The 144,179-nt window shown below is 40.7% G+C and overlaps 1 protein-coding gene and 1 long non-coding RNA gene across 11 annotated transcripts; one reads left to right on the top strand and one right to left on the bottom strand.

Annotated features, from left to right (window-relative positions):
• Positions 1 to 45,095: 45,095 nt before the first annotated feature.
• Positions 45,096 to 138,796, bottom strand: SATB1 (SATB homeobox 1). 7 transcript variants are annotated; one of them, XM_075745851.1, is made up of 13 exons: positions 119,604 to 119,788; positions 119,442 to 119,511; positions 116,459 to 116,694; positions 112,470 to 112,646; positions 111,537 to 111,663; positions 110,686 to 110,809; positions 92,731 to 92,842; positions 89,611 to 90,065; positions 80,888 to 81,100; positions 72,297 to 72,452; positions 50,045 to 50,248; positions 49,462 to 49,557; positions 45,096 to 46,819 (listed from the first exon to the last, which is right to left on the bottom strand). In XM_075745851.1, exons 3-13 carry the CDS (start codon positions 116,667 to 116,669, stop codon positions 46,334 to 46,336), a joined length of 2,361 nt encoding a protein of 786 aa, XP_075601966.1. In that variant the 5' UTR covers positions 116,670 to 116,694; positions 119,442 to 119,511; positions 119,604 to 119,788; the 3' UTR covers positions 45,096 to 46,333. The 7 variants fall into 7 exon arrangements, with proteins under 7 accessions (XP_075601966.1, XP_075601967.1, XP_075601968.1 ...); XM_075745852.1 differs by lacking the exons at positions 119,442 to 119,511; positions 119,604 to 119,788 and adding an exon at positions 138,695 to 138,796; XM_075745853.1 differs by lacking the exon at positions 119,442 to 119,511 and having other exon boundaries at positions 119,600 to 119,788.
• LOC142600541 (uncharacterized) lies at positions 121,375 to 124,670 on the top strand. Of its 4 annotated transcripts, none has more exons than XR_012834084.1 (3): positions 121,375 to 121,506; positions 122,244 to 122,380; positions 123,628 to 124,670. It is a non-coding gene; the product is annotated as an uncharacterized LOC142600541 (long non-coding RNA). The 4 variants fall into 4 exon arrangements; XR_012834085.1 differs by having other exon boundaries at positions 121,397 to 121,512; XR_012834086.1 differs by having other exon boundaries at positions 121,400 to 121,509.
• Positions 138,797 to 144,179: the final 5,383 nt, after the last annotated feature.

Raw genomic sequence — 144,179 nt, 5'->3', positions numbered from 1 at the left:
TTTCTCTTTCCTTCCCCAGAGATCACTGCTTAAATCATTCCATCCCTTGAACTACATAGTGACAATTTTTCTTCATCCACGAGCTGGGTCTAAAGCAAGTCTTGTCTTTTAAGACACATACTCAAGCAGTAATATGCTAAATAACAGGAAGTTTTGTCCCATAATTTGCGCACTTTTTCTCTGCCGTCTGAGGTTTTCTAGATTTCACTATATACCACAGAACAAAGTATGTATTTGCTGCTAGGAACCAAAGCAAAATCAGGACTGGGGAGAAAGTACAGTTGAGTTCCTTATTTTACAGGGAAAAGTTGCAAATAGCTGTGTCTTCCCGAGTGCTGTGAAATCCCCAGAAGAAAAGGTCTTTGTTACAAGAGCACCTATTACACTTGAAAAACTCATTACTCCTTTTGGAACAGCCTCTACTTTCAACTGTACCTGCTTTTTTTTCTCTAGCTGGTAGACAGGGAAACTTATTTAACAAAGTTGGGGTTTCATGCAGTGACTCCTTGTATCAGTGGGGATCTTTCTACTGACTTCAATGGGAGCTGTGCGCAGCTCCTGAATTGCTATCATTTTCGAACTAGTGAAGACACTTGAGCATCTGGTGCTGTTCTAGCGAGCTTCTTACACAGCCTTGGTGAGAATTTTGAAGTTGACATAGAAAGAATTTTCCAGGGCTCACAAGCTCTTTGTATCTTCTTTTCTTTTTAGAAACACTCCTGACACACTTGTGATACTGTTTGAATATGAAAAAATAGAAGAGAAAGCTAAACTGAGCATTGTAAAACATTCTGGGCAAGCGTTTGCTTGAGTTTAAAAATGGACTTGCTTCTCTGTGCTTATACAGTTTTTTATCACTTTGGAAGAACTGAGATATGTGATTGCTCTTGGAATGTGGAGTTCAACTAGACTCTGCAGGCGATACGTGTCTGGGTTGTGAAGAAATAGCCATGCTGGAGGCAATACTGGCACAGGCCTCCTGGGGCTGCTTCTTACTGAGTTTGGGCAGGCGGTTTCTCTGTCTCCCACTGTAATGACTGATTTCTTTCATGTGGGGCTGAAGAACACCGATGACAATCTTATTGTGTAGCCAAATGGTGTCTTAAGTAAGGTCGGGGTGCCCAGGGAAAACATATGCATTTAACACAAGACTAATCCTATTCATCTGTGCTTTCCCTTTGGAAACAGATCTCCCATTTTTTTTGCAATCCTATGAGACAAACCTTGTTATTTTTTTCCTATGATGGTGATCATGATCTAGAAACAGGAAAAACACCATGTGATCTATGTGATCAGTAACAGTGAAGGGGCACAACCAGAATTTGCACATCCAGTGTCAAATATTCACACTAAACTACCTGTGCTCTCACTATACAGTAAAAACCTACTCAAATTCTGTAGAATGAGAATCACATTTAGGAAGGAGCAGTCTGCTCACATATGTGCCGTTAGTAGAAAGACTGGCAAATAAATTATCTACTGTGAATTACGCACTAATACAAGTGCCTGTGTGATGTGTGCCTGTGTGAATTCATTTTCACGTGTTGAGGTATATGTATGCATATGAACATAAGTGTGTCGCCTCCCTTTCATATATTGGTGCAGTAAGCGTAACAACTGCCATGTTGCTTTTCAAACACCAAGAGTCCCATCTTCCATACAGGCCTGGGTATACTTGCGTTTTTCCTCTCTTTTTAATCATTTCAATAAAGAGGCTCTCTCCTTGGTACCCACTTCCAAAACTCCCACTCACTTACTTCAGAACAAACCCAGCCTTGCTTGTACATGCGCGCGTGTTGAACAAGCCCTCATAAAATGCCTATCACATCATTATTTTGTTTAAACATTTTTATTTCTCCAGAGAATTTAAAATACACAAACATGTGATTCCATGAGGAAATGATCCAAAAGAGATTATAAATACAGCTATAAATGTCAAAGTTCTCAAAACATTTCACTGGCTCTATCTTCAGAAGAGACTGTTTACAGAGAAAACCCACGTCAGTGTGTTTTATTATTGTTATTGTGTGCTAAATGTTACAAATGCAATCTGCTTGCCTTACATGTAAACCATAGTCTCCAAATATCTCTAAGAATCACCTCTAATAGTTGTACTCAGAGACAGGAATATAATTTAGTAGGATATTAAGCAATCTCTCCACAGCAGGAAAGGTTTTTGGGTTTCATACAACTCTCATCAGGCACCTATCCTTAATCTCCCCAGAAATGAGTATTTTGCAGTGGATCATCACCCTGGGCTCCATGGTCATGAGAGGAGTTCAAACACAGAATGCTCAAAATGCAGACCTTTCAAAACTTCAGTTCTTGCGGACTTGGGATCAGGCCATTTTTATTTATTAAGAAGAACAATCAAAGGCTTTTATTTTTACCTATGTAATTTCAAATTTCTTTCTGCATCTGCGATGCCTAAGAGACCCCTACTACAAAAAGCTCACGCTTCTTTCCTTCTCTGTTGGAAGAGGCTATCTCCAGAAATGACTGAGTCTGAGTTAGAAGAATGAAGCAAGCAAGCACCAAAACTCTTGTAAAGTACAATATGTCTAAATTTGACAGTGTAAGTTTAAAATCCACAGCGTGTAATGAATTCTAATACAGAGGACTGGAGTAGCACATATCTGAAATTTGTCACGGATATTTAACTTGTTAGGAAAAATGTTAAGACTGGAAGATCTTTTTCTTTGGTCTACTTCAATGTTGATCACAGCTGTTTGCTGCAATTATGGAAAACAAAGTAATATTTAAATTTCAAAATTTCTTTTTAAAGGCTGCATAGGAATTTTGGACATAATTTCCCTGTAGTCACAGGAACCTATGGGAGACATTTTGTCTGGAGGGTGGTCACAGAACATCCATTTTATGTTTCACAAGCTGCAAAGTCTTTCCCTATATCCTCTACGCTTATTTAAAGGCAACATCCACAAAATTGGAATGTGCCACAGGGGGACAGCAGTAGAGGACAGGGACATCACCAGTGCAGTAGCCAGTAGTGAGTGCATTTGTTAAAGGAAAATACCTCTAGAAGAAGCTATATCTTACTACCAGAGAAAGCAAAATCCCTCCCAGTTCTCTAACAATCTTACATAGAGAAAAAAAATAAAATTCTTCCTGACTGCAGATCAAATTCAAACTCCAAATTATGTAAATAGTAAATTATGCAAATACAGGCTTGTGTGTCCCTTGTCTTCTTAATGTTATTGTCCTTCACCTTTCTTTACAACAACAAGAAGAAAAGGTTTGAAGCACACAAGATTTCAACATGCTGCATTTCAGTATTGTCTGGAATGAGAGTTGTGCTCCTAGACCCTTGAATTTCAACAGTAGCTACAGGGTAAAGTTTTGCTCTGAAGCATTCATCCTGACTGTGCTCTAAACTGTCAGGAGCTCGGAGGAGAATAAACAGAACATGGGAACAATCTGACCATGCCCCCCTCCGGATCTGGGGCCCTACAGAATTAGTGCACAAAAGGGAGAAAATCTGAGAGCTCAGTGGGGCCAGATCATTTGCCCTATGTTTTTAGTGGTGAAATTTATTTATTGGCTACGGCTCGCTGGCCCAATAGTCCAGGATTAGAGGTTCATCTCCTGAAAGTGGAATGTTTAATTCTAGTTTTGATTTTACCCCAAAACAAAGTCTCTGTAATTCTGTTTTTGTGATTTATTGGCTGCAGTTTTCCCGAGATGAAAGTAGGAGTTCAGCAATCTGTTCTTGGAAATCCAGCATTTTGCAAGGATTCTCTGTCAGCAAACATGTGATAAGCAAAGACATTTTCTTGAGTTTCAGGCCAGTGGCTTATTCACAAGATATTTTCCTCTTTGAAAACAGGTCTTCACTCTCAGTGTGTTGCTCTATTGATCAATCTGTTTTGAGAGAGAGCGAGAGCTCAGAAATAGGAAGTTTCTTTTTTACCACATTTAATCCGTTGAATTTGCCAGAGCCAGACATGATTATTCTCCAAATGGAAAGGGTTTTACCCTAAGTATCTTGTAAGCTCTTCTGGATGCTCCTGCAACACACAGGGAAAGGAATCAGCTAAGCTACCAGAGACTAACAACTTTGCAGAACAACTGCCCGTGGCAGAGGGAATGAACACATTGCCTCCTGACATGAGTCTTTACCCACATCAGTGAATTTTTTGTGTCTGTACTGGGAAGGAAAGTAAGGAAGATGATTGGGTTTTGCCACCAAGCCTGAAGCGAAAGGAGTATGTGAAATAACACAGCCTTCAGAGAGATCCCCGTGCTATTGCAGCCTATGCTGTCTGCGTACACGGGCATGTTTATTCCCACAGCACTCAGAGTAAGTGCTTACTCTTCAGTGGGGCAGGAAAAGGCCTGGAAAGTTTTGTCTTTATCTATTTTTCCCGAGAAGATGATGCTGTAAGTGATTTTCAAGTCTTTGAGGCCATCCATGGAAAATTGATCCACATAGGGAAGTTTCCTATGTGAATGTGGTCTACGGCAACAGTGAAAGAACATTTTCAGCTCTGAGCTGTCCTCAGCTTCTTCTGGACTTCTGCAAAAGCTCATCTTTTTGTGTCTTTCTTGTCCACACAGAAAGTCACATTAATTTTTCATCCTGCTTGTGTCCATTGGCCTCTCTGGGCCAAGGACTGAGAACTTTCAATAAATATTTTCTTTGTTCTAGTTTAAAGAATTACTTGATAGCTAGCCTGTGACTGAAAACAGAAGAGCTTTGGTCTGCGGCCTCTAGCAGAGGTGCGTAACATTGAAATTCTGGTAAAAAACCCTACTCATAGTGATATTGCAAACTAAATCATTTAGTTTCCCACCTTAGTGTTCAGTACTAGCAAAAATCTTGCTAGTAATAGAGAAAAAATAGAAGATTTTGACGCTTACAGAAGCCAGAGGCACATTATCAAAACCTACTTGATCTTCAAAATAGTAATAGAAATTTATCAAGAACAGGATGCTTTTATGAGACTGGCAGGAGATCTTTTTGCCCTCTGGGCTGGAAACACTAAACCAGTCATACCACTTTCTACACTGGACAGCAACAGAAAGTCCAGAGACTTTCTGGGAGAAAGAATGGGGGGGTAAAAACCCCATGCTTTTAATCCTTCTTCCCTACTGCCATTCACAACCCCTGGATTTTCTACATTTAAAATTTTGTGTCCCATTTTCCCATACTACATTTTATTAACCAAAGATTTTCAGAAATGTTTTTCTTCTCCAAATTCCCAAGATGGAAGAAGTAGGAGAGAATTAAATGCACTTGAGTATGTTTTTTTGCTTCAGCTTGCAATCCTGAACAGCTTATTCCATTTGCTGTACTTCAACTTTCACTCTTGTGAAAATCGGAAAGAAGAGCTATTTACTGCAATTATTTCCCTACCCTCCATTCATGTCTAAAACAGTGACAAAAACATAATGGATCACTTTGTTCATTGAATAAACAACCCACAAATGCAACTTTATAAGGTACATTCCCAGGAAACAGATCTATAAACCTGGTAAATGCACCAAGACCCCATCAGGGATGTTTGAACTAAATCTTAATTTGTCATTCATGAACACTTCACATGCCCCTCTAAATGAGTTATGTACTGCATCATCGACAGGAAATATAACAGACTGCACGTTGGAGATACCAAAAAGGGCTTGTGGGAGTGTTTTATTGAGCATTGCACAGGTGTTAACAATAGAGTGGGTAACACAGATCAAAGGATTGTGCAGAAGCCACTTGATAAGTTATAAACTGTTCTTCATCTACCTTGTCTGATAATAACCTGCATGTCCAGTCCGGCTCCTCTCTTCACCCTGTGAGTGCTAGCTCAACAGAATAGAGGTGAACAGCAATGCTATCACTGCTAACTTCATTCCACAGCTTCAATCCCAGATGTTTTTTTATCACAACTTAAGAGCAAGTTTGAGGCTGATCTAAATTGTGATGATGACAAGTCTGGCAAAAACCCCTGATCTTGCTCTAAAACAAACTCAATTTCCCACTCTTATCAGGCCTTCTGCATGGTGGGGATGGCACAGTGCCAGTGGGAGATAGCCCGTCTCAGCAACATGGTGGGACTGTGTACTTGGGTATCTGAAGGAGCTCCTCAGCAGTGCAAACCAGCTTGGGCAGAGGGGTAAGGAGGGAGTTGCTCAGTTTAGGAGGAATGCTCCCAGGCCTCCAAAGAACATCCCGTAGAAACACGGACAGTAGTAAGTTAGTTTTCAGATATGGACTTTTCTTTGTAACAGGCACTGCTTTATAGGAGGAGGAAGAGTTGAGGTCATTAGGTGATTGACATGACACAGTGGTACCCTAATAGCTGTACATCCGTCTTCTCAATCTTCTCTTCCTCCTTTTCCATCCACACTGGAGCTGTATTATCTGTCCTAATTATCAGATGAGGGTGTGAAAGAACAAATGACTGTAGTCATAGAGTCTAGCTTGGTAAGTTTTGTTAGAACTCTAATTTAATCTGCTCTGTTTTTGTTTCAGTTTGCAGGCTTTCTCCCCAGTTTTCTGTATGCTTGAGAGCTCTGCTTCAGATCAGTAGTCATGGTGGCAAGTGCTGGGCAGTGGGCTGAAACAATTTTATCTTGATGTGATAAAATAAAAGTGCATTACAAATGGCAGTGACAAGGTTTTAGTATTGGCAGTCTCGCTGAAAAAAGGATGTGAAAAATGTCTGCCCACTGGGCCCAGAAGTTGTTACTGTACTGACTGTGCTACAGAGGCATTTGTGTTTTTTGAGACCAAAGAAACAGATGGAGACAGAAACACTGATTTCCATGTATACATTCTGTTAACATCTTCTCTTCTCAGCTTAAAGTTCGCTTCACGTCCATGAGCCTTCCAAATAGCACAGTAATGAATATGGAAGAAAAGTGCATGTTTTTGACTCAGCATCAATAGAGTACAACTCAGTACTCTGTGAAAAAGAAAAGTACAGTGAAAAAACCCTCCTCCTAAAAGTTATTATTTTTTTCTGAAGAACAGAGTCACATAGCAGGCAAGGCACACTGTCCAGTGTGATAGTCATTGCACTGACAAACATTAGGGGCAATTCTTACTCTGAAGACCTTGCAGAAAACTTGGGATTGTTTTGCTTGTTTTATAAACGAGCAAGAGAGGCAAACAATGATTGAGGCACTGCATCCCATTCCAGTGTCCAAACCACAGGAATCATCCTCTTTTTTACAGCTCCCCCATGTAGGAAGTATTGGCTGGTTGTTGTCTCCCAGTATCTGAGCTTGAAAGAGAGGGGCTTCATTTGCAAAACCCCAACCTACTGACAGACAGGGCAAGAAAATGAAAATGTTGCATCCAGGCACTTGCATTTTGAAGTTTTGAAAGCAGATTTTTTCTTCCAGTCTATTAATTTGTTCTTCCAATCAGTCAGTCCCACAAAGACATAGCTCCCCAGGCACACACCCTGCTAGCAAACCTGCATCTGCAGAAGGTCCCTCCTTACGCTATATGCAAATTCTTCTGGAAGCTGGGAATCATTTGACTTATGAGGTTCCTGTCTTCTATACCCAAGTCATTCATCTAATTTACATGTATTCAGCTGCTTGTTTGTTTGCTTAGCATGCTAAGTATCAGTTTTTAGAGAGATTCACCATCTCTATATGCTCTTTACAGGATGTGCTCATGTGTTACACAAAGGCTGTTTCTCTGTTTACCTCTTGCTGACTCCCTGGGGAGGACTGCGATGAGGTCTCCTATGCACCATGTGAAGAAAATTCCATGCTGTACAGTACGTATGATATAGCTTGCTTCTTTATCCACCCTTGCCGTTGGGCTGACCCCTTTGTTCTACAGTCTTCTCTCCTTTTCTTGGCAAATGAGATACTGACATTGTTTTGTATTCTTTATGGTCACCAAAATAAACAAATTATGAGCAGTACGCACCACAGCAGGGTGAGTGGGTCAGAGAATTGTCTTATTGTTAGGAATCATTGAAAGAACGGCTTCATAAATCCTTCCAGGGAAAACTAGTCTCCAGCCCAAGCTGTGGCACAACCTTTGGTGCCGTGTAACTTTAAAACTCAAGTTCAGTCAAACGGAAAGTTGCTCTTAAAAAAAAACAACCTACCATCTAGAAGGAAATTCAAGACAGACTGTTTCCTCTTTTTTCTCATAAAGAATATTTTTCAAATTTTGAAACGTGGTGCTTGAAGAACATATATTTGTACTTGGGCACCTTGAAAAAAGTGGCTAGATTTTCACAGATGCTGACTCAACTTCCCACTGATGATAACGGGGTTTGGATCAGGCCCTCTGTTTGTACATGCCTTGTAGGTAAACAGAAACTTTAACATCTCTTGCTTGTAATCCTCTCGTACATGCAGAGAACAAAATTCACCATGTGAAGTAAAGAAGGAATAAAATAAACATACAGGTCATGCTTGCCAACAAAAGCAAACAGCAGGCCCTCCAAAGCAGCCTAAAAAACCTGCCTGTGAACAGTTCTGGAGTCTCAGTACTGTTTTAACATAACAAACCCCTTCTGGGACTACCATGGTAATTGCTGCAAGAAAAATCATTTTCATCTGGTAGCTAACTATGCTGTATTTCAAGCCAGTGCCTAGATTATCCTTAAATACCTTTGACCCCAGGGAAATTTAAATTTAACCTTTTGTATCATTGCATTTACTAGTTCCAAAGTACCATTACCATTATTTTCAGTTCTATGTTTGATAGACTATGTGACCTAGTGTAGATAACATACAGCTGAGACTGGTCAAAAGTAAATGATTGTTTCACAAGCTGTTCTCGGAACTCATCAATGTGTTAATGTCATGTCTTGCAAAGTTGATTGATCAAGTGAAAAAAAAAAAAAAGAACAGCAAGAGAAATTTTCATCCATCTGCTTTCATAGGGCACCATTTCAACTAGTACCCCAAACTCCTCCTTATTTACAGCTGCGGATAACTCCTGGCTGACAAGACAGGGGCTTTCTTCTGAAGAAAAGTCGCTCCACATATTGGGACTATAGCACGTTCAGGATGAAAAAGACATTATCCACTCACACCCCCTTGAGATCCAGAGGGCAGAAATGAATGGTTCATATGCTCTCTCTAGCTACTGAGTAGCATCTCTGTAAGAATGTTGTCCGCAGGGTAAATGTTATTTTTCACAATGCTTTTTGGAAAGCTGTAGTATAACCACCAGAGTAAGTTCAATAACATTTATATTGAGGACAGTGAGAACTGGGAGAAGAAGATCTACAGCTTATGAAAGCCTGTAGAAAAAGCTAAGAGTTGTGTAAAAAAATGCTAGAATTAGTAAGAATCTCTGTTTGCCCTTCAGCTGTCCTCTCTTTTTTCTATTAAAGCTTTGGGGGGGAAAATGACAACAGTTCATCTATTTTATTAACATCTTTTCTTCCCAGGAGAATTAGATGGGTGCAGACAGCAAGGATGGAGAGGATTATTTTAGGCTAGTACCTAGGGTATTAATTATATACCTAGGGTATAATTAGGGTATAGCTAAGAATCCTGGGATAATTATAGGAAATGGAAAACTGAGGCTGAATATTTGAAAAAAAAATTCTTTCTGTCTGTACTGAGCTGTAGAAGAAGTTGCCCAAGAGAAACGTTCATTGTTTTGCATATGTAAAAAAAAAGTGATGAACTATAAATTGGGAAATATATCTTATAAATGTCTTTGCTTTCAAAACATGCTTCTCATTTGAAGTTCCAGATGATCCACATCTGTTGATGTCCTCTGGTTTTTACTTGTGCCTTGTTTATATCAGAAATAAGAGATCATGAGATTGAGGTTAAAGAGCTGTTCATGTGCTTGAAATTCTGAATCATTAGCTTTTCCATGCATCCCTTCTGCTATTGTTACTGTTTCAATGACAATCGCTCGGCTCTTTTCCCCATGTAGTCTTTAACCTGCTGGGAACTACATCACAAGGAGCAACCTTTCCACAGAAGGAAGATAGAGAGGATGTAGGAACAAATCCCTCCTAACTTTAACCTTTGGGATTATCTGAAAATGATAAGAAAAATTCAAAAGGAGGAACGGGAGGAGGAAAGGAATGAGTCTCCCTACCACTAGCATAAGAAGGCCGGCCGGAATGAAGCCACCACTCATTTGGCTGTGAAGGAGGTTGTATTCTGGCATGCCATCTACCATCTTGCTCAGCCAGCAGCACAGACATAAGCAGAAACTCTTCCAACTGCATTAGCTATAGGGAGGGAGGACTTAGAGGAGCAATGCCATGGTAGCTTGGGTAGGTGCTTCAATGTCTCCTTTTGCTGAACACCAACTCCAGGGCCCAGCCCACCAGTAAACTTTGCAATGCACTGATCTGTCTGAACACCTCTGAGGGCTTCCCACAGAATCTGCAATCAACCCTTAAAGGTGTTCAGGGGTTTGCAGGCTCCAGTCTGCCCCAGAATGTGAACAAGGGTATCCAGGTGAGGCACAGGCAAAAAAAGAAAAAAAATTTGAAATGTGCTTTTAATGACCATGGGGCTTTGGTCTGTGCCACTAGTATTGACCAAGACTGGATTACCTGTGTACTTTTTCCTCTGGCAGTACCTGGTAATGCACACCACTTGCTTAACGTGATCTTCTTGAGGGCAGAGAAAAGGGAAGATTGAAAATTACAGCTAGTATTTTGAACTGCAGGAGAGTGTCCCTGTTTTTCTCTTGTTCTTTGCAGGAAGCTAATTGCTGTCATCTTTCTAGGAGAGAGTGCCCTTACAATTGAATCTCAGGAGTTTTATAACATGTCTTAAAAATGGTTTGTTTATTATTTTGGGTTTTTCCTGTTGTTTCTCCCCTCTCTCCACTGATTTGCTTCAGAGAAGCTAAGTGTACTGTACATAAACCGCTACAGCAAAAACTACTTTCTGTTTTTCCTCCAGATTTTTACATACCTTTTTAATGACTTTCAATCAGAGGCAATCTGTAGTAATAAAGCAATGGTTGTTTATTATTATTGCTATTACATTATTATTATTATACTGTACACTATTGTTATTGAATTGTAAACTTGAACTCTGTGGTGCATTTTTACAATTTTCTGTGATTTGCAAGTGTTTTGGGGGATCATTTACATAAAGCACAGAGCTGATGGAGTTTTCATGCATCCTACAGTGAATTTCACTTTGTAGATTTGTTTTAAAAGAGTAATGTCACTCATTTTTGATTACCTTAGTAATTTGCTCTGCCTCTAGTTGGTCACAATTTTAATTTAAGGAAAGGATTCAATGTCTCAGAGACACTGACGGATCCTGCCAGTGAATCCCACTGCCTGTGGGAAGTGCTGATTGATATTCAGAGCTTTAACACTTCCCATTTTGCTGAAGGAGGAGCTTCATCACAGACGTTCTAGCTCTTTGGGCCCTATTTTTCACTTTTTTACATCCCAACCACGTGTCTCGTGCCGTGCCACAGCTACAGTACTGAATTCCTCATCAGAGAGCTCTCTGAAAGCAAGATAATATTCCCACAGTCTCAGCAGTTACAATGTCCTCCGGGAGGTAAAATATCAGTTGTGGGAATCGACGGGACTTGCCTTCTCCTTGTTTTCCTCATTTTTCGTTGGTGCAACAACAACAAAAAAAACTTTTCTTGAAGAGAGGGCATTTATTTAAGCTTGTACATCTTGCCATGCCCTGAGACAAATACAAGTTAGTGACCAGACAGATTTCAAATCTCTGGATTTGTTAGAGAATTATCTGTTGTCCCTGCTGCGATCCCGCGTCGGTAATGGTTTTGAAGGGGTTGCAGGTGCACCCACACATCTGTGGGGTACAGCGAGTCACAAGGCACATAAGTATGAACTGCCCCTGAGCAAAGGCGAAGGTTATGGCTCTAGACATGAAGCTGATGGTCCTGTTCTTTCAGCTCTAGGTGACAGATAATCCATTTTATAGGCATTTGCTGAACGGGATCAGTCAAGGGGATGTTTCAATGCCTGGGATGGTTTGACCTGTGATTGTGTCAGCCCTGTGAGGAAGCTTGTCATTCTCAACTGCTCTTTTGCTGCTTTATGCACCAGTTCTTTCTCTCTGTGTCCTTTTTAGCTGGGTGAAGTTTATATGTTTTAACCATATGGTAACCAGCCATTGCTTAACTTAAAATCTTGCTGCTGAGCTGAGCAGAAAGCCAATTGTACACCCAGAAAGCAATGCATGGACTCTGCTTTTCCCTCCAGCAGCACACAGAGACGTTAGAAATGTCTCCTTCATGCTCACATTTTCAGCAGCTTGCCCCAGCCTGCTGAAAGGCTTAACCTTGTGCTTCCTTCTGAATATGGCTGACATGGGCCACGATGAATGTGGCACTGGAGCCGTGACAGTTTCTGATAATCTCAGGGGTTTTTGTTTTGGTTTTTTCCTTCAAGAAAGAAATTGATTTGTATTTTATCTGCTTTTGGCAAAAGCAAGCAAACAGACAAAACAGCTACCGTGGAAAGGTGCAGCCCGAGGCCTGCAGGAAGGCAGCAGCTTCTGGTGAAGAGCTTCACAAAAAGCCCGGAGGCCCCAGGGGTGGGAGCGCTCTTTCAGCATTTCTTGGAGACTTGAAAAGGGAAGGACAATGGATTTAATCTCCAGGCAGGTTATTTCTATTAAAGCTCACAAGACAGTAAAGGCAAGGGTGGCTCCGTGAAAAGCTTGGGCAACTTCGCTCCCTCAGAGTCCCCAAGAGGAGATGCCACCACAGCTCTGATGCCACACGTGTGCACCCCTGAGGAGCGGGGAGGCAAAGGCAGCCCTGAAACCGACCTCATGTCGGTTAAAGCAGTAAAGTGGAGAATGGCAGTCACCAGGGTGAATGCCTGGCAGAGGACATGCCGGCAGCACAGGGCTCCCAGTGTGGCGAAACTTATGGTGGGAGCAACAGGTAGCAAATATGGCGAACAGCCATACTGGGGCGAGCAATGCGTTCGTGACCAGTGGTTTCTTGTCCGAGGCAGTGAAGCCTGACACCCAGAGCTGTGGTGGCTGTGGAAATGTTGCACCTCCATGAGGGTCAGTGGGCCAGAGGAGGAAAGCAGTGACTTGTCACCCATGCTGTCACTCATCCTTGCTGAGGGAAGGCTCGGACTATGGGCAGCGTGCTCTGGAGGCTGGTAGTTAGCCATAGAGCATTATTTATATACTCTTATTTTCTTTCTATTTTTCATTTCCCTCTCCCTTTTGCAATGATGTTCTGCTGTTTAAGTCCATGTTCTTAACTCATTGCGTGTGAGGGGGGGAAAAAGAGTTTTCCATGTGCACCCGAGCCACAGGTTGTCTTAGATTTCTGGGTTTGGAGTTTATGCCAGGGTTTAAACATTTCAGGAAGAATTCCCTAGAGGCCCCTCTCGGCTGCCAAAAAGCATCCTGGCAGATGGGTTGCAACTCCACGACTCGATGCAAGTGAGTGGGAGGACATGCTTGCTCAGCATGTCAGGGCCCTGATGCCTCCCTGCACTCGGGCTGCTCTTCAGCAGCAGCCATGCTGCTGGGTCCACCCTGCCTGGCAAGGGGAACGCTCCCAAAGAAACTCTCCTTGCATGCAGCTATTGATCTCACCAAGTGCTGCTGTAAACAATCACTTATGGTGTGGTCTGTAATCAAGATGAAGCTGAGATTTATTGAAGTTCCCCTCCTCAAGGGCTGGAGGTATTTATCTGAATTCAGTGGTCCTCATTTGCCTGGCGACAGGACTGTGCAGATCCTCAATCACCGCCTTTTTATTTTCGCAGCAGCAGACTCTTTTCTTCTTGAAGACTAGAAGGGCAAAGCCCTCTGAAACAAAAACCCTCGTCAGAGGTTAAAAAAGCCCAAAACACTAATTAAAATAAATAACTAGGGACATAGTGAGAATGTTTGCCCACAAGGCAGGTTCTTGCAGGCTGTATTTTTCAACATTCCAGAAAATAACCACTGAAAATTTACTTTTTTTTTTTTTTGCAAGCATCTACTTGCAAAATCCTTTCAGTAGCATGGTAGCTTCTCTTCAACATTTAGCACATTGCTGTTTGCAAAAAGGCAGTGAATATTTTCTTAGCACATTCTAAATTATTTGAAGCTTTTTGCTAAAATAACAAATTAGTGCTCACCTTAGCCAAACCCACAAATATTTGTACAATTAAACAGCAAGCTTTGTAGTCAGAGTAGGAAAAGCATTCTCTTGTGGCGCCAAGCAGATTTTTTTTGTCCCACTAGATTAAGTTAGATTAACCAATCAGATAAAAAGAGAAACACTGAATGTATGAAACAATAAATTAAAGACTTCTTTTTTAGGAATGCTTAATTTATTAGCTTTGATATTTGGCAAGACTGAAATGCTGTGGAGGTGGGGTGGAGATAAGGTCTTATCAGGCAATTATACCTATGGGTTTTAGAGGATTAGAGAAGGTAACTGTAGCATGCGGGTGGGTCAAACCCAAGTGAATAGAAAGCAAGCAAGGTGGCATGCTACCTTCAAGTATGCCTCTCAGAAACGTCTTTTTTTTTTAGGCCTTATGTAAGTTATTGTTATGCAAGTGGCCTGCATTCAGTCTTCCTTGGTTTTGCCTCCTGACCATTGTAAGCAGCTGGGAAGAAGGTAGAGGTGAGAATAAAACAGGTTAAAATGGGAAATGAAAGATGTGAACTATTTCCTCGACCCAGCACAGACCTGAGAAGAGCTCTGAAGGTGAGGGCACTGTGCCAGCAGGCAGATTTCAGGAGAGGATTGACATGCTAAGTGCCTAGTAGGGAGAAGGAAGCGGGGAGCCTCTGCTGTAGGCACAGGGAAACATGTGTGTGGATCCTGCTTCCCCTGGCCTGCAGGACACCTCTTTGGCAAAGACCCTACTTGCTGGAGCAGGACAGCAGTGGGATTTAGGTTGTGTGCCAGTGCTCATTTAATTATTTCCTGTGGTGACGGAGAGGTGGATTAGGGGGTCACTGACCATCAGAACTGAATGTGCTATTTTATTTATGATACATCATCTCTTTATTGATAGATATAACTTGCTCACTCTCTCTGTAATTCACTAAGGACAAGTGAAGGCCAAATATTTCAAAAGTAATTTTAAAGTGATGCACGTAGCTGACAAAAAGGGTGTAACCCCCTCCCCTCAACCCCTCACCCAAAAGAAACACTGCTAATTTGTGGAAAGTGTTGACATGCTAGAAACTATTCCATTGCTTTAATATAGAATTTCAGCCTTTCTGTTTCCAGGGATATTTTCATAAAGACATGGTCTTTATTGCTTGAGAGATCATCTGCTCCTGCTGCTTATTCATCACTTGCAGCCATATAACACACAGTCCTCTGTGACATCATAATCATCTCCAGAGCAACTAATTATGATGCCACAATCACAGGAGTGACTTCAAGTGAGGAATAAGCAGCAGGAGCAAATGAACTTGCTAAGTAACAAATAGTCTGTTTTCAGGCAAATGTCCCTAGTAATAAAATAGGAGGAGGGGGGAAACCTACAGAAAACATGACACATGGCCAGAAATGTTCGTAAATAGAACATTTAACAAAGTTTTTCACAAACGCCTCTTTGATGTCACATGCTGTAACTAGCTTCTCTGGGCCAAATCCTGAAAAAACTGGAATAACTCCAAGGATTTGAGTCACTTGTATTGGCAAGGAAACGAAATGCACCAGATTACTTCGCAATTGCCCCAGTGCAACCAAACCTACTATGGAAATAGAATTAAAGCAATATCAGAGGGGGCTTTTGCGTTCAGATTAGGCGAAAGACAAGAAAATTGATTGGAATTGATAATTCTCTAACAACAATGACTTTAAACTGAATTAGTTAGAATTTGGCTTTGTAGAGTCAATGGTTATGCATACATAAGCATGAAAGAGAAACCATCCTTTCACCTGTGTTACAAGGCTACCATAATCTTGAAAAGATTGCCCTGAATAAGAAGATTAAAATGGTAATCGTGACTTTGGCAAGAAAATACCATAATGAACCTCAGGTTTCTTGTGGATTCACTTGGTTTCAAATAAAGCGCAAAAATGAAAAAGATTTTTTGGAAACTGAAGACTGAGTGAAGAAGTAGTGCAGGGTTTTTTTGTTGGTGTGTTTTTTTTTTTTTTTTTAATTTACGGAAAGTATACTCTATATTGAACAACAACAGATGTCCTAGGAGTGAATGCAGGGCCGTAATTCACTCTCAAGGCTCTGCTGCTGTTCATAAACTGCTCAGGCGCTGTCTGACATCGGCAGAGTCCCGCAAGTGAATTACAGTCCCCTACCCACACTGGGACCATACATTATTGGATGCAACGGGCAGCCAAGACACAGTTGGCTCATGTCACCAAGTGGTTTGTAGGCAAACTGGTAGTAAAGGAAAAATTTTTATTAATCAGAGGTATTTTTTCTAAACACCTTTGTTACTTACAGGATATGTTCAGAAGCAAGTGTTGGTATTGCAGAATTGTCTGCATTAGCTTTGGGATTTGCTGCTAGAGTAGAAGCAAGGAGCTTTGAGGAGCATGTTAAACCTCCAGGAGAACATGATGTCTCATACTCATTCATTGCTGCCTGCGTGGCATCATGAGAGTAGGAAAGGACATTAGTGCCCACAAAATGGTCTGGGGAACAGGTGTTACAGCCGATGGCAGGTTAAAATAGACCTGGAGGCTCCAAGAAATAGCCATTTCCCAACTACTAGAGAATAGCCCAGATGGTAGATATTCTGATATCAGTGAATCTTTAATACTATCTCATAAAGATTTAAAATGCAGTTCAATTTCAGCACAGTTATAAACTCACATCTTACAGTCGTACCAAAAGCTCCCTTAATACAATATGGCTGCTTGCACTAAAAGCAACTTAAGCTAAGGATCACTAGTAAATCATTTGTTTTATGCTCAGTTTCTCTGAAAAAGTATTTCCCAGATGTAGTAACTTTGTTCTCAGCATTTTTCTTCTGGGATTTAAGCAACCCGCAATCCCTTCTCATCTTACTAGGTACCTAAAATGCTACATATTGCAAGAAAATTTGGCCAGAATTCTTCACTTGAAATGAATATTTGGTTTATTTTAGAATCCTTAATAACTACAGAAAACCTCCCCCATCCCCCAAAAAAGCCTTTACTACCACTCCTGTCCCCAAGTCCCATTGCCACATCTCCCATAATTACCAACCCCCAGAGGCTGATTTTTGAAGCCATCTATCTGGAACAGGCACAGCTGAAAGGAGTGGGAGGAGAGCAGTGACTCAGCACTACAGACTACAGTGCAATTTGCTTTCTTTTTATTTCCACTTCATCATTAAGAATTTAGCCAGAAAGGTTAAAATGAGGAACATGGCAAGAGTCAGGGCAGAATCCAGAACTGTAAAGAAAATGAATGGGGTTTTTTGTTTACTTATTTTGCTGGGCGTTTTCTTTCACAAAGCATTGGGGAAGGATTGGACTATAAAAGCCTACCTTTTAGGTGAACCTATTAATATGGGCCAGGTAGTTGCTAGCAATAAATTAGGGAAATCCTGTGATAGCTTTTATCAACGTGTTGAAGAGTTATAGTTTAACTACTTCTTTGTTTCAACACAAAGGAGCTGGTGTTAGGCATCAAATTTGGAAGACGAAAGAAATAGTATGCTAATGTAATTCATGGTCAGATGATACAAAGTCAAAAGAAGTTGCAAATCTGAGTGAAGATAGAAAAATTACAATAGGCTATAGAGAGGCTAGAAGCATCGTCAAAAACAGCATAAAGGGATTCAGTGTGGGGAAAAACAGTAGCTCAGATAGAACAATAGAGGCAAGTGATCCAGAACATTGAAATTCAATGGAAAGCAAAAATATGGAAAGCAATTGCTCCGTAAAAAAGGAAATGTTGTTACTGGGCAGTAATTAGATATGAGTTTGAATTGCAAATAAATCAGCCAAACCAAAAAAAAAAAAAAAAAAAAGAAAGAAAAAAAAGAAAACAAAAGAAAAAAGAGGACAAGTGCAATATAAGGCTTGTATATGTCAAAGTGCAACATGAGCTGAGACAGTGGTTCTTAAGAAACTGTGTCTGGGTTGACTCTTCCTTTCTGAATGTCATAGTAGCAAAGGAAAAAAAAAATCCCAGCAAGTTATTAAGTTCTTTGTGTTTTTTTGTGAGGATCTTCAGATTTGTTTTATCTTTTATCCTCCAATGCCTTACAATCAGTGAGGGACTATTCCAGTTTGATTTGAAAAATGCTTTTTGCCCAAATTGCCTCCAATAGAGGCAAATTCATTGGACTACCCCAAGACCTGACTCTCACCATCCGCGTGCAAGCACTGAGTGTTCTTCTACGTACCTCTGTTATTAAATAGCCTCTCTGCTGACATCCCCATACAAACCATTACTGCGGGTTTTTTTCTGTCTTGAAGAAATACACTAGTCTCAAACCAGTCATCTGCATGTTAAGCTGTATTTAGAACAAATCATTTTAAAGCAAAACAACAACAAAAACAACAAAAGAGCCATGCTGATTTTTTTCTAGATTTTTAACAAAATGTTTGATGTTGTAGAGATTTCCAAACAATTAATGTGAAATTGGGGATTGTTGTTCCCATGATTTATTTACCATCTATAGAGAACTCAGCTGTGGTGCTGCTGCTATTGCTACTTTTCCCTCTGCATTTAGAGTTGAAAACTGGTAAGCTCTTTGTTGGGGCACGTTTCCATTGCATTGAAGTGTGCTGGAACTGCAAGGTTCAAGCTACAGCAGCGTGAACCAGTTGTTTTGACAAAGCACATGCAGAAGAGGCTGGCTTGGGGTTGTCTTTATTTCTTTCTCTCCTTAATACATTGTGTAACTTTGGGAAGGCCTGAAGAGTCATGTTTTGAAACGTGATTTTCTTTTCTGGTAAGGAAGGTAGTGCTGTTCCCACATCAGGAACTTGCAGTTAAACAAGCCATCCCCAAAGCTCATTTCCTCTTGTAGGTTTCATGCCCCTCCCTAGAAAACTGCAGTAGTGAACTTGTGACATGCTCCATTTGTGCCTAAAAAATGCAAAACAAACAAAGCAAGGCAAATATACCCAATTTTCTTCGGAGCACTGAGGGCTTGCTGTCAAAAAAGGTGCTTTTCCACAGAGGAAGAAAATATCCAGGTTGCAGCAGATGCAAGGAATAACTTGCAAGATGCCCTGAATTTTGGTTCTGTACAGCTTAATAGAAAAAGAGTAGTGTCATCAATGATGCATTTAAAGTGAGCTTAAGTAGTGGGGAATATTTCCATGTGCCATCTTAGCTGAATTGCTGTAATTTTGCTCCACTAAACCCATCTCATTGACAGAGGGAAGGAGGGAGGCTGGTTGCAGGTATGTTGCAGACCACACTGACCCTCTACCTTCACCTTCAGCAGATCCCCCTGGGCCACTTCAGGAGGGAAATCTTTGTCCTAGCTTAAGAGGCTTCTTTGGTTACTAGTTGCCTTACAACATGATTCATCTGGAGCTGCAAATGTTGAGCTGTTTTTACTGGGCTTTCTTTTCGAAAAGGCAAATCTCAGAGGGCAGGGGTAGTTGCCAGGCCCCAGCAGAAGGAGGGTATTTTGTTTGTGCTTTCCTTAGCTAGAAAAACATTTTTATATTTTTTTTTTTACCACTGCTACTAAGAATCCTATTTCCCCTGCCTCTTGTTTTAATACTGTAGGACTGCTTTTAATGGTGGCAGTGTAGCCAGAATTAGATCTAATAACAGGCATCGTATAGAGAATCCTAGATGCAGCATCACATAAATAAACCAGACTGGGTATTCTACAAAATTGTAAAAATGAAATAAGGAAGGTGTGAAGTTAGAGGGTTGATTTATATGTGGAAAACTAGTGCCAAGAATATTGTTATGGGCCTGGCTCCTAGTGGCAAGATTTGTTAGCAGAAACTGTCTCTAAATATTTATGCTCAGCTAAATAATTGCTAAATAATTCCAGTTCTCAGCTGGAAATTCAGGATCAGGCCTAGTCCGAATGGGTGGCTGAGTTGGATGGTATATTGGTATTTTATACAGCAGTCCTCTTACTCAATGACACTTGTAACTTTCAGGATATAATTAATCTCCTTTTATAAAGTGCTCTTCATGGTCTGTCATTGGAACACTTCTTTTAGAAGTATTTCTTTAAAATAAATGAAGCACTTAAAAGCAATATATTCGGTGTTATTTATTTGGGAATTAGTGAAGAAAGTTGTGCTTTTCTGCTCTGATTGTGTACTCTGCTTTGCATGAACTCTATTTTTGTCAGTTAACAACTTTGTGTGTGAGAGTGAGATTATGCTATTACTGTCATTATTTAGGCTTCTGCAGCTTAGGGACAAGATTTTTTTTAATGTTCTTTTTACCATGTTGGCTAATACTTACTGTGCTCAAGATTAATGGTGGGCTCCCTGTAAGGAGTTTTTTATGGAGAGACTCTAGAAGAAATTACCTCTTATGAACATACAGGGAAGAGAGAGCCTCATCACTCAATGCAGCTGGGAGACAGACATCTACAGTACAATATTCTTCTATTTTCCTCATCTCAGAGCAGTGTTACAGTGATGTGGCAAAGGGGACTATTTTGAGTTTATGATCATGAAACAAAGAAACATTTTAAAGGGACCTTGTCAAGATTGGGACTTCTGATATTGGTACAGGCCCCCCAGTGGACTGGCTTTTGGTTACCTCTGTCCTCTCCCCCAGACCATCCCCTCCTCCCCACAAGACCCCTTCTATAAACCTGTTGAAATAACCCACTGTCAGGATTTATAAAAAAACCCTGATGATGGCAAAAGGGAGAAGAATTGCTTCTGGGCAGTTAGCACAGGACAGCCAGGGCCTGGGAAGGAGTAGCGGGCATCACCAGCTATTTCTACACGTGTGTTGTGGGATCTGAGGGCTAGAGGTACCAAATGGTGTGCTCTTGACATCAATGAGTTAATGGCTTAGCATTTTCAAAACCTGAGCCCTTATCCTCAGAGGTGAAGTAGCGTTGATCTCTCTTGAAAATCAGATGCTAGGAAGAAGATATGTTTTTCCCAAATATAGACTAGGGGATTTGTTCACGTTTTCACATGCTTTGATCTCTAACGCAATGACACCACCAGACTTTTGAAGAAACCTGCCATGGGTTGCCACAGTAGAACCAAAATCTTTCCTCCTCTTCCCTTCTCTCAGCTCTCTCTTATAAAGTGCTGGACTGCCAGAAGCACTCCCTCTCCAAAGGAGGGAAAGACAGTTCTGCAACATTAACAAACAACTGGTCAAAAAATGCACCTTAAAAAGACTCTTAATCTTCTGGACTCTAAGACTTTATTGCCTTTATGGAAGATAAGATATCTTGTATCACTTACATGTACAAAGCAGCACCTATCTTCTGAACCAGATATATTTTGAATATTTATGCAGAAACAGCTCCTTTATGCATTTTCAAATGTTCCTGATCTAGTTTAATCAATTAAAACAACATTAAATGCATTTGAATATCTCAGCTCTTTCTCTTATCAATATAATTCTCAAATGTTTTCTTTTCAGAGCCCAAGGTGATGAAAAATAGATTCATTTACTCTATTACTTCTTATAATTGTGGCTCCAAGACTTTTTTTCCCTAATTTTGAAGCCACAAGAAGACTTTATGTGGCTCTAAAACTGCTGTTGGTTTTCATACCACAATACTCAAGGGCATATCTCTCCTTCAGGCTGCTATTGTTTGCAATCTGGAGATAAAGGCACACTTGATAAAACTCTTTTAATGATGTTAATATTAATACTTTGGTGGAATACTTTATCCTCTAGTAATAGCTTTAAAGAGTTTGTTGAGATTTTGTCATCTCATACATTTTAATACAAAATTAGGTTTGTGATTAACACGAAAAATATATCTACCTGTTACTTTATTTTACTTACAGTGTCATATAACGGCTGCCAGTGGAATAATGTATACCTTACACCATATGTAGCTCAGCACTCATGGTGAATACTTGATGCTTCAGACAGAAAGCGAGTTATGAGCATTAGCATAGGCCACGCTGTTCAGTGTCAGTCCTTTGGGAAGCTCTGCACGGAGGTAGCCTGCTCTGAGGGCAGGGTGTGAAGCACTTTCGTCTGAGGGAGGGAAAGCTCCCAATCTCATAGGTAACCCAGGAGCTCCGATACTCGTTTTGCAGGGAGAAGGTCATTTTCTGATCTGTAAGCCAGCAGCTCTGTGTAGGCTCTGGAGCTAAGCCAGGAACTCAGAGCTTGTCCCTCTCTGCTCCTTTGGAAAGTTTTTATGCTCGAGAAAGTAGGAATGGTGGCTTGAGAGCACTTAACTGCAGGGCGATGGTGAGGAGAGCAGAGGAGTCCCCAGCTGTGGGAGGCTTTGTCAGCTGGAAACACCACCAGTAACGGTATGTGACTGCAGTTGCTGAAGCCATACAGTGCCTGCATGGAAGGAAGCTCAGGGTAGTCCCAGGGCAGGGAGATCCTGTGCTGGCTTCAGCTCCTGAGGACCTTAGGCTGCAGACCATGCAGCACAGCATGGTATCTGGATCATTGCAGTGGGGTCCGCTCTCATAAAAGCCAGGATAAAGAAAGAGTTCAGGGGCTGCTCAGTGCTTAGGGACATGCCTTTACTGCTGCATGTCTAACAGCCATGATGCACACTCTGCTGGCTCCTTTGGCTCCCATTTCTAACCCACTTTTGCCATATTTATTTGTCATGGATCTCCTGAAACACAGCCAAACCAGCCATCCTCTGGGCTTTAGGTTCAGGTAGTCAAAGTCCCATTTCACTACAGTGCCTGCTTTAGAAATAGAAATACTGATGACATTAGCTATTCAATCTGCAACCAGTTCTCCAGCAAGCACTCAAGCAGGCTAAAGCAAAGGCTTCACTAAAGGGACTTAAGCCCCTACATGAGAAGTCCTCCTATGGGCTGTAGCACTGCTCACTAACAGTTTCTTAAGAAAGGTGGAAGCAGACCTGCTTAAGGGGAATTTTATCAGGGTATAGTCAATGCTATCTAGTGCTATTGCTACATAACAGGAAGGAGGCAGCATTTGCCAAATAGGCCAGATTTACTCACATGTGGGGGAGTAGGGGACCAACCTCCGGTCCCCTTGGTGGAGGGCAGCACTGCTCTGCCTGGCGTGGGGCTGCATCACAGCGATGTGAGCGATACCACTACCCTTGCACGGGTCAATCACTTCAGATGCTATTGCATTCCCAGCTGCATAATTTATTGTGGCTGCCACGTGAGGGCTAGTGAAGACAGCCAGAATGAAGTGCTGTGCCAGTAACAGCCTTGGTAAATTAAGTAGTGATGGGCCTGAGCAGTAAGATTTTGATATGGATCTGAATTTTGAACAGCTCGAATTCAAGGGAACTGGGATCCTGATTTTGGGCTCTGTCCCATTTAGAATTACGGCAAATGAACCCATCACCATTTTGAACCCAATGTTTCACACTGTGATAGTGGCTGTGGGAACACTTGATCAGCTGCTGTCAGTCAGAGCAATAAATTGGCCAGCTTTGTGTCAGCTGATGAAAATGCTGCAGGAAAAAGTGCAGGCTTTAAATGTCCTTTGGTCTTTCTACTCTCAGGCCAAACCCAAAAGATCTTCGTAATAATATAAATAAGAATGAATTCCCCAGATCCTCCTCTCTTTCAAGCTGGTAAAACAATCATCTTCTCTTCTTGCAATGCTCATCAGAGCTCAATTCTTTGTGTTGCAGCCAAGTATAGCAAAGCCACTGCAAATTAGGGAAAATAAACATTCTCTTCTTGCTTGTCATTTGAGGTTATCTTAACCTAATTCTAGCTGAATCCTACTTTGCAGGGCCTCATTACACAGCCCAACTATTTCTTCACCTGAAGGAACTTGCCTCCTCCTGAAAAACTTCTCAGAGAGGAAGAAGTTTTCATCCCTCACATATGGAAGGATTTTAATCTTGATAGTAGACAGTGTGCAGGATTCATGCTTGATAATGAGCTTCCACTGTGAATCAGGATGGGACTTTAAACCTGTTAGGGGTGGTGTAATGTGCTGATGAAAGATAATCCTGCTTGGAGTTCCCTAAAAAGACCTAACAACTGTTGGGCAAACCAGTAGGACTGACTGTGCTGGACAGACAGCTCAGTCTGTATGAGTCTTTGGGCTGTTCTGAGTACGTCTTTTTATCTTCCAGGTACATTATCCAGTGTGTAACTTCCGGGTGACACTTAAGTGGTACGTTTAGCCTGAGAATAAAGCTTCATTGCAAAATTCAATGTATGGTTGTCACCTTGCAGGACCTGCAGAGAAACTCTGCCGGGGAGTGTAGCGCAGTAGGAAGTCTTCAACTTGCATTAAGAAAATATGATATAGACTACATGGTAGCTTACTTTTATTTAGTGAAGAGCTGAACTATTATTTTCACTAAGCTTGACAATCTTAAGTATTAACAGTCTCCTTGACCCATGTTAGATGTCCTATAGTTATGTGCATGAGTACTAGAAATATAGAGCTAGCAAAAATGAATGATTTCTTGCTGAATACCCAGTATTCATGACACCAACATTTTCCTTTCTCTTTCTGCTGCCCCAGGATTAATTAAAACTATTATCTAGACCTCTGTGTCCAGGGAAACTGTTTATCAGTTCATTTACTCTTTGATCTTGCTCTTCTAGATGCAATTGTTATTCCTGGGATATTTGCTTTCTTTTCAATTTTTCTTCCAGTATCATTTCTCTTCCAGATAGTTCACATTGCCCAGTGTAACCTTGCTATCAAAGATAATGGACTTTCTGAAAGTCTCTTTAAGTCTCTTCTTCTATGAATAATCCTAATTGCCTAAACAGCCCATATGGCTTCCATGAGATTACTTGTTTAACTAATAGTTTCTCTCTCTTGCCTTACTGTCCCTTTCAATCCATCTGGTAATCCAAGGTTATAACTGGTCACAAATACTTTGTTAATTTGTTTTTGCAATTCAAAAAGAAAAAAAGTAATCACTGAATAAACGGTTCTTCTTTGTTCACCTTGTAAGGCTATCACTCTTTGACAATTCAAAATTCTAATGAAAAGCTCTAGCAAAATTTTGAAATATTTTCATCTTCTCAGCTCTTCTCACTAGCATTTTTAAACTCCATTTTCCCTATTATAAATCTGCTGGACTTACTTACCTAATGTGTATGCATGACAGTAAGTCTGACAATATCAGACTACAAATATGATTTAGTAAACATGGTTATTCTGAGGAGTGTATTTCTGTCTTGACAGTACCATCATGTATTGTGGTCCTTCACTGTCCTACAGTGCCTTTTAAGCAGTTGCCTTTTTCCAGTCTCAGGAGAACTTTTCAAGTGTGACGAGGTGATAATCTATAATAGGATTTCTGCCTACAGACTACTCTCAGGGTTTTGAAGCTAATAATTTTAACTAAAGATATTAAGCATTTTTGAAGGAAGCATGCCTAAAGAAAGAGTAATCTCAGTTCCGATGTAGAACAATAGATCACCAACTTAAAGGCTAACTGATGAGTGCAGATGTTCAGGGATCATGGCTAATTACATCAAAAGCTGGCAACCACTGGATTCTAAGTACCATATGTTGTTTCTCAAAACTAAGTGATGCTGCTCCTATCCAAGAGCCTGCCACCACTGTCAAGAAGCTAATAAAAGAGTTTGGGGTCTCAGTGGATCTGCACTGGAGCCAACAATGTAACTTTGAAGCTGCCACTTCAAGATACAGCCTAATGTTTGTGTGCCCAAGACCTACAGTAGTGCTCCAGTCACAAGTGTGAGAGTTGCTGTCAATTCCTCATGAGAACAGTCTTGCTTGCTAGTATTTGATGGGAAATTTGGTAGGGAAATGGGGTGCCTACGGTAATGGTAAAATGTTGCATTATTACAGATATTCTGCAAATACAGTCCACCGTTTGTTCTGTGAATCCTATCACCAATCAAACCCTGGAAGAATTTTATCTCTTTATTCCATTGTGCACAAATATTCAGGATATAAGTCTTCCTACCACAGCAGGAGGGAGCGGATTGGCTCTGTTGAGCCCTGTACTCTTAGTTGTGCCTGTCTGCAGGCAGGAGCTGCTCCTCTGTGTAGATTGAAGCAGTTGTGCCTGCCCCACTGCATGGTCATGGCTGATGTTTCAGCTCAGCCCAATCTTCTGTCGTCTCCAGGGGTGAGGTTCCCCCAGGCACAATGGTGGCTTGTCTCAGCCAAGGAATTCAGCAGGCTGGGCAGGTGGAGAGTCTGAGCTGGAGCATCAAGCTAGCAGGGCGGTGTAGATATGTCCATGTTGGCTGAATTCCTTTTTCTTTGGAATGGACCCCTGGAGACCTATGCAAACAGAGGCCTGTGGGTATTAGCTGTGAAAGAAAGAAAATATTCTGCAGTAGCTTTACACTAAATTTTTCTAGTAGCCCAGTGTCACAATGATCTGCATTCTGAGAGACCATTTGTGCAAGAAAAACTGCATATTCGGTATAAAACAGTGACCATTTTTATTGTTGATTGGATGTTCTGCTTATCCATACTTACTGTTTTTGCCTCATATCAAAAGTTGATAATAGAAATTAAACACCTAGCAACTATAGTGAAAAAAACATAGGGGAAAAAAAAAGGGAGTGCTGAGGGCTCTGAAGTTTCAGTTCCTAAACACAAGACCTCATCTTCTGTTTCATTACAGCAAATGATGGCAACTTGACCAGCATTTTGGGGGATACAGTCCTTATGAAATGCAATGTTAAACATCCATTTTTAAAAAGTCTTTTCTGTGCAGTTTTATGATACATTACTTTCTCTGAATTTCAAATGTGTCAGCTGTCTTATGAAGGAAGCACATTCGTTGAAATAGATCTAAACGGAAAATAAAAAAATGGGGTTTTAGCCAAGACCAGACATCGTAGAAGTAGCTATACTTCAGGTAGGAGGAGCTCTAAAAGGATAACACAGAAAGTTACCATAATGAATACAGCCACAAAGGTTCAATGAAACAACATAGGATTTAGTGCTTAAAAAGGCAAACCCTTTACCTGTTATACATTATGACAGTAATTTCTAGCTCATAACACCTCACATAGCGATTGCTATCAAGAAAATCTTCATTTGGAGTGAGAGATGCCTCATCAGGTGTGCTGGAACACTTGCTACACTTGCACCTTCCTGAAATTGCCTATAACCATGACACTTACTATCCTGCTGTTTGCTCACATTTAAGATCAAGAAATTATTCATTGTTTAATACAGCATGTAATGCCTCCCCTAGAAAACACCTCCTCTGTGCAAACATACCATGTATTTATTATGAATGAAACTCATTAATAAGTAGTGCAATCAATATTTGAGCTCTCAAATATCAAATGCTAGAGGTTGCCGTTTGGCTGCTATTCGTCTTAATGTCAGGATTTGGAGAACAGGTTGTACTTCAGTGGAGGTATCAATTTCCATAAGTCAGAATCAGAAGTCATGTCACCTGTTTTGCCATCTATCTACTAAATCTTTCATCTGTCTCTTGCACACATGCAGACTTGCTGCAGTCATTAGTTATGGCTGCAATACTTACTGGCTTCACTTTTACAGGAGTTTTTCCCACCACTGTGTTTCTGCCCAAGCCGGGAAGATCTTTTTCACATAACTCCCCATTCAATTGCCTTCTACTCAAATTGGTTTCCTCATTCTTAATCAGACTCTTATTGCCATCCACACTTCATCATGTGTGAGGCACTTCAGTCTATTCCAACTCCCAAAAACTTAGAAAAAGTTGAAAACATAAGAGGGACTGATCAAAGTTTTCAGTGTAGACCTCTGTATTGTTCTGTTGGCTGTTTTTCTTGCTGTATTTTTCTATTATGAACTCAGTGCGTGGAGACTGCATTGTACACCCAGACAAATGCAGACCTGAGGAACAAGCAGGGCTGTAATGTGAGAGGTGAGTGAAGTGAGTATGAGCAAATGACTAAATCTGTAGGAACTGAGAAATGATCCCACTGGCTGGGCTATCAGCAAGGTGTGAGATTTAGCATAATTAGAAAATTACTGCTCAAGCCCTCTCTGAGTGCAGCTGGAGGTCACAGAGAGAAGCAGCTCTGGGGGTCCTCAGACTGTACCTGGTCTTTGCAGGTCACTGCACAGATTTTGGTCCTAGACACGTGCCCTGCACTGTAAGGTGAGCAGCTCCCGTGGTGAGCAGCGCCCTACCTTCCCTGTCCTCTGCCCCTGCCTCCTCCTGGCAGGGACGCTCACTGCCCTGCTCTGCCACCACCCCCTGCAAGAGCCCATCCTCTGATGGGCTCACCACAAAGACCAAATGCCTCCTCCAAAGACTTCTGCTGCACTGTTTTTTCTGGTGTAACCTTTCATGAAGAAATACTTGCTAAATAAATAAGCTATACACTTTGTAGAATGTTTCCCAAATACCACTCTGTTTACTATGGTCAAGACAAAAAATACTGAATTCAATGCAAAATTAATGCAGCTGTTTTTCAGTGTTCCTTGCATTTCTCCTGACAGATCTTTGGACTTTGAGTGATGTCCTTTGAGGACCCTAAAAGATTGCTTTTTGTAACTTCTTCTTAACATTTATAAGCTCAAATTTCTTTTCTTGAACATGAAATGATACATATTCTGTTCTTTTTTTTGTTCTTTATCACTACATGAATTCTTTTTAAATGCCTGTTCTACATGTCTTATCTTTGTCTTTTTCTCTGAGAGAAGAAAACCCATTGCACCAAACCTTATTCTACATAAAGCTGGACTGGAGCCATCCTACTATTTGTTAGGGCTGATCTGTTCAGATTATTTATTTTATTCAGTTTACGAGCAATGTAATACCTGACCCATTCACAGACAGACATCCAGGCATCAGGCTTCATAGCCTCACTACAAGTAAATATATAATACAGCAAAAACTAAGAATGTAGCAAGATCAAGAGTGTAAGCAGAGTTCATAATGTCCAACTGAACTCATTAGTTGTATGAAGACAGATACCCCAAACCATTACAGGAATATATATGCATGTAATTTAATTCTGTTACACAAATATTTTAAAATGTCGTTGTGCCACTTTCTAAATTGAAATTTCAGTCTTTTATTTTGGGGCTGTTAAGCAGTAAAATGCTTATGTGTTCATATCGGAAACATAGGTACAGATTCCTGGCTCATTTTCTGCTATAGATATAGAAACCTTCCCCGCTCCTTATTTTTCCACATTTTTTCCTCTAGGTGTGTAAGAAGCACATTTGCACAGTAGTCCAATACAGCCTGTGTAAATCAGTGTCATTCCATCCAAACAAGCAGAGCTATACTGATTTACACGAGCTGAGGCACCAGCTGAAGATGGTTGCAAATTTTGTGGTGGTTTTTGATTTCAGACTCCCTCCTGTTATAAGGATATGTGTGATGAAATCTCTCATGTAGACCATGGACAAGTGCACTATGCCTTTCCTTTTGAGAAGCTGTGTGGGTTTGTGCTACATGTAACTCCTAAAGGTGTTTTTAGCTGTCCTTGATTGTTCTTCTACCAAGTCAGCAGTTAAGCATAGCTCTGAAGAGACACAGTTTTCTTACTTGGACTCTAGTTTTCCCTGCTTTTTTTTTTTTTTTGAATATTGACATCCTTAATGCACGACATGTTAACTGAATAAATACTACTTTGAGCAGTGCATAGCTGAACTTAATTTTTAAGGAAGAATATTCTCCTCTCTTAAGCATCACTGAAAGCTTATACACAGAAAAAAGAACAGTTATCTGCTGAACTGTATCAGTGTCCTCTGATATAGCCATCTTTAAAGCACTCCTTTGGGTAATAGTACTAATTAAATCCTGCAATGCTTATTCAGTCTTCTGTCCATAAAAACTCCCACTGATGGGATCTGAGAGTCCTCTCAAAAGCAGGGCTAACTTTATTTACGTATATAGATATGGATTCAAATGCCTAACATTACACAGTCTGTTGGAAAATGTCGGCCTCCATGCTCAAGGACCACAGAATAAGAGACTTCAGAGATGGATTGACAATCAAATAGGCTCTTTCTAAGCCGCCTACCAGTATAAAGATGCACAGTAAACTACAGTGTATACTGCTGGGTAGAATTTCTTTCGTTCAAGGAGAGAAAAAGAAGCAAAATGAATTGAAATGATAGAAAAAGAAATCAATAGTGACTGATTCCACAGTATAGAAGGAATTTGTGGGACATGAGTTCAAGGTAATGCACAAGTACAAGAATAAACTATTTCAACTATTCATACACAATGCTGTTTTCCAAAACATTTGTAACTGCTCTAGAGAAAAGCTCTACACAAAGCCATCAATACCAGAAAAAGTGGTTTGTTGAAACACTGCTGTGATGAAAAAAATATGGAAACATTAACTATACAGTAATGTGAACTGATCCTATTCTGTATGGGTAAGTCCTTAAAATTTTGTTACTGTTGGGTGAACGGCACATGACACAATTCGTCTGTTAGCTGTGGTTTGATATCTGGTGCCCTGTCCTGTCCAGATTTCTGTGATTTGAGCAGTGGAGGTTTTTTCCTTACTGAAGTAGATCTTGTTAGGAAGGGTTTTGTGATCTGCCTGGATCCTACCAGGTTATGGGGGTGAGTCCTATATTCTCCATTGCTGTTTACATGTCAGGTTATCGTGAATGTGACCTTCTTCAAAATGTCTTGGCAATTCTACTTGACCTTGCCAGACCCTTACACCTCTGTTTTTGAAAGTCTAATGGAAAATCAGTGGGACTGTGACTCCTAAGACACAGATTTTCGAAGCTGCCTGTTTACATTTTGATGATTTTGATTTCTAAGTCCTGAATGTTAAGCATCTAAATCCCTTTGGCCTTGCAAAGCTAAGAGGACTGAAGAGAAATGGGGACGGTTTCTGTATAGCACTTGGAAGAATATCAGGTAGTTTATTTTTGCCTGTTCATCCAGCTGCTCAGCCATTTACCATCCTAATAAGTCTAAGTAGGCAACCTTCTGTTTCCCTAAGGAGTCTAGATTGCCTGTGGCTACGTGGATTGGTCTCTAATAGACAAAATATCCTATATGCAGAGGAGGTCGTGCTGGTGCATTGACATTTGCTCAGGGAGGGGAATTTGCCATCGCTGTCCATCTTCTCAGCTGTTTTGCAGGCCATTTCTGTCCCTTCTGCAAAGGCTGTGGATCCTGCATGTTAGCATCCCACCTCCTGCAGAGGTAAGCCTCCCCCCTCTGCGGGTGTGCAGGCACTGACCTGTCCTGGGATGCAGGAACTCTGCACCCCGACGTGGGATCGGGGCAGATGCGGCTCAGGTATCACCCCGGAAAGCTGCTTGGCATGCAGTGTGCCTGCTGCTCTTGGCAGGCCAGTGTTTCATGGCTAATCAGCATGTGCTGGAGCACAGACAGCACAGTTTAGAGTGGAACTGACCCCAAAATGTCCCTTTTTGGAAAAAAGCAAGGGTCAGATTAAAGTAAATCTCATGACTGAGGCGGCTAGGCTGGAAGCTCTCTTTAGTCTTGCTTCTGGCTCCAGGTGGTCCCTAGCATGGCAAAGGCCAGCTGGGGGACTGCCCAAAGAGAAGGACAAGACCAGCTTTCGATCCTGCTGGCAGCCGAACCCCATGGCCACACCATCCCTGTCCACAGCCCCTCTGGGCTAGCCGGTGGGCTGGCAAGCCCGTGGGATAACCACGCTCACCCTTCGGCCTGCCACAGCTACGTGTCTGGGGACAGTGGACGTTTATCTGATGTCAGCTGTATCAGTTTGACATTAATATCTCCAGCAATTAGTGCTTTTACAAATCAGTCATGAACTGCAGTTTTAAACTGATTTTAACAACCAGAGCACACTGCCACTAGGAAATGAAAGCAAGTTTTTCGACAGGAATATTTTAATGAATAGGAAGGAGAAACAGACTGTACCTGCTGTACCTGCTGCTGAGCACTTTGTATTATGTTTTAAAGAAAACAAGAGTTTTTTTGCATTTTTCTCTTGTTTTTTCTGAGTAGTAGAAGATCAATTTTTCTGGCTGGACACAACATAGGAGAGGAACTCTCAGGCTTGTAATTCCCTCAAACAGGCAGTGAGCTTGCAAAGCAATTATGGGCTTCTGTGGATTAGGATAAATAACCTCTCTGAACTACAGTGTTGTTACATACAAAACCAAAGTATATCCTACAGCAATCTCTGCTGTGCTTTGGTCTAGCTTGAACCTGCCAGAGACTAACTCAATAGATTACTTTCTCATAAGCTTAGCAATAAGTAGATATATTTACAAAATTTCCAAACAACTTAAAGCAATGTTTGCTCCTCCTTATTCCCAAGGCACAAGGAAGCTCAGTGACGCTGTTTTTTCCTGCAAGAAGGGCCAAGGAGACACTGTTTTAGCATGATGTTAAACTCTCACGAGCACCCAGAAGGAGCTGGACCTGTGTCTGGGGATGGTGGGAGACCAACAAGAGCAATGCAAGAGCACATGAAGAATTCCTTTTCCCAATGAAATTTTGAAGGAATTTTAGGAAAACAAAAACCAGCCTCAATATTTCCAGGAAGATGCCAGGGTATGTGATTGGCTGAAGGTCTGCTTGGATCTTAGCAATGCGTGTGTAATCAGACATCATATTCTAGATTCCTTCTTACCCACGCATCTAGCATGACATTGCTTTTATTCCCTCGCACAGAAAGAGATGTGCCAGTATCCTCATTCAGGCTTTTGGGGGATCAAAGTGGTAGGGGTAGGAGGAAGGAGCAGATCCTGTGTTTCAGTACTCTTCAGGGGCTCCTGGCCTCCAGACGGTGAAATAAAGAAGCATGAGAGTTAAAGAAGGCAGAGGATAGGGAGCAGCAGAGTACATCTTAATGTGCAGCTTTTCTCCCAGGATCAGGCTTCAGCCCATGGCTGGGGCTGCTGGGGGTGTGTGGGAATCCCACTGCTGGACCAGGGTGCTTCATCTGAGCCCTCGTCCACTTACCATCATTAAAGAAACCACAATCTTTTAAATGAGACATGACTTAGCCATTACTTTCTGGTTATGTTCCAAATGAGTAATCATATTTTACACAGGTTGCACACTCTTCAGGGAGAGTTTTTGATCTATACTTAGGATACTCACTATTAATAATGGGGACCTTTGCAGAGGTAGGTGATAGCTCATTAACATTCTTCCCAGGACCTTCTATGTTTAGATGTTGTGTTGGTAATGCTGTCTTCTGGTACAAGTGCTCAGAAATAAAACTCTAATATAATCGGCAAATTAGCTGCAGAATAATAAGCTTCATTACAGCTAGCCAGCTACTCCAGCCTTCTGCTTTTATCAATGAATTAAAAGCTCTTCATCTGCAGTTATTACTGTAACATGACACGGCAGCAATGCTGAACAGTTGAGAAGGCGATTTTGCTGCGATAAGCATGGTCCCCCACAGACTCTGTGGTTCTGTAGCATGCATACCTAGCCATGGGATTGTTCTCCATAATCAAAGATTTCATTTAAAAATAAAGCTGCATTACATCCAGTGTGCCTGTAAAGGCAGCTTTTAAAATAGTCCTCTGGTGTAGGACAATGTCAGGATGTCAGTCTGAGTCTGCAGGCAGTCAGGAAATTATCAAGCCTAATTCAGCTGCTGCAATCCTCCACGTATTTTGTGCAGGGGACAATGAGAAAGTGCTCAGGTCCCTGCAAAAAATTTAACTGTGGCAAGTGAATGTTTAGTGAAACCCTAATTTCTCTTTGGACTTCTGGATTTCCCAGGGGCTCTTTGTGGAGTGTGGGGTCTTCCTTGTTGTCAGTGTCCTCTTCCGAGGTATTTGTATTTGTCCTAGGTAAAGATTGCAACTTTCAATCCTTCTCCTTTCTGAGATTTAGAGATTTTATGCTGACACTTTGTTTCCATGATGGAATTCCCATGATATTTGCTAGAATTCTATCTGGCCTTTCAGGGCTGGTGTGACTAAACAAATATATGATGAAATATAGGTTGAAAAAGATTTTAAAAATAATTTAAAAGCAGTTGTCAACTCAAAATCTGCTTGGAAATCCCTACTGATTTCAGCAGAAGTTACCCTGGGCTGATGTCTCCCAGCTACCTAAATACAACTTTGCTGATTTTGAAAGGGATCTTATCACTCCCTGGCTTTGGCAATGGCCAAAACTTGTCTTTTCCAGGTGGAAAGTCCTTTGAATGGTGGTCACCAGGCACAAGGACACAAGAGCCTTGTGGGAATGCTGGCAGAATGGATGTCTTGCGTGCTTGATGCCCAGGCCCAAGAAACTCTATTTGAAGCAAGAAGTCTGCAGAAACTTCTACTACCTTTCTGCTGTAGAAAGTCCTCCTGCATTTCTCCTGCTCTGGGCAATGGTAGCAGCGATGCGGCGTTGTGCTGGGTCTTCTTAAGGTTGACAACTGCTGTGAGAAATGGAAGGAGAAAGTAACCACAGAAGACAAGAGAGAGGTATTATGCCGAGGCTGGCCTGCAGTCACCCTCTCCTCACTAAAACGTTTCTCAGATTTAAAAAAAAATAATTGCTAAGCAGTGCAATAGCACACTAAAGAAGCGGGCATACAAAATCTTTTTCTGAGGAGGAATTTCTCTTAAAAACCTCATTCTCCCACGCTATCTCCAATAAATCTAGTAACAATATTTTTGTTAGTCTTCTCCCCCTTCTTTCTTAAGCTCTTCTGAAAGTGTTCCTGCATGGTACATTAGCTGAGGCGCTGGAAACAGCCTGTGTTAGCTAAGTACAACTTAATACTCCCTGCTGGCACAAATAAAGGGTTGACACGAAGGTGCGAATGCATATCCAGCAGATGCTCTTTAGGCTGCATTACAGTTCAGAAAAAGTTGTATGTACTCATATGTTACGAATTTAAAACTGTGAAAAAGCCATCCCTTCAACGTCTAGAAAGTCCTTCTTCCTTTTTGGAAGTTTCTAGCCTTTAAGCTTCTTTCTGCAAGGATAAGCATATGCACTGAGTGCACCCTATGGAGTCAATAACTTGGAAGATTTTTACAAAGACCCTAAATCTTTTTTTAAAATGAAAAACCTGAAAGCAATCTTTGCCTGAGTCTCAGTGGCTTTTGAATGCTTTAGACATGACTACATAGTTCAGTATCTGGAAAAGAATAGCTGCTTTTTTTCTTTTTAACCAAAAATTGTGTTTCTGAAATAGACGCTTTTGCTGAATTTGATTTTGTGTGTGTGAGAAACGCATCATTTTGCAACGAAAAATTTCAGCTGCTGTGCAAGAATGCTCAAAGAAAATGACTTTTTTTGAGTTCGCATGACTTTTTTGTGCATGTGTTTTGAAATACCACTGCAAAATGAAATGCAATTTTGAATTTCTTCCAGACTTGCCATGGGAAAACAACATTTTTCTAATAAAACAATTATTTTTCTACTGTTTTTGCATTAGAAAATGTATGGGATTTTTGTTGTATTGTGTTTTGTTTTGTTTTAATCAGCTTTAATAATGATTAATACCAGACCACTTTATACTGAGTCTTTATCAGCACATGCCACAGATAGCACGTATATTATATGTTGGCTCCAAAAATAACCCATCCAATCCAGGTAACATTAGCCTTTGCAGGTGCTGATGGAAGGTAGGACAGGAACCGCTCTGCTCCTCAGACAACTCAGCTGCTCATTGCCAAGGAGCTGGTGCAGAGGGGGCCTGGCATCGCCAACTAGCCAAACTTCTCCTCAGCTGAATCAGTAACACTGCTGCTCTGCCAGCATTTGTGGGCTTCCAGGTTTTTGGTGGCCTTCCTGGTCACTGATATCCTGTGCTGGACGAAGGCCAGCTATTTTCGTCCTGTCCAGGGCAATAGATTTCCAAGGGATGGCCCATTCAAGAGCCAGTTAATATCTATTGTATTAACTCCTTCAAGGACTTTTTATTTGGCTTTATTAGGGCTGAATGTTGGTTTGACTTCTGTTGCACATTCGTCTCTGTGTAAAGATGAGGCAGGACTATTTCTGCGCCAAGGAGAGGCCCATCGTTGCAGGAGACAAGAGAACAAACATTCTCACAGTATAATCAATCTTATAGAGCAGATGGATACAGTAATTAGAGCAAAAACAATTTTGCCAAGAATATTAACATTTCAACAGTTTATCAGAAAGGGGGTGTTGACACCGGTCAATAATTTTCTGATTATTGCAAAAACATCTTAAGTTGTTGACTATTTTGTGCAAAATAGGACAGACTAATTTTGGCCTCCTGACCTTGTTTACAGCAATGGGAGGTAGCATTGCCACCAAAACCTTCTTTAAACAAACAAACAAACAAACATGTGTTTTTCTATGATTTGAAGGTATCATAGGCCATAAAGATGTATGGGGTTTCCAAAGAGCATATTTATTTATATTTTACTGAGTCTTATGATACTTGGGTGCATGCTGCAAAAAATTAAACAACTGTTGCCAACAGTTAGCACAAGTCAAGCCTACTCATTCCCTCCCCTCTTCCCATGTGTGGATGAGATAAATATCATGCCTATGAGCCCAAAAGAAAGAATAATAATAAGAAAGAATAATAATAAAAAAGAACTTAGAAGAATCCAAGTCCATCAAAGTTTAAAACACCTCCTTCACTGGGGAGGAAATATCTTTTATTTGGTTTCTACCAGATGAGTGAAAAACTGGGAAATCTTTGTGAGATGGGAGGAAATACTGAAGTAAAATGAGTATAGATGAGGGGCGGGACATTTTACTGCCACTAGTTTATATTTCAGTCATCTATTTGCCTTTTGTTACCTTTTTTCCCTCCTCACTTTATTCTTTCTTCCATTATTTTTCAGTATCAAGGCAATCCTTCCCATTCACATTTCTCCCCTGTGCTGTTCCTCACTTGTCTCTGATGCTGTTCTAGCGCACCATCACTGGTGGGCCGTTAGCACGCTGTTACACAGCCCCAGTGGATTGGATCATTATGCTCTGCTGAAGGACTCTCTCATATGCCCACTGGAAGGGATCCCTCCATGAAGCAGCAAGGTGCCTTGATACAACTGTTGATTACACAGCTGGATGTGAACATTTGAGAAAAGTCATCACATATCTCCTGAAACAATTTCCTGCCCCTATAGCTCACATTTGGGTGTTGTGAAAGGATGAGGGATGCAGATATGAATTCACTTTGTGTCTTGCTTTCCCTTAGTAAATCACATGAGTTGGGCTCTGGCAGAGTCCAGGAAGGAGAAGTCAGCAGAAGGAGGGAATTCCCTTGATGTCGGGAATGCCCCGCAGCCTACCTGCCAGACCCCAGCACTGAAGAAGTGGATAACAGACCACACGGCCAGGCAGAAAACTGCAGTTACAGCTGCTCTTCTTGCATGTTGCATGCAACTTCTTACTAGCAGCAGTAACGCTTTGCAGCTATAACTTCATAGCCCTAAGTTATGGTGGTACAGATGGTTTGATAGTGATGAGCAGTGCTTGCAGCAAAACCAAAGAGGTGTGGGGTAGTACGGCCTTAAATCAAATTTAAGCCTTATATTTACACCAGCCTCATTCTCAGTGCTGGGTGAATATAAGGCCAATTCCTACCATAAGTCAGAGCAACACAACGACTGTTTCAAGCTTTGCTTGGTGGCCTGTGACCTCTGTGAGGCCACAGTAGAACTGAGGGCTCAGATGGCTGAGCCAATGTGTTGGCCACATGCTTTCTTTGCCCAAACACAATCATCTCATCCGTGGGAAGTGAGGTGAAGAGGTACAGTCCAGTGGCCATGAGTAAGTCTTGAAAAGGGTGAAGGTTAGTCTCAAATTGCTTCATCCTCGGTAGAATAACTATTTATGACATGTGGAACATTTGCTCCTTTGTTTTTCTTCTTGACGGGTTTGCTGAATCCATGCCCCAAGACAGCCAGTGAAATTCAGGAGGCAGGTTTGAAAGAGCCTGCCATAGACACTTGCTCAGCAGATAAGTTGGAAACCAGGAGCTGTAGGATCCTGAATCTGAGACTGCTCCAGGTATCTTTAAGTTGTCAGAATATCTGCCCCAATGCCTCTTTAAGAACAAGCTGAGGTTTGAAAACTGACAGGCAGGCAGAACTTTCCTGTTGTGTCTTGCGCCTCTTACTCATCTGCTGGCTGGGTGCAAGGTAGAGCCGCCCTAGGCTACTCTACATCATGACCACACTGGGTGGGAGCTGGCTGTGGCGTTTCACCTCCTTTCTTACAGCAGCAGTGAGTTAAGCCTTTATATTATGGTGTCTAGGAAACAAAGTAGTTTTTCCTCTTGCCCTAGCAAAGTAGCCAGAGACCATCAGGAGAGCGGCTCAGCAGCTGCAGTAGAAAAGGGGCAGCTGCTACTCAGAGCTCTTGCAGCTGCTCCATGCTGGACTCCATGGGTTAAAAGTCCGGACTTAAAAGTCCTTGTGAGAATAATTGTCCCATCTACTAGGTGTCTGGCAGTGGTTGTGATCAACAGCTGAGGTATTCATTAAACAGGGGAGGCAACGGGTAAGCAGATAGACTTATATTTGCAAAAATAAGAGCACGCGAAATTGAAGCTAAATCAGTGGAAATCTGCCCCTTTGAATCTTTAAAGGTCAGGAGTGTGGATCAAAGATCAAGTAGTGCAGGAAGTCACAGGGGAATAAATGCCCTGAAGGGCCTGAAACAGCCTGAGTTTTAGCCTTCAAAGTTTGTGCAAAGCAGCTCCCAAAAGGAGGTGGAAAGGAGGAGGGCAGACTGAAGCCAAGCCCTAGGGCGGACGGTGGCAGATGCTGCACGCTGGAGCAGGGCTCCATGGGACACGGTGCCAGCCCGAGGGTCTGCCTGCACAGGAATGATACATTGGATTAGGCTATTCACCCTGGCTTCAGGAACGAGCTGTATCAAACGTGAAATGCAATCACATTGCTTTGATCTGCTTTCCCACGGTGCTTTTTTTTGTCCAACAGTGCGCTTGCAAGCGGTGCCATGCTCATGGGCTACGCGGCACCCTGGGGAGGTACCCCCGGCTGCAGTGACCGTCCCGCTGCTCGTGGCTCCCCAGAGTGTGTTGCAGAAAGCCCAGTGACAACTGGAGGAAATCTGGGATCAAACCAGTAAATTCCCATGATTCTTCTCCCAGCCATCCTGCAATGCACTCTAAAAAGCTTGGGAGTGACACCTCATGAGGGGATGATGCAAATATATACATCTATTTTTTTCCAATCATCCTGGAAGAACTCACTTATCTTTCCCTGCTGTGAACCTTTCCAGTGGGCTTTTGAAGAAGAGAACAGAACAGGTCAGCTAAACTTGAATGAAAGTGAGATGTGCACAGGGGAGGCTGAAAGAAAGGTGATACCGCATTATAAAAAATGGCCCAGTTTTGTAGATGAACAGTGTCAAAGGAGCCTGACTTTACTCTTGCTGCACTTAGAGCATAGTTGTGAATAGTGTCTGTACTGGTACCATGGCAATGACCAAAATTATTTGGGTTTGGGTATAAATTTTTATGCTGATGTGTGCGAAAGGGAATGTTTTGTAAATATGAGGTGACCTACTCCTCAATGAAATTATTCAGATCGGTTGTTTTAAAATCTGGTTATGAACAAGATAGAGAATAAGTGCACAAACTGCACGGAGCGTACCTGACCAGGAACACAGTGCAAATTTCATCCCATTCAAATTCCTCTCACTCATGAGTATGGAGGACTCAAAGCAACCGTGCCCATGGCTGAATGCTGAACACTACCACCACTGAGACACATTAAAAAACCAGTATAGCATAATCTTCACATGTTGTCCAGTGCTACAGAGTGGAAAGCAGTCCTTGGCCTCTTTAACAGAAGGTCAGCTCAACCCTTTGCTTTCACAAATTCTTTGAACTTTTTAAAAGCCATTTGTGCTTTTGGTGCGAAGGGGTGTCTATAACAGTGAGTTTGGCAGTTAAATGTGCAGAAAACTGCTCCCTTTTGATGTTGTTTTAATCCTGCTAGTTGAGAATTTCAAACATATTGTCTCTAGTTGTGTGACAAGAAATTTTGAATTTTCTTTCTGTGTTCACCATCCACGCACTACGTATGATTTTGCAGGTATTTGCTAAAGATGCAAGCTGCCACTGCCTTTTTGCAAGCCTTTTATCTTTCCTCTGAAGCAACTCCATTACTCTATTCGTTCTTTCTGCATTTTTGCAGGACATCCAGTATATGAACCACAAAGTGCTCCTCACTTAGTTTTTCCTGGTGGCTAAATCAGATCTCCTTCAATTTAAACTAGTCTTGCAATTCTCCAGTCATCTCTAGGCACGACTGCCCCCAAGAAGATTTTATCTGGATATTTCTTGTCACCTTTCCTCCTTTTCTGTCTCCTTCAGTCTCTCAGCTGATATTAAATCCTTATTAGGCTGGGGATATAGCATTTTGCCTACTAAGGCAAGCCAACAACACCACCTGTACTTATTTCCCAGTCCAAGCTGTCATGCTGATAATGATAAAGAATCACTTTTCCTACACTTTTGAAAGGACATACTCGTTTACCTTTCCCTCCTGTGGTTTGCTCTAAGGTAAGTTGTTTTCTAAATTGCTTTGCCTAGGTGAAAACGTTGGCTGCAGATGAAGGGTTATGTTTAGGTTGATGATGGGAGACTAAAGAAGAGTAAAGACCTTTTGGGTCGTGCTACATGCAGGGGAGCCCCCCCGAGATAGGGCAAGAAGGGACACACATCTGTGGGCAGTGCTGCTTGTTACCAGAGTGGTCTCCTGCTTTAATGTGGATGTGGAAGGGCAACAACATCTGTAAGGTTGGTCCTGCAAAGGCTGTTTATTTTGTAATGGAAATAACAAAACAGAGCGGTCTTTGCTTTAAATTCTGTTCTGGGAGAAAGTCCCCTGCAAAGTTAGTAGGACTCCGTATGAATTTTTCTGGCCCCAACAATTTCCAGTCATTGCAACTGATGCTTTAAGACAACTATAGCAGTATGAAATCTCACTTTGAAGCCTCTTGGGGCAACTTATTTGGCCCAAAACTAAAGAACTGTATGTGCTTATATAACTCTGTGTGCCCACTATGATAAACATCTGGGCCATACAACACATTTGATATTTTAACTCCTTTGGCACAGCTGGTCCGAGGAGGAGCAGGGCTGGAGGAGACAGCTCAGAAAAGTAGGTTCGAGGCTGCGAACATGCTGCTTGTGGTTGGATGTGATTCTGGAGCAAAATGAGAGGTTTTACAGCCTGGATGTTGCTTTAGCATATTGTGTGGGTAAGCAAGTAATCTGGAAAGAGAGAACTAACTGCAGCTGCCATGGTAGCTGTCAGTCTGCAGAGGATGAAAAGAATCCTGCACGTCCTACGCGCAGGGAGAGTACCAGAGGACAAAGTGTTAAGGGACCTCTTTTGCCACAGACAGCTGAGGAGGCTTCTGTGTTATCCTGGATCTTGTCTGCCAAGGCAAATCCCATCATTGGAGACCATTGTACCATTTCAGGTCAGGATCATTTTCTGTGGAGTCTTGGCAGTACTTTGAAGTATTTCTGGGTATCACTGAGCACAGCTTGCAAAACAAGCCTGTTCCTCTGTGCAAGGGTGGCTTTACTGGTCCTCCCATCCTTCTCTGGCACCTTCCTATTTCCTTTTCCTGCTCCCCTCTGGGATGCATGTCCCCTTGCTCCCTCTACTCTATCAGCTCAGAAACTACTCGCCTGATGGTGGGTTTGCTCCAGACGATGTTCTCTTTCCAGTGAAAGTGGCCTGTTCTAGCCACTCTGCAGGGCTCACAGCGGGAATGGCGATGATAAAGGGTAGGTGACATCAGAAACATAGACTCCTTGCTGCCGCTTATTAAAATGTGGCACATATACCTGAGTGCTGGCGTGGGACCAGGAGAGACGACATTTGGGCAAGATGACCCAGAGCAGGAAGGGCGCCTGGGCCAGGCCAACGCGAAACAATGTGGTGTGGGATCGTGGGAGGACTGCCAGCAGCAGAGTGGGCGGGAAGGCTCCCGTATGAACCTGAAAGCAAACAAACTCGCTGCCAAGTAGCGCTACTCCTGCTCCAAGGAGGATCACTTATTGCAGTTTGAATTATTAGCTCATTTGTTGTAGTAAAAGACTGTGTGGACGCAAGGCACTGTGAGGAGACCAAACTAAAATTACATCTGTGTGCAAAAAAAGGCCTGGGAGTATATTTATATCCCTGCTTTGCTATGGGACTGTTATTCAAAGTGCAATATAAATTATTATGTAAAAATCAAAATACCTTTGGTCTCTGCAATGTACCTGACATCAAAGCACAAGTTTGATAAGTTAAGCAGAATTGCTAATACTTGATGCTCAAGTAGATCTTGTGTGGTATCTAATTTATAGTGCTCTTAACATATGGGGTATTTGCTTTGGCAAATGAACTTTGCAATGTTTGGTGCTTTCCCAGCACATAACCAAAGTACTGACTCAGTAAATCACTGAAACAAAATCACTGGTTTGGGGGAACCTTCCTTTCTTTCTCTATTTGCTGCACCTTCTCAACCTAAAGAAAAACTTAAGTGGAATAATTTACTTTAAAACCTGGACATTCGTTTCTGTGTCATCTGACCAATTTAAAGTAGCTATACAAAACACAAATCTAAAATCCTGCATTGTAGGGTAGGGAGTCTTTCTAACAATAAGCAACCTTTGTATGTGTGACTGTCCCCAGGCCAGGGACTTCTTGGAATCTGGGCCCTCTTTGGTTTTCTTTCAGGCTTGAAAAACACACGCTGGGGACTCTAGCATATACACATAAATCTTGTCAGTTAAATATAGATTAATGGGAATCAGCAGGGAATAAAAATACTCCACTTTTTATGGTAAACACCATAAAACATGGTAAATACTTAACTTCAGTTTTACAGCAAAAAACTAAGTCCTGCCATTCCCCACCCAGCACTCAGTTCCCTCTTTTTTAGGCATTTGGCTTTCTTTGCAGCTTAAATTTTATTCCTAGTAAGCAATATTCTTTACCCATACTTCCCTAAGTAGTAAAATACTCATTTCGTAGACTCTCAGTGAAGTCCTACTCACTGAGTTTTACTAACAAATTACCAACTAATAGTGTTTTGATCTCCTAGTTTGTGTTCTTCGTTACAGAAGTCCAGACTGATTTCTTAATCTTTGCAGAAATGGAAAAGTGGTGGGGTTTTTTTGGTTTGGTGGTTTGTTGGTTTTGTTTTGGTTTTTTTTTTGGTAGGATTACACCAGATGGTGAGAAAAAGGAAAAGAAAACGACATAAGGTAATTTTCTAGGTAGTCTAACCAGTCCACGAGTCAAGGTGGCATCTGCTTCTAGTAGCTTAACTCCTAACAGTATAAATTTCTCCACATCCACATAAAGTTGGGATCCTTAATACCCATATCACCTCTGAAAACGCTGCTAAGGATTTAACAAAAATGCTTTTGGTCACTTAGGCCAAATTAAAAGACTGTACTCACAGCCCACCCACTGGGACCCAAAAGCACTGATTCAAACCTCTGTGCAGGTAAGATGTGACTACAGAGGCAGAACTACTTGGAAGATAACCTCATCTAGGCTCGGAGAAAGAAAAATGAAGATAATGGAAAAGAAACAGCTATAATAACCATCTGCAAGCACACATGGCCTCTACTTCAACACCCATAAAACTTAAAAGGATAAAAGAAAAGGAAATTGCTTTCAAAATAGCAAAGACAATTTTATAAACATTTCTTCTTATGCTTTTATAGGATGTTGGACTTGTTGCCCTGTTTCTGGTATTAGGAGTGCTGTGTGTATTAGCTTTTAGGGTGAAGAGAGGTATATTCCAGGAAGGTCTTTCCTTCACTTTCCCTTCTACCCTGCATATGCACACGTTAGTTTAAAAGTGGGGATTTTTTTTGTTTGTTTTTTTGTTTTGTTAAGCAGCCCTATTGTGATGGTTACTTGGCACTTCGGCCAGCCCAAGGGTGCCAGTGGTACCGTCCTGCACGTCAAATCAGCTTGCATTGCCTGGGCTACATTTCACCCCATCCCGCGGCTGCGAACAGGGATCTCTCCTAGCTCCGAGCCCTGTGTGACTGTACAAACAACGATCCCGTTTGAAGTAAGTGAAGAAACTCAGTGGTGATCACAGTGGCTTCCCTGGACTAGGCTTAGGATTTGCCCTTTTGCAACCAGCTTAGCTTTGGGCTATCAGTAGCGTTATAGCTACTACGAGTCTCTTAAGCGAGGGCATCGTTTGACTGCCCTCCCCTTGGAACGCAACGCCAAATTACACATCTGTGTCCCTCCCGAGGCTTGTGTCCCTCCCAGAGCAGCACTAAAGCTCTTTTCTTTTAACTGGACTGGATCCTGAAGCCCAAATCACGGTGCAGCCCCAACACAGTCCTGGGAGCAGCCATAGCTGCCACTGGTGGGAGCTGCTCAATGATCCCAAGGGTGCTGAGACAGAGGACCTGGGCAACCTGTGGCAGGTTTAAATGTGTGGAATGAAAACTTGCTTTGTTGCCTAATATGTTTCTTCCTGAAGAACTTAATGGAACTAAACCTAGAAAGTTGCTGCAACCTAAGAGTCACTTGCGCTTTTGAAACTCATCTTGAGTTTTGCAAACTTTTAGTCACGTTAGAAGAACTGAGCTGAATTCGAATCCCGAATCACACCAGGTGTAAGTTGTTTGTCTCCCAGGAAAAAAGCACAACAGTGTGTGCTCCATAACTTCCAGCTGCAGACTTCTCTTTAGTCTAGACATGAGCCTTGCATAAATTCAGAGCTCACCAATTATTATGGCTTTATCAAGAACCTTATTAGCGATCATTAAAAATAATCTTGCTTAGAAGGGGACTGCTATGTGCAAAGGCCATCTTTCCTATTTACTTTGTGACTATTAATGTGTTTTTTTAACGTTTATACATTAGTGCAAGGAATAGTGTTAGCATAATTCTAGTGTAAAATAAAACCAGCTGTATCCATTATAAGTGCGTTATTGCCAGGAACTGTAAATATGTTTATGCCTGATAGCCTTTTGACTCAATAATATCCTGCTATCTCTGTTGGGCAGGCAAGTTTTTAAACCAAGAAAAGACAGGTTATGATTTTCATAACCAAACTGTGTTTCTTTTTGAAGTATGTTATCTAAATTCAAATTTTAAGAAGGTCATTAAAAAAAAATCTGCCTGTGATTTTAAAGGAGAACAATTGAAATGTCATCTTCAAAGTGGTGGCAAGAAGGTACAATATGCACTAAGAGCAAGTTATTCCTCCCAGATATACACATACGCAGACAAACCCTGCCATATCATACCATACAAACAATTTTAATTGTGTAGTTACAGTCAATAACCACTCCTAGTCAGAACATTTCTGCATAAAGAAAATTGTGATACACTTATAAAAACAGCCAGCTGTAACAAAATAACTGGTGTTTTCATAGCAATAAACTCATAAAAAAGAAATACACCTTTATACAGAAAATTTATACAGCTGTAGCTTTAAAATTGATTGTAAACCAAAGGAAGACACATTGCAAACATCAATTATTTTCACATTAATTGCATAAGTTTCTAAGGTGATCTATTAGTTTTATTTACCTAAGCTTATTTGCATGATAGTAAAAATTGCATACAACAATAAGAGTGAAGCTTATAGTATGAATTGCTTGGATAACATAGAGCACTTTTTATAGGCAACTGTGTAAAGCACATTTTCTCTATTTAAAACTTTTAAGACACTTTGTTTTACTGCCCATCAAAATACATTTATAAATAGAAAAAAAAAATCAGTATGATAACAAGAGAAGCAATATTACATTTAACGGAAACTTCCAAAAAAATTAATTACAACATGATGCTGCAGGATCTACAAATAAATAATGAGGACTAAATTGTGTTTCACATTTTCTTTTTCATTTTCTTTAAAACCATGTAACAATGAGAATGGAAAAAAAAAAATACAGTGACCTTTATTTCCAAAAGAAAACAAATCTGAATTACGGCAGTGCCATATAATACAAGGCATTTGTTGGCATATGTTATCTTTAAACTGCATTCCACAGTCTATAGTTCTTTTGTAACATACAATAGAACAAGAGTAACAAACTCTTTTTATTTTATTTTTTTTAAATAAATGTGAGTTTCCAAAGATCAAGTGTGGAGTGCTACAGTAATAATTAAAAAAACAAGAACAAAACAGAAACGAAAAACAGTAAATCACAAAAGTTGTAATGCTTGTCTGAAGGCTCCAGAATCAAAATCACTGGTATCATGCTTATTGGGTACACTCACAGTGTATCCAGTGAACACAAATTAATATCAAACAATCCTCAACGCTTCATCTGTTGCTGCGAAGCAGTTTGTAAAACAGAGTAAAACATCTAGTGCAGTCTGCATTATCCTTTTTTCAACTTTTGTGCAAGTTTTGGAAGATTCATTGGCCAAACAATGAATAATAAAGGTTTTTGACAGAACGCAAGATGGAATTTTCATTTCATTAGTAAATACCAGTGGCACTGTTGAAAGAAAATAATACTTTTAGATCAGTCTTTCAATTCAGCATTAATCTCTGTGTTCCCTTCTACTGATAACTCTTCTTCTAGTTTAACTGAGAAAAGCGTGTTTGCATTTTTGTCTTGGATGCTGTCTTCTAAATCCTTGAGCAACTCTTCTTCCTTGTACTCTGCAACATCCACCTCTAAACCAGAATTGTCCTTCAGCTTCCCATGGTGCTTGAGATAATATCGTTGGTTCTGAAAGAACTTGATAATGGTGTACTTGGGCAGGTCAAGCTGAGCGGAGAGAGTCTGGATTGCTTCTTCATCTGGATACAGGCCTACATCTTGTATGAAACTCTGTAGGATCCCTAGGGCTTCAACAGAAATCTTTGTTCGTGGTCGGGGTTTCTGACGATTTTCATCCTCAGATTCAGCTGGTGATGCTACTGTCGGTTGCCTTGGGGGTAGTCTGGGACCTGGTTGCTGTTGCTGCTGCTGCTGCTGTTGTTGCTGTTGCTGCTGCTGCTGCTGCTGCAAGACAAAGCACAGCGGTTTGTTTGTACGGGTATTCTTGCTCATATTTTGTGTTACCAAGAAAATCTGGGGCGGGGGTGGGGAAAAATTGCAAAGCTATAAACAAAGGCTTAGTAAATTTAAAGAACAAAGAAAAAAATGGAAAAAAAAAAAGAAAAAAGAAAACAAAAAGGCCCATTATTGGGGAACCAGAATTAAAATATGAGTTAGTAACTCCCTGCATACCTTGCATGTGTCTGCATGTGTGTGAGAAGAGATGGGGGATGAAGGGACAGTGGGGTACAGACAGAGAGGCGGAAGGAACACTCTGGCTTTGTCTGACTGAACGCACCGATGACGTGACATCAGTGCGGTTTAGCTGACAAATTTTAATGAACGTGCTCCACGAGTCAAGTGCAGACAAGACAAAATGCTAAGTAGGTAACATAGTATAGGATTAACTTGACCAGCTTAGCCAGAACTGCAAGGGCAAAGCGAGAAAAGTGCCAGATGAGGGCAAACGCACAGGAGCTCTGCCAGCAGCAGCAGCTGCTGCCCAAAAACAAGGGCTGCAAATCTCTAGCAGTATCTAGACTAAGGGACTGGGGGGACAAGGGAGAAGGAGAGCATTTGAGCTAAGTGCGGAAATATCCCGCTGCTGACCTGACCATAGCACGCACTGAAGTCTCGTCAAACTTGCAAACGTTACGACAGAATGCGTTAGCGGGAAGTGCCTAACGTCACGCTGTCAAACAAAGAGATGTGGAGGTAGGAAATCTGTATTTCCTCTTCCAGCTCTGACCTTCTCTTGCCTGAGGTCTTGGAGAGGGTCTCTCTTTGCCTGTGTTCAAGTATCCCAATGTATAAACAGGGAACAAACATATTTACCTGCTTCTGTGTTTGTGCTGGGGATTATTTAGTTAATATTTATAAAGCACTAAGATGCAAAGCTCTAAATAAGTTGCACTATTATTATTAGAAGGGAAGGAACATGCTGCATTCCAAAAACTCAGGCAATAAAAATGAGCCAGTATGCACATCAGAAGAATAAGATAAAGCAAATCATGATGTAAATAATTAACAAGAGCTTAAAATGAAGTTTTGCAAGCATGGATTCAGAAACATTCTTAAAAGGTGAGGCACTGAGCCCCAGGGACAGAAATGTTTTTCTCATCCGCCACTGGAGTACAGTACATTGTAAGATCATGTTTAAAATCAAAAGTAAATTTATCAGCTACTGTTTTTGTTGACAATTCTTTTGCTTCACAGCACAGGAAGCACTGGTTAGTAAGATATTTTGGATCAGCAAATTTCTCGTCATATGGTACAAACCACCAGTTATTATTAAAAAACAACAGCAGCAAAACAAGCAGTTGCTATCACTACATTTCATTTCCCTTTGCGAGTCTCTCCTTGACAATTTTTTGAGTGTTGGTAGTGGTTCCCAAGCTTCCAGTTGCAGCTCACTTGCAGACCCTAAGAAGCACAAAATACTGTACAAATAGTATAAATATCGGAGGAATTGTAATTCTGTCCACGTCGCAGTGCCACTCGTGGTTGGGGAGACTTCGCATAGGTCTCAACACCCGGTTTAGAAGCCACTGCTTTACGTGATCTTCTTATTGTAAGATCTGACACAAGTGCTAGTGGAATTAGGGCTCTTGCCTCATCCCTGTTCACATCCTTTCATGTTTTATGGTCTGTGAGCAGTCCCATTCAAGGCTTCAGTCCCAAAGAGATTCAAGACTACTCCCAGCACATTAAATTCTTACAAGACTGGAGGCTTTGTATATACAGTTTGAAAACTTGTGTCTTAGCTACATATTTATGCATCTACAACAATTACCATGTAGAAGAGCAGAGACAAAACTCAGGCCCAATCTCCCAATCCTTACTCTTACAAGTCATATTAAGACATTACAGTGCAACTGCTTATGTGAATAATATTTGCTAGATCAAACACACAACTTTTATCAACAAGGCAAGAAAATCTAAGTAAGTGGCATAGTGGTTTAATGTTTAGACTGTGCATAAGCTCCTCCTTTTATCCCCTTAAGAAGCGATTTTATTAAAAACAATGTACATTTTCAAACAAGTGCTGTTTTATTACTTAATATAGATCTTTCTCTCTCTTTTTGCTAAATCAAACAGCAAGTTTCCAGGCTTTCACAATTATTTTAGTACTTGATATCCTAAGGGATTGTCTTATTCAGTTTGCTTTATCTTTAATATACACTTGTGTTGTTTCTGGCTGCGAGATAACTCTATCCTTCCTAGCTTTGTAAATATTTTTTGGTATAGGTAATACAAATGATACACTGGGTCTCAGCTGAGGTTGGGGAAGCAGGGGGTAACACCTGCCCTTTAAGAGGGAGCAGTGAAAAGGCTGACCTCGGGTCTTTCGTGAGAAGGGATTAAAGAGTCTCTGGCTCAGAGAGACAGCACTCCGCACTGCCGACCCGGGCTACAATATTTAGCAAAACAGCCAGCCGCACTCCCGGGTCGTGGTGCCTGTGTGAGCCAAGGGTGGGGGCAGCCCCCGAGGCGGGGGCACCGCCGGGGCTGCCCCGGAGCGGAGGGTGGCTGTTTCCGAGCCCCGCGGCGTGGGTCCTGCATCCCCTCCTCTCTCTCCCTGACTCGGTGCCCTTGTGCCGGCTCACCTGCGGAGCAGCACCCAGCCAAGGTCCAGCGGTCAGCAGGCCTGGTAAGAAAGCGCCTCTATGCTCTCCTTTCCCAAGGGTGGTGGGAGAGGGGCTCTGAAGGAAAAACAGACAAACATTGACTCGCCCCAGCCTCGACTGGGGTTAAAGTGGGATGAGGAATCCCCTTCCCTTCACTCCTACCCGGGACGAGCCGCCGCTGTTGAGGGTTGTTGAGGGCAACAAGGTCCTCCCGCTTTGCCGGTACGGCGTTTTGACAACGGGTGCCAAACGCCTCTGCCTTTCGGTCCTGATGCCTGCCTAGCCGGGGACAGCCAGCACGGAGGCTCGCCCTGCCCAGCGCACAGCTGCCTCCGCGCCACCGCGTCCACGCACGTTTGCGAAAAACCACCGAACCGAAACAAAAACCGTGGGTGGTCCCACGCTCTCCTTTGAACTCTGGTGGCGGACGGCAGCGCGCTCTTATCTCATACCGGGAGACCTGCATTTAGCCTGGCCGGGAGGAAAGAAACACTAATTTCCTTTGCTCCGTTTAAAGCTTTATTTACTTAGCGCTCTGCGGGATTGGCCAAGGTAAACTAACCTGAATCTGTTCTGCTGGCACATGGATAATGTGGGAAGGCCTGTCACCATGGTGATGAACTGCATTGCTTTCTTGTTCATAAATGGCATCGCGTTCAGGCTGAGGAAGACTGAGGAACCTTCGGATCATGGAGAGATTCTCCCAGAGGGTCCTGTTCTCTGGTGAGGGATCTTCTTTCCAACGTAACAGCTCACAGAGCCACCCCTTGAAGATAACACCAGCAAAACATTAGTTTTTTTCCTCACTTCACGAGGGGCAAAACGAGGGCGAAACGTGTACTTTAGTGGCGCTGCATTCTCTCGCGCGCTTCCCCTTTCACTGTATAAGGCTGGGCTCACAGCAAGCACCGATATGCCGCGAGGCTGCCGTGCTATTTCACAGACCCTCGCCAACCGCGAGCATTTCGGAAAGCATCTTCCCCTTGGTCCTGCACCACAGCGCTGGTGCGTGCGTGCTTAGAAACAAACCGGTTGATGAAGGCGGAATCCCTTACGCGCTCCCCTCCGCAGGACGGCGGTTTCGCTGACACTACTATATTCTCTCTGCTGCCTATTTTCTTTTACGCAAGGCTACACCCATCTGAGAGCATCGACACCGTGTTTCAGGAGCCGGTAGATTGTCTGTTGAGCAATTTTTAAAATCCTGGCACTACTACTCAAAACAAGAAAGCGCTTCAAATATCTGCCTTGACTGTAGGGCTGCCTAATGTAAATCGCAGTGGTAGAGGAGCTCCCTAACAAGAGAGAGGAATCCTTTGACTAGACGTAGGCAAGTAGTATTTTCTTCCTATCTGCTACAAGTAGAGGTGCCTCTGCAGGTGAACTTATTTCAAGGGACAGATGATTATCTGTTACATGATTTTTCTCACAGACTCAGAAAAAAACACAGTCTCTCAGTTTTACGTACATTATTAGGGTTTGGGGCAGGGGGCAAGATATTCTCAAGCTTCTGATAAACACTTTATACCATTTCCAAATCACAGGAAAGCAAGTTGCCTAAGAGTGCACCTACTCTAATGCAGATGTGGGTTTGGGATACCTGCTGTGAAGTCAGCTACGGAATCCCCTGCAAGAACTGCAGCGGTTGCTAATTTGCTTCTGAAAGAGACAAACAAGTTTGTCTTGAAAACTTAACAATTGTTTTCTTAGGTATTCATGAAATTTAATTGAGGATTTCTTTTCTTAATTGTGCAGTGGTAGTTTTAAAAGAAGAGTGCAAACACTCTAGCTAGCACAGTGTGCATCAGCAGCAATTTTTTTGTATATTAAAATTTAGAAACAAAATATTACACGTATAAAATATGCATACTTCCTTTCTTTTAGCTTCAAGGATCTGTTTTCAAAACTAGGTCCATGCAATTTCATTTCTTAATGCTGTAGGAAAGATAATGTGACATTTTATTGAATCAACAAATAATATAAATGTACAGAAGCTTTTAGATCCTTTTTATATGTACTGGTAGTTGAAAAATGGTTTATCTAGACTAGTTTACTACTAGATACAATAGATACATAGATACAATATAGATACATATTTTCTTGAAGACATTCATATCTTTAGCTAGCAGTTAATAAATGCAGTGTAAAAATATTGCCACAATAGGAAGAGGTGAAAGTAAACAAATAATCTTAATGCATTCATATTGTATACAAAAATATTTAGTGAGGTGTGTATAAAAATTTGAAGTATATTCTCTTGGATCTAAGTGGAAAAATGAGCAAATGACACAGGAGAAAATGCCCCCGAGAAGTAGAAATAATCAAAATGACAAATGTTAGAGAGATGGTGGTAGCAGAGCTGAGAAAGCAAAAATTTAAATGGGGCCAAAATCCGCCGGGTGCTCACCAGGTGTGCCTGGGAGGGAGGGAGGGGAGCGGTGGCAGCAGAAGGGTCCCCTTGCACCCCGGGGATGGAGCGCACCGTGGTCCTTGACCACACGCTAAGGGAGCCTGCTGGTTATTGTCCAGGGCTTCGCAAGCTGGGCCAAATGCCTTCATATAGAGCACATAAAGTACAGCCTGTCCCAGCTGGAATCCTATGGCATGTTTTTAAAACAGTGGCAAGTGAGTTCTCCCTCCCCATCATAAGGCGCCCTGGGACGCGCTAGTGGGTTAAGGTACAAACTCTCCCTGCCCATAACAAAATCAACATGTTGCTCGTGGTTCTCTGCCCACCTTGCTTCCACGGGGATACGTGCTGGGTTATGCTCAACAGCAGTATTAGTTTTCTGCAGCAAGTTGAAAGATGTACAATCATCAGAAAACATAGGTAGTTTGTTGGGGATGGAGAGGAGAAGAAGAGAAACAAATCTAGATTTTACTTCTAATTGAAATGCAGTTATAAATTTTTTAATTAAAAAGCCCCTACAAAACCATCCTGCCCTGAAGCATAAAGATTGTTCTTTGGTTGTCTGGAGTCTACACTGCTTCACATTGAAAGTGTTGGTCCTCTCTCTAATGGTGGTGAAACCGAGAGCAGAGCTGACTATGATGGCAGTTCGAGGAAAGTGAAAAAAAGACAAGACAACCTGTGCCCTCCCATGACAGCTCTCTAAGGTACAGAGACAGACTGGAAGAGAAATTGCACCACGCTTTTAAAAGCTGCACATATTTTGTCTGGTGACCACATGAATCATGGATTTTTATTTTTTTTTAAAAGACAGTAGAAACTCTTTTTCAGTAATAAAAAATAATTCCTAAGCAATCACATTATATTCTGATTAAACATACTTCACAACAGTTTTTGTTAACTAAGAAATTCCTTCTCCCCTTAGTGTCTTTTCTGTGTTTCTATACTTACTAGATCAGTCCTTATTTTTATTAATTACCCATGACTAACATCACATTTCCAGTATTTTCCTATCAACTTTTGCACTGAAATAATACTTGTAATTCCTTATCTAAAAAATGATTTGATGAATTGTAACCCGAAGCATGTCTCTGCTAAGCCTTTCAGGGAAACTGATTTTGAGATACTGAAGTCAGATGCTTCTGACACGATACACAGAGTAGACTTCTACCAAAATGTCTCTTTTCCACCGGTTTCTTCACATTTTTAAAGTAGTAGAGAGATAGTCTGATGAAACATGTGATGGGCAACATGGAAACAAACAACTGAACTCTTCTAAAATTGCAAAGATAGAAATTTTTGGTCTTCATGGTTACTTCCTGAAAATACTTATGAAAATTGATCTCACAAATATTCTCAGAAAAGATAGTGAACGGGCAGTAACAGAGGCTGTAGGGGTTTACTTTGTAAAAGACTAAAAACTTGATGCCAATATGCTTTCTTTTGGTTCAAAACAAACGAAAAAACATAAGTATTTTGTTTAGAATTCTGTAAATGACATAAAGGTCATTCATAAAAGTCAGCTAAATGAGAATGTACGAAATGTTTCTGTAAATTTTAGGAAAAATGATCATACAGACTTTTCTAATGGTGAATTTTAAGTTCTGTAAAATTTCTAAATTTTGTTTCCATTTGATCTAAAGAAGTATGAAGTGCTGTAGTTAATGCAGTTGAATTTACAAGTGAACCTAACAAGGCTGATTTTTCTCCTCTTACACTCAAATTTAAGTCTAGAGTAATTTCTGTCTAGTTCAAACAATTTATTCTGAAGGAGGGCTTGGACCACTGTTTTTTCATCTCTTTATAGTCTTACAGGAAGTGGAAAGGACCACAAAATAATAAGGAAATATTTATAACTCAGATTAGATCACAGCTGGTTTATACAGCATATACAGTACATCGTTAAAAAAACCCCAGCCTTAAAGTAATTAAGCCGACACATCTATGCAGCAAGGCAAACCCCCCAAAACTCTGCAATGACATTGGGAACAACCTTGATTTTAAAACACAGTAAATTTGCCAGGCAACATTACACTGAATATAAAGAGAGTACAAAGCAAAATATAAACATTAGCCACATGTAAATATGTTTGGAGAACTTTCAGGATGTTACTACTTTTCAAACTGACAAAGTTTAATTTGACACCTTCTGTTCTAAAACCTTTGTTTCTATTCAAAATCACGCCTTTAGCTGCTATCAATCACTATGCTCTCCCTATTACTTAAAATACTGGCATGGGCCCTGGATAAGCTGAAAATGCCATGCAGATGAATTCTGAGATAATATGTTCAAACCTGTTATATACAACACAAATCCTGTAAAGTTATGTATTGTAAACCTACATTTATTGGGAACTAAAAGTCTTAAATCCATCTGCTACAAAGAAAATACTGTTATGCACTTTCAAGTAACCAAGTACCATCTGCAAAGGTCTTGCTACAGTAAGCAAGAAAATGGTGAAAAAAAAAAAAAAGATGCTAAACCTAAGATATTTAAAATAAATAAGAGTCTTCTGTCTGGTTTTCTGATAGGGATTTAGTAAAGAAACATAAGACATTAGAGGAAAAAAACCTGTGAAAGCCGAACTGCCAAACTATTGCAGGAAAAGCGCAAAGAGGATAACTGCCAAACAGACTCTGCAAGACCCAGAAGCATGCTTATTTTAAAGCATCTATGCATTTTATCTATGTATACAAATGCTATTTTATTCAGTCTGACCTGTGCTGTGTTTAAATAAAATCTTCTGCTCTTTCATGTAGAGTTTCTAGCAAACTATTCTTGCATTCTGGTATATTTCTTATTAAAAGGGAAAAAAAAAAAGATAATTGAAATCTGCACTTAAGGTGTAAATACCAATTCTAAGTAGATCAAAGAGGGTAGCATTACAATTATGAAAGATGTTTTCTGGGCAAGGCTTTCCAAATCAGCAACAAACACATCTAGTTTGAGAAGAAAGGGCTTCAAGGTGGAGCAACTGAACTCTTTTGTTTGGTGAATTTGTTACAGTGATAATAATTTGCCAAACGAGGATTATTTCTTGCAGAATAACTAACAAAGATGCCAACATTTTTTAAAAGAGCTATAATTTGAATCAAAGAAGGCAAAACATTTTAGACTATCAGTGCTAAGATATGAACAGTTTTTCTTTGGTATAGTATATCTAAGATTATTCTGTATCATTCTCTGGGGCATATAGTATAATAAAAATATATGGTGTTAAAAGAAATCAGCCTAAATAGGGAGGTATTCGATACAAACATTTTAGCAGGAAGTGTGAATTGCACTTCAGCATCTACTGTGAACAAAGACTAAGTACATAATCCATTAAACAGTACTTCTAACTCAAAAAATTGAGTATTGTAGACTAAACTAAAGTAGGCATTTTGAATGAGCACATTTTCAGCAACTAACTATAAAGCTAGCAATTTATCATTCAGCAAATAATTTTCTACTTTTAAAAGAATCTGTAAGTGTTACTTATGTTAATGAAGACTGTTTTTAATCTACCCACAAACATGCTAATAGAGGGCAATTTTTTTTATTTACAATGCTGAAGGCACTCCAGTTTATAGAACACAGATATGAAATTACATATTGGTGAAATGGGCTCTTAATTGTCTGAGCAACCCAAATCCTTCACCTTTAACACAAAAGCTTATAGACAAAACAAAGGAAAAGAACTCATGACCTAAACTTTAAATATTGACTTTTCACCCTTCAAAAGCCATCCAACTTGCTTCACAAATCTCATTTTTGTTCCAAATGGCTGCGTTCATCATAGATATTTCCATTTCTTTTCAAAACAGAATCCATGCATAGAAGAGAAGGACAAAGGCCGACATCACCACTACAGTATATGCATATAGTCTCGGTCTTTAGCATTAAACTTGTAAGCTGCTCATTGCACAGAAAGGTTGCTTTTGGAAAAGTCATAATACTTTGAACGAGATACATAATGGTAGCAAAGGAGTACTGAAAGCATTTTAAATTATTTACTAGGTTAAAAGGGTGAAATGGTACTTTAAATACATCAAATTTCATCATCTGGGCCATTTTTTGGTGGCAAAGTGGTATTGATCTTTCCAAATGCTTAAAATTAACTATTTCCAGAAGGTCATTATTTGATTAAAGGCATTAAAGTTGAGGGCAAGAAATGATGCACTTTGTCTTCTTTCCCATTCAAATAATCATGTAATTTAATCAGAACTATCCCTTCATGTCCTGTAATAAAAATGTTTGTCTTAAGATATTGTTCTTTACCTAACATATTAACCTTTAAATGTTATGAAGTTCTTAAGAATAATCTCTGCTTAGAGAAGATTCTTCCATAATGCAATGAAAGGATCTCCAGCATTTAAATTGATAAGGCCAAATTTCCCTTACACATTGATTGGAAAACGCATTAAACCCTTCAACTGAGATTTCTCACAGTGTTCAACAGGATCGAAAATTCAGGGAGTTCTGAGTCAGTAAGCTCATGCATATGGCATTGGGAAGCAAAATAAACAAATGTCACTTCAGCACGAACAAATACGACAAATAAGTAACAAAGGACAGTGCTTTAGTTTATCTGGGAAATGCTGTTTGCGTTCCATTTGTATTATCTGGAAAAATACAGCAGGGAACACCCACCGCAGGGTAAGAACAGAGCATTTAATTCAGAATTCATTTTCAGGCTGAGATTACTTAAATCTGACTTCTTTCTGGGTGAAATACCTGTGGGTTCAGACATGGGAACAAGCCGAGATGATGAGAGCAGCCCTTTTTAGCCTTAAATGTTCTTCTGGAATTTCCTGACTGCAGGAAAATTTATTCTGACTGCCGGTTTATCTTTCCCCAAATACAGAAATTGTCCTGGTTATCTCCTATGCAAAGCAGAATGGACCTAAATGCTTCACAGAAGTGAAGTCTATTAAAAACCCAATATTTTTATAAAAATTTAGGAAAACTAATAATCTACCAGACAGTAGTTTTTGACACCGACACATTTGTTAGTGAAAATCTTTTCAGTTTAGCTTATATTTTCAAGTAATTTTAAGCACTGACCTCAGTGAGGCACATACTTTCTAGTAATTTTAAAAGCTGCCGTGAATGTTGAATACTTTGGGATCTCCCTATTTTTCTCACAAAACTTTGTATCTTTAATTCAAGAAGGAAAAGCTGGTTTTCAGCCTGTTCCAGAAGATGAGTAGAGATACCAAACCACGAATGCCTCCTCTTGAGACGTGGCCTTAAGTGATAATAAATGTCCCCAGAAAGATGGTTGCCTTAGTATTTTATTTACACTAATCAGCCTTAAATTTCAGGCTTTGGCTTTGAGCATTCCCCTAAATCAGAGAAAGTTTGAAACCTGAAGCTGTCCTTTATCTCCAGCTATTTCTGGTTTATCTATATTACTGGCTTTCATCACTAGAACATTGAAAGGGGAAGCCAGATGTGAATTTTAAGTAAATCTGTATCTGCCATCATAATAGATGAGATTTAGTAAAACAAACAAACTGAAAACCCCACAACCTCATAGGGCTTTTCAGAAGAAAGGTAAACTTCACCAGCAGAAAAAACTTCCTTTGAAGAATACTGAAATAGATTATGCCATTTCCTTAAATTTCTTATCGGACCTATTATTCAGCTGCACCATCTGTCTGGATGTTACCTCCACCTTTTCTCTGGGTTGTGAAAAAAAAAATAAAATAAAATAAATGACCAAACAGCTATTGATACCAAACAGTGGTATTGATAGTATTTCATTGCAATATTCGGGTGATATTTTAGGGGAAAAGGATTCCCAACGTCTCTTCTTCCCTCTGCCTTTTCTCCTCTCTAGCTGCAGCACTTAAAAATTAAATACGTATTTCTATTCTTGTAAATATCCAAACAAATAAATAGTAAAAGCAAACTTGCTAAACCAACCTGTAAAATTCAGTGACGAGCAGCAAACAAGTACAAAACCCAGATGACCCGGAGAGCTGTGGTCCTGCTCCTGCAGTCTCGCCCCTCGTACTAGACCTCTCCCTCCACCCGGGGCCACGGTGAGTAGCCAAGAGCCCGCGCTACTGAAAAGCTTGTCGGATTCAGGTCTGAGGCTGTATCAAAACCGGTGGATACGTTCCCCGTGTATGAGCACTTGAGACATACCACCAGCTCATGGGAAGGAAAAAACCTAACCGGTAACTCTAAAACTGACTGAAAACATAAGTATCATTACTTTTTAGGTGAGTACAAAGGGAACTGAATAATCTAAATGAAGGGCTTCTCCTAAGCTTGGTTTCTCTGCTCTTAGCATCCTCCACCTTTCCTTTCCCTTGTTCAAAAGTATCTTTTTTACAGCATTGCCTTCAATTGCCTAGCAATGATAGATAGGCACGAGCCCTAATCACAAACATAATATGCATGCCTTTGAAAATCTTACATAAAATGTAACTACATTCATATGTAAAAAGAGGGGGGAAAAGTAATAGATGCAAAAAACAGTGGGTGAAGCTTTACTCTGCCTTCCTCTACTCCAGATCCTTCCTCTTTCACACACACGATTCAATTGGCATTGTAACCGCAATACACACGTGACAAAGATGGAATAAACAACTAAAAAAAAAAATCTAAACAAGAAAAAACAACTGCTAATTATTAAATAAGTCAGTCTTAGTCTAGCACATTACTTTTTATAGTACAGGCATCTAAAATGGGTCAGTGGGTTTCACAGAGGGTGACTGGTAATATATGGCCCTTTATCTTTTATTTAAGTAGAGAGAAGTACTGATTTCACTGCAATACCAATGCTTCCCTTGAAAGTAAATATAACCCTAAATCCAACCATGACCTTTAATAGTCCATATTTATTTATTCTTCAAAATGCAATCAATTTTTGTATGGCAGCTATATCTGCAGTTTAGCTAGAGTCTTTAATAGAAAGAGCCTGGCAATTTTAAAAATCTTTTTTACTACTATCAATTTACAAGTGAGGAGCAAATGTTTGTTATGATGTTACTTACAGAGATTTAACATTTGCTTTGGGGGAAAGACCTCCAGTAAAAAGGTCATAGGTCCAAAGCATCACTTCCATAATTACTTATATGTGTATATATCACATTGTTAGATTTATTTTTTTAAAAAGACTGTAATTTCCCAGAGGGAGTAATTTAAATCTCTGGCTTCTTGTACTAAACTTTTTCTTTCTAGAATTCATTTTGGATCACAGGAAGATCTACCACACATGGAGGAATCACAGGCTCCAGGCTCGTAGATATTTGGATTTCATTGTAAATTCAGTTCAGCTAACAAGACGTTCCAACAAGCGACATCATTCCAAAACATACACAGCCTAAATCTGTTCTCAGAAATCCCTTCACATTTTTACGGCCTAAATAAATGTTTTCATCTAGATTTGAATTGGACATTTAAATATTCTGAGAAAATTTCTTTTAATCTTTCTCTTGCAGTTCAGCTGTTTTCTGTGGCTCTGTTTCATAGTGAAGAACGCTTAATGCTCTGACAATGCCAAGGGTGAGAGGACTCTTAAGAAAATTGAAAAGAAACTTTTCCCTAACTTTCCTCCAGATTTTGTTAACCACAGAAACAGTCAGCAAATTAATACTGCCCATTACCTCAATGGACTTTAAAAACATTCTTTAAAATCTGCACCTGTGAAAGACAGACGCCTGCCGGTACATGAGAAGGGAGCAGCCAGAAGCATATATCTCACCCATGGAAAAAAGAAAGGCAGCGAAGCCCTTAGAAAGCTGAAATACCCTTACTTAGAGCACGGTTGCTTGGGCATGGGCTTGAAAAAATAGGGAAGCTGGATCCAAAGAGAAGATGGAGAGATCGGGTTTCTCCCTCCTGGCCGGGCCAGGGTGGGAACCAACACAAGAGTGTTTTCAGGTAGTTTGCCATCAGGTTGGGCACAAGAACAGCCACAAGGGAAAAGCTCCTGGAGAGAGCAGTGCTTAGCGTTAGACTTTTCCTCACCGGCCAAGGAAAGTGCCAGCCAAGCTGAGCCCCAGCTGTATTTCCAGGCAGCAGCTTCAGCAGCAGCTTCTGCCCTTAAATGAGGCGCTGCATGGAGCAGGCACGCTTCTTCCTGCCCCGCTCCCTCCGTCCCATCCCCTTACCCCAGGTGAAAAGGATCAATGCCTTTAGTTAGGCTCTCTCCTCATATTCATGATTTCTTAGATGTGAAGCAAACTGGGCACCCCAAAGCAAAAATAAAAAGAATCTGAAGCCCTGTATAGCTTTTTTAAAAATAACCGTTTTCATATAAACAGTGGAAATTTCCTATATCTGTAGAGCATTCTCTTGCATGTTACCTATAATGGAGATGCTAAGCACCTGGCTCAGCAAAATACCTAGTCACCTAAGTAAACCCACAGACGTAACTGATAGGTGTGCAAATCTTGCTCAGTTGGGGTCCAAAACTTTAGGGAAATCTGCTAAGGACCGTTCAGTCCAAACACCTTTACTTTACAAAGATCCTGAAAACTATCTTCATGTGCTTCCCAAACACCATCCTGAAGTAAGGGAACATGACACTGCACAGGAATAAAAATGAGATGACCGCTGAATAACAATGTGGACTCAGATAAAATTTGGCAGATTTGGAATGAGATAAATATTTGCAAATTGGAATTTTTCCCCACTTAGCTAGCTGCATGCTTGCCCTAGTGTACTCATAACCAAAAATCTGAAGTTTGACTTAGAGACTAAATTTGAGGAAAATAAAAAAAATGGACACAATGAGAAATTACTAGGAATACTGAAATTAAAAAATATCTGGAATAAAACATTGTATCCTTTCTCACCTTGAACTAGAAATCCTGTAACATTCTTTCAGGTGTGTTTTGAATTACCCAGTTTAACAGTAAGGGAGAAAACACTTATCTATCATTTCTAATTCCTTCCTTTGCCCAACAGCCCTTCACCTGAACTGTAACTGGTCACTCCTTTAACAAACTGCTTCTTGGACCGTTACTGTATATTTATGTTTGCACAAGATGCCTTTAATCTTTGCAGTAACGTGTTCAGCAGCTCTCAGGAGGTTTTCAGGAGGAATTTTACCCTGTCATTTCCTGTTTAGTTACGGGTTGAGCTCGCTTTTGTTTTCTGCGCTGTTTACTTGGTACCCTGCTTCCCCCACTGCCGGGAACCTCGGGCTGCTCACTAACTCTTCAGCCTCCTCCTCTGCTCTGGCACTACAGCTTGCTTTTCATTTCTGTATGTCATTAACTCTCATACAGCTCGCTCAGGTTCCCCCCCCCTTTTTTTTTTTTTAATAATAGTTTCTTCATGTTAAAACACTGATATACTGAATCTTCAAAAGCCTCCCGAATCAGCGATCTGCCCACAGCAGGCACAAGCATCCTGAGAAATCAAGAGTACAGCTCTTTCCCCAGCAAAATCCATGTCACCATGTGGGGACGGGAATGACGTCTCACCCACGAAGCCAGCAGTGCTGTCAACCAGCCCTCGGCTCCCCAAGACCCAGCGAAGCCCAAGGGCGTGGGGTGCCCACGCTTTACCCCACGCACAAGGGGATACTTGTGCGAAGCGACTGCATGCGGGGGGGATGTCCCTGGGGTGGGACTCCGGCATGCAGGGGACAGCGGTAGGACAGGAGAAAGAGGCAGATGGAGCGAGAGTGGATGTTGAGGGTGTATACGGGAGAGGAACGGGGTGGGGAAAAGTCAAAGGAGGGCTAAGAGGAGAGCTATAACGAGAGAAATTAGTGAAGGTGGCGAGAGGAAAACAAAACAGAAGGTGAGGATACAGAAAGCGGGAAGAGAGAGATTAAGAAAATCCATCCGGCCAGACAGAGCACCTTTTCTCAGGCAGACAGCAGGTGCTGCCTGAGGAAGAGCTGATTCACGCATCTGGAGTGTAGGAACCAAAACACCTCTACCAAAGAAAGAAAAACTAAAAATAAAAGACTCAAAGGAGGTAGGAGAAGGTGCCGCGCTTTTTTTATTTTGGCAATCCAGTGCTTCCCAACTGCCCGACATTTTTTGAATAGCTTTGCGAAGAAAGGAAAGCTGGATTTCTGGATCCTTGCAAGAATCCTGACGATTCATTTCAGCATTATCTCTTCCAACGTGAGCCCTTCCTGCCCTTCTCTTCATCTTACTCCAGACCCATTTTTGAGACACCTGCAGCCATAGCACCTCCAGGGCTTTGGTTGCACCTCCAGGATGAGATTTCCCTTTTGTTTGGGGTCTGCACGGACCCTGGGGGAGTCGGTAACGGAGGTGGCACTGCCATGCAGCAAGGAACACTGATGGCATACCTGCCCTGACCTACTCCAGCTCGGCTCTGGGGCACTAGTAACAGTCACTAACCGCTGGCCAAGTGGTACGAGTGTGGGTCTTTAACCCTCTCTGCAGCAGCCTGGGGCCAACTACATAGCCAAATTTTCTGCTACAAACTGCGCCTTCAGGGGCTTTCAAAAATCCATCCTGCTCAACTTCTTCTGACTGACTTTGAACACCGCACCTTTGATATTGCCACTGCATCACAAGTCACTGGCAATAGATAAAAAAGATCTTTTACGAAAGCTACTTTTTTTTTTTTTTTTTTTTTTAAACCTCCCCTGGAAGCCTTATTACAGATTAGATTTGATGAAATTCTATCAGATGCACTGCACCTCTCCTCTCGTCTGACAATACCTGCAACAGCTTCTGGGGAATCTGCTCAGTTGCATTCTGCACACCTACAGTTTTTTCCTTGCTGTAAGAATTGTTATAGAACCTTATAATTAAAACTTTCTATCAAAATCGTATTAGGTTTTTTCTCTGTGTAGGAAAAGTAGTCAACAGTGATCTACTAAAGAGTAGATGGTTTCAAAAAAACCCCTTACTAAGTTTTGAAGGTTATTTAACTAGGGCAAGCTGAATAATCTAACTTGGAAAAAAAAATGGATTTATAAAAAAAGCAAAACAATTTACAGACAACATTTAGTTTCCTAAAAACTAGCCATAATCTGCTTTCATAGGAAATACTGGAATGTTTTCATTTAAAAAAAAAAAAAAAAATCAATTTTCCATTTGCCAACATTCTAGACACTTTGAGGATTCTTTTTAAAAAATAATCTTTTCCCCAAAGGAAGAAATAAAGGGAAGAGTTAACAAAGAGACAAAATTCATGATGAAAAACTTCGGCAGAAAATTTTATTTCTGCTAAATTCAGGTAGCAGTGAAGACTACATTTTTTGTTAGAAACTCTTCTTAAAGCGAGGTGTTTGCTGGCATGCTATTTTGAAAAACAGCACAGTAGGATGACTTCTTTAACAAGTGGGCATAAAACCCAGAGATTAGAAAGTCTCAGAGTGAGAGACAAAACCTCCGTGCCATACCCGATTTCTTTGCCAAAGCAAGGAAGGTTTTTAATAAAGGTCATGGAGAAATAATCTCTAAAGACGGCAGTGTCTCTTTCCCCCTATATGTTTACTCTTTTATTTCACTCCTTTACAGTGACAGGCAGCCCTTAACACGTGCACACACACATGCACACACAAAAGGAAACAACAACCAAAGAGGAGGGGAAAAAAAAAAAAAAGAAAAAAAAAAGGAGCCTGAAATTTTAGTTACACCACATGTGGTTTTCATTTGTGAAAAATGAACAAGCTGTTTGTGGTTAAACTGTCTAATCTGCTGTTATCAATCTAGCGCTGCATTCAAGATTTACAGGATACATCAGCTTCTGTGCCACATTAGCTGTAAAAGGGAGAGGGGGTGGGAGGAAAAAGGAGGAGGAGAGAGTTTATCCTGAGGAATAATATTTCCAATGCAGCCACACTCACACTACATCTGGTTGTGCTGGTAGCGGCAGTTAAATTGAAATATTTCACAGCGTGTGTCAGAAACATGCAGAATGGTAATTATGACAGATCTGATTAAGCCTGAGTGCCACTAGCTCCCTGGCCAGCTCCGGTTGTGCAGGTGTGACCTTGTGCGTGCCTGCGTGTGTAAATAAAATTAATTACAAGCGAGAGGGCGAAGGCTTCGGTGACATCACAAAGCGGAGAAACTCCCAAGGGGGAGACCTAATGGAATATTTTCCCTCAGTCTAATAATACAGTTCATATTGACTTGAGGTAATTAGTGGGATCATTAAAGCAGTTTTCCCGGCGTATTTGGCTGCCTGATCAGATTAGTGAAAATGTTCTTCAGAACAAGCCCTGTGTGGTCTGCCAGAGAAGGAGGAAATAAAAAGCAACAAAGCATATTTTGGAATGATAAGCAGCGCTGGACTTTTTGCATGGCATTTTGCAGGGCCGGTCTCGGGAGCCTGGGCGCCCAACTCTCCTGACCGATTCAATCTCTCATCCCAGGCGCACGTGCTCCCGCTGCGCGTCATCTAAGACTTTTTAAATTTTTGTTCCTCTATCCTTCAAAAGTATGCCCTCCCTATCTCTCGATGCTTAAAAAAAAATCAGATAAAAGCCTTGTGGAAGTGCTAGCCTTAGAAGAACTACATTAAGGTAACTGGGGGAAGGAAGAAGAATAAATACGTGATCAGCAATCCCCCACCTCTCCCCAAAAAGCTAACGGAAGACTGAAGGCACTGGTTTGAGAATTGGTAACATTTTCATTTCCTAACGAGCTTACCCCGGCAAAAAAAGGGAAAAAAAAGAAAAAAGTTTAACTATGATATAAAGTCTTCCCCGGTAACAGAACACAGAGCCCTAATCAAGAAATGGACCATTTGTTTAAAAACAGTCTATTGAGCATGCTCTACCTTGCAAATGGAATATGCCAAGCTCTGTCACAGATGGCAAGCTTTGACAGTTCCCATCCGTAGCGTCGATACTCGACAGTTCAGCACAAGATCAGTGACATTCTGTCTCATTAGAGCCACGCTAATTATCACAGCTAGTTTCAGGGGAAACCATGTGTTGCAATGGTCAATTTGAAGGAGTCTGTGCATCAACAAACTGGTAATAAGGATCAGACACCTTATTATATGACAGCATGCTGCCTATGATCTGATTTACTGAATCAGAGGTACTGAGGCAACACTGAAGCCTGATGGGTTATGGAATCGCATGTACACAATGCGGATCTGAAATATCCTTTAAAAATAAAAGGGAGCTATATAGAAACAATAGAAATAAAAATTTTAAAATGGTGAAGTTATAATGAGGACTTTTTTCATTCGTCATTAAGACATGCAGAGATGTTCAAGATGTCAGGCAGTTTTATCTTTAATCAAATCATATAAGATAAATAATTCAAAATGAAAACTGTAAAATTATGGATTATGCTAAATTATAATTCATTCCATACTCTGATTTTTCAGTTTCAATAACATGTACCAAACATTCCTTATGTTGTGCCGTCTTGCTGCTTTAACAGAATTTTATATTTTGTAAAGAGCTTTCTCTACTTGGGTCTCTTTTTTTCATTTGTACATTTAATGACTTAAACTTGTGCTTCTCCTAGCTTCTCCCACACATTCGTGACTCCTTCCGCCAGACAAAAAAAATCATCCACCAAGAACCTGCCCTTTGCTATTTCTGGACAGCTAGGGGGGCCGCATCCTGCCAGGTGCTCAGCGGTCCCAGCCCCTCCCGGACACGCTGCAGGCTGGGGCTGTCTCCGCGTTAAGCATTAACTCCCGACCACCCTCGGGCAGGTGTGCGCCACATCCTTCCAGGGAAGCTCTCCTTGGGGCTCCAACACACACCGTTTCCTGAAGCTGCTACCAGCTCTTCGAACAGCCTCTACGTGGACTGAACAGCTCGCGCTGCCACCCGCCTGGCTGGGAACCTCCACCCAGAGCCGATTTGACCCCACGTGTAAAGCACGCTCAGGAAGCGCACTTTTTCAGTGGTGTGTCAACAAATCCAACCTTTGCCTTAAGTGTTGAAAGGGCTGCCTGGCCCCAAGGAGCTGTCTGAAGAGGTCAATATAATCCTCCTACCAGTTAAGTATTTTTCATTCTTTTTCTTTGGCTTGAACTATTTCAGGTTTCAATGCTTTTTTTTCCCTCTATGCAGATTTCCATGGGCAATTGCACACTGATATGAACCACCTCGGAGGTTTTAACGTGGTTTCTCTTCAGTGCATCTTTGTTGATTCAAGAAGTTGCTGTCTACGTTTTACTAGCGGGACCCCAAGACTCACTGAAGTCAACCCACTCCACCAAGGTCATACCAATAATGTGGGATCTGGCCAGGATCAACGCCGGCCCTTCTCCAGGTCTACTCAGATCAAGCAATAAGCAAGTTAACTGAACTCAATTTTTCTACCCCTTTTTCAAGAATTAATTTTAAAAAGATTCCTAAGGAAATTTCCTGAGGTTCTAACCTTTATTTCTGAGAAGGGATGTTGTAAAAGAAATTAAGACATGGGGCAGAGGAAGGACTTGGAGCACTATAAGCATTCATTTTGTTCCCACAAGAGAAACCCAAAAATCTCTTTCCCTCCAACTTGGGCGAGACAGAACACACTATGACTCTGCAACACGATATTTTGTGAAAGAAAAACAAATTAGCTCTATCTGCCAAGTTTCACAGTTTCACTGAATGACACGCCACTTTATGGGGCAATTCTTGATCACGCGCAGAAGCCCATCTTGCTTTCTCAGTTCACACTCTTCCTCTCCCATCCCCGCTGACACCCGATCCCGTCCCGACTCCTGCTGCTCGTGGCGCCTCTTCAACTGCCAGAGCAATCACCCCCGGGTAGTGGAGGGAGGAGGAAAATAAAATACAAAAATAAAATTGAAAATGAAAAAAGTAAAAATAGAGGCTGTGGTGTGGTGTACTTCTGCAGCTAATGTTTTCTAACTACTGTATCTCGCTTTCCCGCGAGGGCGAGGGGTTTATTTCCAGGTGGACCCATGAAACGATGGCAGACCTCAGAGCACGTTTTGTTTCCACCTCGCGTCTCCCCGTGCAGTATCCCTCCCCGCTCCACAGAGAATCCATTGTACGCCGAGGGGAGGGGGGGAAAGAAGGGGTTTAAGCCAAGATTTAAACCCAGGAAGTGACTCAGCTGCTCTGAGGGAGACAAAGGCGGGAGACAACTTGACGGAGACACAGGGTGACAGGCGAAGGACCGAGCCCCCCCGCCTGCCCCCCAGGCTGGACCCCTCTGGGGCAGCCTGAGGTGCAGTGCCCTGAGGAAACAGCTTTGGAAATAGATTTCAAGGACACCCCCCCCCCCTTAAAGCCACATTGTTACTAGAGGATTACTCTTGGTGATAAAAAGGTTTCTTTTCCCCCCATTTGGAAAATAGTTTAATAGATCGTTCTCTATCTGCTGTAATGGCATGTTACATCTTCGTGCCAGATCCACAATACTGTGCTTGTTCAGTGTGGGAAGCTGTTTAAAAATGACTTTCCTATTAGAGTATATAGCTTAGTCTCTAGATGGAAAAAGCCAGATCAAAGATATAGCATTTATAAAACTGCTGGTTAAAAAGATAAAAGTGAGATAACAGACATCAATTTTTCACTATAAATCTCTGGGTTTACTACAACATTAAAATTTCCAGTAAAAGCAGGGTTTTATATACCTGAACTCTAATGGCCTATTCTGAAAATATTTATGTCAGGAAAAGCATGGTATTTGCATGCCAAAAGCAATTTTAGTGCCAATGTTTAGCATTCCCTTCCCATTTAACTCCTTCCCATCTACTCAGGAGTGTTAGATGCTCTGCCTAATGCCTACCCGGTGAGCCTCCCCACGCAGCCTTTCAGGGGAGGATGCTCCAGGTGCGTACTAAGGCAAAAAAGTCGAACGCTTCTAATAAAACACCACCGCACGAAATACTTGTGTGATGGCTTAGGATGGAGTCTCTTGCAATGGTCTGAACCACTGATTTTACCTATATGTTTTGCATGCGAAACTATTCATTTCCAAGGGGCTAACTGCCTAACCAAAGTGAAAGACGGGGACAGAAGGACAGGAAATTGGGCAACGCGGTGCAACAGCTCAGAAGTAACGGGTCAAAACTCTCCGTAATTAGATGAGGTTTCTGGAAGTACGGGTAGTACTCTATTAGTTTTACACTAAAATTAAAATCAAAGCATGATTCCGTGTGAGCCAAGTGTCTCACCTTCAACATATAGGCACTTTGATTCGGTGAGAAGGGAGGGTGTTTGGCACCTCCCTGGCCATACAGAGCGATCGGCAGGATTGACGCTGCAGAAGAGTATCGATTTTACCTATTTATGCTACTGTAAAGCAAACTTATTTAGGTATAGTAACGCAAGCTAGTGGCCTTACCCTGTAGCACATGGGACTCTCAGAGGTATGGCAGTTGATATTACTTCAGTTTTTGCAAACTGTAATTTCCGAAATTTAAGAAAGCTTTAGCAATGTAAGCTGATTTTCAGCAAGTTTTGCTTTCTCCCCTACTTCATACTAGCACGTGCAGGCTGCAGCCTTTCAGGATAAGCCATTAACATAAATGTAACTTCTGAAAATACAGCAAACATACAGGAGCACTACAAGTCTCTACTTGCCTTATCTCTTGGGGCTCTTAGGTTTGGGGTTTTTTTGTTTGTTTGTTTGTTTTTATGGAATAAAATTAGATTTCAGCATCTGTCACCATCAAGGAAAAAAACTCATCCCTGGCTCCCACATGAAAACATTGAAACCAATGCACAGTTACTGAACCATGATGCCTTAATGATCATTACACAGATCAACTTTTTTTTTGTTTGAAATAACAAAATTAAGAATGTGCTTTCATAATTACTTGAATCAGACTGTCAGGTTATAAATTTAATAAAAACTCAATATGATTAAATTGTAAAAGTAACGCATGTCACACAAGTTCATATATGTGTGGATTTTTTCATTTTGACTTATTCAGGGGTGCTGATTAAATTTTAGTAAACAATATTGTTACTATTGCCGTTCTATCACTAAAAACCAACAAACTGGGAGCAGACGCAAAGCACTTGGTAAACCTCTCTGTCTTCTGTTTGCATGTATTTTTCTAAAGCTCGTTTGAACATAACCTAAAAAAGTTACGTAGACCTATTAGGCAGATAATTTGCAATAAAAATGTAAGATTTTAAATACTGACGTTAGATGTTTTGCCAGTTACGATTCTAAAACTCCCCTAAGATATGATGTACACAAACAATTTGAATTATGATATCTTCCTCACCTCCTCAGTATAACCATAGTAACTTTTAAAGTATCTATTTTGAATATAACAGAATTTGAATTTATTCTGCAGATAATATATTGATCCTTAAAAACATAGAAATTTTAAAAATACACAGACTGCTTACATTCCTATATGGGAAAACCATTCAACATTTGAAGGAATCTTCTAGCTAAGTCCCCAAACTCATTCAAACCCACGTGCCAGATAGTGCCTTTGCTTTGGGAAAACCAACAAGCCACCAGCAAAGCGCACCGTGAAACTATAAGTACGCAAACCATCACTCACCTAAGCCAGAGCACGGTCTCACCAACGTCACCACAATGACTTCCTGCTCCTGTCGCCCCTTCCTTGCCCCGCGCTATGACCTCTGCTGCACCGAGCCCCCGTAGCCAGCTGCTTTGTGGAGCATCAGGTCTGTATGCGGTCCTCCATCAGTCGGGTAACTCTTGCCAAAGGCACTCACACAGGGCAAGGGAAGATGCTCGGTTTTTACCTTGGCGCTACCTAAATAGAAACTTCTGTAGCGCATCATTTAATAGCTCTTCTGTACAAAGTGCTCTAGTCAGCAGAATATTATCTGCGGTCTCCTGGCTTAGGCAAGCCCAGACACCTTGCAGATGCTGGCTGCTTAGACACCTGATCTGATGTTGACCCAAAACAGTTCCTTAAAAAAATAAATAAATAAAAAGGCCCCTCAGCAAACAGCTATCTTTGTCCACTGGCAGAGCTGGTTTAGGCCACATGCGGTTTTATACCATAACTCCAGACTACACTCGGGAGTTAATCAAGATTTTATATCCAAAATAAGATAAGAGCAGCAATGTTCAATTTTAGTGATTTTAAAAACAAAACTGTTAACTAATACATCATTTTCTAATACGTGTTCTCCAGACTATTCCCTATAACTGGAAGTGATTATCCCAGGATTTCCAGTTCTGAGCAGGAAAGCAATATCCCCAAATTAAAAAACAAAACAAAACAACAACAGACCTCTCTCAAGAGAGGTTATCTTAAAGAATGTGCTTGAACAAGCCTCTTTTTTTGTGAAAGGGAGATTTCTTTGCCCAAAGAAATATTTGTCTGTACCGCTGACAAGTTCCAATGCAGAATTTTTTACAATACAGATATCTCCTTTAACATACGTGGCTTTGCTACATACTTAAAGCTTATTAATTGGCTGACTAGTAGTCAGCTGGTTAGAGAAGACCCAGCACATCCAGTTTACCTAAGAGGTTACTTCTGTGAAGCAGCTTTCTACTACAAAAGGCACTGTGGCTAACTACAGACCTGAAAGCTTGCTTAACACACAAATTAACATTGCTCTGCTTAAACTGGGGAGAAAAATAACCTCTGAGAATACAGGTATAATTTCCACAATAAAAGGGAAAAGAACTACATGTATGGTGTTGTTTGTTTCCTGTGCTTGGTAGCAAAGTTTGTACAAGAATCTAAATTTTATACCAATACTCTAAAAAAATTGCACAGCATCCTCTGGAAGCTTTTGTGCTTGATTTTGATTAACTGTCCCTTTTAAAGTCAGCATTGGAAGAGCTGTCCCACCCAGAAATTTTAAGACTACGCACTTAAATAGATATACTATCACACAAATCAGATCAGATCAAAATTACGTTGACCGATAGATTGGCTTCATACCTTAGTTTTGCGGAGAACTGCAATGGAAAGGGGAAGGTGTAGAAAACGGACAGTTCTCTAACCACGAATCTTGACATGTAAATAAAGACATCTGAAGAGCACACAGGTTGGAAGCTGCTGTAACATTCTATCATAATTAGAAACATTTCAAGAGCCCTGTAATTTCCAATCAAAATTACAGTAATTTCCGATATACAAGCCATGATTCATGACAGAATTTTTACATTCCATGGGAGATTATAGTGGCCTGATGTATGACACACTGAGTACAGCACTAACATAAACAATTCAGTTTAATGTTTAAACAGCACTTGGTGTTTAGAATCCCACAATAAAAGAAACATATTATTGTAGAAATTATCACTTTGACAGTGATTGAAGGGTAGGCAGGCATGTGGCCTATAAAGCTATAATTTTTACAGTCCACAGCTTGAGTTTAATCATTTTGATATAACATTTCCAAAATATCCCTTTAAATGCTCCTTACAGCATATAACTTAAGAGACAACATCCTTTCTGTACAATGAAATAGAGTATATTCCAAAACGTGAACAACACAGAAGTCAAAAGTTAAAGACTATTAAAAAGAAAACTAGCACTGAAATGCTGACGGCCCAGGAAACGTTGGTCTAACTGATCATTACCAGCTTTCCCTGGAAGATGCTGTAGTTTTCTATGAAGTAATTCTAGAAAAGTAAAGGAAAAGTGACTAAGGGGACTTAACATTTAATCTAACGTGAAAATTCAACATTGCAAGCATTAGTGCCTTTACCATTTCTTTCAAGTGTTGGTATAAGCGTGGTTCTAGTCTTTCCTGTTTTTCTGTATGTTTTTCCTTTACTTGCTTCTTGACTACATTCTCACTTAAATCAATGCTTTTGCATACTCTGGTGATCTTTCTCAGAAGACATGTCACTTATGATAATCACAGCCAACAAGTGCTTGCTGATTTCCCTCCCTTGCCACTAAACTTGACAGAAATTCTTCAGTTGAAGAAAACAAAATAGGAAACCACGCAACGAAGGCTTAAAACTGAATATGCAATATATACATACGCACACACGCAGGTAACCAAGCAGCCATCGTATTCCACAAAGATCATACATGTTTTCTCAGATGTAACTTGTATAACCGCAGTTTGTTGGCGTTTCTTTTTGGTTTTGACATGGGCAGTGCTACCCCACCTCCCATGCACAGCCTCACCAGTGGGTCTGACTAAATATTTTCATAAAATCCAGCGCTCCTTGTTACAGCGCATGTAATTGCAAAACACCAAAGCATCAAGATGAATTCGGCAGCAATACATAGCTCGCCCACAGCTTTCGCCACGTCCACGCCAGCTAAAGAACTGATGAACCTGATGCTTTCTGAGCCGCGCCAGACCCACGGGTGTGCAGCAAAGGCATCTCGCTGGCGGGGACGGGGGGAGGGATGCACCTCGGGAAGCCGCTTCTGGTCAAGGGTAACCAGAGGCTACCTTTGGACTTGGCACAGAGCTCCGAGCCATGGTACTGGGCTGGTGCGCTAACCTGGCCGCTCGTCGTAACTCACACAAAACCAGATCAAAACCAAAGCGGGGGTGTGGGGAGGATAATCACAGAGGACAGGGAGGCCGTTGCGCCCTGGGAGCTTTACCTGGCTTTTGGTTGCCGCAACCTTTGCAAACAGTGCTTGAGACACCTTAGCTCTCTTCATTTCCTGCTGAATCTCATCGTAAATGGAAGCATTAATGTTCATGGAATTATTTTCTGTTTTTCCATTCCTCTCTGTAGCAATAGTAGCTGTTTTGACCTAGAAAATATATTTTATGAGACATTTTTCATTATGAAAAAGTTATTTTCCTCTCTTTCCCTCCCCAAGTAGTTCCCCTTTCCATTTTATTCCTTTTATTCAATCTTGCTCCGATATTCTTTCAGCTTTTCAGAGATTTAACATTGTAAGTTATCTGTGGTTCAGGCAACTGGGAAACAAGAAAATTCAGCATATTGTAACAGGTGAGTACATCTGAAATATGAGTTATCATTAACTGACCATTGTGAATTTCAATGTCATAAAACAAATTAGGTGGAAACGTGTCAAACATTCTTGTAGAGACTTGTGAATCCTTACATAATTTCTTTGCCCCATGCAAATTAAGTGCAAATTGTAAGTGCAGTATAAAAGAATCTAATGAAATAGAAACCTGACAGATATATCTTGATTCATGCCTTATGTCCAGTACACTGAAATGCATGATAATGTAGAAAAGTTATGGCTTTAGATTTAACTTTAAAAAATATTCTCTCATTTGTTTAATTCTTTAGCTGTTTTTAAGAAAGCAATAATTTAGAATAATGCATATTTTAACCACTCATTCACGAAATCAAGATAGGGCTTTCTTAAAAATATTGTAGTTGTATTTCACTTACATCCATCAAATATTTATTCTTCTTGCAGTCCAAGTTAAAAAAAATAACATGAAAACAAGACAGAATAATTACACTACCACCTCTATGCTGCATCTGCAGCACTAAGGAAAACAACAAAAAATACATCAGTAGTGACACGATGTGCAGAAGACTATTCCTTCCTTCATCCTCTGGAAACAATGATAGTGGTGTTTCAACACCAAGAATCATCCCACCAAGGTTACAGTGCAGTTTCTGCAATATCAGTTGAAAGGTACTAAAAATCAGCAGGTACCCAGTTTATGCTACAATATTCTCAGTAGTTAAGGATAACGTCTGTCTTTAGCAGCTACTCTTGCAATGCGTGCCCAAGATCAGTGGACCTAATGGACCGCTAATCCTAAAGTGGACCAGAGGAAAGGAAAGACTGGATTTCTGCCAAGAACCCACCAGGTGATGATGCAATATCAAACCTTTAGATTTCGATTCAAACCTACTGGTTCATACTGAGATTGCTGAGAGCTGAATTAATTTAGCCATTCAGAAGTTACGCGTCTAGTCAAAGTTAGTCATTCAGGATACCTCTAAATCTAATGGACAGAGCTTGGCACTTCCAGAGGGTGATTCAGCCTACTCTTAAGTATGTGTTTAAAACCACAGTTTCACTATCAGTTTAATCCAGTGCAAGTCAGCATCCTCCTGTACTCTAAAGTCCCTTGAGGTTCAAAGGGAAATCATGACAACATGATAATTCACCTTCTAATCTCACTCTCTATGAGCTTTCGTATGTCACAGGTCTCACGATATGACAGCCAAAGGGTTTGGGTGAGAGACGTACTTAGGCAAATCATCAGCCCGTTTTTTCCTAGAAGTGTCACACTCAATTTGTGTTAACTATCCTCCATAGTGCTTTTAAGATAAAATAATCCAGCCCAGAAACCGGGAGTGCATACCACTTTTGCTGAGCCTGATTTGTCTATCAGGCTTTTCAGGGGCTGTGCTAACACATGCCCACTAGCTGCAAGGGGCAAAATCCCGGCAAGAACAAGGTGTCCACACACACTTCCACCTGCCTCCTTCTGGCAGGCGTTAGCACTTTCTGGTGTCTGAAAACAGGAGTCCCAAATGAAAAGGGAAACGGATAAAAATCCCAGAACGTGGCATTACAGTTCATCACGTGATTTGCTTTCCTCTGAAAACAACTGGTACTTTGCAGCTGTGACCTGGAGAGTGAGGCCTTGCCTTTTCTGCAGCGTGACATTTTACAGGCGACGCTGCGGCAGAGTATGGCCAAGCCTGGGCCAGCGGCTGCTCAGAATCATCTGAGGCACCTGGCAGTGGGCAGCGTGAAGAGCAGCACCACCAACGTCCCTTCTTCCCACCGCTGAGCGGGAAAACACATGCCTCACACTGAGCAAATCAGCATGGGGCTGCAAGAGCAGGTGCATCTCCTGAACACCATACAGTGAAATCATTTGAAAATTACAAAACCAGTGGCAATTTTATAACCTTTAAATGAAAAGGATTCACTAAAAGATAACTGACAACCAATGGGGATGTTAAATATACAACTGGAGACAGCCTTCTCTGCTTGCATGTAAAAATCAGGCCAAGCTAAATTAGAAAATGAAAAAGTGATGGCTTTGTCAACACATCTTCTTGGACCTTGGGTCTAAATTTCGGCAGAGTTATTTCAGTCCTTTCCAAAGAAATATTTCTAACTTGTAACTAATCGTTAAGGGTCCTGAGGGGAAGACAAGAAGACGAAGGTATTCAGCTAGGATACACAATTCCCCAGTATCTTTTGGGAAGGAAACACTTTGCTCTTGTGATCCTGATTGAAATGTCTCTCTGCTGTAAGCATGCTGCCTTTTTGATTGCTACTCAGCTTCAAAAGACAGCTTCATGTTGTAGCAGCACTTCATAGACCACTTAACTGAGCTGTGAACACCCAGATCATCAAAAACCAAGGCACACACCATGTTGGAGACATAATTTAATTGTGCATCTTGGTCCATACTCTTCAATGCCCAATTTAATACGGATATGCACTTATCCCGGGGGAATTACTGAAAATCCTCATTCTGGTTGGCAAATCACATCTATCTTTAAACAGGTACAACAAATTCAACAGCATCTAATATGTCACTGAAGTTAAAAAAAAACCCTAAAAACTAAAGCAGAAAAAAGAAAACTCCTATTGCCCTATTGTCTTCTGTTGATATTGAATTAGGAAGTGACCAACAGAAAACACTAATTTCTTCATCAAAATGCCATATTAGCCCAAAGAGCTTCAGAGGAATGAAAGTCTTAAAGTCACAAAATGATGGGTTTGGCGATTATCAAGAGATGTTGTTCACAGCCATACCCTCTCTCCCTCTCCAATTTACATCATTGGCCAAGTATAAAAATTCTTCCCCCGCCTCTTAACAATTTCTCTTCAAAGATCAGGTATAGACTGTGGCTGGACTAGATGGACCATTGGTCTGCTCCGGTCTGATGAATTCCATGCAATAATGCTAATTAACCTCTTGGAGAATATCCATACATAAAACTGTTTCATAATTTATACATAGCAAGCATCTAGGCTGTTGTGTTGAATTTAGAACTGAGTTCAAGACAGAGGCTGTTTGAAGCTGGGTTTAAAAAACACCCTCCTCCACAAAAAACTCCAACAGAAAACAAAAAAGCCCCCAACAGTGCAACTTCAGGACTTGGGAGAGGAGGTGGAGAAAGTATTCATTTTGGAGAGAAAAACAAAACAAAACATAATCTCTCATCTCATCCACACTTAAGCACAACCTCTCACCCCACCCACGCTTATAGCCACATTTTCTTTTTAGGAAAGAAACCATAGATCAGCTAAATTTTTTTTTGACAGTAACCAAATTTTGCAAACACTAACTGAACAGGGAAGTATTATTTTACAAACATAACAAACTGAGAATCAGAAACTTGTTTGGCCATCTTTCTATCACCAATCAATTTAGTCATTTAGAAATACTTGAAAAAAGAAAACCCAAATCACATCCATCCCCTCCTGGCCTGCTCAGATATATCTCCTCATCAAATAAGACTGATTACAGTAGCAAGAAGTTCTGGATTCATTCAATTTTCCTAAACAAAGGATAGGTTGTTATAGAAGGAATAACCAATCTGAAGAGGTTTTCACAAACATGGAAGCTCATTTCTTCCCCATCAAAACTGAAACAAAAAAATCTTTTATAACACATTCTCATAAGTACAGTTTTAGCTCGGGAACAAAAATCTTCTTTAATCCTGGTTTAGCTTTTAATATTACATCGTACATTAAAATTCATAAAGTAGTTCATTCCAGGCAAAACAAACTACTTTTCAGTTCTGCTCTGCAAATAGCACAGGAGGTACAATAAATGCTGTTGCTTTCAGAAGAGCTTTTATCAGGACAAGGTTTACTACTCCATTATTACAGTGGCGCCTGGAAGTGCAGTTATAGTTAAGTGTCAGGGTTTCCATTAACTCTCCTCCATGGTGGTTTTTGCGGGGGGGTGGTGGTGGTGGTGAGAGAGTTGCATTTATTATTTTGTTCATTTTTACTTTCATTAAAATGCAACTTGGCAAAAAGATTATCAACCTAAATCTCAAATTTTGCAGACTTAAAACCAAAACTTTTGCTGGTGGTGATGTATGGTGTGCGCGCGCGTATTTGAACTCCAGGGCTCCACTGTCAAGTTTCACAGGAGCTGGTGTTATCCAGAGTTCTTTGCAAAGGAAGTTCACTGGTCCTCAAACACCAGCAAAGCAGTGTCCTCCTCAAGACCATTCTTTCCAAGGTGACATCCTATCTCTGGGACCCAAGCTGAAATCGCTTTAGCGTGAAGGAACTGTAATTTATCAGTAGGCAGAGGGAGGCCAGGATTATATTCATAAAAATGAAGGTTTTTGCCAATTGAGTACCCAGAACCATGGCTCATGCAAGATTTGTGGATACTTCCTAAAACATTACCTTGTTAAAATTATATTCTGCTCTTGATGTTACACACACTCTGTTTTTACACAGAATGATGATGGGCCCCAAGAGTTAGTGCAAATTTTCTTTGGGGAATATGAGTGGCGAGGATTTCTTCCTCAGCTCTGCTGAAATGGAGATTACTTGTCCTGAGAAGAAGTGTTCATAACTGCAGAACACCTAACGAGCTTTAACCAGAATATTTTGGAAAAGAAAATCTGTGGTTTGGTCACCTGTCTCCATCCTTCCCCCAGGTTGTGCTAAGGAAGAGGGAGTCCTCTTCCCCGCAACCCCCGAACTGGCCCGATGAGAGGGAGAGCCCATCCCTAGCACCGCCCTGGGGAACTCCATCCACCCTGAACACAGCTCCATGCTCAGTGTACTCTGAAGTATCCCCACATCCTCTCGTTTCCACACAACGTGTAATAGACCCATCCTCTGAACTTGACTTAGGGATACCCAGAAAGGACCTCTGTGGGGTGATCTGCAAGATGAAGTTGTTGAGGAGGGGAAAAATAAATAAATAACAGAAATAGAACAAGAAAGGATTTTTTTTTCTTCCTTCTAGGTTGGAAAGGTTAAACTATGTTTCCATGCAGTATCTACCTGATGGAGATGCTAATATTTATAAACACCACTGCTCCAGGAAAGAGCCTGACACAGGCTTCTGCCCCAGGAGGTGGCAAGATGAACAACGTCCAAGGGAAAAATTCTTGTGTATGCCATCTCCTCGCACTCAGTACACCAGTGTGGAAGCTAGTAGCAGACTTTCACAATTTGATCAGCTTGGAGGGCTATACACGTATCCCAAAAGCTCATGCATTACAGGCTAATGATTTCAATTAAAAAAAAAAAAAAAGTAAGATTTTGCTTTTTTGTTTAAGTCAGGGAGAAAGGGAGAAGTAGGGGGGACAAAGAGCTTCTTAAAGGATTTCAAAAAAGAATTGGAAACAATCCAGATACATTAGCTCAAGTAGCAACTAGTTAGAATGCTGTAAAAATGAGATAAAGTCAACACAGTTCCTTCTAACTCAGGCACCAGGGTTTATGCTTGGTGAGTTCCTACTATCCTATCAGACCTCCAAGGTCACGCTTTCTGTTTTTGCATGCAACAGTATGCAAAATCAACACAGAACAAGTTCAGCTGCTAAATGGTTAAGTCTGCTCTACTGTCTGGCCACCAGTTGGCAACACAAAAATGCAAAATAGATCCTTTTCAGGATGTTTATTTTCACATCCTTCCGAAACTGATAACTTGCAATTGCAAAATAAACCTTCATGTGTGGCATATTAGCTCTCATTTTTCATGGTTTCATAGTTTAATTGTTTCAAATGTTACACTGGTCTAAAGATTTAATATTAAATATCTTGGCTCTTGTGTGAATTCTGTTGTCAGGATAAACGGTCTGTTTTGTCTTTCAATAGTTATCCAAGAAGCTCACAGCTAAGCTAGAAAAATATTATGCTGTATTCCTGTATAGTGAACTTTAAATAATCACTTATAATAAATTTAGTAGTAAGGACATTAGTAGATTTATTTCCTTAGTATCAAATATTCAATAAACTGTGGACATTTGTGGGTGTATCAGAGTAGTAGTTTGCATTAATAATTTTGCCGTGTCTTGACTATAATTTATTTCTGCTACGATTTGTAAAGTTATACTTGCCAGTGCAACAATTAGAATAATTTCACTATTATTTCTAGCATTAAGAATTGTACTTATGTTAACAACACAGATATTTCAATTTTCAAACTTAGGGCTCTGGACACTTAGTAGCAGGTGGCAAGTGCTACACGCATTTATAGGTGGGTAATTCTGGCAACATGCAAAAAGGTTGCACAGAATCCCAACTCAGAGGTTTCTATGCTCATTCCATCCGCTCAGTAAAGTGCGTATGCTTTGCTGAATGACAGAGAACAATCTAACAACTAGAAAAATAACTGGTTTGTTCTGCAGACCTCAAGTATTAGCCTATAAGGCTGCCTTGTTAACCTATTTTCCTTTCGAAAAGGATCAAAACAAAACTGCATTCTGTTTCCACTTTGAACTGTCGCAATTAGGTTAACTATACTCCTGACTACCACTAAAAAAATGAAATGAAATTATGAACAAGAGCACAGCAGAGACAGATAAATTCCCCCCACCCCCCAACCCCTAAATTTGGACGTACAGTATGTTTTGTCAGTTAAGAAAACCCCCAAGTCTCACTTTCTTTCTGGCTGCAGGGGATTTACACAGCTTAAAGTGTGAATTAAAACCAATACAAGGACTACCTCTGACTTGACATCCTTGTGGAAGGTCCTGTAATTAACTCTGTTCTTTAGCTGTGAAATTGCCCAAGACCACTTGAGACAGAGTGAGACATTACCTTGGCAGAAAGAGATAAGTTAAGAAGGAGGGTTAGCCTTTGCTCTGAATTACCTGGGCTGTGGGAGCAGGTACAGATATTAAAACAAACTCAAATGTTATTTTAAACACAGTTATCTATATTTAACTATTTTCCCCTAAAGCATTACTATGTAAATAGATTCTCATCCTTTATCTTGAAGAGTATCTGTAGTGGATTTCACAGACTAAACTAAGTTAATGATAACGAAACTAGACCATTAGCACAGTCTGTTCTTTCTGCTAAACATTTTTTTCTTTTCTTGTGAAAAGTACTGCAGGAGGTCAAAGTGATCTTCTGACCTCCCTTTTCCTACAATTTTGTTCGTTACTTTAGTGGGGTCCTTAGTATCCATTAGCTGCAGGAAAATTAGAAAAAGAATCTCAAGGAATTTATAGCATTCAGAATGGGTATGGAATATAGTCACAGGCACAAGCCTAAGCCTGGTTAGCAAAGAACCGCTCTGTGTTTATATACTCAACCATCACAAAACTCCCACAATCTCAAAGCCTTGCTTTGTATAGCAAATCTGGACTGTGTATACAGCATGATTCCCACGTATCTGCAGATCAGTTTGTTTTGTCCTTGCATAGGTGCAACCTTTGGCCACAGCAATGCTGAGTATTTCAGAAAAGATGGGTTTTTGAAGTGTTTAATTCATCTTTGTGGAAATCCTATGCATTCCTATGGCTCACACCTGTATTTCTCATGTACCATAACACCAGCATCAAAGTTTCCTTGACAGACACAAGAACCATACCACTGATTTTCTGGATCCCACTCTATCAGTAATTTGCAGAGAATTAAACCAATAGTCCCACCAGATTTTACAGAAATCAACAGGAGTTTCATTTGAACAAATACTAAATGAAGCTATAATGAATATATCCAAATCTTTCAGAGCAATGGATATAGCAAGTCCGTTATGCTATCCAGTTGTCAGTAGCTCGACCTGGTGAAAGTGTGCCCAGAATTTTGGGATGGAGTCTTCTTTCCCCCATCCCTTTAGTTTTACCTGTTTGCTTTCTGGTTAAGGCAATACGACGTACTCACACTTCTGCTTTCATTCCCACTCAGTTTAGTGGTCCAAATCCTTCAAAATCCCTAGCTGAACCTCTAACATTAAAAACAACACCTGAGAATTATAGGAAAAAAAAGACAGCTAAAAGCCAGCATCTTCCAGGCCCAGTAAAGCTGGTATCTCAATAAAATGAGCAAAACACTCTGTAGGGGCTATAATGGATAGAATTTATCTTAAAACTAGAAAATAGGTAGTAATAAACTGCTACTATCATCCATTATATTTCTTAAATTTAATTTGTGATATGCACTGCAAATAGTGATTCTGTGAGCGTTTAAAAAACGCAACAGCAAAAGCTTTCTTCTTTTGAAGAAAGGTATCACCCGGCAGGACAGCGAGAAAACACAACGAGCAAATCTCAAAGACAGAGAGAGTGGTTTACTTGTGGAGGCCGGCTAGGCGGTGTGCTTATGAGAGGTGCGGGGCCCATCGCAGAGGCTGCGTTCAAGCTCCTTTCTCTTTCGTCCTGGTAAATTCGATCTCGTTCGGCTTCTGGCAGCTGCAAGAAGTTCTGCATAGCCCGAAGGTTTACCAGTAAGGACTGCGAGGCAGTCTTGGGATCCTCTTCCTTTCGGAGGATTTCTGAGAGCAAGCCCTGTAGAGAGGGAGGAAAAAAATACACTGGAGAGTTAGCCTAGGTGAGCACCTGTAAAACCATGCTCTGCAAAGCCACTGCTTATCAGTCCTCTGTCTTCTCTCCACTGAGCTGAGAACGAGAGCAGCAAATGCACTAATCACTTCACATAGGAATATATTAATGGCATTGTAGGTAGCAGAGAAGAGAGCCTCAATTGTGCCCTTAATTTTATTAAGCATCTGGTTTACATACAACATAAACTGAATCTGCCTAATAGGTCTCCCTCCTTTTACTGGCTTAACTTGCCATGAAATCTTTCACAGTCGACAGACAATCACAAGACATTAAGAATAAGTGAAGTACAGATAGTCCAGAGGCGTGACACTGGGGCATTCTCAGGCTTCCCAGACAAAACGCATAGCCAACCTAAAAAAATGGCTTTCCACATTTCTAGCAACTTAAACAGCTCTTTGAAAGGAAGTGATATTTCACAACTAATTTGAGACAATAAACTCGCAACGTTCCTAAAGTACTGCTTAACTGACTCAGGTCCATATTTTTTATAAGTCAATATTTCGTTTTAAGAGCTGTATATTGGAGTTTAACAAGTGACAAAACTCACTGTTGGATGCTCCCCCTCCTTCACCCTTCTTCTCCTCCCACTGTCCCCCTCTCCTCGCCAGGACAACCCTCATCCTCACCCAGTCCATTGCCTGGGCTATTTATTTGAGCGCCTCCTGTGCAGGTCCCATTTCCTAAGTCCATTTACCGTCGCTGTCCTTTGCCCACTTTCAGAGTCCAGCAACGACAGATAAAAGCGAGCACTGGGGCCATGAGAGGCAAACAGCATCCAGGGCATCTGCAGCAGCGAGCCAGAGATGGGCAGGCTGCAGACGATAGCGTGCCGCCAGCAGCTTGTACAGACCACACCAGGTTTCCTACATAATCATTTCATCTCGGTTCTCAGCAATGGAGGAGACCTGGCAGTCCGGGACACCTAATTACTCTAAAAAATGAAATATTTATGAACCTGTGAGTGCAACTAGAACTTTAATGTCAACAGGTTCTTGAAATCTGCCCCATGCCAAATTCTCCTTTTAAATATGTCAGGCATACAAAATGCTCTACTGTCTTGAAGTAACAAGGCAGTGATAAGAAAACTAACTTTTGCAAAAGCAAACGTGAACTTCTTTTTAAAATAAATGCTGTTGCCATGCTGGGACAAGGAGAGGGTTAGTATGAGAGGCTTTTCTTGCTAATCACAAGGGAACGTGGATGTGATTTTAAAGAAATAGCACAACCAAATGTCTCTTTTCCTAAAAAAACTGTCGTAAGTTATTTGGTATAATGGAGGAGTGAATGGAGGGAGGGAGGCAAGCAATAAAAAAGCTAAAACTAAGTGAGAGAGGCAATCTTAACTGAAGATACCCATGGCACAAGTACTATGGCACAAGTACCAGCTGGTACTATGGCACAAGTACCAGCCTCCTCTGTAGGGAAGTCTGATGGTCACAGCACCTATGGTTGTCACCTTTCTCAAAGGTCCTATCCTTTTGGGCAAAAGCCCCTTACAAAGGTGCTGCTGCAAGGCCACTGCTCTCGGGCAGCTGTACTTCGGCAGGGTCAGAGCCCACCTCGTGCAGCTCTGAGCTCTGCATTTGCCCCGTCGCCTCTCCATCTCTAAGAGGTGGTGAGGATGGAGGTGCTAACCACTACACTGTGGCCAGTGTGGTCCTCATGGCCCTGTCTGTGCCTGCACACATAAGAGGGAAATGGGATGGAAAACACAGTCTTTCCAGCACTAAGCATGAAAAATAATTTGGAGGAAGATTTAAAAAAAAAAAAAAAAAAAAAAATCCTGGGGAATACTTTCTTACCACTATTCTTCATCCCTCCTCTTTACGGGTGTCCAGGCAGAAACTATTCAGAAGGTAAATAAATGAGTTACAGACAAAAGTGGCATTTGGGTGGAGCGTAAGTTTTGAAATTTTTCTTAGTGATTAGTCTCAACGATAAACTTACTAACAAATAGGGAAGTTAAATTCTTATCCACTATTTTTTTCTACTTCTAAGTACTCAAGCTCACTATTACCAGTGTTTGTCAGTGGTGGGGTTACGCTACCCATCCTCCAAGCGGCATCAAAAATGCTTTTGTGCCACTGGAGACAAGGCAAAGCTGTCTGCAGAACACAGGATGTATGATCGAGGTGTAAACAGATGTGATTTCTGACTGCTACTGTGCTGAAAACAACTGCACCAGGATTAAAAAGAAGAAATTAAAACTAAACTGAAATGGACGGATCACTGGCAGGAGAGGAGACTAACAGCCAGCCCACTGTCAGCCACAGGAAATGTCCTTGAAAAATACTTTAGCCCATAATAGAAAATATTTGCTTGTATAAGCCTTTGCCACATAGTGGGCAGCTAAAAAAAAGCAGAAAAGGCTGTTTTTCTTTTATAACTTTTCCCCTCTCAGTAAAATAAGTAAACAAAGAAAATCAGGGTTTGTATTTTTCCTGTGTTTGTCAGTACAACCCTTGCTGCAGGACACCTCTTGGTGATTAGAAATGCCATTAAGTATTCATTCTCCTCTCCTTCCCCCATCGCTGCCATGACTCTTTGCATGAGCTGGGAGCAGAGGACACAGATGTGGAGAGAGGAGGGGAGATGAGAGAGCGGGGAGAAGGCAAGGAGGAGGTGTTTTTGCTTCCTAGGAGCTTTGAACCTAAAGGTCAGAATATATGAGGAAATAACATGGAAAAAAAGGTGTAGTACCAGGTGCAGGCAAAGACTTATAATGCGTTTTGCCTGCTTCAAATATTACTTCATTGCTACTACTTCAATTTTCTGCACACAAAACTTCAGCTAAAGATTGTTAGACAAGATGTAAAATGGGAAAATCCTAGAAAGAAAACGTCAGCTTTCACATCCTGCCCCATGCTGACGTGCAGAGAATTACTGTCCGTTTTACCAGGCTTGAACTGGTTTGCCAAGATACAAGTCTTGGTGTGATGTCCTGATATTGTACCTCAGGTTGCATAAAAGCCAAATGCTGTTTTGCATAGAGATTATAAACAATGCCAGGCTCTGAGTCCTCCTCTCTGTTCCTCCCTTGTATTCTTTTCGCACTGGAAATGTTTTTTAAAATGTTTTTTCTTAAAATGTTACCAGGTCCCATTGAAAAAAAAGCAAGCTTACACGTCATCGCAAGTATAATTCATTACTAATTGCACAAAAATGTTCAATAAATATTATCAGGGCTTTCAAAAGCTAATTATGAATTCTTTAAAACTGGAGATAAACGAAAGTGTCTGCCAATATGAACGAAAACACTGCCTGTCTGGCCCCCAGTTTGTCTCCTCTTTGAACGTAATCACTGATTCAAATAGATTTTATCAGCCTGATAGAACTTCAAAGCTCCCAGAAGAAAAAAAATGCAATTTGCCCAAACCTCCCCCAAAACACGCAGAACGTCCCTGAACGCTGTCCCGCTCTGTGGCAGGGTGCTCCCATCCCATGTCCAGGTGGAGGATTATTCGGAGGCTCCACCCACGAGCCTGGATCCCCGCCAAGTAAGTTATAAGCAGACACATTTATCTATGTCGCTTAGTAGCAAGAGGAGAGCTGTCATGATAGTGTAATAGCACCTTTTTACCTTTTATTCAATAGTGATATGGATAGTGTGCTTTTTCTTAAATTACACTACGAAGAATTATATGAATACAGTGGCAATTTCTGTTATACTTAAGCAGGCAAATTTCTCTCTACCACATAATTTACAGAACTCAAATTCAATAAAACATTACATGATGGTCCATTACTGTTATCAATTTTGAATAATCCATCTTCATTTTTCATTTTACTGGAAAATAAAGTGTGCCAAAGACAAAGTGGAAGAAAAGAAAAAGTGCCTGAGAAGGTGGTTTGTGTAAACTTAGATTTTGTTTTAAAATTACACAGAGCCGTTTACTGCATCCAAGCGTTCTCCCTCGAAATAGCAATTGCCCAGAATTAGCATGAGCACAGTCCTAAATACGCAGAAGTTTTCACATATGAGAAAAGGCATTATACATGAACGAAAGGCAATGTCTCCTCACAGCTAATATTTTAAACAAGCATGGGGGTGAAGTAGAAAGGAGGGGAGAGAAAAGGTATCTGACAGAAACACTGAGAAGTACCTAAAAACCTTCAGATGAAAAACTGTCACGGGTGGGAAGAAGAAAAATTACAATAGTCAGACACGGCAAAAGCAGCAAAAAGCACTCCCCCTCCTTTTGCGACGACGGAGCCGAGAGGTCACCTCCGTACAGCAGCACCAGAGTTCATGCAGCAAATGTTATGGTTGAAAGTGTACACAAACAGAGACAGGAGCCCCGAGTTACAGTTCCAACCACAACCATGACTAACACAATTCCTTGCTCGCGCAGTACGCACACGTCACCCTGCCGTGCACCAGGTTAAGCTACGCCTTCAAGTCAAATGTAAGACCTGCCTGTGGGAACCCAAGCTTTCCGTTTCCTGACTCATCTCTACATTTACAAAGGCAAGACAGAAATGGCAGAGGAGTTTGTTTATTTGTTTAAGACTCCGAAGGTGATTCAGCCAAACAACTGCCGATGCTGTGCTCCGGCTCTCTCAAGAAGAACAGAACAGAGTCGAGAACCTCCCAGTTTTACCGCTAATCTGCAGGGGCAGGCTGAGCCTCTCTGCCGACAGCAGAGGCTGGCACGGGGCACTGTGCTTTGGGGGGGCTGCCCCGATGCATCAGCACCGTCACCCCGTGGCTGCTCCGTGCCACCCGGGCCAGCGAGCTGCTCACAAATGCCATTTTCTGACCAGCAAAGCGCCGGAAAAAACTGAACTCACTCTTTCAAAAGAGCAGAGGTGTCTGCACAGTGCACTGATGTCAGCTGGGAAAAATACTACGTTTATTAATTCGGCCGAACGGCAACCGAAACATAACCAGCTCAATTTACTGAAATTACCCTAGCAACTAGAGAGTGGTACACACATTTGGTAGCCGTGCTTGAGGTGAAGCTCAGATCTGCTAGCACAAATCCTGACTCAACAAACTTTTCCATGGTGCACTACAAAGAGTTGCTAACAGGATTCAATCTGTTTCTTTGCAGCCAGTGAGCTGGAATCGCAACTGCTTAAAGAAAAATAACACTTCAGACCCCACTGCGCCCTGAAGCCTTCCTAGAAGGGCCACTCCGAAATTTCTCGTGGAGAGAGGTGCTCCATCCTCTGAAACCACTTCTGCTCCCTACAGCAATTGTTCTATTGTTTCTGGATAGACACTAATTTTCATTCAAGTTATTGCCTTCTCTTTGATTAAACTTTGCAAGGCACATTCCTGAGAACTACACATTTTTGAAACCACCATTTTGATGTTAAGGGTAGGGGAGAAGTTATCCAAGACAATATTAAGGACACCCTTTCAATTTTCTGAGGTGCGGCTGAAGGATTTTTTCTGCCTTATAAATAGCAGATAATTTAAAGAAAAGATACCCTAGTTTTCAGAAGTAATTTTACCTTTGGGCTTGGAGGAAGCAGAAATATTTCTAGTCAACATTTTTCCCCCAAAATCAATACTTCTTGGAAATTAGGGCCAAGCACTGAATTACCACACTAAGCTGGTAGAACCTCCTCTTCCCACCCAAAACCCCCACCAAATTCTGTATTCATACTGCAGAGCACAAGTCTGTAAAACAAGAGAGGTGCCAACACCTTCAGCCAATTCAACCAAAGTCCATTTTTGTTGCCAAAACTTTCAGCTAAATTACTCTTAGTTTATAGTTCATTTCCTTCCTTAACTTTTACGCTGAAAGCAAATCTCTCCCCTCATCTGAGACTGTATCTCGACATCAGGGTTTTTGTGCACAGAACTCCTCATTGATTTCAGTGAGATCTTCTGCCTTCAGAAACTGATGGCATGATATGGTCCCTGGACACGGCTCAAATATGCTTATGACAGTTTCAAAAATGTCAGTGGTAAGCCTGAGTTAGCTTTTTATCTCAGAAAACAGTAGATGAATTTAAACAAGCATTTTCACTTGCTCTAGCCAAAAAGAAAAAAAAAGACAAAAGATATTACATCAATATTAGAAAATAATATCTAAATATCATCAGTTATTAAAGTGCTGCCCTAGTTTTAGGTAAATATGATGTATCCTTGAATAACGTGAGATAAATTCCAAAGTACAACAAGCAAAACAAATTTAAATGCTTTCTTACAAGGATCACAGGTGTCTTTACAGGTATTTATATTTGGACATTAGCTGGTACTGTGGGTACAATTAACAATTTTCAGTTGTGCAAAGGTGAAATGTGCCTACAACAAACTCCTCTGGATTTCAGTGGGACTTTGCTTCATATTAAAAGTAGGCTGAGATATTTCTTGGCAACACTGAGGCTCATACTGCCTAGGCTTCTAGCATTTTTCCTTTCTGTTCCCTACATTTGCCACAGTATATAACAAATACTGCAAAATCTTATACAGCTAACTGCAAATACTAATTTGACTAGTTAACGCAATTTGTAGGATATAGGGATACCACTCTGTGTTCTTTCAAGTAGATTTGGTTGAAAATTGCCAAAATATAATACATATGTATTTCATATCTCTTTGTGGGATTTGTTTTCAGTGTTCATTTTGGGGTTTTCTCCTAGTTTTGGGTCACTTTGAACACATTTTACAAAGCTGGTTATCCACAACATGTGTGGAAGAATTGAACTTTTAAGAAATATTTAATAACACTTGTGGTAAGAAAAATATATAGTAATCAGGAATCAGTATTTGCACTAGAAATCTGGTTCTACAATTGCATTCATCGCACCTCAAGAGCATCTTCTTATAACGTCTCATATAAACTCAATGTCCAGTCAGAACCAATTGTCCTTGTATTTCAGGTAACAAATACTGTTCATGCACAAATGATAAGAAACCAAAAGCTGTATGCAAAACTAGCTGACAAAAAAATGAACAAATGACTTTGGAGGGAGGAGGAAGTTGAGAGAAAACAAGCTGCTTTTAGGCAAGTCTGAGAAAGAAGTAAGTATCTAATCAACTATTTATTTTCTGAATTATTTGCTCGGCTTTTTGCCCAGGTAAGATGGCAGCTGCAAACCACGGTAACTCGAAGCTACTATTATTATTTCAATACTTTATCGTATCAATAGTTAAAATATTAATCATTGTATTAAACAAAACTCTATGTTACTTACTTGTAAATATAACAACTGACACTGCCTGAACCTAACTTACGTAAGTAATCTTTCCATGAGTTCATGCATCCCATGAAATTTGGTATGAAAGACCCAGATCCTGAAAACCTCCTCTGCTGTTAAGAGGAAAGACACAGAACTCTACAGAGAATTCACACCATGACTCTACTTTCTTTTAGCTAAAGGAGGATGTAAAAATTTTTAAGGCAATAATAATTCAGAACAATTACAAATGACATGCTGATTCAAACCTGGTAGCAGTGCATTTGAAACAGAATTTTTATTCTCTAGGCCACGCAGGAAGAAACATCAACATTTCAACAGAAGCCCAAATTATGATTTTTTTTTACTACATTCTATAATGGACAAATACTTGTTCCTTAAGTTTAAAAATGTGCAATCAAAGCAAATTTACCTAGGTCTTTTTAAAATATTTCCTTTTAAAAAAAAATCCTATTTTATTTTCTGTTAAATCAGACTTCTAAAATTTTGAGATCTTATTATTTGCATTGGATATACTGACATTTCTTCCATAATTTTTGCTTGATTAAATTCCATGCAACATGGCATTAAGTTAAATTCATAGAGCAGAATAAATTATAACAGGGTTAGCTTCTAAAACAGGTGTAAAAAATAACACATTTTAGTGTTACTTATCAGCTTTGCTGGGGCTAGTTTTTTCTGCACTGAAGAGCTGAAGTATATGTTCTGACGTGGACATCGGCAATCTCAGCAACTACTGTTTTTGCAACAAACTACAAAAATACACGAAAAGAGTAGATCATCTAAAAATCAAGCTTTTCTTTTTCAATCTTTTCAGAAGCCTGAAAAGACGTTATTAAGACTTTCACTAGAAGATAATAAAAATAAATGCAAATGAGGACAAAAGACCATCTTGGGTACACCTGTGAAAGAAGACAGGTTGTTCAGTGCATGCATGTGGTCAGTACGGCTATACCTTTGCATCACAAAAGGCAATCTGTTGGGTGACTTTGTGAATGGTTCTGCATAGAGCTGTTCATGTCCTTCCCAGGGAAGATTAAAGTTAAGATATTAAACCATCGCAACTGGAGAGGAACCAGGGTGTCTGTAAGAACAGCGGGTACTGCCACAAACCAGTCACTGAAGATTTCTGTACTGTATCAACGTGGACGCTGGTCCTGCAAGGAAGCGCGGTTCCTTCACAGGAGCTAAGCGACAAGGCAGAAATGAGGAGAGAGACCTAAAAGGTGATAATGACTAAATATATATGGAGAGAAGGTACTCTTAGGTTTAAAAAAATAAGAAAAAAGACGACTGACCTGAGTTCGGTTAAAAGCCACACGTGCAAATACTGCCTGTGAGATTCCTGCTCGTTTCAGTTCGTCACGGACCCACTGGTAGATTTCGGAAGACACCTCTGTGTTTGTTGAGACCTGCTGCTCCAACGGCTTGTTCATGGATCTACTGACAGGAGGAGGGTGGTTCAAGTACTGTTGGTTTAAGGACTGCTGGGCTAGAAGTCTGTTCACTGCATACTGCTGGTTCAGCAACTGGGCCATTACCAGCTGCTGATTTACCAGCTGAGGGCTAATGGGAGTAGATACAAGTCCAGGGTGCAGGTTTGGAAGCGGGGTCCGAACTGATGGTTGACTACCATGAGAAAGCTGAACAGGAGATGGAGGCTGTTCGGCTGTGTTCCCTGGGACCGGCTGCTGACCGAAGTTGACATGGTTGGCACCTTGCTGGGATAGTTCAGAAAGGCTATCCATCTCAACTACGGTGGAAAAGAAACATTGAAAAAGCCAACATAAGACTGAAAATCACAAATTTCACACTCTTTGCAAGATGTGCTAATAAAAATAAATGTAAAATGCGTATTCAGGTGTAAACTTACTGTACTCTCCAGCCTAGATCAGCAGGCCCATAACATCACTGTTGTGGCTATTTGCTTTCAAAATATACCTACAAGTAATGCTGTAGTGAATATTCTTCTAAAAAAACATCCAACAAACCACCCATCATTGTCACTGGGCCCTTGGAGGAACCAGCAAGAACATCAGAGGCAAAACTACATGCTGGAAACCATGTATGGCAAAGGAGTAACTTCCTGAGAGTTTTGCAAAGGTGCAACACAACCGAACTGCAAGCGTGTGGCTGCAGAGCGTGTCCCTGCAGCGATGGATGCAGGGGACTTCAGACAAGGCAGCAAGCAACTAGAGAGGGGTCAAAACCGAGAGACGGGGTACCAGACTGTACGCTGCAGAAGATGCGGGTGAAACGGTAAAAGCATCTGTGCAAAGGGTAAGGAGGGCTGTTATGGGAAAGCACTCCCCAACCAGAGAGAGAAGCCCCCAGCAACTGGTTTTGTTCCTCCCACGGTGTCCCCGCCACAACATCTGCGGTTCCCAGCCACTGGAAATCTGTAACAAGCAGGGTGGGGTGCGGACCTCCCCATGCTCTGCTAATTTCTAGATGCTGCATCAATTGTACGGGACTGCTAGGAACTAGTATAATTTATGTAAATTACACAGATGGGCTGCTTTATCTTGCAACCATGTATGCATGGGGTTTTTTCAGTGACTTGCAACATGGTTGAATTTTTTTCTTATATTAACTCATCTGCCTTGACACACCCTCCTTTTTAATTAACAACACAGTTTTTTAAACTACAAGAGTTCTTCCAGCTCCCCCCTTGTGCATGATAAGACAATATGAAATAACTCTAGGCTGATGTAAAGGAGTCTCCTTTTTATCAATGTATGTCACTTTTTCATTTTAAATGATCTCAGTTCTAAAGCTTTAGCAATGCTGGTCTGGAAATAGCCTTAAGAAAATATGCTTTATTTAAAATCCAAAACTCCAGTATCTTCACAAAAGTGTTGTAGCAATTTTTTTTTTCTTATACTAGTAAAGCATATTTTGGGGGGGGGGGGGGGAAAGGCAGTGTCTGAGCTTTTCCTAGTAAGTATGATCTTCACTAACAGTCATTCCGTGCAAGACCACCCTTTCCTCCACAGGGATGAGAGCTGGAAGAAGAAATTGGCACCTGGATTCACACCCACAGCCCTGCCTTTCCTCCTCTGTCCTGTCATAGGCAGAAATTTAAAAAAAAACAACGAACCAACCAAACAAAAAAACCATGTTGTTCTGCAGAGAGGTCTGGTGCCCATGGCCTGGATCAGTGTCCCAGTGGAGCACCTGCTGCTCCTCATCCCTGTGGCTTTGGGGGCAATGGGGCCTCCCCCCAGCATGAGGTTACACAGGAATACACACACACACACATACACGTTTCCTATGCGCTGGTTTCATTGTCCCCGAATGAATGGACGGTGAACCCGTCTTGGCACATCATCTAACTCAAATTTTGCAGGGATTGCCCCATGCAGGAGCGCTGTAGCAACGGAGGTGGGAGAGGATGGTGCGGAAAGGTCCCCCTCCCACGCAGGCGCTCTGCTGCCTGGCACACGGACCACCTGAAACCAAGCGAAATCTCACCACCGACTTCGGTGGTCTCAGAAGAAGGGTTTGGTGTTGCACAGAAGGTACAAAGGAGATAAAGGAAAGAAGCCGCCTTTTTTCACTAGCGGAAAGTAGAGATCAACCCAAGTGGGCCATTCACTTGGAATAGTAATTCAAGCAATTATCACAAAAGTGATGCATTGTCTTCATTACAGCCTTAAGCTATAAAAGGCAAGGAACCCGTTTTGGTAGATGAATGATTTTGTTTCAAATACTGAAAGCTAAGTCAAGCTCAAAATTTAATCCAAATTGAGGTCTCATTTCTTCATTCTGTTGAAAACTACATAGAAATTTTCTGGCATAAGTGTTCAAAATTATGTTAACAGGTTTAAGAAATGGTTTTAAAAAGGGGCAATACAGAAAGATAAAAGGTATTACAAAATTAACATGTCCCAGTGATGGATTTTTTCCTCCAGTAATTTACTTGTGCTTGCTACAACAAATTGTCACAACAACTATTTGTTAAAATGAATTGAAATCAGGGTCCCAAAGTTAGAGAAAGATACGAATTTGTAAAATTATAGCATTCTTGTTGGAAGGCAGTGATAGTTATAGAAGACTGTTTCTTTAAATATACATTAGTCAGAGCAACAAAAAATACATACATTAAAAAAGTCAGTCCGTCACAGTTCCAGGAACAGGTTTTTTAAACAATTATTCTGGGTGGTAGAAGATCTCTAGATTTACAGAATGACAGCTTTACATCTCTGGCAACCCAAGTCAGTTTGGCTGTTTCAATAGCAAATATTTATTTAAATGAATTCTTTCACTATATATGTACTTTCTACACCTACTCATCAAAAGCATCCTAAACTTATCGTGAGGGGACCTGGCTTCTTTTATGACTGTGACAGACCTCAGCGTGACACATAATGGTATGTATCCACCATCACAGCAAAAAAAAATTTTTTTTTGCTTACCCATCATATCTTTTGCCTTCTTGAAATGTTTATACCACCTTCCAAATTCCTGACATTTTGCTGCTGAGACATTTGCATAGTAAGTGCTGTTCACAATGGAAGAAATCATACTCTATGTGAAAAGGGGAGAAGAAAAAAAAATCTGTAATACAGAGCAGTACAAGTCAAAGCACAAATTATTTCAATTGTTGAAACCATTATATTTTTAGAGTTTGAGAACTGTATTGCATTTTTAATCCTATCATCCAAACCCTTTTATAAAACTCATTAATTGAGCATAAAAACAAACCAAGGTATATTGTAAATGGGAGCAAAAAAAGCAGAGGTACTAAGGGAAGAACAAAGTTATCGACCAAGAAACATCAGGCAATGGGATGGGCTCTGGACGGAAGATGCTAATCTTGAAAGTGCATTTTGTTGGTACTATTTCTGCTTTTAAATTTGATTGACCCTTCACATATCCACAAGTTTACAGGCATACAAATCCTACAGTGACTCCAGAAATACAAGCAACGCCCCAAGTTATCCATGCCCATTCCCTTTGTGCCACTTATCACAGGGCAGACACCAGAAAATCATAGGATGAAAGTTTATCTGAATGACCTATTAGTAGGATAAAGTAAGAGGGATTATGGTAGAATAAAACATGTAACAACCCAAAATGAACCCGGACTTGCTTTTCCTAAACAGGGTATTTTAAGTGATTCACAGAAACAGGCTTATGAAAAGCTCTCATTGTCATGTCTAATTCTGTAACTGAGTATTAGCTGTAAAATAAAGGATGATAGAGATGATTTTTTCTCAAAGGTTCTCGAGATATCAGATAGCTACAGTGAGAAATTTACCTTCTGCTCATTTTTGACCAATTTTAAAATAGTGGAATTTACAATGCATAAAACTTTCAGTTCCAGTACATTCTTTTACAAAATCAATTAAGACTAAGCCTTGCAAAATGAGATAATGCTCTGACTTCAAGATTATACTCAGTATATGATGTACGAACAACAAAATTAGCAAATGTAATTTCAGTAGACTGAACTTTGCCACCCTTTAGATTTCTATGTGGAAAGCAGTTACTTTTAGCTTAAGTACAGGAATTGTCCAGCATATTGAGAAAACAATGACAGTCAAGAAGACAAAGCCCTGATTATTATGTTTCTTCGCTATTCAGCATGTAACATTTAGCTATATTTGTGATGTCGTAAAATCGATGTACAGCATCTACCCTTTCTTACACAAACTACAATAGCCACTTGAAGAAAGAATTTGGAGTAAAAATGCAATAAATATTACTATAAGTCTTCTTTTATAAGGCTAGTTCAGCTTCTGAGTAAAAGTACCTTGATTATTGATCTTAGTGAAGTTCATTATAACCATTTTCTAACGCATTACTCAGTAACATGCTATTTGTGGAGGCTCAGAACTGCTAGAGTGAGGCAGTATTATTTATGCCAAATGTGGATACTCTCTACTCACCAGGCAGCTATTTTAATGTTTCTCTGAATCACCAAAATTCTTACCATTCCTTGATATTAATCTGGCATTTCTGAAATTAGCTAGAAGCCTCTTGTCAGTGGCATAAAAGGAGAATGAAATCCTAATAGACTACTGCAACTCTAGCCTGAATGACCTGAACCAAGCTCAGCTGAACCCAATTTCAATTTCCAATATAATAGCAGTATCATTAATGTCTAATACTTACAAAATTATTGTTTAAGCTCTTTTACAGATTAAGCCTTTTTAAACATGGGCACATGATACACAAGGCATGGTTTAAAAAGTCCTTTGGGTCTGAACTGGTAAATTATACAAATGCACAGTTACTGTGCATGCAAAACCTGCAGATTTGCATGTGCAAAATGGGGAACTGCACATGTAATGGGCCACCATCCCATACTAGCTTGTGCATATTTTGTGGATGCCATTTAGACTTCAAGGTGGTTTTCTCTCATTTTACTTTGCCCCTTTCAAATGTCTTCTCCTGACCAAATAACTTTAGCAAGCATGAAAGCATGTACATTAATAATAATTTTAGTAAACTACCTATTATTAATGAAGATATTTGTCTAGGATTTCCTAGTCGTCCCTCTCATGTCATTTTACAAAGAAGATATGCCAACGACATGGCAGTTTGTGACATCCCCTGCTTCTTCAGGAATAAATTTAATGCAGTTACTTTATTTTACAACCAAATAGGGGACTGGTCTGTTTAAATAACACTGCTAGGAATTTTAGCTTCTTTGACACAATGTGAATTTCAGGCTCTGATGGCTAATATTGGGATTTTGCTCCGGCTCTTCAAAGTAGATAAAAAAAAAAACTCACAGACATTATCAACACATTTTAAAATGAAAATTATCGTGCTTTTTCTTTGAGAACACTTCATGCAAACATTCAAGTGATATTACCTACGCTAAGAATCCTCATCAGGAGGAATCAATGATTTATTTACTAATTCACTGAAGGCAAAATTTTACAAGCCAGATAAAATATTACTACCTTGTTAACTCAGAAAATAACTTGACAACATTGAATTTCATTGTTTCTATGCTTTATTTATTATGTTGTCACCAAACCTGCAGTCACGTCAATGCAGAGAGATGCACTTTGCTAATAGAAATTCCTATATAATTCCTATTGCTGTAGGATTCCTGTATGTTTTAATGGCAATCGAAATATACAAATGCCCACTACGTTTAAGGCCTCAAATTGAAGATTAACCCAATGGGTCTTCAGAGATCCCCGATCTACAGTGGAGGCATATTGAAGTTTTTCTTATTACACGTGAGGAGCTCCCCATGTCTTGGCTTATACTTATCAATAATCAAAATGAAAATGATTGTATTTGAAACAGATCATAGTCAGGTACTACTCTACATAGGCATTCCTTATCTGTGAGGCACAGGGGCAGATGTTTTCCGTGTACAAGGATGATGAATACAAATATTCAAATGCATCACATTCATTACTCATAATCTGATTTCTTTTTTCACATGCCACAAAGAAAATTGATAGAACACAAAAACTGGTCACAGATCTGCAGTCTTAACGTATCTCCTAGAAGTTTATCCTTGAAAGTAAGTCGTGAGACTTCCAGATCCCAAATTTCCCTCTTTCCCCTCTCTCCATGCCTCCCCCCGCCCCAACCACATCACTTGCTGTCCTGTTCTGAGAATCAGGAGATCTCATCTGAAATGGTGCCACCTTCACAGAAATCCCACTATTCTGGAATGATACCATCTGCTGCAGCCCAAGTGCTCTTTTTTTAGCCAAATAAGTTAATTATAATTAGGCATCCAACAACTGTGTGGAGGTAGGGATAGAATTCGTTCTGAAGTTCAACTGAGGTTCACCCAGCATAGTTTGAACCAAATCCCATTCTCTCAGGAAGATTAAATAGCAGAGATTTGAAAACCAGACACCATCGTTTCTCAAAGAAGTTGGAGGACTCCCTGAGGAAGTATCTTAAATCTCAACCAGAACTCTTTTCATATGCCCATCAAATAAAACCCGATAAAACGGTAGCATCAGACACCTTTCACATTGTGCCAGGATCTAATGCGAGGTGCGTCCTGCAAGACACGGGGAGGACCCGACCGAGCCTTTCATGCTGGCTGGTCGCTGCAGCCGCCGCTGCAGGTGCTACACGGGAGGCATTTCTCAGTCATTGCCTCTGATACTGCTCTCCAACCAGGTGAAGTATTGTTCGATCATCGCTAAAAGTATACTGTTGTCCTTTTTGCAAAACAACAAAAACAATGTTAATCAGGTTAATTCAATCATCTAAACCAAAACTGTTCATGCTTTTCTGCCAAATCAACCAACCACAGCAAAATCTGTTATCAGTGATTGCTCAGCTTCCAGTCAAAAAAGCTTTTAACCCCCACAGTCCCAAAACTTCCCCTAAATAACCTTAAAATTATTTTTATATGGGCAGAATGAGGTTGTTTTCATGCCTCATGAAGGGGTAGTTGGGCTGCAGTATTTACACAGAACAAATACATGCTAACAGACTTAGCAGAGAGTAACAGACACAGCAGCTTCCTAAAAGAACTCGGCTGAATTAGATATAGGGAATTCCTTTGCAAATGAAACATTTCCCTCAAAAGGAGCATTGTAACCAAAACTTATTTAGGCCTTCCAGGTTGTTTAACTAGGAAAAAAAAAATCCGAGCTCTTTTGCAACTCATTCATCGGTGTTTAAAGTTTCAAGCCTGCTCAGTGGAAGGGGCAAGGGCTGCAACAACTTATTTACACAATTATCTAAATACGATTAAACAGCTGATGGACAAATATTAAACTGGAAAATGTATAGTCATTTCAGCTTAATGTAATCCTCTTTCTGTAAACACCCAAGATGATTTTTTTTCAACCAGAACAGTCCTGACATCTCATAAGCCTAAGGGTGAATAGCAAGAGATTGTTTTTGATAGTTATAAATATTCAAAAGACATGCAGACCATCTGCTTTCATAATACAGGTAAAGCAAGACTGAAATGGTGACTGCTGTATAAAAATGGTTCTTTTAACAAAGTCTTCCTCTCCTCGAAAACTATAAAGACAGATGTCAAAAACTGTTTACACAGGGTAATCAGGAGCGTGCAAAATGTAATATTCCTTTTACACACAGTGCTTGCTAAAGAGATTTTTTTTTCTTTTTCTTCCCATCTGTGTGTTGCAACACATTTCTACAAGTTAAAAACATTTTTTCAAACAGAGATCTCATGAATACCCAAAAACATGCTATCTGGTTTCTGAATGCTAATTAATTTCAACTAAGGAATCTGATTTTTTTTCTGTAGGAAGGAATGCATGCTTTTGAAATGGAGTACTTCAACAATAAGAGACACTGAAAACAGAACACCCCACAAGTTTAATTTTGCACTAGTTTGACACTGGCTATTTTCACAACTGTTTTACATTCAAACCCACATCTGCTAAATCTGGCTATAAAACAGACAGCAACTATTCTCCCGCTTTTCAAATGAGATTTTATTTATGTTTTACTATTTATCAAGTTTTTCAGCATAAAGCCTTGTAACAACATAATGGTTTTGTCAAGTGGTAAGTAGAAGATACCTCATCTTCCAAGCAGAATATGAACAGTGCTGCCCATAAACCCTACAGTCAATTTTCAGAGCTGAAACACTAATCTTGACAGTAACCTTTTAATGTATTATATTAATGGCACAGAGACGTTAAGCACCTTTTTTATAATTCTCAATAAAATGAACATTTACTGAACAATCTGTCAAACTACCGGCTCCATTTTTTAAAGCCAAACTTTTAAGGCTCTATTCTATTTTCTTTTCCATAAATCCTCCACTTTACATCCCCAGACACCATCAGGGTAGCATGTTCCAACACTGCAACCCTAACATGTCTTTAAAAAACAAAACAAAACCCCAAAAGAGAAAAGCTACGAGCCTTTGTCTCTAGACCTAGCTTGAATAGTGATAAAGTTGCAGAACAGAACAGAACTTAAAGATTTGGGGGGCACTGGAGTGGGGGGGGGAGGATCTTTTCATCAAGGACAGAGGAACTTTGTTTCCCCGATCCTAGCCACTATCAGTGGCTTTTGTTTGCGTGGAAATTGCAAGCATCAGTTTTAATACAAGCTGAACTCTTAGGAGTGCTCATTTCTCAGGAGGCTCTACGTTAACGTTTTTCAAATGAGAAGGAAACATTCAAGCCCCATCCGGATAACACAAGATTATCCCCAAATCAAAAGATTTTAGCCTGCCTGAGCCTACGCCAGCCCACGTACTGCAAAAACCCAACCAGGGCAAAATGTTGTTCCTAGTGTTCTGGTATGGCAGAGAATTATCATCTGCCACTCTGAATAAAAGCAGACCAAATATATCCAGCTACTAGCTGTTTTTTGGACAAGGAATCATGAAATGGACAGTTTAATTGCGTATGAAGAATTATGTTAAATTCCTTGGTCCATTACCTTGAACTATAGCAAGTAATGCAATGGAATTTGTTGTCATATGCCCTATAAACACGTAGGATAAGGGAAAAACCCACAGATGGACAGAGAAGAAAAAAACTTTTGTTTGTGCCTTTGGCATTGCACTTGGATGGCTATCTGACCTCCATACGGTTGCCAGGGTCAGGAGAAGTAAGGATCTGCATGGCAAATGCTGGTCATATAAGTTAAAACTACCTAAAGGCAGATTTAAAATGACGGCACAAGCTTTTCTTCCAATACATGAGCACGTCTTTCCTCCTTTCTCCTATCCTTGCAAAGCCTAAATTATCTCCTCCTCCTTTTCTGCCTTATGTTGTCTTTAAGTATTAGAAATGTACGTATTAACATAAAAATAAAGCTACACTGAATGTAGTGAGGGAAGATATAAACCAAAAAGAACCCAAATCGTATATACATATATACATGTACACTTATATACGTATAGAAATATACCCACACACAAGAAGATTTTGCAAATCAGAAATGAGGATTCAGCATCTGAAGGAACGGATTCTTGCACTATTTTTACCATTTTGTAATGTAAATTCCCAGTTGCTGCATGACAGAGCAGCATTCTCCCAATGTTTTCTGAGCATCTCCCACTGACGGATATAAATAAAGCTCAAATAAAAAGCTGCTTCCCAAGATACTAGTCTTATATCTACAAAGGTTAAAAGCTTAAAAGAGAGAAAGGTAGGTAGGTGGGAAATGTTAATTCAGATTTGAAGGACTTCATAACTGCTTTACAAGCTTTATGGCATAGTGCCTTAGACTTATAAAAAAGAAAGAAAAAGGAGCCACAACCTCAACCCATAAAAGATAAGGAGACATAAGACATTTTTGTCTTCATTGTCAGATGTCTGACATGAATCTTTTTAAGAATCCTGATTTTTATTGCATGCTATTTGTAAACAGCAGGTACTTAGTAGTAAAAGTCCTGGATAAACACTTCTTAAAAAGCGGATAAAATATAAAATAATCAATAATTAATAAGTTAATTCTTGGTTTACTTCATGGAATGAAAATGGTCCTATATTTTGAGGGGTGTATTATTGCCCTAATATTTTGATTCTGATAGTGCCTTTGCCAGAAGAGCTCTGAAACCAGAGAGCTCCACGGGTAAGGAAAGCACGATCCATGTTAGCCAGGAAGCTGCTTAAAAAAGCTTACATGAAGTAACTACATTGCTTTAAACCCTTCTTTTAGCTTGAATTGGGAATGTACGTTTTCAAGGGCTCTTGCTGTTGCCTCTACTTCGGTGCCCATCACAAAGCCATTTCAGAGCACATAGGCAGAATTTCTGCTGGATTAAGCTAAACCCAGAAGCTGTGCTCCAACCGTGGCTGGACTTCAAGCCCACAGGAGCAGAGCTGAGCTGCTCCAGGGTGAGTTCCATCCCTCCTTCCCAGCTCCATAACATGGAGACAATCTCCAGGCTGCTGCTGTGCCTACACTAGGCAATGCGCTACGTGAAGCCGGCACGCCTATGCTCACCTCCTCTCCTTGGGACACAAGGAACGAGACTAGAAGAAGCTGGAGCCCAGGAGGACAATCCAGATCACGCACAACAGACGTGGACAGGGCAAACCAGCATTTCTTGTACAGGAATAAAGGTCGGGAGAGGTGGGGCCTTGGAGATCTCACAGATTGATCTGGTTAAAATCCGAGTAAGAGACACCTTCAGCCTTCTTAGGTGGATTGCTTTTATTTCCAACCACTCTGTTCCAGCCAGGTCAGAATTGTTTCCTATCTGGAAATACTAATCCTAATGCATATGCTTCCAAATGCCAACCTAATGCAAATACTTAGTGCGATAGGGGACATTCTAGATCTATTAATGCATTAAATTCAGCTCTGGGCACATAAAACTTTTCAACAAAAATGAAGTATATACATTCTCCTGATAGAGACATGGATAATTGTTCTATCTTCAACCAGCTGCAATGGCTGTTTTCACTATAGATTTTGTAAAAGGCTCTTCAAAATTGCTTAGTATTATCCACCACGTTAAGGAAGATTTCCTTGCTGGGAAATAGGACATGATTTTCAGCAAGTCTCTTCTCGGATTCCACTGTTCTGCTAGGCAAAGCATCAGATGTCTGGCATGAAGTTGAGCCCTAAGGCACAATGTCCAGACAAGAAGTCATCAGACTCAGTAGCACTAACAGTTGTCTTGCTGAATTTCTTTTGGTGTTTAGGATAAGCCTTTTCTTTGATCTCTTTTCCCTTTTCTACACAAGTTTTTGCAGATTTTTAAAGCCAAAAGGGACCATTTTGAGCATCTATTTGGACTCTTCATAAAAAGAGACCCTAGAAGTTCATATAGCAATTTCTGAATTCAGCCAAGTTACCTGTGGCTGAGCTAGAGCAAACATCCGATATCGATCTGAAGACTTCTTGTGCTGGATCTTTGACCACATCCCATGGTAATCTCTTGCACTAGATATGTACTTTTTTTTTTTTTTTTTTAATGTATGACTAGCTTTTAGTTTGAACTACATTGATTTCCACTCCTAGTCAGTGCATCTCTCATGCCTCTGATTGCCTGCCTAAATACCCCTCTAGTGCCAAATGTAACATCCCTTGCCTATCCTTTGTTTAAATGGTTAAGTGTCAGATTTATTGTTTCAGGCCATGTGTCTCTTTATGAGCCACCTGTACATCTGATTATTCTTAATCATATAGACCCAAATTCTATGAGGATATTTATGCCATTCATTATGCACATGAAGAAACTACTTTCTGTCCTGAGAAAAATGTAAAAATTTGTCAGGAGAAAAATGAGTTATAGTATGAAATTTGATATGGATTCTTAACTTCTGCTAAGTAAAATCATATGAAGGTCACATTTTAAGCAGCTATGTTAGCCAAGATACTAGTTTTGCCTCTGTGTTGCTGCCTTTCACTGACAAGTTTGTGAAAAGTATAGATGCTCTGAAGAATTCATAAAAAAGATGCAAGATTCAATGAAGGTATCTTGAAAGAGAAATGTTCCAGCTAACTTTCCATGTGGAATATGCACATGCATTCTGAGGGTCTATTTATTAATTTTTTTTCTTAGTTACCTCTTATATTTTAATATATAAACTAAAAAAAAATGTAGCTAGATTAGGTTTAGCACACAAAGCTCCTCCTCACCAAAAATGCAGAATAAGGAACGCAGCTTTAAGAGCTTGGGGACATACTAGCTGGCAAGTATATTTTGGAGGGATTTTATTGTGATACATATATACATGTGTATAAATACACCCCCCCTCCCCCCCCCCCCCAATTCTGAGAGAGTCTAGATACACTGATTCAAATACAAACACACTAGGTAAACTTAGGGAGCTGAAATCTCCTCTCCATCTCTAGAATGGCCATTGACACTAAAGTCCTTCTCATGTGCCTCAGGTTTTCATTGTCACAAAACCCATCCATCTGTATGACAGTTTGCTAAAAAGTCTCAATTCCTTTGGAAAGGTGGCACAGCCAGGCACAGGGCATGCTTTAGCGCAGTTTCCCCCCCTCTTCTGGCACAGGCTTACAAAAGAACTGCAACTCTCAATGTAAGAAATCGTAGTACTTAAAATAAATAAATAAATAAATAATTAAGAGACAGGTGTATAAGAGGAGAACCTTTCATCTGTTCCCACCCTTGGGGAACAGAACTTTTCCCTTTTGAGTAGTTTATTCCATGGCTTGGAGTGAGGCAGGTCTGAGGCTGCTGCTGTCTGGAAAAACCTGTCCTCGGATCACTGCTGCAAGGCACCAGAGGAATCTGATACTATTTGTGCTGTTCTTAAAGAAGTGTCCAAGGAAAAAGAAACAAAGCTCGCCCTCGCCTTAGGTTTTCCTGCCACGTTTCTTGGAAATAAAAAGGAAGAATCTAATTATTAATTTAAAAAAAAAAAAAAGGCAGGGGGAGGGAACAAGCTTTGAGAGTTTTGCTCAGAGTCTGTTTGAGAAATGCATCTCTTCTAAGTTATGATTAGAGCGAAGACATGTAATGAGTCTGGTCTGACAAGGTGAGAGTTGCTCATCTCTTAGCATTGCCTCTCAATATGTGGGTCCTGCTTTGCTTTCATTCCTGTCAGGTAAAAAAATTATTACCAATTCAAGTAATTTTCTCCCGACGCATCTTTATGCCTACACCTCTGCGTCCTCTAACACAGATGTACCTCAGCTTTAAATCTGCTGACAGTGACGCTACAGCACCTACAGAATTTGCTCAGCTTTTGGGTAGGTTTTATAACCACGCTGATCTCTGTGCCTCCCACCACTGCTAGTAATAACTGAACCAGTCAGGGAAGGTCTCTGCAAACCAGTCCCAGCAGTGATTAAGATGTAGACATACATATCTCCTCGCCCTTTAAATAGAAGGCTTAATTGGCGATGTGGATAGCAGCTTCCTAATGGACAGAAATTAAACTCCATTTAATTCCTGAGCAGACACTTCCAATGCACAAGGTTTACCACACATTTGGAGCGGGGAGGGAGGGGGGAAGAAGGAGCCGCACGCACAACTCTCTCTACCTCTGACAATCACCGAGGAAAAGCAACATGAGGACCAGAATGGCATAAGTGTGGCAGGTGTGAATTGACCTGCACTGGCAAAGCTGCGAGCTGGGAAACTTGCAAATCACATGGTTGTGCAATACTTGGCTCCAGTCAGTGCTATCATGTTCTTTATTAAAAAAAAAAAAAAAAAAATTAACAAAAAAAAATCTTAAAGACATGTACATCAAGTTAAGGGATAAACTGTCAAGTGACATTACTGAAACAGACAATATATTTCTTTATTGTTAATGAAGTTCAGTTAAAAGTGAAGGAAGTGATAAAGAAAATACTGTTTTGTAATGTATTTTACATAAGAACGTAATATAGAAAGGGAAGTGCAATTAAATCTTAATGTGGACTTTTTTATTTTTAGTTTATCATCTGGTTTACATTTTGAGCCCCTTTGCAGCAGTAAATTATGCTGGCATTTCTTAGGGAATAACTGCCATGTTAATTTAGTTTAATAAAATAACTGACAGAAAAGGGGGAAAAGAAGCAAGAAGAGACGGCACACACACACACCCCCCCACACTCCTTATCTTTAGCTAAGTATTCAAACGCTTTCTATATGAATTGTCCGTGGTCCAACTCCAGCACCATGTAATAATACAATACATTACAACACAGTACAATACAATCTTGGGTTTCTGTAGCGCCCTTCATGCAAGCATCCCAGGGTGCTTTACAATCATTATGAGTTAAAATTAAAACTGAAGCACATACAATTCCTAATAGAATCATTTTAAAAATGCTAAACAGAACAAATAACTTTTAAGTCTAGATTTAAAAGTCCCAACAGCCAGAGCTTTCCTTACTTCAATTGGCAATGAGTTCCAAAGCTAGGGAGCAAAGCGACTAAAGGCTCTCTCATGTTATGTTAAAGGATCTCTCATGTTGTTTATACTTGTGCAGTACTCTACAGCCAACAATTTGCCAATAAGAAGAAAAAAAAAAAAAAAAAAAGACTTATTTGCAATCTTGCTTTAAAGAACACTGGAGGAGTGGCTTGTTAACCCTCTAATAAAGTTATGGAAAATAAATAAATAAATCAGGGTTCTCACTCGGCCATGACTACATTAAGAAGTATGCGAGAAACATGAATGAATGAATACAGAATTTTGTAGCAGATTGCCTCTTAAGCCACTAAATATAAAAAGAAAAAAAAAAGCATGGAGATATATATAAAGAACATCATCACTGCAAGTATTTAAAATGCGAGTTATTCTATATACCGTTGTCAGGACCACCAAGTGAAAAGAGAGGTCGAATAGGGCTCAGTTCTACAACACATTTGCCTTCTAAAACGTACATGTATCAGAAGAAAATGTGCTGTGTTCTTTTTTTATTCCATCACTTCCCTAAAACTTGAATATGATGCAGATAATCGTTCGCATGACACAGTTCTCAAAATTGCTGAGATACAATCCCAAGTGGTTAGCACACAAAGTGGGGAGCACAGTCCCAAAAATGTTATTCCCTTAAAAAGCATAAATTTTGTACTTTGCTCACAGGAGAGCCTGGCGGAAGACAGCTGCTTATCTCCATACAGCTGACTTCAGGGGTGTAAAAAAAACTCATGACAGAACAGATACTAAGGGACACGCTGACACCTAACAGAGTCCTCTGAAGTCAGAAACTGTGTTTATTTGAGAAACAAGGTATTTTCCCCTCCTCCTCCCCATGATAAGTCCAGGCCCCATAACTGCTTTGGAAAGTGACTTTGATGTCCTCATTATAGTTAATTCTAATAAAGAGGCAGAAAAAACTAGCTATCTATTTTCTCCTTTAATAGACTGCTGCCCAGATTAAAACAGTTGTAGACTGACACAGCTGTAACACTGAGAGTGTTTAGATGCATCTAAAGAACATAAACCTGTGATGAAAAGATCAGGCAATCGGAAGGTTGGGTATCCCGCCAATGTCCTCATGCAGCTCTACCAACGTGTGGATTTCATCCTCTCCATCCCGTCAGCAACAGGCTCCGTACTGCCAGCTCTATCTGGATGACTAAAAATTATGGGCCCAAATTTTGATAGATAATTGAAAATATTTTAAAAATCCAGATACCGCGTCAGCTTGAAGAGACATCAGAGTGAATGCTCTTGAGCAACTGAGGGGTGGGTTGGAAGCCCTGCCTGCCAAAACCTGAGCCCAGGCCCTCAAGGATTTACTTCCCTGAAATAATTAATGACATCTTAAAAATCTAAAGCACAGTAACTTCTAAAGTAGAAAAAGGAGCTGCATTCCTTACTCAGGTTATTAATTATTGGGGGAGGGGAGGAGGAGGAGGAGGAGAGAAGAGAATCACAAGCAACAAAGAAATCCAAGGATTTGATCTCACGTCTAGGCAGGTAAAATTGAAAGGGGAGGGCAAAACCCACCCTTCTGTTTTGTAAAGCATGAACTAAAAATTGCTCTTAAAAAGTATGCATTTTGGCAACTCTTCCTTGGTTATTTACAGGTCTGAAAATTTTAATTTTGGCAAATGCATCTTTTTTTGGCTGGGATTTTGGAGGGAGGGGGGGGGATCAGAACAGCAGTGAGGAAACACCAGAGGATTTCTATTATGCTGCTTATTTGCTACGATGGCCAGGTGCCTTCAGATCAGGTAAACTGAGAAACACTGATGTTCCAAGCAAGCTTTCTGTCTGGCGTCTCTGCCAGATCACATAAAGCCTGCACGATGTCAGCATAAAACAGTATGTAAATTCAGGGCAGGATATTTGAACAAAAAAGAAAGTATATGATCTATATTGTGCCTATGTCAGATGCAGACAGTCATTCACTACAGCACGGAAGTTTGATCAAAATGCAGTCAGGATAGCTATATTTATCACAAGTGCAAAACTATTCAGACTTCGGTATCATACCAGCACTTGTTCTGTGTGCGCATACATCTTACAGAATGCAAGTGTATATCCCTCTAACTGAAAAAATGTGATTCCTTCATCATCAAGAGCAAAACTATGTAAAAAGACATTATGGACATGGAGTGGGGGGGTGGTGGTGCACACAAATTTCTTAAAAAAAATAATAATTCAAAATAGTAATACAATGCAGGTAAATTACTATGTCTGTAAGTACCACAGACTCCAGATATATTCCATGGAAATATTGCATGTTTCCTACAAAATATTTTAAAACATAATAAACCATGAGATTCAAGATTTTACTATACATCAGGTCTGGATTTTCTGCAATACACTGGCTATTGGTTGTCCTGAGAGTTAGGCTAGCTAAACTATGGGGGAAGAGACAGAATGAATACTTTGCTTCAGCAATGCTTTTGCAGTGGTTTGATATAGTGAAGAAAAAGAAGAAAAAAAAAAAGAAAAAAAAGAAACTCAAGCTTGTTTGTGAATACTAACAACAATCATTTAGAAAATCTTTTTGTAGAAAAAAAAAAATCAGGTGAGATAATACCAGTAGAAAAGTCAATGTCATTTGATCACTGCCATATTTTCAAAGCAGTGCCCAGATACTAATTAATCTCTACAATCTTTTCGTTTGGTAGGTGACTTGTTATCTTCCTTTCATGGAAAAGGTTACAGGAACTCAAGATAAGGGGTACATCTAAATGTTCAAAAGCACACAGTGAGTTTGTTCCAGAATTATTAAAAGAATTTCCATCCTTTTCTCAGGCCAGTAGCCCATGTTGCTCTCTTCTTCCTCATAAAAGCTTATATATCTATCTATATATACAGAGAGAGAGAGACAATTCAACAGAGACAAAACAAAACAAAACCCCCCTTATTTATATCAGTATAAATATGGTCTGTAGTGTTTCAGTTATCTTAACTGTGGAAGTAATAAGAAACTTCTGCACTAAAAAGTAAACCAGAGCAAAACTGTGAAAGTGAAGTATGAAAATGCTGGGACTAAGGCCGAGTCGAGAGATGGAAGAATGAACATTAAATAAATAAATGCAACAGGCCTGCCTGTCTGCCTGCCTGATCACTTTAGAGCAGCTCCCAACAGACTGAGGTAGAGTAGAGCTTCTGTGCAAGGGGTTGGAAATAAGAATTGATGGTAGAACAATTTCTTTACAACCCTTTGGAGACTGAAGAGCCAAAACAGGAGGGAAATGAGATCTAGGCCACTTGCAAGATGCACCAATTTAACGGAATGCACAAGATGGCCCAAAATTGAGCCCTAGATTAAATTCCAAGTTGCCTTCCCCATCAAAAAAGGTCTGGAGACGAAGCAGAAAAGAAGTGAGCCATGCGTATCAAACACGAGAAGTCTTTCACCTGGCATCTGCGTCTAGCAATAAAATCTGCAAACCTGAGGTAAAGCATGAAAATACACACTGAAGCACATAATTTAGAAAAGATTTGGCTTTTCCATTTGAAATCTGCAGTGTCCTTTTACCTTCCCTGCTTGATACCAAACAATTTGAGGTTAAACCTCTGGACGGATGCTTGCAATTCCATGGCAATGCAGAACCATGCATTTGCTCCCGTCCGTCCCGAGGACTCCAAGCCATGTCAATGAGGATTCCCCGTGATGCTGGCTCATACAGCAAGTGATAAATCCGGCCTTCGGGGGTGGCCACAGCACTCACAGAGTGAGACAATTACAGTAGCTTCAAAAAAGACCATGTATTCAACTCTCCTGATGAGAGCAAGAGTCGTAGTGGTATTTTACTGAGGAAGGCATGAAGAGTTCATACCTGTACGCCCTGAGGTTTTAGTTGGACAAGAAAGTAAATGGCAAAAAAAAAAAAAAAAAAGAAAAGAAAAAAAAGTAAACCTACTCAATTAGATGATGATATTAAGTTTACAAGACCCTATAATTAAGACAAACCGGATCTCAAAGTTTGTTTGCTCACGTATTTTCAAGACATTAAATATCTGCACTATAAAAATAGTTCGCTTGGGTTTTTTTGCAGTACATAGAATGTCAGTACTCTGAATAAATATCAGCTTTTTTTTTTTTTAATACACAAAATACAAGATTAATTAAGAAGATACAGTAAATTCTAAGTGAGGATGACGATTCTTAAGTTTTCCATGCTTAAATGGGGCTTTGGAGATGCCACGCATTGAGGACAGCAACTTAAATACTTTAAAACAATTCCTTCCATACCTACACAAAACAGAGCACTGCTAATGACAATGACAGAAAACGATAACTACTCTCGTTTCCACTTTGAGTCATTTTTCTGTGGTTAATAAATTATATCCATAACAGTGTTAATAAGTTATGGTACGGTGTCACTGCATTAGTTTGCATTTGTGATGAAGCACTTTGTATGGCATTACCTATGCCCACGGAGGTACATAAGAGGAGAGACCCCTTCTCTGCTCTCAGAAGAGTCTCCCATGCCGGCATTTTGACGGACCCTCTAAGGAAACATTGCCTCCCGACCTCCGCCTTGCTCTTACTTCTCACCTCTGTTGCAGCAGCACACCACTGCGGGGCAATTCTCCAAATTTAATGTTTAACAAAACACAGACACTCTTAAATCAGTGTCCTTTCCGTAGGAGCGATACACAATGAGTTATTACTTAGGCAAATACGGGAAGCATTCAGGTCAATTTAGTCATGTGAAAAGGACACCGTCAAATCAACGCGTCCTCCCTCAAGCTCCCGGAGGGAAATGGGAAGATTTAGACTGACTGATGGGCTCTCGATCAACTGCTGCAACAGCTTCTTTTCTGAAAGTTAGGAATAAATAAATATATTTTAAGCTTAATGTGATTTAAAGAAAAAATAAAAGCCGAAACCATTTAAATTCTTGTAACCCAACTACCACAGCGCTGGTAGAGAGAGAGATAGGGATAGCAAAAGTAATAAGGATGCTTTTACCAACAGAAAGAAGCTCACAGCTTTAAGTATATTCTTTTACAAATAAAGAAGTGCCCACCAGTAAACAACCAGTAAAGCCCCAAATCAGAGTTCTGTAATCTGGAGTTTTGGTCATCTCAAGTGTTAACTTCAAGAGTTGTTATTAGGCAAGATTTTTTTGCCTATTGAAATTATTATATAAAAATCCAGTATAGTTTAAAACCAACTTTTTAAAAGAGAGTAATTATTAAATTTTCTCCAGTACCATGATACCATCTCTAGTGAAGTATTCCTTTTAAAAACTTTTTTCTGCTTTATCATTGCATTATCTACGTATACACAGAAGCTGCTGTGTGAAGCACAATGTCCAAATAGAAATGAAATTTTCCATCTCAACAGAACTCACTTGCTTTGCATCAGTATCAAATAAAAACTAGCACTAGTAGATTAAAACAGACAAAAAATCCCAAATTATCTGCAGCCTCCATAAGACAGCAGTGCAAAAGCCCGCATGCTTTTACAGTATGTACGAACAAGATAACTTTGCAGACATATTACTGGAATGGTTTGCAACCAGTGAAGATAATTTTGATTATTTCCACTTCAAAACTTCCTGTATTGGTGCCACATCACTGAAAACAATCTAACCATAGGGGAAAAAAAGTGATGGGAAAACAGCCTGCTAATATATCTGCTGGAAAGACAGACAGAGAAAGAGAGTAGTCCTCTATAGATTAACTGAAGTCTTTCGGAGACTAAGACTCCAACATTTTGAGCAAGAGAAATAAAATCTCCATAAAAATACCTTGACTTCCTCAATTTCACTTTTCCCCTCCCTACCACAACTAGCATCATTTATTTGTACGCTCAATTTGTCTCTGCTGTGCCACAACAAAACACATTCTAAAATTTAAAGGTAAAAATAAATATTATGTTCCCACCACAACATCATTGGACGCCTTACTGCGTAGAAAAAGAAGTTGCGCCTTCACAGTAATTTGACAAAAGAATGACAAAAAGAATGGCAAAAAAGAACAATCCAACTAAGGCTTGAGAAAAGCATCAGTTCAATATTTAGCAATGCATAAATTGAGGTTTCATTTTTGTTTAGGTATATTTTGATTAGAACTAATAAATGGCTGATTTTCCTTTGGTTGTTTGCAACAACAACACATCATCCAAAGAGCTTTATTCTTTATTCCCTTCTCATATAGCATGCCAAAGACTGTCTCATTTTATGAATTAGCATTTAAAACTACTGTAGGTTATCTAACAAGCATTCAGATTCAATAGTACTTTTGACAGCAGTAAGTAAAGAGCCTTTTAACATCTTGAACACATGTGCTTGAAAAAAAGTAGTTACATCAAAGCAGTTCAAAGACTGAAGACAAAAACCAGTTAAAATCCAGTTTGCTGTGAGACAATTTTAGTGTGGTGTAAACAACCTTTCACGACTCCCCATGGGAAACGTTGTAAGACTATGTTCAAAATGAATCAGGCATATTTATAAAGATCATGAAGTGGTCAAATGAATTTGCATTTTTGGCAGATTCACTCCGTGGGTACTACTTGCTACAGCCTGTAGAAATCTCAAATCTCACATCAGCGTTGCCTATAGTGCTTTATTATTTATTACATGTTATGCTAAGTACCTGTGAAAGGGGACATTCCTTGGCCAATGAACTCTGGTTCATATCCTTCAGTAAGTCCTTCAGAGCATTTCTTACTGTTGTGTGAGACCATTGTTCAGGAGGCAAGTCTTCTAGTTTAGGGCAACTATTTGAGACACAGATTAGAAAAGGGATTATTACAAGATTGCATCCTGCTGCAGAACATTCCTTTAAGACAGACAGATTTCATTTTGCGCATCAAGCAGATGCATCTGGAGATTGCTCTCGGTCTCCTGATTGTTCCGATTAGTTAATTACTTTATACAACACATCTGCTGTATTGATGCATGAATTATACATCAGCTGCATGTGGCGACTATTTTTTCATGTTACTTCTACCTTCCTGCTCTGATGCGCTTGGTAAAACAATTTAAGGTGTAATGCTTTCTCACAACTGATCATGAAAAGCATTAATATATTAACCATTTTTTTCTTTTTTGTTACCGTGAAATTTAAGAACCTAGACAGCAACAATAAGTGTGAGCAAGTCATTCTTTTACAAAATGCACACAGATGGTACTGTTCATGATATGCAAAAATATTTTTCTCTTAAGTAAACTTTATGTAAAATGCCTTCTTGTAATGCATCATTTAATTGACTAAAATGCAATATAGTTTTAATGAGATATCCAAAGAAAATCTATGTATCAGAGCTATAAAAGTTTTCTGCAATAGTATACTGTAAGTTAAAGAAGAATTAGAGTAACTAAAAAGGAATTTAGATAAGCCTTTGTACTTTGATCACACAGCACAGTGGGAAGTAAATACAGGCAGTATTAACAGTAAGAGCAGACAAGTAACAGTTCACGTCCCAGAACTGGTATGCAACTTACCTGTGTAACTGGATTTTCAGTGTGACCACATGATACACATCTTGCAGCATGTCTGCTACTGTAGCATCAGGGGCATCTGTCACATAGGAGAGTGGAACTGGATTCCACTTCCCGACCTGGATAAGCCCTGCAGGATTTTTATTTTTTGAGGGGGAATGGGCGAGAAGGGCAGGAAAAATTGAAGAAAAAAAAAAGTAATTTACCTGTTAATTCCTAGGGGCAAAAGAAATACCTGATTTTAACAAGAGCACCACCTTTGTTTCTAGCCTCTTAAATCTGGCAAAACAAAAGAACACCCCCCCCCAAAAAACCCCCACCCACACACCACCAAGGATATGCTTTATCTATATTATGAAATTATACAAATGCATTAAAGATTTTTTTTAATATGTATAGAAATGCATTTTCCTAAGTTCCCAGGAATTCAATAGGACATGATACAATAGTTAGCATTCCTCTTAATAAATTAGAAAGGATTTTACAATGCAAGGACTGAGTACAGAAAAAAAAAAATACTTTGCAGTCTATAAAACCATCAGGAACAAAATAAAAGAAACAGAGCTGGATATTCAGTCATAAATGCAAGTTGACTCTCAACAGTCCATCTGCTCAAATATGCTTTACACTTCCTTGTGGATCCTCAGTGGAGCAGATTATTAAGGTCAATAAGCATACTAATGATTCAGTTGAAGTCTTTTTTTTTCTTTAAACAAAAAAAAAAAAAAAAAAGAAAGAATCTACCTCTACATTCCCCATGAACAAAACGTGCACTAACTAAACAAAAATACATTAAGAAAAAAAAGATACAGAGACAGAATCTACAAGAAGTTGAAGAAGTAAAACCTGCATCGCATTCCTGAAAGAAATCCTGCCCCTCCCCCAAGACCCCACAAACAAACATAATTCATTGTACAATTTCGTAATCTTATTTACCTTTTGCTTGGGCAGCAGAGCTGTGAGAATATCCAAGTGATAGCAACGCCATTTCAATCAGTTGGTTGAAAAGCATATCCTTCCTCACCAACACAAATTCTGCATGCTCCTCCTTAGAATCATACTCAATGGCATTTTCGTAATGTTCCACTACACAGAAAACTGGAAGCATACTTCCTATTAAAACAATTTAAATTTAACGTATTAAACTTGAGTTATAGTAGAGTAGGTGGGTCTGTACAGTGTTATGTAAATAAAACCTGTACGAACAGGCAGAGGAGGCATCAAGAATCATCACAAATATTTGATAAACATGTTCCCTGAGTCCTTTCCCCTCACCCTCCCCAAAAAAGAGAAAGTTCTACAAAACACACATCTCTCTGAAAAGCAGAAATGCAAATTTACCTCGCTTGATCGGATACAGATTAAAGAATTACCTTCTATAGAAATAACAAGGTTGACTGAAGAGAAGTTGATTCTCTCTGTCCTGCCTGATTTGTTGTGAGTAGCAGGCAGCATGAGAACCTAAATACATACTGCAGATGTCTTCACTGTAAGCCATTTTAGTACCAGCTACATAATTTTGTTCGTTAACACTAAAACTTTCTTAGCCCTGCCAAAAATATTTAATTGCCTTCAACATCAACAACAAATCACCTTGCGTGTTACACATTTGCTCTGAAAAGAGTACACAAGGAAACAAGGCAAAAGTTAACACTAATTCGAGCTTCATTCATTGAGTGCACTTCAGCACTACTCTCACTCGCATCTTTAAGAAACAAATTATGATTTCAATGCTGCTTTAAGACGTGTACCTGCAGTTCGGGCTTTTTTTGTTGTTGTTGTTGTTGCCTCCTGTACTTTACATTCAATATTTCTGGTGTTCATTGCTATTTTGGTATGCCTGAAAGTAATTACTAATTTCTAGTTTTGTAGCATCATACGACAAACCCTCCCCTACGCTGCACAGCATATTAAGCAAACAACCTTTTTCCTTTTCCTTTGGCTTCCCCCCCCCCCCCAATCTTTTTCCTCCCTTTTGACAACAGACAGAGAAGTAACAAATGACCCGAGCTGTTTTAGGGACAAAGCCTCTCCCGGCAATCAGATTCCTAGACTTTGTGAAAATCCCTCCCGGCCTCCCAGACGGACACGGATGACACGATGACCTCGGACCCGCGGTTTTTGGGCCTCGGTCCTGTCCCACTGTCCCCAGTGGCGCGGGTTAGGATCTTTTAATGACAGAAAGCAAAAGGGTTAAAAGCAGATGTACAGAACTGTCTTATGGCAGCCTGCCAGAGGGGTATCATCTTTAGCATAAATGATGACAAGGGTTATTTTAACAGGGCACCCAGGAACTCCAATTAGTCCTACAATGTTAATGCCTCTATAACCACTGCCCTCTGGACTTACGGAAACCTCCTAACCTGCTAAGGTGCACCAGACATACTGTAGTCGACAAAGAAGATTTACTCTTGCCAACAGATAAACGCTTTAAGACCGTGTCTGTTGATTTGTGCTCTAACATATAGCAAGAAATCACGATAAAAAAGATACCTCTTAAGCACGTATATTTAAACTACATCTGTTCACCAGAGAGTCAATCTCTGGCAAACAAACCCCTTCAGGCTCGCTTGGAAAAGCTCACAAACTCACTCCAGTTTGCCCAATAGGCTCAGCATGAAAGACAAGACTAAAAGCTTGCCAATATTTATGTAGTGCAGGAAGGAGCTTTTTTTTTTTTTTTTTTTTTTGTGTGTGTGTCTTGTTATTTTAAATCTAAGTGAGACTGGTCAGGAAGGGAGAGAAGACCAAAGCAAAAACAGTACATGCAAATCTGTGATTTCTTCATTGGTTTTAATTAAGCTGTCGAGAGCTTTCTAAAACACACACATGCTTCATCTGCAAAAAGGTGGTGGGTATTTTTTTTCCTTCCAGGCTCTCACAATTGATGTTTGACCTACTACCGTCTGACTCGGAGTAAGGGCTCAAAATTCTTAAGTAGTTTCACCGTTAATACCTGAAGATAAAATGTAAACAAAGCTTCGATTTAACCAACAGCGCAGATACACTCAAAACCAGCTAAAGCGTATTTCTTTTTTTCCCCCTCATCAGTTCCTACAAATTAAGCCACGATCAGACACAAAACTAGCAGCGCACAGGTACCTTGCTGCACAGCAGCACACTTTTTGCCAGATACACAGTCTCGTGAGCTGCAGCGTTCTGAAAAATGTGGTACTTTGAACAACACGGGAGAACCTCCTGGCCAAATGTTGATGAAGAGCGTAGATTATCAGAGGTGGATCCTGGTAGTGCAACACAGGTATCATCTGACTACAAATCAAGCCACTAAATCTTTTAGCAAACTGTCACTGGTGTCCTTCTGCTAATGTGAAAAATGTAATACAGGAGAGCACAATCTCAGCTGGCTGATCGCTCCTGCTAGTACTTGGCAAGACCTCCAAGTGCAGCAACTTCATAACCTTCTAGTATTAAAGGGGAGAGCATTGGTCAGTGTTCGCTGCTAAAAATACAGCATGATTTAAACCTGAAGGCAGTGTTAGAGCTTTTGCTGAAGGTTTACGAGTCTGTGTAAACAGCACGTCTGCCATAAGGAGCAGTGAAGTCTGTAGAATCCTTGTCTAAAACTGTCCTGGCATTAAAGTTTGCTGTGCAAATATCACATAATACCAGAGACAGCTGAAATCTCCTATTTAGGAATTTATGGAACTTATATGTTTGCAGGCGTCAGAAAGTCCTTTTTATATAGCCCCACTGCTTCACTGTACAATATTAATGCACTCTGCTTGAAAAGCCGTAATAAATTATATTTTTAATGCTCTTACCCTGGCTTTCTTAAGATGCATACATTCTTGGCAAACAATCAATAAATAGGGTAATCATGAGCAGAGGCCAAAGAATTTGCTGAAGTGCTGTTTTTCCATTTTTAATAGATAAAGATCTAACAATACGGACTGCTGTGTCTGTTCATTTCAGGATCAATATATTCTTTGTTTTCGCCAAACCGAGGAAAAAATAAATGATTGTACGATAAATGTTATGCATCAGACACAATGAAATTCCTCTGCCTTCTAACTTTGTGCGTTTAATAGTCTTGGTTGCATTTTGCACTTTGCTTAGCAAATGCAAGAAAAATCTGGATTATAAACATACACCAATTATGCTGAAAAAAAGTAGAGGCTGTTTTACAACAAATGCTAAATTACATGCAGCATATTTCGATTTAAATTAGCAAGCCTGCAGGATATGGTCAAAAAGACTTACGCATTTTGATAAGAAAAAATGTATAGATTATTGTCCATTAAAAGTATTTTCAGTGCAAACAAAAGCCATCCATATACAAACATCAATGATTCTAAATGTGCCTTTTCCTTGTGTAAATGTCTAATTACAGCAAACCAGCCACTGAAAAATATGACACCCAAGTTGTTCATTGTTCAATAATGAATTGTACTTAAGAAAATAAACTGCGAAGATTGACATCATAAATGACTTTTCCAATGTGATACCTAAAGATTTACACTCTCTCCTTTAAACCAACTTGCAACTGCTATGGAAATACTGCTGCCCTTCCAAGCTTGGACCATCATTAAGAGGAAAGGCGAGAATTTGGTTTGGGGATTCGGTATTTACTGTTACATATTTTTGTGTTTCTTAGCCCAACACTTACTCAAAGAACTAATGCATTATATTACTTCTATTTCAATGTAGGAATTTGCTTTAATCAGGGCAGCTAGCCTTTACCTTAACAAAAATCAGACTCCACCCTGTAAAGCAAGATGCTCCACCCAAGCATGAAGCTTACATTTCCCAAATGTGATTTATATCAGAGTTGGGAATATATAGTATTTTAGAATGGAGATTTAATCCTGAAATATAAATGAAGTAGAGTCTGCAAAAGTATGCTTCCCCCCCCCACAGATATTATAAATCATATTTCTGTAATGCAGAATTATCAAAAGTGTTACCTTTTCTAATATTAGTTTTCATCAGGTGTCCAGAGTGTTTTAAAGGCACTCCTTGCATTTTAGTTCCTGTACTTCCAAGTCTTCCTCTTCCTAATGGGCTCCCATTCTGTTCCAAGCGCGCAATTTTGGCTGGTGGACCCTTCGGATCGCTTACATTGTTAGACATTTCTGAATGTTCTTTCCCCTGAGTTGCCTCGTTCAAATGATCCATACTCAGTCCCGCCTCTAAAGATCACCTGCCATGATTCAAAAAAAAAAAAAAAAGTATATATATGTTGTACACGTGTGCGCATATGTATACGTACACAGCCTGCACATGTACAGAGAGAGAGATATATGTATCGTAAGCTCATAAAGAAGAACAAATAACTATTTTAACTGGAAAGAAGATGCCATTTTTAAAAGTAACAAACTTATTCTCCAAAAATGACCTCATACCCCAGTTTACAGAGAGATCGCATCATAATCTGGTGGAATAATTTTTTAAAAGCCAACTAGAGTACCCCTTTAACAAAATATCCAGAGATATTCTATGAAATCTGAGAGACACTAAGACTCATATAAATGATGATGATTGTCAAGGTATGTGCTGCAACACAGCTATTGTTACAAACCTCACAGAAAGGTCTGTTATTAATCCCGGGTGTTTTTATCGTGCTAAGAGAGAAAGAGAATGACAGAGAAGAAAAAGATTCTAGTGAAACATTTCTCGATCTACTTGATTAAAAAAAATGGATGAACAACAATAGAGAGATTGTTAAAACTTTAGTTGAGGGAGCAACAGATTTATTAGAGATGTAGAATATTGTCCATTTACAACTCCTCCCCACCTTAAAAATAAAAGTTGGAAGAGAATTTAACATTTAACTTTGGAAAGCAGTGGCGGGAGATGGTTGCATTTGAGTTTCCTGAACAATATTATACAAAGAGTTTATCAACTTTTGCAAAGTTCTAAATATGCATATGAAATTTTTCAGATGTTAAGCTTTAAGTGTTAAATGGAGTAGTTTATTGAATTAAGAAAAATAACTGAGAAGAGAATGTAGCATCTCACAAAACATAATGCTGGGAAAAACCCCCACAATTTCTACAGTACTTTTGAAGCCCTTAAATATTAAAAAAAAAAAAAAAAAGCAACCAACCTAGAGTGATGCTAAGTAACTTGCTGGCACAGCTATTTGAAACCAAAAAACAGAAGTAATTTCAATGGCAAATTAAGAAAAGGTCTACGTTAGCATGCTTCTATTTCCCTTTTTATAAACTTTTGAAACCTCCATCCATGAATAACAATTCCAGTTAAATCACTAAAAATCTCCGAAGCCTAGAACATAACGGAGTAAGTTTTGAGGAATTTTGTCACTCATCAGAATCTGTTTTGCCAACTATATACATATAAAAAAATAAATCAGTTGCTGAGAACAGAGACATCTTTCTGGGTATGATTTCATTCATCGACACTGTTGTGATTGTTAGGTATTTTATCCTACCTTTCTCTGACTGCGAAAGGTGTGACTACACTGACAATTATGTTATGTATATAATGTAATCACTAAGGACAGGTGACTAGACATTAATTTATGAACTAGTATTTACATTAGCAAGTACAAATACTAATACTGGGGAAGTCATATTTAGAAAGACTGGTGTGAATCTGATAATTGCTACTTTCTTTCAGTTGCCTAGTAATTCAATACATTTTCTGCACATTTCATAGCAAAGCTATTAAAGCCTAAACATCTTGGGGGATTTTTTTTATATACTTCTATGTCGTTGGTACATATGCCAATGACAATTCTGCAAACTGTTTTTTTCTTGTTTCAACACCATGCTGCTTTTCCCCGATACGGTGAAGAAAGAGGTAATATATTAATCTGAACGTTTACAAGCAACCTCAAGAATGCCACTGAATAGCAGAAGTTCAGAAAATCGTTATTTTTCCTTATGCTGTAAGGTGACAGGCTAAGGTTTACCATTCATCTTGATCCCATCTGGTTTAGGTCGTGTGTCTCATTAACAGTAAAGTGCCTATTTTAGCCACTTTTCAAAAAGATTTTTTTTTTTTTTTTACTGCGTTAACTGCAGCCTAAGCAAAGAATTACAGACTCAAACCGTTAACATCTTCCGATGTTTCTGACGATGCTAACGTACTATAGGGCTGCTTTTCTGAGACTGGTCTCTCTCAAGAATAAGGGGATTAAGAAAATAAGAAAAAAAAAAAAAAAGGAAAAAAAAAAGGGGGGGGGTAGAGTAAAGCAAGCAAACAAAAAAGCCTCAAACAAGAAAATCCTTGTCACTTTTGGCAACTTCAGAAGTACTCTAAGGCACCGAGGTTCTTTGCTACAAAAAGTATCTAGTCATCATGAGTCAGAATCGCACTACATCATGTACAGTGAATAAAAGTGATAGATCGCAGTTTAGTTAATACACTGACTACAACCAAAACACCAAATGGGTCATTTTCGCTTGGCCTGAGAATACCCACCCATCGGCATCCTTTCACCGCTTAGTCATCTTGTAAAAAGCTTTATGTTACAAAGCAAAATTACATGCACATAAAACACCTAATTTACTCATTTAAACTCCATGCCCAAGGCTAAAGTTCACTGAAACCTCAGTTTGGAATAGTGATGAGCAACAACCAGCGTGGCCTGCCCAGGGAGAGGGTTGCAGGGAAGAACTATCATCTCCGCCGGTTCCAGGCCAAGAGTTTCCCCGGGTTTCGCATTTAGGCATCTTTTCACAACTACAAGTTTTCATCACAGGCATTGAGAGAAGAGCACAATTTCAAGGCACAGTTTCCCAGAGACAGCGTACACGTACGGGCACACCGCGCAATTTCTGAATGAGAGTCGGTGCGGTATCTCCTTTTGTCGCGATGTAACGCCGCCGGTATTATATTATTTCTTTCTCTCCTCCTGAATCAGCCCCCTCCCCATGCCTTTCCCCTCCTCTTCCCTCCCTCCCCCATAAAAACCATAATCACATTTGAGAGAGGCTCCGCACTTATCCGTTCCATATGGCTCTCGCAATCCAGGCCAAGCTTTCCCTGTGACCTTTTAAAGAGACAAAGAAGCAAAGTACTTATCTAGAAACAGAAACACTGCAGTTTTCTGAGTGAAATTAGCAAAACCGACCCGAAACTCACCACTTCAAAACTTGACAGCATATAAATAACAAAAACAAAGGAGGTTTCCTTTGCAGCCCGAGCTCTTGAAGAGGAAGAAGTTCAAGACTGATGTTTTCTAGGTCCCCCCTTTTTTGGAGGGGGGGGAGAGGGGGGGTGTGCAGCAGACCTGAGGACTACTTCCCCTAATATTCTCTTATTTTGTCTTTTTTTTTTTTCTTGTTGCTATTTTCCTCTATGCGGGGAGGGGCAAAAATAGATAGCGAGAAACAGAGTAGCCATGAGCAAAAATGGCAATAGACAAAAAATAGAGATTAAATATCTTTTGAGAGAGCCAGTTTTCGAGGTTTAGCAAATGAAGAAGGAGCTGAAGATCAAATTGATCAGACAAGTGTAACGCTCAAAACGAGGAATTAATAAGAATAATAAAAAAAATGAAGTAGCAGGGTTAAATTGAGGTGGTGGGTGACTTAAGTCTAGCTATCCTTTCAAAAATAAAACCAATGCGTACACCAGCAAGTGAGAAAGGGGGTTATTTAAAAAGAAAAAAAAAAAAAAAGCAAAGGGAAAAAAAAAAGCAGCTTTTCTATCCAGTGTGAAGAGCAGAAAGTCTACTTCTAGGTTGTCACTTACACTATTATTCTCCAATAGGCACCCAGAGGAGCAGCACACACAGAAGGAGCCCGCTCCCCTCCCCCTCCGCAAAAATACACACCGTAACAGCCCCCAAACTTTCTGCGGAAACCTCAGCCCCAGAGATCGCTACTGGAGATAAAAAAAAAAAAAAAGAAGAAGAAGAAAAAAAAAAGTGTAGAGAAAATTGCAGGAAAAGGCACTAAAATGCCACTTTTAATCTCGCCTTTGCGGTCCGAGGAGGGGAAAAAAAAAAAAAAAAAAAAAAGGCAGAGAGGACCTGTCTCCTCTCATTTACCGGGGGCTGTTGTGCGAGTGAGGGGGCAGAGGGAGCGAGAGGAGGGGAGAGAGAAAAAGAACAGAGGGGAGGAAGGAAACACACACAACAAGGCACACCACCACCACTACAAAAAGTGACGAGGTTTCACTCCCTCCGAGTGAAATTATAATTAAAAAAATCCCCAACCCTCTCTATTAAAAAAAAAAAAAAAAAAGAGAGAGATAAGAAAAAAACAGCAAAAAATTGGTTCTGTTTCTGGAAAGAGAAAAAAAAAAAAAAGAAAATCTGGGAACTCCGAGAAGAGTTACTCGCAAGAAGGGGTAAAAAATATAAAATAGAAAGGTTGCAAAAAGCCAACAACAACAAAAACCAAGCCAGCAAAAAACAATAATTGAAAAAAGAATAATAATGGTAGGCTTTGTTTTTTGGTCTTTTTTTTTTTTTTTTTTTTTTTTTTTAATTCTCGTTTCCCCTGGCTGGCTGGGTAGGGTTGTTATTTAGGCCGGTTTGGTGGTTGTTGCTGGATGTTACATGGATATATGTCTCTGTGTGTGTGTGTATGTGTGTGTGTGTGTCCCCGGACGGAGCTGCCTTGCTCTGCTCTCTCTCCCCCCCCCCCCCCCTCTCTCCCTCTCTCTCTGTTTCTGTCCCCATTAAATTATTAGTTGACTCATCACTACTCCTCCTCCTGCTGCTGCTGCCGCCGCCGTCCCCTGCTCAGAGCCTCCTCTCCGCTACCGCTCGCTGCCGCTGCTGCCGCTGCCGCTGCTTCTTCTTCCTCCTCCTCATTTTAATACAAAATAACACCGAGGCCACCGGCTTGCCTTTTTTTTTTTTTTTTTTTTTTTTTTTTTTTTTTTACAGCCCGAGACGGGAGGAGGACGTAGCCTCCCTGCTGCTGCCCGGAGCCCTTCCCCGGCGGCCCCGGATCATCCGACGCGTCCTGGGAGAGAGAGAGAGAAAGTGGCAGAGGAGGAGGAGGAGGAGGAGGAGGATGAGGATGAGGAGGAGGTGGTGGTGAAGGAGAGAGGCGTGGGGGAGGGGAGGCGAGGCCGACGGAGGTTGGGGGTGGGGGGGGGAGTGAAGAGAGGTGGCAAAGGGGGACCGCAGTGAGGAGCGGGGAGGGGGCGCCGGGCCGGAGGGTGGGGGTGGGGGGGCGGCCGCCGGCGGTAGGTGAGCGGGGGGGGGGCCGGGGGAAGAGGGCGTGCGGCTTCCGGGCGCGCACGAATTTGCAGCCAGCTGGGTGCGGGTGAGGCGGCCCTGCCTGCGCCGCGCACAATGCCCGCCGCGCCGCCCCGCGCAGCCAGCGCCGGCCGCGCGCCCCTAGCGCGTACGCACGCACATGGCAGATGGGGGCCTGCGGCGGGGGGGAGGGGGGGGGCTGAGCCGGCGGGAGCGGGGGGGGGGGGGGGAAGAGGGGGACCAGGAGGAAGAGGAGGAAGAGGAGGAGGGGCGGGGGTGAAGGCTGAACAATATCATGCCGGCGCTGCCGAGCGCGCCGCGCCAGCGCAGCGCCCGCCCCTCCGCGCGGAGGCTGAGCGGGCCGGGCCGCGGCGGGCAGGTGCACAGCGGGGGCGGCGGCGGCAGCAGCGCGGTGCGGAGCGGTGCGGTGCGGAGCGGGGTGTCCGCGCCCGGGGGAGGGGGGGGCGGCAGGTGGGGCGCGGCAGTCCCCGGGGGGCCAGCAGGCCGCGTGGGGAGAAAGAAGTTTTTTTCCTCTTTATCCCACTTGGTATCAACAGAGGTGAGAGAAAAGCACCGCGCGCGTTTCTCGGAGGCGGCAAAGGTTGCGTGACGCAGTCCCTGTTCAGTCGAGGGCATCATCCGCGCGACACGGGCGAGGCGGTGGGCGCCGTGGCCAGCCAAATCATCCAACAACGTACCCTAGGTAATTAATAAATCACTCCGCGCTCATAACGGCGAAAAACTACGGCCCCACCACGATGCGGGATGTTACAAAACTGTCCCTGTATCATGTCTGCAGACCAGGACCGAAAGCCACCCGTAAAAGGTGAAAACTAAACGGTGGTAACGTATTGACAAAATAAATAACTGCGAGACAGACATAACTTTTTCCCATCATGCACTCGGAAAAAAAGTAACCCAACTAGACAAACTTGAAAGCAACAAGTTTGTACAAGCTATGAGATAAGAGAAAATTTAAACTCCTTTATTGATAAAATGCATAGTGTTTGAATATACTGTGTCTAAAAGGAAAGTTGCATCATCAGCTAAAGAAAACGTGAATTATTGCACAGGCAGATCTATAGCCAAAAGGTATAGGGTAGTAACTTTAAAAAAAAAACAAAAACAAAACAAACCAAAAACCTCCATACCGAACTGCACATACAAACTTGAGGCAGCAGCAAAAGCAGGCAAGTGGGGAGGCTAATACCAGTTCTGTAATACACAGAATAGCACAGCCTCTGAACAGAGAAAAGGCGAATCAATAAATCTAGGAAAAGCAAAATTATCACTACACATACGTTACTATAAAAGAAGAGGAATGCATGGAGACTAGGGAAAGAAGCAAGTTGACGTTTACTGAAATAAACACAAGCAGCATACAGGGCATGCAGGAAAAAGAAAATGGTAACAGGGTAAAATACATGAAATATTTATCGTATTCTGCAATGCACAAAATAAATTATAATCTCGGAAGCAAAGAAGTGCAATGCTTGAAAATGAATGCACTGTTACATAATGCTGTTACTCAAAGCGAAGCAAGTGGAGGTGGCGTATAGGAAACATGAAAAGTTGTACCTATGTTGCATGTCCTGAAATAGGTTACTAAGATTGTTACCAAGAGTGCTGAAAGGGGGGAAAAAAAAAACCCAAACAACCAAGAAACATGTTTCACAAAGAAAAACAAGGGAAAATGTAGATGACATCTTCCATAACATATGATCAAGGGATAACTGTCTAGCGGGTTGTTTATTTAGAAACCGGTCTTTTTCCAACAAGATAGAGTATTATTCAGTCCCTCTAAAAAAAAAAAAAAAAGAAAAAGAAAAAAAATTATCATTTCCCAAAACGTTTGAATACTTGGAGGAAAAACAGTGTTAACTAGTTTAATTCAAACTTCGCAGGCACAACAGAAAATATCAACATTGTATCATTTTTTATCCCTTTCAGGAAAGCCTGATACAGTAAACTTTAGCATTGAGCAAGACTGACCGCTAAGGAAGAAGATCATGAAGGATGAGGGAGTTTCAGCTGGCACTATGCTGCCTGTGGTATGATGGAGGAAAAGGACACTGAAGGTAATTTGAGAGATGCAGAGCTAATTAGAATAGAGCAGATATTTAAAAATATGATTTGGAACAAGATTTGGGACTAAACCACCACCTTATAAAATGATTACCAGATATGACAGTAACAACAACAACAAAAAAATTAAAATCTGTTCTAAAATAACTTTTGCTTTGGTGTTCACAAACCATTCCCTTTGTGGTCAAAAAAACCTTAAAATGTTCGGATTAAAACAAAGTGATTAATCTAAAAAGCAGAGACAGTGAATTAAAGGAGCAGGGAGATAACAATCTGATAATACAGGAGCACAGAAGGCCTAATAATGATATTATTATGCACACTAACCAAACACTGACAAACAAATATTCTGTTAATTATATAATCATGCATATGTTTCCTATGCTTGAGATAAATGATTATGGAAAATAACTCTCTTCTTGAAACTGCATATATGTACTAAACCTTATAAACTCCCTACAACATGGATTAATCTAATTCCCGTACATCACTTATGCCTGGTAAAGTATTTACTACAGACTTGGAAGGCTGTGCGTGGAACCCTTGCTTTGACTAGAAAGCACAAATTACTGAAGGCTGCTACGACTTGACATATAGACAACAATCAGATTTCTCTTATCAATACCAAACTACTTGGAATAAATTTGAGATACAGATATCTGATTTTCATTTGACCTATTCCAATTTGCACTTCACCGTGTCAACTTTGATATTAAAATGTTCCACTGGAATAAAGATATTTATAATAAAAACATATAAAGAACAGAAGATGAATAGATATTGTCATGGATACATATGCAGGCAATCATTTAAACATGCGGCAATAGTAACATCACATTTTTCATAGCTTCTAGTCAACACACAGCAGACAAATATAGGCTCAATAAAGCTTATTAATCCTTAATAAAGTTGTTGCACTGTGTTTATGATATATAAATGCATTTTGCACTAGGTTGTGTTGAAATAAGACAAATACTTAAAAAGTTGGACTGTGTTTTTTCAACCCCACAGTGAATTAACTCTCGAGCAGCAGTCTCAGTAGCTGCAAAACAAAACAAATTCTCCAGTGTGGCATGCTGCCTCGGTGCCTCCTAAGGTCTCTATTCCAATCTTTTCTTGTTCAAAATAAATTAGGAAATACGGGCCCAAATCTTGAGGCTTGGCTCTTGTGCAACGCAAACAGAAATGACCTGGCAGCAGAGCAAAACCAGCATGGCTGTGTATTCTCTTTTATCAGATTTCTTTGGGGAGATCAGGCTGATTGGGTTTTATACATACGTACTTCTGACAACTCTGCGGCCATTCGGGTAACTCGTAAGCACCAGCCCGTGCTGGAGGTGATGCAGAGTTGTGCAACGGCAGCGGGACTGCCGAGAAACTCACTTCTGCGGGGAATTGAATGCGTCTTCCCCGCTGCAGTGGGTGATGCATGCACGTCTGCGGCTAACAGTAACTGCTGGACAGCAAGGCAATGAAAACACCAATCCGTGGCTTTCTGCAGGTCAACACCTGTGGCCAAAAGGCGGATGGCTCCCCGGTGGGCTTGTGCATAATTGCTGCATGGGTTAGACACAAGTGTGGGTTAAGAGGAAGGATGCGCCTTGCTGTCCTTTCCCACAGCTATCTCTGCAAGCCTCAGCACGGGCACCACTGCGGTGCGGGCGCAGTCCCACGGCCCTACAAGTTTTGCACCGCTGATTTAAGTAGTTGAGGGGACTGACTTCCCCCGCCGTTTTGCCCTGAACAACAATACTTGCCTGACACCGCTCAAACACTTTAACCAACCTGACTGTGGCAATCTCAATTTACATACGACCCAAGAATCTGATGCGCACCGATGTGAATCGCAGCATTCTGTGACATCCCCCACGCTGAACTCAAAAGTTACATACCAACCTAGATTTTTTTGACTGCAACCTGCCCCAGCCTGGATAGGATGCCTGTCAAAAAGCAAAAGTGCTATGAAATGAAATTCATAGCACTGAAAGGCATCGCACACAAGCTGTCGTCCCCTCTCACATTTTGCATGAGCAATTTCTGCTCGTTTGTGTTCTCTCACACACGATGTCCTGAAACAGTTACGTAAAATGAATATTTAACTTACAATAGTCAGCTGTATTGAACTGCACTTAATTGCTTATTAAGTGAAGTAAATTATCCTTACCATATTCGTCAGAGGTGAAAAACCTACATATATGGCTACATGTAGCGCATTCATTAGTTTACGGACCCCAAATCCCTTGGAAAGTATCAGATATCTACACAGTGTCCCATGGTGCAGCATTTTGTAGTTGGATGTCTCAGCTAGCTTGCAGATATGTAAAATCATATACAAACAGACATCTCCCTATTGATTGCCTCTGTGACGAGGCTCGTTTACTCCTGCAAACATTTTCTGCAGTGTATTTCAATCACGGAATCTTCTTTTAAAAATAGAGTTGAATAAGAATATGCAAAATGTGGTTTCGGATAAACGAAGTTACTTTTAGGCAAACTACCGCACCATTTTGCGTAAGTCCCTTTCACAGCTGTACGTCTATTTTGACTAAGATGCTCGTACAACTGAAGTAAATGCATACGCTTGCTGATGTGGCCCTGACAGTAGTTTCAGTTCACCCCTTGGTGCCAAATGAGATACAGAGAGGCAAAATGCTGGAAGAAAATTATGGAGTAAAACCCAACAAAGCCATTCGGCACGATGACGTGAAGGGTGAACGTGACCGCTAATGAGAATAGAGAGTCTTTCACCTCTGGTTGCCACGAGAAACTCTAGCTGGTTGAAATTGTAATAGACAAGTGTCCACTTTGCCAGAAAAGATCACAGCAATGAATATTAAGGCATTAATCACATAAATCTTACTCCGTAGTTGCACAGTCTCTACCTGCTATGTAGACAAGCTGAGCTTGCTTCTAAGTGTATCAGCATTGCAACTTCCACAAACTGTATGTTATTTAATCTAAGCCAATATTTGTGTGACTATGGATTTCAGAACTACTTTGAATAAAAAGATTCGACTTTAAAAAAAAAAAAAAAAAGCATTTTGTGGACCATATCCTCTTCCATCCGTAACAGTAGACTAGATCCTTGATGAGTCATGCTCGTAATTTCCATGTGGCAGCTACAGCCAACTACTTCCACGAAAAAGAACAAACAAACAAAAAAAATGCAATAGAACTTTATATAATAATATTTAATGCAATTAGGCAGCTGGAAGAAAGGAGGAAAGCTGCATCTTAGGATTAGCCAAGTTACCTATGTCATAAGTGTACGTTCAGCAGGTCACTAATTTCACAGCTTTCTCCCCAGAGATACAGTGTTTAGCCCTATAATGTGAAGTTGTTTAATGGTTTAATGTGGGACATGGGGAGATGAAAAAAGAGTGGTTCCTCTTCAAACTCTGATCATGACAGCACTAGGTAACTCCTAGGCATGACACAGGCATGTAATTGTTACCTGAAAGAAGAGCTGGTTGATAAGCAGTTATTTTAGGAATGTGTGTGAATAGAAGCTCTATTAATTTATCAGTATGTAAACCATGATCCCCGCACATATAAACCAGTAGAGTTTCAGTTACTTTTACTTGTTATCTCTTTACCAAGTTATCTCCGAAGTGCTTTGCAACATTGACTGATTCTGCTTCTCTTCCCTTTGCTGACTCCCTCCAACCCCTGCATTTCTCTCCCAGTGTGGGGGGGGGAAGGATGTTTTTAGGAATACAGAAGTTTAATCCAGCAATTCTGGGTGAGGATGAATTTCACACAGCCCAAGCAGCAAATCTGCACATTATGGTAGAAAACAGTCTGAACCATTGTGGTTAGCACTACAGAAGGATTATTCAAGCATTATTAGCTACAGCTTAGATGCTCACGCTGTCGAGCTCAAACCGCAGTGACTTGTTACATAGGAATACTTCATCAACAGGACAAGCAATCGTCTTTTTCTTTGACCTGATAGTATGTATAAAATCTACTGATAAAAATTGAAAACATGGAAGAGTTTAAGTCTAAGGAAATGGTTAGAACTGATTGATGACTTGAACTATGTCAAACTTTCATTATGAAACCCAAAACCACATGAAATGTCCTGTTTCCAGTTTCATTGTTAACTCAGAACTCTGCCCAGGTTCTGCTACACTTTTTCTAACGTTCAAAACCTTTTAAGTAAAACTGTGCATCTAATTATGGCCAAACTTGACAGGAGTCAATATTCATTGTACATAAAATGCATGCAAAATGTGTGGTTTTGGTGTAAAACAAATTGAAAGTCGGTGGTTTTGGCCGAATTCGCTTTTTCTTCTAGGGCTCCTTCCAATCTCAAACTCAGATGATTCCACAATAACAAAGACTAAATGAAAGAGTTTTTCACAGTTCTTTTCAGGAACAATTAGCTCTTAATATTTACAGTTCTTTTAAGGAACAAAGTACCTGTTAATATTCAGGCCTAACATAAAAAAGGCTTAGCATATGCAGTGTCACCCAAGATAAAGGTCATTTATAGATGTGTCAGAGTATGCTTAGTTTAAATGCAAACAACATAAGGCAAAACCAAGTCACTTCAAAATATTATTCCAAGTACCCTGTAAATGTTCAAAATACTTGTCCTGATTTAGAAAAACTGCAAAAAAAAGGGGAGAAACTAACAAAGAGGTATTCAAATATTTAATATATTTAATTTGCTAAAACAACTACATTTCTAGATTTCCTGCTAAGTGGCTACAGTGGAAACAAACTGAGATGGAGAGCAGCAGTTGGGAACCCACTACAATACAGTATTTTTAGGGCAAAATGAAGTTAATATTCATAATAGTTCATTTGTACTCATGCAAGCACTAGAAGGAAATGCCTGAACAAGTGTGTAAAATTAGTTCCTGCATTAATACAAAAATTTTTGGGAAAAGTTTGTATTTTATATTGACATAAGAATAGCTGAGTAAGAAGAAACTGAGGCATGCGCATGAAGTTTTCTAGCAGAGCTTCAGCTGTGATAGAAGAAATAACATTTGAAATAATTATTTTCACGGTGTCCATGTTCATTTCCTTAGGATGTCTTTAAATAATTTGTTTCTGGCAGGTTATACTACAAACTCCTTCGTGTATTGTATTCTTTTCTTCAGAAATGATGGTAAGATGCTCATGAGAAATTTTGAAATATCCTGCATTTTTCTTTAGAGGTATACAGATGGAAAATCTCTGTGCCACATCTGAAAATGTGCCGCTTCAAAGGTGGGTGGAGCCAGGTGAAGAAATGCTCCAAATTACTGCAGTTGTAGAAAAGTAATGTCCAAATCAACTCTACACCCATGTCTGTGAAAAACAGGACACCTTCAAATACAAGAATCCCTCAATACACTGCCATGAATGAACTACACAAAACCCCCGTGATCTCACATCCAAGCCCATGCTTAAAGCTCTGATATTTTTTTTGTGTGTGTGTGTGCATGTGTAAAGAGAGAGAAAACATCTTTAGCTCTTCTTTTACTTAATACCATTGGTTGTTGCTGTGGGCATACCGCAAAGGGTTATTATCTTTTTCGCTTGATTTAGGTCTGCGAAATTCTTTCCGTGACCAAAAGAAACATTATGCCCAGTCCATACTGAACTTTTTAATAAAAAGCAGTAATCTGCTTCATTGTCAAATGACTGAAAGAAATTTAATTAATGCCTTTGGAGGGAACGCCTATATAAGTATCACAATCACAAGAATGTGCGTATATGCATAGATGAATACATATGCACAGCCACAGTCTACCCTGTTGCTTTAATGTCATAACACTATAGGCCATGAGCAGCTGAAGGCAAAAGTGAACTCCTACAATTGTGCTGACACAATTTTAAGGTTAAATGACATTGTGTAATTTATTAGAAGATTAAATGCTGGCTTCATCACAGGACAACTTAGCCCTAGAAAACGAAGGCAGTATAGAAATGCTAGCAGACAAACAAATTAAAAATACTAAGTTAGAAACAGGGGCAAATGAGTTTATGCCACACCTACAAAACCAAAGAGAAACAAAAAAAAGCCCAAACCCAAAAAGCAAAAAACACAAAGATGCATGAAAAGCAGTATGCTATGTTAGATGTTTATCTATACATAAGAGACAGGTGTCACAAAAACAAAACAAAAAAATCATGAAGCTAAAGAGAAACTTTAACTCACCAGTTTCCATCTGTTATATCTGAATTCATGCATAATTGATTATCCATGACTGGTAAGTTCTTTTTTTTCACTAGCCTAACACAGTTTTCTAAACATTATGTGTTAAATCACCACCAAAGTAAAGGGTGTTTGAGAAACCGTAAGGGCAGAATAAAAATTTTTTAATGAAAAATAACATGTCAGTTAATAATAGAGCTGACCTATGTTTAAGAGAGAAATTTTAATCATGTGCATATTAAATATTAATAACCTATTCTGTTATTGTTATAATAAGGTTAAGTAAGCTTCTCCATGCTTAAGGAAAGAGAAAAAGTAGGAATATGTAATAGTGAAAAAAAGCGCTGAGAAGCAGAGACATAAGGAAAATGTGTCAACAATAAACAAGAGGAAATGAGAAAGAAGGAAAAGATGAAGGTGGAAACTAATCTCTATGTGTCATTATGACTGCCAGAGTACTGGCAAAGAAGCAGCATCCTTTTATTTCAATTTTAATCATTTCTGAATTTTAATACCCTGCTCCTTTTGTAATTCTCCTGGCATTCCCTATATGCATCCATCCCAGCCAAAACACCAGTGTAAATTAAATGGCACACAACCACACCACTGATGTAGTTCTCCCAGTAGAACCAATTGAGTGACCAAAAAGCAGAGAAGGTATGACTACTTTGTGTCCCTGTAGACCACTGGCCAATTAAGTGACTTAATGTTCTTCAATTCCTTTAATTTTGAAAAGAAGGGCAGTGGTTAGGTAACCCAGCAATATAGAGCCATTAAAAAAAAATAAAGCAAGCCAGTAGTAATACAATAATCAGTGACCATCAGGGCCTGGAAAAATGAGTTTGCTCTCACTGGCACTAAGGAGCATCACATGATTATTTAATTACAGCTCTAATTTTTGTCTCGTGGATGGCAACATATCAACAATTAATAGGGCAAATAGAGGAGACTGCATTTTTAAAGAGACAGAACCTATATGAAATACTGCTTGAAAACGCAATTTATCAGACAGTATAATGCTTCTCAAGGCATATCTGTCATCATGTCACATGTATAAAAAAATTTTACTGGTTCAGTTTTCTTGCGTGGTATCTATAAAATTCTTCTGGAATGCTCAGAAAATAATAACTACACCTATGAGTATCCTAACTGTCATTTTAAGTGGCAATGCAGAAATCAGTTTCTCATAGGACATGCAGTCTAAAAAAAGAAAGTAGTGGAATCACAAGTTTCAAATATTAAAAGTTATTATAAAATTATTACATGCTTTATCTTAAAAAGATTATAACAAATTTTTTCAGGCCAAAAGGATCATAGTATTCAGCGAGTCGAGTAACAAATAAAAGAAAGAAAAAGAAAGTCAATAAAATATAGTCAGTGGGACAGAGACTGATTTTGATTGATTGATTTTACTGTGAGATTTTCTTACAAAGCATACCGAAACTAAGGGCTCAACACCAATACTGTGCGGTTCCTGCACAGCACTGCTAGTTAAGAAGCAAAAAACAAAACCCGAAAGAGGACATGCATATGATTGATTGAAAAGCTCTGCTCTAAAATGGTTGGATGCGGTTCCCATTGTGCCTCGTCCTGCAATGACTTCAGTGCAAAACACGGGGAACTGTGGGAAGCTCGGTACGTGGAAGAGCACTTTTCACAAACTGCACAATTACAAGAATCTGCAAATGTATAAAAAAAACCCCTCTCATTTTATGCACCTGATCTTCCTTGCAAACGTACTCACTTTTCCACAGCAATGTGTGGACTGAGTTACGAATCCCACGAATTTACATTATCCACAATGTACTTCAGACAGTATTCGATATCTGACATGGGAAAGGCAAGCTCCAAATTTCCTCTAAACATTAAGCTGTACATGTGAAAAACGTACCAAACTACTCTTAGATTTGTTTTTTTTTTTAATCTTACTTCTGAATATACAATTTAAACATGCTTTTTCTTTTGGTATTCTAAAATCTATTCTTTAAGCAAGCAAAGAAACGCTGCGTTTGGACTCTTGCACAAAAAACCCAACCCTGCTAAACAACAATTTAAGTACTATTGCAAAAAGAAGTGTAACTACAGAAGAAATACTATTATTTCAATAAATGCCCCCTTCCTCCTGAAAATTGTGTAAAATTAAGTTGTTTTCATTGAAGACATGAACATTCTGGATTGGAGATCTTAATCTATAATCTTAAAAAGAAAGCTGGCAAGCAAGAGCTTGTATGTAAAAGTATATATCATTTTTTTTATGCACTGGTTACTATACAGATAACATGTCTCACAAAGACTGTAATTAAATGTCTAGTGCAGAAGTAACACTAAAAAGCATACAGTATTATTATATTACAATGAATCCTTAGAAGCTAAAACTGACATTTTTTTAAGTTTTAAGATGCCTTTAATTATTCTTGAGACTTCTTACATTTATCAAGGAAGCCCACCTATGATGAAAAGCGTTAATGATTTAAAATCTTTCTAATAGGGCTCTCCACAAAAATATTAATTTAATCTGTGATTATAAACATTTCAAAAGTCACTCTGCAATTTCTCTCCACTTCATTTTTTGCCTTTGGTCCTTCTGTGAGTTTGCATGCACGCACACTCTCTCGCTTGGTCTCTCCCCTCCTCTCTTTCTGTCTCTTATTTAATGTATTAGAATTGGGAATACAGGGTGTGTGTGATATTTAGAATTTTTATCCTGTTCATTGCAAATGTTTTTAATTGCCTGGCTGTTGCAAACAGACATATATTCTAAGTGCAGTTACTGAAAAGGCAATACCTTTTTCGTACCTTTGCATGTGGGTTTGAGTTCAGAGCAGCAATTCTTTGCACTTGTGCTGTACCATGTTTTCCAGTCTAGGACTGATTTACAAATATAAAGAATTAATGAATCCTTCAGTGTTCTATGAAACATATATATTACTGATTTTACAGCTGGGTAAATAAACTGGGGGCATATTAAGGCCACATTTATAAAGGGATTGCGTGCTGCAGCTTCCTCCTCTTTCATATGAAGTTGCAAGTGCTGAGCATTTTCACAATCAGGCTTAGGGCATTAAGGATTGCAAATGTGGCATGGTCAGTTATTCACCCAAGATCACACATTTTTGTCATGGCTGAAACCAGAACCGGGATTCTAGACACCCAAAAAGATTACGAGACAATCTTCCAGGTATGTATGATCCGAATGCATCACCACTTCTAGTGAGCAGCAAGTGGAACGACACACAGATGATTGCTGCTGGCCAAATAAATCCTGTCAGAGCAGGATCCTGGGAAGATGAGATGCACTCGAGGTTTAAAGCACCTCCCTCATCTCCTCAGGTCATATCATGTCATAATGTGCCAAGGGAAAGAGATAGAGCAGATAGACGCTGGGAGTTATGCAAGGCCAACACAGCTGATAGACGTGGCCCATCCTGATGTTCTGCACCCAGGTGCAGTTGGGGTGACTGAGGTCCACCTGCAGGCGAGCAGACTCTTCTGCCTATCTAGCCTGAAGTTCACAACAGCAAAGCACAAGGTGGTGAGAGCTAACTCTTCTGAACCTACAGCTGTGCAGACGTGTTTCCAACGATGCTTTACAGCAGCTCAAAGAGAGGAGCTGGCCTATGCTCCGGTGAAAGGAAGCCGTTCTACGGCCTAGCCTAATCCCTGCATACACAAATGCACACAGTCTCGTGGGAAAATTGAGATCGCTTCATATTGGTATTCTAAATAAACAGCTAAAAAGTGACCTTGGCGTACACACTAAGCGTGACCGTCAGCCGTCTGAACACCTAACACTGATCCCCTACAAGAACTGTAAAAACAAAGGTCTACCAATCTCTGCAGTTACACACCAGTGTGCATGGGAAGAAAGTCAGGCCCAGCAAGTTTAAAAGGAGATATTTACAATCCAGACGCTGCCTGAGGTATGTTACTATGCTCTACTATTACTCTACTATTACTATGCCATTCCTACTACACTGCGCCAGATTACACAGATTAAGGGTAGATTACAGCTGGTACAGGGCAGGAGGACCAGATCAGAGTATATGAACAAGATCAGTACTGGCAAGTCTCTTTAAAATTAATCTCTATCAAGATTTATACCTACTGAGAGCAATCCAGTGCAGAAACCATTACAAAGTCGACATTTGCAAAGCAACAAAACGGATATCAATTAGGTAATGAAGCGTTGGTGATAACTGTGGTAAACTTAGATGCCTCAGGATGGCAAATGTTCAAAAACAGCTACATTTTTGAAGGGAACATTATAGTGCATCCTTTTTGAAGTAACAGTTACAAGTTGTGGTCAGGGCTGTTGAGAGTTCATGATACTGCTCACATGGGAATTGACATACAAGTTAACTTAATGTTAAATGTAATAATTTCAGAATCTGAGGAAAAAATGGACCTCTTAGGTAGAGGTTATTAATGGAATCTTCTGAAGGAGAATTTAGGGAAGCTTTCCGCAAACTGTGGGTTATTCTGACGGTGGTTATCTTCAGCTCAAATGCCAGCTACTTGGACACGTTAGTCCCAGATCAAAAGTAGTATCAATAGGGTTTTCTGACACGGACTTTATAAAGTTGTAAAATTTCAGTATAACAAGCAATAAGAACTGTAAATTACTCTTTAACCATCAAACTGTTTTACTTTTTTTTTTTTTTTTTTTAGAATCAGTAGCAACTTTGTGACAACTAAAGTTTAAAAAAATGCACTTGATTGCATAGTGACAGATTTGCAGAACATTTTTCATCACACACACATATGTGCTTTCAGTTATTAATAAAATGCTTCTGCCCTTAATCTGCCGTTGCCTGAATATACAATTTCAGTGACTTGGATAGACAAATACCGTTAAGGAATTCTGTTTTCCCTGGTTGAGGTGCAATTCAAATACATCAAGTAAAACTGAATACTATATCTTTAAAACTGGCTTCTGCATGCCACAGAAAGCAATACCGAATCACTTTTCTATTAAGTTCCTCTTGGAGTGGAATGCTAACAAAACTTTCTTTTCTTCCTCTCTCCCCCCCCCCCCCCCCCCCTTCCTTTTTTCCTCATTTTAAACAAGGAAGAGCCAGCTGCCCTGGATAACACCACAGGTAGATATTAAAATGGAGACAGCCATTATTTAGTGGCGACAGGAATATAAATACATGCACTAACCTATAAACTGGTGTTTACTTCAGGAAAGTAAGTCATATTTTTCCTCTGATTGCCGTGCTGTCAGTTTAATGCAGCGTAAATAAACAGTAGGTGCATGATAGCTTTAAGTAGAAAGTGCTCATTCCACAAGAGGAGCAGATTACTGAAGCCTGATGCCTATAATGGCAAAAGCAGAACTTCCATTTTACCTGAAAATATAGCCTCCTGTGCTAAGAGACTTGTGGCTTTTCTATTAAATTAATTTGTCAGAATTCTATGAAAAATATGACATACTCAAAGAACTTTACCAAAACCATTCATTTTTGCAGCCCTCAACTTGAACCATTTGAAAAAACAAAAGCCAATCAGTCCTCTGTAATTTCATCATCCCATTGCTCTAAATGAAAGCTTTATATAATCAGAAAATAAAATGATATATAGAATTGCCTATACTTTTGAGTTATTTTGTTCTTATAAATATATTCCCTGACTGAAAGTAAAAAAATTCCCCTTTGGAAAAAGCAATGATTTCTGAGAAGATTGTATATACACTCTACATCTATTAACATAAATTATAAGAAAGTAAAATGTTCCAGATGTGTTTAAACTGTTGTAGAAGGAAAGTTTGTGGCTTCACTGGATATATCTTAAATATATCTAGAGAGAGCAATGGCAGTTATGTACAAGAAGGCAATAAAATGCTTCAGTAGTATCTATGTTAAAATAGCGTAGTTCCTAGATATATGACTAAAACATTTCAGAAGTCTTACTTCCTCCAGTTTTAATTCAGAAATCTACTTTTAATGTATCTCTCTGTATATCACAAGCTATTTTATTAATAAAATAATCTCCTTGATTTTTTAATTTTTTTTCACATACAGCTGGAAACCTTAAGAAGGACTTCAAATTTTCCTGATGATGCTTAGATTAAAAAAGAGGTGACAATAAAAAGGTGATAATACTTCCAAAAATTGAGTAGTTGATACAATTAAAAGATTTGGGATTTTTTTTCCAAGAACACCAGACTTCAGCTGATCATCTTCGAAATGGCAGTCACGCACATTTAAACCCCTCTCTACCCCAAATCCGAAACGTAGGATGAGTTAGTGCTTATCCAGGACTCTCCTACTCTAAAGGGGTTTCTGTGCCGAAGGGGTGGATGTGTCCGCGTTCCCGGCAGGACTGAACGTGGCGTTGCCCGTGGGATGCTGGCAGGGCTGCAGGCAGGGCTGCAGGCAGGGCTGGCGCTGGGAAGCACAGCAAGAGAGGGCAGGTGCTCATCAGCTGACCCCGCTGGGCCTACGCTGCAAACCAAAAAGGTGCCCTGCTCCCGTACGAGCTCGGGCTATCGTGGCAGACCCTCTCCGCTTCTCGTTCTGCCAAAGCAGCACGTCCCGTTGGCGAGTTACAGATCGACCCTGTCTGCTTTGCAAGTGCTTGCTCGGGAGTGCGCAGCAGCAGCAGGTTAGGATTCACGTGTATCACGAAAATAACAGGAGAGGAGAAACTGCGAGAGTTACTTTCCTATTTAAAGTATTAAGAACAAAGGATACAAAAAGGAAACGGCCAGTTTTTCAAAATGCACACACAAAAAGCATTCCATTTAAATGTTTTTTGTTCCAGTAAACTCTTTTGCATACAAAGGACTTATTTATTACATATTTGAACTTGTGGGAAAAAGGGAAGGAATGCACTGATTCCTGAAATAACTCCACAGTCTTTTTGGAGACTTCACTCTTCTGTACTCTTGTTCTGCTCAGAACAGTTTTATTCCAGGGACGGAGGAATTCCTTGGAGTCAGTTGTTTCTTTTCCACTAGCTGTTTGTATTCAAGAGTGGGCATACATAGCATACTAGCCCATGATTTTAATTTCTCTTCTATTGCCTTATTATGTGTGTGTGCTATCTGTTTAGACGCATGCTTATATGTGAACACGTTACATTCTCTGCCTGCTCGTTTTGTTACCTACTCTACGTTATTGCACATTTCTGCGCAAACCATTGCTTCGACTTGAAAAGCAAGGTGATACCAATAACAATCTCAAATAGAAAATGAAATAGAAAATGAGCGTATGTATAAATGTATTAAAGAGCATATAGGAATACGGGACTGAAAAGAGCACTCTAAAATTCTACAAACAGTGCTGCAGAGTAATTAGAAGATACAAATTGCAGAGAACATCCTACATTCATGTCTTTACACTCTACGCTTACTGTTTCGAGTTGTTTTTGAATAGTGCGCCTGATTTGACACATTTCTATCTGGTGATTGTGTTAAATGCTTGAAGAGATAGTGAAATATCCAAGCATTCCTTGTGCTAACTACAGCTGAAATTTTACACTTATTGTAACCTTTTCTAACAATGTGAGAAAAACAGAGTAAATATATTAAATTTGTTTCACAACAGATGCTTAGGTTGTTAATATTTAAGATGCCTATTCATGCTATTCCTGTCTGCACATTTGTCAAAAATGTAAGCTTGAATGCTAATGTTTGCCAGCAGACTACAGCAGACAAATATACGAATGCACTGTACCAAAATCATATAAAGTCGAAATAAAGGACTGCTGCTAACTCCCACCCAAGTAGCATGGACCAGAATGAAAGGGCACGACCAGATCATACGCCCTTGGAGTCTCTGCATCTCAATTTGTGAATTATTTTCACAGAAGCGCTGCGCTCAGTTGCACTGACTAAAACCAGCGGAGAGCTTTCGTCAGTTTAAACTCATTTCAGCTTAGGAGCTGGTGCAAAGTATTTCATCAAACTTGCATTTTAGCGAAGTTTCTCTCGCAGTCAGAGAAGCCTGGAGACTGGCAGAGGGAAACTCCGGACCGGGCAGGTGCCTGTCAGGAGCGCTCCCCCGGGCACCGAGCGGAGACGGCGACAAAAGAACGACGGTTCGAGCAAAACCTCGGGTGGCGGGTTTGGAGACGGAGCGGAAAAATCAAAAATAAAATCCTGGAGCACAGAGGCGAGTTCCTGGCACGGCTCCCCGTGACAGCGGCAGCGCCGGGATGGGGGGGACGGACGGACGGACAGACGGACGTGCCACCCACCGCCACGGGCTCGCCCTCGGCGGGGCGATTCGCCGCCGCTCCGCCGCCCGCGCAACCCCCGCGCCCCGCGGAAGCGCCACCCCACGACCCCCAGCCCCCCCCCCCCCTCTCCGCGCGCGCCCCCCACGCCCGCTCTGACCCGCCGCTTCGCCCCGCGCCCCCCGCCGTCGGGGGTGCCGCCGCCCCGGGAGGCGCGCGGGGCCGGGGAAGAAGTTTGCCAAACTTTTAGGTTTTTTGGTTTTGTGGGGTTTTTTTTCCGTCTGCTCCCCCCGTCCCCGCCCCACTCCCCCCCGTGTCGGTGGCGGGTGAGGCGGCGGCGGGCAAGGGAGCGGAGCGGGGCCGGCGGCCGCCAGCGTCGCGGCGGCAGGTGTGCGCCCATGCCGGCCGGGAGGCTCCGGCAGCGGCAGCGCCAAGCGGAGCCCCCCGCCCCGTGTCTCTTCCCGCCCGCCCTCCCGGGTCGGCACCGCCGGCCTTGGTAAACCACCACGGCGGGTACCCCCGGCACGGCCCCGTCCGTCCCCGTCCCCCCCCGCCCCGTCCCCCAGGAGCGACGCCGAAGGAGCGGGACCGACTCACTCATGGGAGCGCGGCGGGCGAGGCCGGCGACACCTCCGGCTTCCGAGGCGCCGGCGAAGTTAATTGCACTGAAGTTCAAGTTGTCTTTTCACCCATCAGGAGTGGGCGTTTAAAGGAAGGAGAGCGAGGAGGAGGAGGGGGAGGGGGAGGGGGGAGAGTCGCTCTCGCTCTCGCTCGCTCTCGCTCACACACACACACACACACACGCATGCACGCACACACACGCGCGCGCACACACACACACACACACACACCCGCCTGCTCGGCTCCGTTCCCGAGCTGCCTCAGCAAGGAGGAGCCCGGACAGAAAACACCAGGGCAGCAAGGTACCGGCGTGGGGCAGCCCTGCCTCTGTCTGTGTATGTGTGTGCGTGTATATGTGTGTGTGTGTGTGTGCACGCGTGTGCCTGCGCCCCCCCCCCCCCCCCCCCCGCTGCCTCGTACGGCCCCTTCGGGCGGGGAGGTGCGCGCTGCTCCCGGGGAGGGGGCGGCGGTGCCGTCGGGGCAGCGCGGCGGCGGGAGGCTGGTTGCGGCCGCGGGGAGCTCCGCGCCCTGCGCCCCCGCCCGCTCCGCGCCTGCTGTCTCCCGCCTGCGCGGCGGTGGGGGGCTGCGGGGGTGGGGGGACACCGAGCGGCGGCTGCGTGTGTGTGTGTGTGTGTGTGTGTGTGTATGTGCCCGGCGTCTCCTCCTCTCAGCCCGATCCCGGCCCCGCGTGGTGGTGGCGCTGACTTGGTGGAAGTGCCGGGGATTTGTGTGTGTGCGTGTGTGTGTGTGTGTCCATCCCTGCCGCCCCCCCGCTGTGCGAGAGGGGCCAAAACCCTCCTCCGCCCCCGCATTGCATTCCCCAGGCACCGCGTCCCCCGGCCCCCTCCCCACTCCCCCGCTTTTCCCCTTCCCTCCATCCTTCCCCCGTTCCTTTATTTCCGCACCTGCCCCCGCACCCCGTGCCCGCCCCCCGCCGCTACTCCCTGCGCCCCGGCGGCGGCCCTTTCCGGGCAGGCAGCGCCCCACGGCCACCAGCGATTTAAGGCAGCTGAGGCAGCAGCTCCGCAGCCGCCCTGGCGGCCTCCGTGGGACGGGGATGCCCGGGGTGAGGGCAGGCATCTCCCGGGGGTCGCTGCCCGCCCGCCCGCCGCCTGGCAGCCCCGCTGCCCCGTCGGGGCCGGGTCCCGCCGCGCATCACCCCCGGTTCTCTCGCCTGGTGTTTCACCTGGCGCCATGTGCTCCTCAGTAACGCTGTTTGAGAATTGCCTTATTCGTGTAACTTCTCCTTGGGGAGGGACTTGTGCTCTCTTCTTTTGTTTTTAAGACCTTCTCTTCTTTCTCGTCTTCGCTGATGCAGGATTTGGAAGTGGAGTTCCTGGAGAGCGAACCTGGCAATGAGTGCAGGTTTCCCTGAAAGCTGAGGCTGTTTCTTATTCCCTAGGAGACCGAGAAGAGAGGGGACCCTGGATGTCAGCCCAATCTCCCTTTTTTGTTTGACTTTGAGGCCGATTTCCTCTTTGAGCTCTGGGAATTGACAGGTACAATTCCTGTAAGCACTTTTGCATGTTTCAGAAACAAGACCAAGACCATGAAGTTGATATGTCAATGCTTTTCCTAGTTAACCAGAGGTACGCCCTTCTATTAATTGCTATTAGAAAGTGCAACCTTGTAGCACAGTTATTGAATAATCATTAATCCGTGGAGGATACGCAAGCCCAAAGGTTAGTAATAGGAATAACAATGAATAATATTGACCTTGCCGGTGGGGAGAGTGTTTTTGTCATAGTTATTAAAAGGCACTCCTGTGTATACTGTGTACAGTGGTGTAAATTTGGACTCGATATGTTGAGTACCAAATTACTGCAGCAACACCAGAAATTAATTTACCCCATTGTCTCCATGTTATCAGGACTTTTTCTCCCTTTAAAATGTATCATCTACTACTCTCTCATTTTAAACAGAAATGCTAAGTCTTTAATCAATTCTGACATTTCCACTAGAAAATAACATCTAGCTCTCTTACACAGATAAAAATTTATTTGCCTGCAGCTGAGTTGTTGTAGTGCTTTGGACCTATTCATTTCTCAGAGAGAACTTAGCTTTTTATGGTCTTTAGGTACCACGGGGTAATAAACAAAAAGTTAGTACAAAGGGGGCATTCTCACTTCTACAAGTCCAACTATCCGCTCCCTCGCGCTGCCTCCTCTCACAGCTACTCTGACTGAGCGGCTGACTAACCGGCAGCCTGCTATTGTCAAAGACCCATCTCCTTTATTTGTATCACACTCTTCTGACTGGCCGGTCAGTAAGTCCTAATAATAATAATAATTATCAAGTTACTCATTCTTATAAATTTCAGCTCAGCTATTTGGGTTAGTCGCGTTATCCCCACTTTAGAGGCAGGGAAACTGAAACAGGAAAATTAACACATTTGCCTGAGGCCACACATGGATTTAAGAGTAGATCCAGGATTGGAAGTGAATTTGGACCAAGCTCCCTCTTAAAGATCCTCAAGTGCACTGTGGAAAATGCTTCTTTAAAAAAAGAAATGTAACATAAACCTTATTTTTCATCAATGTTGTATATTAGTCAAAATAGTCAAAATACACCTTTTTTTCAGCTCACATTTCCTTTTCTATTATATTTCTATTATATTTCTATTATATTTTCTAAATACAAGATTTATCCAGCTCTTGAAAAATTGTGGTGATACCTTTCAACTACATAGGGCAGTTTACTTCGGAAGCAAGAAACGTTTAATATGAGATTGTGAGCAGTAATGGGAACAGAATTGCTTGTTATTAGGTTACTGTAAACAATATGCAGTGGATGTTACGGTCTAGTTACAGGCCAACAAAATATAATGAGAAGTCCAGCATTAGTATAGATAAGGTGCTATTGCTTACCTAGGGTACGTCGGTTTTCACCATAATGCTCCTTCAGTGCTTTCAGTATCAAAATACTTAGCATGGGTCTAAACATTGAAAGACATGCAGGACAACCATATACTGTGTTTGAGAGTTATGATTTATATCATTAAGCAGTGAGTTTTACCAAGTTGTGTCATTCATGAAGCCAGAAGTTTATTGCCTGCCCTTTAGCTGTGGCATGTCATCAAAGCTGTATTATGGTATGACTGAGCGCAGATGGCATGCCTAAAAAGCAGGTGTACAATATAACTTTCCTATTACTGACACGTCGATATCTCCTTTTCCTCAAAGTCCACCCCCAGACGTTTGCTGGCCCAACCTTCTACAGGAACGATAGAAAGTCCTGCTCATCCTGCTCAACCCTGATGGCTGGAATTGTGCAGTAAAAACCCTACACAGAGTAAGTGTTCACATATATTTTTATGTATTTATGCTGACAGCTCCATTCTGAGCTTTTTTAGAGTCCTGATTTGAGGGAAGTGGGTGCAGATCTCATTGAAGTAATCATTCTCCAATACCATTAGCATTACCTGCCAAAAATGAAAGTGGCATATGAATCACAATAAGCCACTCATGAATTTGTGGATTTAGAGCCTGCCAAGGAACACCAGAAATCCACATGATTTCAAAGTCCCATGAGTTTTAGGGACTTTGAACAATGAGTAAAGGTACATTTATCCAAAGACCATCTTATTGATGAGCCATCCTATAAGGACTACAGACATAACCGATTCAAGCGAAGGACAATATTAACTGAAAATATTTCTGTTCAAATATTTCTCTTTCAAGTGAGGGAGTGAAAGTGGTGAATCTGCTGATTGAAACTATGTCAGAGGCCCCTCTCGAGGTACCCCTTCTTGAAGTGCTACTATGACATAATGATGTGGAAATATGCTTTTGTGTGAGAACAGCTATCAGATCCTCTGGGAAATATCATAGATGCTTTCCAGTTCCTTTCAGACATGTAAATATCTTTATGTTTAGACATGAGTAGAGAGGGGTGGGAAGTGAAGTAGACAGATGAGTGGAGTGGGGTTAAAAGCATCCACATAGATCCAGGAACCAAATAAACACATGTAGGGTTTTTTTCTGCGTCTGATGTTAGCTGGGGCTTGAAATGAAACGTTCATTATTAAGAAGAAACGCTGCATTAACATGTGCATACTTGAGAGTTATGTTGACCCATGGTTGACAGAGAAGACCATCTTCTGCCTGCAATTACAGATGACCAACAGAACTCTCAGTAATGCTGCGATACTTAGATCATTCCCAAGTATGTATCTTATCAAGAACGGTTTATTTCCAGCTTGTAGTATATGGCTAATGCTATAGCAGTGAAAAACACTACATGCCACCTAGCACTTCTTATGATTGCTTGCTTTCTTCATGGTTTTACTTTAAGCTAAGCACATCACAAACCAAAAATAGGCTTTTTTCCCCTCTTACCATACAAAACCAGCACCTTGTAATCTATTTATATGTTAGTACTTGTGAAACATAGCAAAAAACCCTGCTTGCTAGTATGGCCTACGCATAGCTGCCTCAGCACCTTGATGAAATGTTAAGACTTGGTTTGAGTAACTGTGCTCCAACTGGAATAAGCGTTATCTGTCATAGATGACAATGGCAGTGAACAAATACAACTATGCTGGTGAGGCCTTCTGTGCCTATTTTAAATGTAAGTTGCCATTTTCAGCTGTAGCGTAACCTTGTCTGATGTTTCATCTCGCTGGTGGTTCAGTGGAAGACACTCAGATGATTTTTTTCTGGATGTGGCTGGTGCTTTCAGTGTATTTCTGCAGTCTGTGATTATTCTACTCTTTGCTGGTTAGACACCAATCTCCAGAGCTTAGGCCTATGCCACCTCACTACCTGAATGTCTCTCCGGAAAATTTGTTGACTGAAATGGGGATCATGTCAATAGCAACAAATTCATCTGTCCGTCTCCAGACTGGCTTAAGTTTCCTCCAATCATTCATTGAAGGTTCACGTTTCCAGGCCCTGATGCTACACAATTCCTCAGTCCATTCAGCTTCTCTCCAAGATGGTAACTACTTTGTGCTCCACATCTCTGTTACAGGAGATCTTTTGATTACCTAAAAAAGTAAACTGCATCCTGTAGATTTCCTCTTAACACATCTGCTTTACGGAATAGAAGATCGACCTGTTGCAGGTGCGTCAATGACATCAACCTCACTTCTGTTTTGCCCGACTGTCCTCTCTACCTTCTGTCTGTCTAAAATTATCATTTTGGAAAGGATTGAAGGAGTTGTTGTATTAATATTTGTGTGAACCACTTCTCCTGCGCACTGTCTGTTCTTTTCTCCTTCCCCTTGGTGTCTGGTTCATCCTGACTGCTTTTAAAAATTCTGTTGCCTCTAGTGAGGGACTGCCAGATTAAACCAGTGAAGAGAAACCAGGTGACTGTCTACTTTTACAAATATAGGTTGTGTATAATAAATTCAGGCTTTACATCTATGCAAATTAAATCATCATATGATTCTGACTACATGCATTTTTTATCAAATATGGCATATATTTCACAAATTATATTTAACTTATAGTCATGT

This window comes from Balearica regulorum, chromosome 2 (genome assembly GCF_011004875.1).
Source record: "Balearica regulorum gibbericeps isolate bBalReg1 chromosome 2, bBalReg1.pri, whole genome shotgun sequence".
Lineage (NCBI taxonomy): Eukaryota > Metazoa > Chordata > Aves > Gruiformes > Gruidae > Balearica > Balearica regulorum.
Note: the sequence above shows the minus strand (reverse complement) of the source record. Positions and strands in the feature narration are given on the sequence as shown.

Excerpts from the sequence above, each read along its gene's own strand:
- SATB1 (XM_075745852.1), bottom strand. The coding sequence starts at position 116,669 with ATGGATCATTTGAACGAGGCAACTCAGGGGAAAGAACATTCAGAAATG. Across the intron at positions 111,664-112,469 it reads CTCTGCTGCCCAAGCAAAAG|GGCTTATCCAGGTCGGGAAG; the intron begins GTAAATAAGATT and ends AAAATCCTGCAG. Across the intron at positions 50,249-72,296 it reads TTGCGGCAACCAAAAGCCAG|GGGTGGCTCTGTGAGCTGTT; the intron begins GTAAAGCTCCCA and ends GTTATCTTCAAG.